This window comes from Parus major, chromosome 2 (genome assembly GCF_001522545.3).
Source record: "Parus major isolate Abel chromosome 2, Parus_major1.1, whole genome shotgun sequence".
Lineage (NCBI taxonomy): Eukaryota > Metazoa > Chordata > Aves > Passeriformes > Paridae > Parus > Parus major.
In genome coordinates, this window is record NC_031769.1 from 125,803,876 (window position 1) to 125,938,260 (window position 134,385).

Below are 134,385 nucleotides of genomic sequence, written 5' to 3' on the forward strand. Positions count from 1 at the left end.
AAACAAGAAGGAACAGAAATGCCAGTAAAGAGAAGCATTTATAATAATTACTTTCTCTTGTGAAATATTCTCATTTTTTGCATAATAATTCTAGACACTTTGACCCTTTATGTAACAGCTCTGCTTAAGGCACACTATCATAAGACTGTTTTAATAATAACTTTTACTTTTATTATAATAAAATATAAATAACTTATACTTTTAGATACAAGCTATCTAAACTTTAATTTAAATGCAGCTTTTTTGGACAAACTGAGTGTTTAAATTAACACAGACAACACCTTTTGAGAAATCAGTGAAACAATAATTTCACACTTATGACGCTTTCAATTACATTTCACACAACTATGAATCACAGTTTCTGGTTTGTGACTGCTTAAGAAATACATGACCTCAGAACTTCTTTATCACATTAGCAAAGACACATATATTAGCTTAAATAATACAATAATAAAATAATTGAATTTGGAAAGAACTTCCAGACATTATCTAAACCAACCTGCTATTCATGTCTTAACCCACCAGCTATTCCAACAGTCTGTATCATTTCTTTCAAGGAGACTGGTTTTAGACTTTATTGGAATTTTTATGAGAGACAAGGAACACACTGAAGCACAGGAGGTTCCCTCTGAACATCAGGAAACAGTTTTTAACTGTGAGGGTTGCCAAGAACTGACACAGGTTTTCCTGTGGCTGTGGAATCTTCATCCTTGGATATACACAAAAAACCCTTTGCATACAGTGTTGGCAACTGTTTTTAGGTGGCCCTGCTTTGAGTGGGGGGGTTGGACCAGATGAACTCCAGAGAGCCCTTCCATCCTCAGTTATCCTGTGATTCTGTGATTCTGCAATCCTGGGTGAAAAAGATTAGGAAACAAGTTTGCAGAGTGGAAGTCTGGGTATCTTTCTGCTTTAAGCAGATCAGCCCACATGCCCTCCACAGAGATGTTTCGAAGTCAATTTTTCTGTTTATTTCACAGAACCTTCAAAGAATATGCCAAAATACTTCCATTAGTTTTGCAGTCTTTCATTGAGGAATGATAGCATTTTACAGCTGGAGAATAATTATTGCGTAAGTACAAAAATTTGTGAAAATTTAAGACAAGAATTACAGAATTGTAACATATAAAACAGATAAGAGCCAGGCATCATTTGGTTTGAGGACAGACCTTGGCATGCCTTTGACCTATGCCAGCTAGCACACATTCCCAGATTATTCCTGGGCATATCAGAGAAACTATCATAAGCATAGGCAGTCCATGAGTAACCAACCTGCTTTGGAAGGTACAGGAGTTCAAGAATACAGATAAGGTGGAAGTTCAAGAATACAGATAAGGTTTATGATTCATTCACCTAGCAATGTGTTTTCCTTATGGACAAACCATGCAAAAGTACAAACAGGGGACCACATACCCACCATGTGGGTGGTGCTACATGGGTTTTACTCCGTCTAATCATCACCAGAATGTGTTCAGAAAATAACCAAGAGAAAACCCACCTGGAATACAGACATGCATCCATCCATGTTGTCAGGTAGTTGCCTGTACAGCTCAGTTTGAACAAAACGGAACTGATCTCTTCTCTGTTCCTGGTTCTTCCTGAAAAATATAAGCAACAAATTTTTATCCCAGTCAATCTTATTGCTGAGAATGCGCAGATTGCTTTGGATGCAAGATTTTACTCTTCTAAAGGGTGACATGATCTGGCAACACCTCAGTCCTGTGCTGGGGTGGGACATTTGCTAGGTCTTATATTTAACAACTCCATTCTCCCTTGCCTATGCAAATAGTAATCTCTCCCATCCCCTTCTCCCTTCTCCTCAGCTTTGCAGCCTTATCCCCTGTCTTTGACCTCCTCTGGCATCTGTCAGGTCCTTTGTAGATCACTTTAATTCATTAATAGGGAAAAAAATCATACAGCTTTCTAGTTCTGTTTCTGAAGCTTTAGCATGTGAAAGTGCTTCACAGAGGGATTTGGCACTTGTTAACGCTGGTACAAAATAAGCAGCAGAACTGCATATCTGGAAGGGAAGTGGGAAAGAAGAGAGAAGAAACAAAGATGCCCCTTTCAGCATGAACCTTATTGCTGGTGTCTGACTTTGTAACACTGTCTGAGAAAATTAATTGTGCTTTCCTGGTGGCTGTTCAAGCTGCTACTAGTGCACAGTCTACTTCTGGTTTTCAAGTGAAAATGACCTTTGTGCAGTGAAAATAAAAGAAGTATATTCATCTGCCACCATGCTCCACAAAGTTGGCAGATGTAATTTGCCCTCAAAAGAGAATAAAAAATTTAATATATCTCCTCTTGCTTCTGCTGGTTTGCTTTTTTTTATTTTTTCCCCTCTCCTTTATTTGCTTTTACTCTACCTGGTTTACTTTATTCATTCAGAGCATGCAATCTGAAAAGTTCCACAAAACAGACAAACAGATTAAATCTCTCTGTTGATTGAGAAGTCTCAGTGGTTATTCATATTCATTTCCCTTCCTCATTCACCCCTCTTTGCCTTCAGATATTCTCAGATATGGGGTTTAATTCAGGTGCTTTCTATTTTACACTTTGGAATGCATTATTCATAGTAGTGCCTAGGTGACAGTGTTATATGAGAATTAGTCATCTCTTATGCATTGGTTTGCCAGTAATTTTTCTGACTCTCAGACTGATTTAATAAAGTATCTAATTATCCAAGGAAAATTTCTTTGAAAACATATGAATGGATTTTTCAGTTCATTAAAACTCTACTGTGATTTCTTAATAGATATTTTTTCCAATAGGTAATTGCAACCTATATATAAATAATGTAAATCTTTATAGTTTGCTAAAACTTTATCCTTCTGCTGGAAATGGCTGAATAGACCCCAGGGATTTTCACAGAAGCTAATTTTGGTTTTCTAAGGCTCATCTTTTCTAGCTGTCTTCAAAGTCAATGGAGAGGTAGGCTTTCAAGGACAAAAGTAGGAGGTTTCCTTAGGTGGTCTGATCACCCACTACATTCAAAGTCTGTTATGTCTGCTCTTTCTTTGATAATAAGATCAGACACTTAAGGGGTCTGACTCAGACTTTTATCCTGCAGAGAAGTTTAACTAGAATCTTTTGCAATCTACTCAGTCTGGGCAAGTAGGTATCTTATTTCTGAGGTGTCCTACGTCGCGTGTGGATGCATGATCTCACACTTTGTACATGAAAAATCACTGGGCAAGTTACTACCATACAGAGAAATGTCTGAGTCAGTATTTTTCTGACTCTATTAGTCACTGTCCCTCAATTAATTTCATTGTCATTTTACTATCTGCTGTGGCTGACAGGATAATGAGACCTATAGCATTCTTTGAATCATAAGAAAATTGATGAGGAAATTCACAAAGTTAAGAGCCTTACTGTGGAAGGTGATCTAACCCCAGAGAGTTCTGATAGGAATATTCATGCTAGGAATAGATACCAGTAAAAAGGCAACAGGTATGACAGTCTGAAAAGGTGATCTCATTGGCAACATACTATAAAAGTAAACAAATTTGAGGTTATGATCTCAAAAGGTGCAGGTTCAGACAGCATGACGTATTCAGGTCTAAAATAATAATTGCTGGACAAGAACAGTCCAAACCAGCCTCTAAGAGAACATTCTTTCCCAAAAAGGAGAAATAAACTATTGATATGCAACACTGGACATCAGCTTTTGGACTGAAGAGAAACAGCAAAACAAGATTCTAGCCTCAATCCTCTGTGTCTTGGCATGTGTGCTGAGAGGAACAATAAAGTCAGAAAGCAGGGCGAGAAAACATGCAGAAGTATGGTATGGCAATCAATGAACACAGGGTGAGTATTTCAAAATAGGAAGGTGAGTCGATGGTGTCCAGAGGAGACACAGAGCCCCACCAACAGGGTAGGAGTGGGGCAAGTCTTAAAGCAGTTAATCAATAAAGGGATAAACCACAATCCCTTTCCAGGTGGAAAAAAATGTTTGCCAGGTTTATTCCTGAGGATGAAATGAGGAAAACAGAAATTTAAGGAAGCAAAAAACATTTCCTATCCAAATGTTGCAGAGGCACCACCAGCTGCAAGATGGGACTCTGTCACCCCTATTGGATGGACGTGAGTGGCTTTATGTATTTACACCTGTTTCATCTAGATGTGTTGAAGAGCAACCAGGTTCCAATTAGTGCCCTTGTCTGGAATGTTGTCTTCCTACTCTCTCTTCTTGTCAGGGGAAAAAAATCTATCTATATATCTACCTATCTCTGTTAGAAAGGCCTACAAGCCATGTGTATGTCAAACACTTGCTGTCAGTAGCTTTGCACAAAGACCAGAGATGACAAAATAGTAATATATATATATAAATAATATAGTAATATAATAGAAATCCCCTCTAAGGAGTTCATGGTAGCTGATCACTTAGTGACAGTGATTCTGTCCAGCAGCCAAATACAGGGGGGGGCTATCTGATCCTTGATCTCACAGAAAACTTTAAAAATAGCCATTCAGATCAATGCTTTCATGTTAACTTGCTCTTAAGAGTAAGCTAAATATATTACAAACCTGTCAGAATGAGACATTCAATATAATCATTCTTGGGGTTCATTGAAATTTCTTTTAAAACCCTGTAAAAATCTCAGTGTTTTTTGTTAGGAAGTACTATTTTTCATTCAGATCTATCTCTTTTTTCATATTTACTGCTCAGTTGGTTGGAAATGAATCATGTTATTACTGAGAACTGAGAACAAGGTTTATCTCACCAGGGTATAATAAATCTTGGTTAAAATACCAATTTATTTTTTAATGTAATGATTCTATGTTTGAAAAATGTTATGTTTGCGACAAAAATCAACAAAAGCCAGGAAATTCAAAGTTAATTTTGAATCATGTCCATGAAGCACCTCATTAAGCCCTCTCATTGTATGCTGTGTGGAATCATACAGTTTCCAGAGACATCTTTAATTGTTCATAATAAAAGGGCATATTAAGGGCAGAATTAGTGGACATCCCTGATCCAGCAATAAAATAATCCTAGTGTTCATATGCTCTGTAATCCATGAAAGGTGGTTCTATCTGGATTTAGGCAACAAAACACTCTTCTTAGTGTAATCTGGAAAAAAATAAAGCTCCAATGGAAGAAACAAAGCCTTGACTTAGGTGTCAAGCAAGGCATATGAGAAATGGAGAGAGCTCCATAGCCTTCATCCAATCAAAATTTTATAAAATCACTTGTTGCTTTAGCATCAGAATTATTTGCATGTTCTTTGCTGAATGAGCTACTTAATTAAAAATTACAGTTCATCAAAAATTGTCTCCTGTAGCAAAATCTCAGTTGTCAAGCATTTCACTGATGCTTAAGCAAGACCTGAAGCCCTCCAAGATTTCCTGAAGGGTCACCATAGGGGTGGCAAGAATCACAATGTTTCCAGAGGTCATAGGTTTGTAGCAAACCCACTCTATGCACTCCCAAGCCATTTCACAAGACTTTAAAAATCTCTTTGAAGAAAAAAGTTCAAAAATCACTGAGACAACTCTTGTAGTTGTTTGGATTTTTCTGAAAAATCAGATCTTAACTTTTTTGGGGCAAAGAAAATAGGAAAATTTGAAACATGAATGTTCTCCAATTTTATACCATACACCATGTCTACAATACATATAATTTGGGGTTAAAATATTTTCACTTTTGTCCTTGCAAGAGTTAAACTAGGGGAAAAAAGCACCCAGGTTTTCTTTGTTTATGAAACAAATGCATATGCTGTGTAGCTCTTCTGATGTCCCTGGAAGTGGAGTGTGACAGTGTGCCAGTTTAGCAGAGAGGGATTTAATTATATTATGAAAAGGGCCAGTATAGAATGGTTTTATCTTCTGAATCTCACTTACCTTGCCATGTGCAGCATGTGGGGAACCTAAATCTTGAAAATTGTGCAGGGATCTCAGTAACAAAGAGATGGGTGATGGTCCTGAGTCCTGCAGATGGGCAAAATGTTAAGTGTGGGCTGATGCCCACTGGGAGGAAGCAATCTGGGGTCATGAGGCAAAATCACAACCCCAGCATGGAAGCCAAGAGCAGCTGTTCCTTATCATGGAAATGCAGGGTCTTATTGGTCTGAGCCTGAGAAGGCAGGGTAGAAACAAGTCTCTCTATGCTGAGCTGGAGCCAAAGCCTTTCTGGAGATCCATCCATGCCAGCAGGGTAAGGCTGCTGGGACATCATCTCAGCTGCCAGGGAAGAAAAATCAGTGGAGGAATGCACTGGCCTGGTAGAAATCCCAGGAGAGAAGGCAGCATCAAGGGAAAACAAGGGATGCTATTGGCATGAAGGAACTAACTGTTCCTGGCTGCAGGAGCACATGGGCAGGACCTTTGTGGGAGGAGGAACCCTCTGTTCCACCCCTACACCATGGGATGGAGCTGGCAAGGTAATTTATATGTACATACCTGAATGTTTGAGAATATACCTATAGAAAACAAAAAGTAGCTAGGCAGAAACACCTCAGTGATGTCGCTGGAGGAGATAATGCTCACACTATGCTGGGAGAATTTAGGTAATCAAACCACACTAAATGCTCTTAGAGACTAAGGAACTTCAAGCATAGTGGATTAGAGAGCTTTGAAATGGATGTCTGATGGAAAAAAATAAAAACAACAACATAAACAAACCATACCAAACAACCATATCCACATTAGGAAAAATATTTTTATTGCAAGATCTCTGAAAACCTCAGCTCCTACCAATCTCTTTCTAAAATCTGGGGACATGCAATATTTCAACTTCTACCAAAATTGTCTCTGGTTAGATCCTGCCTGCTTAAACATGGATTTAGAGATGCTTATAAGACTCTCTGTGGGGATTCAAACAATATCCTGAGCAACTGCACTATGATTATCAAGATCCTTTAAGCTGTCTCAAATCAGGAGTCCCAAAATGGAAATATCAAAAATCATCAGTCACTTTGAAAATTTAGGTCATCTTTTTCTCTTTCTCAGCAAGAGTTCTCTTTGATCTGTCACTTTTTTACTATTTTTTCCCCCAGTTAAGTGAAATTAAGCTGCAAGAGAAAAGTCAAATCTGATTTTCCTGTCACTCAGAATCAGCAGCTTCAGGGCTACAAGGTGTGCAAATATCCATTGAATTGACTGTCACAAAGGCATTTTTAGGTGGATAGATGTATGTTTGTTACCTCAATCTTCTCTCAAAGAATACCAACAAGGCATGAGCTTTATTTTGGATCTAGGGTGTCTATAAACTAGCCTAACCAGCAGAGAAACACTCCAGGTATTTTAATCCTGTTAGCTCCTTAATTTTAATTTCAAGAAAATAATTTTACATTTTTCTTGAATTTATTCCACTAAAAACAGTCAAAAACACAGTTTCTGAGTACCTGCAAATAGTATGCTTTGGCCAGAACCAAAACCGTTCTGCTTGCACTCAGAGCTTGCTGACTCAACCTTTATAAATTGATTAGTAGTAGCAGGCAAATTAACATGTTTGGTGCTGAGATCCTGCTTCAATTCAGAGTTCATTTGCCATGACTCTCAACATTTTTTTAGACATGCTATGCTTCCATATTAAATCTCTTTTGACTTACAGGCATAAAGCAAGATTTAAGCTACGTTTAGGCACCTAATAAAGAAATTTTTTCACCTATTAAGTTGCTGCAGAGCTGTGAGAGTTACTAGGGCTTTCCTCCTTAGATTAAATACTTCCTTATTTTCCCTCTGAACTACCTTAGACACAATTATTTGGTTCTTTGGTCTTGCTAAGGCTTCACTGAGATCTGGAAGCTCAGCACACCAGGGCTCTATTGATAATATGGCTGCAGAACAAGCCAGGACCAAACTCCAGGCTTTGGATAAGGTAAAAAACCCAAATTCTCCCCTTCCCTCCCCACAACAGGATGTCAGTGTCTAAACCATTTCTTGGGCTCCATTTCTGGTGAGAGCCATTCCTCTGGGAAAAGAAAAACTGTTCATTGCTGTCTGTCTTGACAAGTTCTTGACAATTACACTATTACTTCATCCTGCATAAGTAGGAAAATGACAAGTAAGGTGGCTTTTTTCACATGCCAGTGCCAAAATATTGATTCTTTAGTAGGAAGTACTGAGCTAATTCTAGCTATGTCTAATTTGTATTAGCTTAATCTGAGACTTAAATTTTATTGTACTTTAAAGAATGTTCCATTGTGCTTTAGCAACATTAGATAACTAAAACTGTAATCTAATTCAATAGAAAGGCACTAGAAAAGGTTTTGCAAGCATGAATGATTTGGAATATTTCAAAGTGTATAAAAATGTCTTTGCCCTTTTATTGTGATCCCTAATCTTGTCATTGTTGTGCTATATCTATGACTACAAGAGCATGCCTAGAGAAAGGAGAATGTTACTTAAAATACTAGCAAAACCAAAATGTTCTAAATTCTGCAGGTATTATCATTAAACTCCCTTACCTAAACTTTTGTATAGAACTCTGTATTCTGAAGCTGTATTGCACCTCAAAAGCAGTTGCAATTTGGTGATGGATGAAACAAGCTATTCAAGTTCAGTGTATTAAAGTGCTATGACACCCTTTGGGAGAAGGTATTATATATGTGTACCAGAGGTACTATTGCAAGGCAGAAACTCTGCCAAATGTTAAACTGAGACTGAAGCCTTACAGCTGAGTTGTTAACCTCTGGAAACAGGAGTTTAAACTGCAAGTGCTGAGCTAACTTTACCTCTGGGGGAGAAAATGGTAATAATGAAAAATTATGCAGCTTTCACCTCCTCTCTAAAGACAAAACAAACATTTTAAGCTTGATTTTATACTTTTTCTACAGTTAATTTAGACAAGCTTGTTGGCAATATAATATTTCCTGTGCTTAGTAAGTAGTATTTCAATCTTCTGAATCCCATTCAGCAGGAAAATCACGAGGGTAGGTTGCTTTCATCTTTGGTTTGTTAGTAAAAGAGAATTCTGCTCTCTGCTTTTTCAGTGCCTCCATCAGAAAATAAAACAAACACATAACATAAATCTGCCAGATACTTAGTGGGTCCCAATGTATAAAACCACAGGAACAAGCAAGCTGAGGGGAAAATGGAGGTGAAAGATGACAGGAAAAGTATTGTCACAGATGAAGCATCTTTTGTTGTTATGTTTAAAAAAAAAAGAGAAAATGCTCTTCAGTTGTGTGGGACACGGTAGTAGGAAGCAAAAACATGTTCTTTGGGGAGGCAAGGTGGAAGGAAAAGCTTCTTCTGCTCCACTCAGAACAAAACTTTGCAACCTCTTGGAGATAAATGTCACAAAGCAGCCTTAAGTGACTGGATTGTATTTATTCATTGAAATTCATTCTCATTGCATGTGATTAATGCTTTATTTCTTACCTAAATATAGGTGCAGGAGGGGAAAACTGTATTTTCTCCTGTCCTCCAAGACTCTGGAATTGCAGGAATCCAGGTTATACTCTGATCCCAGAAAAAATGTGTTCCACCAATCTACCAAACACCAGAGCTATGAAATGTCAGTTATAACTCAGTATTGTTATGTTTCACACAGCTTTTGCCATTTTTGTGTTCCCACAATCGAAGGCACACTCAGCACCAAATGCTAAACTAAGGTTATCTTTCCACTAGTCAGGAAGTGTATTGGACCCCATTGCTGTTTTTAAACTGTTTCATAAGCCAGTTTGATCCACAGAATCAATGGACATTCTTATCCTTCCATGGCAAGGAGACAAAAGTACAAAAAAAAAATCTAATGACTTTTCAAAATCTCAGATTTTGAAAAAAGTTTGAATGAAGTTTGGATTTTTGAAAATATTTTATTCTTGTACCATATTGCATCAATAAAAACTGTTTTTCAAATTTTCCATAATTACATTTAAATGAAGGCATTAGTAAAACATTATGTTGACTTAAACAAATTGTTGATTTATAACCTCTAACCTCAGCACAGGCTGCCATGGTAAAATTTCATTGCCATGTGACAATTCTTCAAAACACTGATAACCTCAGATAAATGCACTCAATTTTGATGTAATGATTTAATTAATTTGTGTCCTTCCAGAATAAAATATTTCTGGGTCATTTCCAGATTACACAAAACAGTTGATTTACTCTCATACTTGATTGCTTCAAGTAACCAGCAAACAATCTCTAGTCTCCTTTCTGTTCTTTCCATCTTTCTCCCTGCCAAGTAAATCCCATTTTTAAAAAGGCATAGTGTTATTATTTTTTTGTTTTGTTGGTTTTGAGCACATCAAAGCTCCAAAGATTCAAGAGCGGTGTGAATTCTGAATATCTACTTTGTTTGGGGTATTTTTTTAGTGAAGAATTGTATGCAGCAGAACAATAAAGAATGTGCACTCCTCTGCTCATTACCTTGCCACCCCTTGGCCTGCCTTTTTCCAGAAATTATGTTTCTACCCACATGGCACAGATAAGCACAAAAGGGGCTGCTTCTGCAGCCAGTGCTCCCAGCTTCTGTGGAGCCTCCTCTCTGCACTAAATGCTAATGCTCATTTACCATACATAAGATACACATGCAGGAAACAGAGGGCATGCTAATTTACTATTGAGTTTTTTACACTTTTGATTCTGGTATTTCATCATACCTACATGTGGTATCTGTACAAGTTTTAGGTGATGTTACAGGATTTTCAATAAGTTCTGTATATTCCACTATGTTTACCATAAAAAATAAATAAATAAAAAACCTGACCCATTTTCAGTGGCCAAGCTGAAAAATAGAAAAGAAAAAATACAAAAAAGTTTAAAACAAATTTAATTTCTACTTTTTTTTTTTTTCAATTTTATTGATCCAGGTTACTATTGTCTGGAAACACAAATGATGGTAAAAATAGAACCATTATTTAAGTTGATATGTTTTTATATTTGCTGATCTAACCATTGCCCTGAACATCAAGAAAAGTCATCTATCCTGACAATATGTCTATATTAACATCTCTGCTATGTGTTTCAATTGATGCTGAAGGAAAACATTTAGTCAATTTTATTGTAACAGTTCATTGCAGCTGCTCACATGTTGGAATATCAGGGGTATATATGCCAGTAAAACAGCAAAGGTTATTAAGCAGATCTCATTTGGACAAAATCAATATGCCTTTCCCATTTTTTATGAAGGAAATCACCACCACATTAGGATGACAAACATATCAGATCCATGGTATTTGAAATGTTCCAGAAAGTATGAAATCCTTCTTAGGAGTCAACCCTTGCTTAAGTATGTGTGATCAGGAAGATTTCCCTTCTCTCTGCTACTCAACCCTTTTAACTGTTTCCCACAGTAGAATTCATTAAGTAAATTCAGAAATGCCAGGAACTACATTTTAAAAAGGCAGTTAACATCTTCATTAACTTTTTCCCATTACACAGCTTTTCTTTGCTTTGAAAGAGGACTGTGTGCATGTTGGATTCACGCAGAGAAAAGAAATTGGAAAAATTTCCAATTACACAAGATTTAATCAAACATTTCCTGCAATAGGCATATGTGTCTGGGGGGTATCTAGCTACTTTACTTGGACCCTTGGTAGCTGCTAAGTTCAAGAGCTCAGCAAGATGCTCAAAACAGAAAGTGTTTCAAGTACTGTAAAGAAGTTGAACGGAATGAGGATAAATTGCTTTTTCTCTCCCACTTCATATGAACTGTTTTGATCCTGATGTGTTCTGCAATCACTCTGTTAAAGCTGTTTGACTCTTCAGGCAGTTCAACCCTACTGCTGGAGACCTAGAGTATGGCATCAAAGTGATCACTGGTAAAATGGGCAATAAATTGTAAATATCAACCTTCCATGCTGGTTTTAGCCTTTGATAAGAGCTGAGATAGTGCACTGAAATAAAATGTCTCCTTCTACACTTCAGCATTTTCACTTTGGACAAGATTAATACATTTCAGGTCATATAGCTTGCTCCCTAAAGTGAGATATTTACTAATTTAGAAGGTGCTATCAAAAATAGCAAGGAATAGGAAATGAAAGAGAGCAAAATAGTGATATCTTTCCTGGCACAATAATCTCTGGGGCTTTGACCCAGCAAAAAATCCTCTTTTCTTAATCTGGAATGTGCTGGCAAAAGTTCCAAATAAGATATCAGGAGAGGCAAATAGATTTCTGTGGTGGAGAGGATTGTATTAACCTATCACCTTTCCTGAAATTATTACATTCTTTGAAATGATTCTTCCTTAAAAGCCACAGTGGTTTTGTGTACTAACTACAGAGAGAGACAGAACATCAAACATTAATATCTTGGCAACATTTTCATCTGACAGATATGACGTGGTTCAGGATTCTACTTTCATTTTCCTTTAGTGTAAGATTCACGTATTAATCATCTTGGATGCAAGTAAATGTATTTAATCATATTTGCAGAAAAAAATAATGCTGTACCATGTAAGCACTCTGTTGTGAAAGCAGTCAGCTTTCTGTCAAACATGGTTTATGTGAGGTATTTTGAGATCACCAAAAAAGAACCCAAATGGTATCACAAAAAACAACAACAATAGCAACAATATATTTCAAAAAAATATTAATAATCTCTTGGAGGGAAGAAATTTTTTTCACAAAAATGCTAACTCCTTTGTGCTCCCATTCACAGTATTCAAATAAAATATGGAGATTTTTACAACAAAATTTTGCAATTTTAAACAGTCCTCTTGATTTTAAACTTGACTTTGCAGATTACAATTGATACGAGTTTTCTTTTCCTGGTTTTCTGCTCAGTTGTTAGTTAGAGTGCTGTAATTAAAAAAAAAACAATAAAAGTTTGCTATATGACTAAGTACCATGTTAAATACAGGTGTATTCCTTATTTGTGGAATGTTATGTTGAATTAAATTTACCAATCCAGAAGGCAAAATTCATGCAGATTCCAAATGAGGACACGAAAAGATAACTGTCCACATTAACAGACGTACTGCTGATAAGAAGTTGTGCATGATGAACCATGTTTGGTTGTAATAATCTTGGATGCAAATATCTCTTGGCCATATAAAAGCAGCATCCTGGCTACAGAAACCAGAGGCATCTGAACATGACTAAGAATATTAGATCCAAACCACTTTTTTTCCTAAATAATTTTTTCTTTTATCAGATGTGTGTTAATATACATTCCAACTTACTATTTTAGCTAAACAAAAATAAATTTCTCAGAGCTATACTGAGTTTACCATGGAAGTACTGACGTACCTTTTCCCTTAAATATAACAAGAATTCTACATAATTAGAAATCTCGTCTAAATTCATGTCGTTTTACCCTCCACACTAAAGTCTGTTTTCTACCTTAACATTTTTTTTCTCAGATAATTATAATTGCTGAAATTTCTGAAGCTGAAGCACTAGCGTTTTTACTTAATTTAGAAACTGTAGAATCAGCTGTCTGGAAATGAACCAATTAAGTGGCAATGTCTTTGTTCCAAGTACTTAAGCTCCCACATGCATACAGGTTCATCAGAGGATGAAGGAAATCCTGGAACTGTTACTGGTCCATTGCGACAATATCCACTTTCTAAAACAAGAATGGAGATCTGAGGGATCCTTTATGTGAATTTAAAAGCATTATTCACCTTTGTTAGCAACATATGTGCTTATACATTGACAAACCTTTAGCTCTCCTGTCCCAAAGATAGTTGATTGCTGCACTTTCTGCTCATCATTCTCCAAACCTTGGGTCCACCTTTCATCTTGATGTGGTCCACAGATCACTGAAGGGCTTAGCTACACTGACTTGTAGGGGACAGCTGGTCTCTGCAGCTACCTGACCTACCATTTGTTATCTCCTTTCCCAACACTTTAGGCTTCTGATAGAAGATCAAAGAGCTCTTGGTACATATATGGTTTTCTTTGAAATTGTTCTCTATTAAAAATTAAAAAAATTCTAATCATACTATGGAAAACATCCATTCCTTAGAGTATGACACACCAGAAACAAGGAAAATCTCCAGGAACCAGTGAATCTCAGGGTCCCACCTTGGGTCATTTGGACCTTGTCAAATGGAGATTTCATCTTACAGGAGATGTTTCTGGTCTGCAGCCCTGGCCCTGTACCAAACATCCTCTGCCACTGCTACTTGCCATTTTATTGAAAAAATGGGCAATTGCTCACAGATTGTCCTCCATCAGCAATGTTTGGGTAATGCATCTCTATTTTATATAAGGTATACCTAGAGAGAATATATAATAAACTATTGTGCTGAGGCATTTATCTTTGCAGCACCGAGGGATGACTTGGGAGCAACGTATAGTAGCCATGAAGATAAATAACACTGCAGGGCATAATATCATTTATAAAATATTCCTGGCACTCTAGGTTCCATTTCATTATTAGATTTTTAAAAAGAACCATTTTCTTGGTTAGTTTCCAGAGCTAGCAGTCACAGAGGCTAATTTCAAATTGCTTGAGGCCCTGGAAACAAAGATGTATTTGTGCAAACACTGCCTTAAATGCCAATAAAAAATGTGAGCAGAACCCACTCAGCCTTGTAAGTGAATTATACACAAGACAGTTTTTCTCATCACAAAACCCCATCTCCCCCAGATTTTTCTGTCATGCATTAGCATTTACAGGACAGCTTTCAAAGTGACAAAACTATTGGACAGGGAAAAGGATAGCTAACTTGGATGGTTAACTTAGATAGCTTTCCAACACAGAGATCACTTTCTGTGGTGAGCACTTAATTTTGGTCAGTGTGTGGAGTCCTTCCTCTTCACCTATCTCCATTGAGATCTATCCTAGATTATATTTAAGAAGGATGGGGGACAAAAGCAGGAAGTCAAAGGCAGATCAATAGGAATGGTTAGGTGTCAAGCATTGAAAGAATTAGGTGGTTCAGCCTAAAGAAAAGGAATCTGGAAGGACAGCATGGCAGCTACTGCTATGCAAATTGCTAAAAATATTTGAAATAAAAGACAGTATTAAATTTTCTCTGACTGCAGTAAATAGAAGAATTTTAGAAGACAGTGAGGGAAGTTGAGGTTAGATACCAGGAAAATTTTTGCAATGTAAAAGTAGAAAAACAACAGGATAGGTTACTGGAAATGTGAAATTTTCACCACAAGAAGTCTGATGTGTTTATCTAGAGATAAAACAAGTGCAATTAACACTGCTTTGGATCCAGGAGGTAGGCTCTCTAACCTTCTAAAATCTATTAAGACAAAGATTCTGTGATGTGTTAAAAAATGCTACATAATAAATATATGCCTAAATGCTAGCAATAAAGTAGTACAAATATAAAATTAATCATAATTATTCAGCATGGCATCTTATGCCAGAACTGTTAGCTTTTTCTAAATGTAATGGCACTATTTATCAAGAGAATGATAAATTATTTATCCCAACAAATGAGTTTAGTTAGCTTAGACAAATGGGTTATTTTGCAGTTAATTCAGTATGTAGACTTTAGACCCGGTGGAGAAGAGTTTAAGCCCATTTTGAAACAGACAGTATTACTTGAGATGATCAGTTGCTTTCCCAGCACCCTAATTTTTCACCTGTAAAAGTAGAATAATATCTTTTCCAGACTTTAATTAGTTACAGTAGGAAGATGTAGAATAAAAATGGAAGTAAACTATTTCCAAGGGTGACCATAAGTGTAAGTAATTTCTTTAGATAAACAAATTCCCTGGGAAAAGGTAGGAAAAACCCAATAAATGTTTTAAGACTGAAGTCCTCATTGTCTACCAAATTACAGGATTTTTATTTTTTTAGGGTGCAATTGGTGGCAGTGGATTTTCCTTTTGAATGTATCTTTTCTATTAATAATATCATGTAATTATAGGATTGTAGCAATGAAACCAGGGCTTATTCCAAACAACAAAATTTTAACAGATTGTATCTTCCAACAGGTGAAATAAATTATATCCATTAGTGTAGTAGTAGACCACTTCTTTTAATCAAGCAGCATAAGATGAAGCTGAAATTATTTGTACACAGCATCAAGCATCAGGAATAAAAGGCCAGCATTATCATTGGTATCATTTTATTACTGTTTAATAATTTCCCTAAACAACCCACAAGTTAAGGTGACATTTTATGGGTAGCATTCTAAAGAATATTAATTCTTTCATATTTTGGGAAAGCAAGCATGACAGATATAAAGTTATTGAACCTTAAAAGTGTTTCTTTGACCAAATTACTCTAATGGCCATCAATTTGTTGTGAATAATTTTCAGTCAGTTATATTTGAGTTTATGCAACACAGTTTATACGTACTTTTCCAGAGGGTGGATGGGAATTTAAGGCCAGCATGGAACGAAAACAAAGATTCCATACCTCTAAGGAAAACTCCTCCTGAAATGGTCAGAACCACATCCTATAAGTTTCAAACTGCCTCTTCCCTCAGGACCACTCAGCACACAAGGTTGACAAAACAAATAAAAGCCTTTCACCAGTGCTAGACTCCTACTACCTAAAGACTGTAACAACCCACTAATTCCTCCAGTTCATTCACCTGAAAGTGCAGATGTAAGGGCTGGATCTCTCATCCTGGGGGAGGAGGCTGTACCAGGGACTCAGCTCAGACTGTATTTGATCTTACCTGCAAGGTGATTGAGGTGCATCATTCTGCAGAGGTGAGTGCTGCCTCTGTACAGCCTCCCTTTGGCTCTCCTGTGCACAGCAGGCTCTGACAGAATTTCTCAACTTAGTTTGTGGTCCTATGAGCTGAAATTGGCCCTCCTTATTCTCTTGGTGGTGTTAAATGTCAGCTATTTGGGGATTTGTAGTCATAATGCACTTTTTAGACTGCTTCTTTTTCTCACTTATGGTTAGAGGGAGTGGCATATGTATTTTTAACTAGGAGCTATAAAACATAAAGACACAAATCTTAATGCTTTAGCTGAAATGCAGTGAAAAAAAGAATGTCATAAGACCCTAATTTCGGGTCTATAAGTTTACTAATCAAGTACACCTGTTTTGAAGCATGATTCAAAAGAAAAGCATACTACTTCTAATAACTCCATTTGTCTCATTGAATCCCTCCCTCAAACTAGCAGACTCTTTTCCCAGTTTTCACAAGAAATGAAAAATGAAACACTTCTATTTGACTGAAAGATATATAACTCATTTTGGTTTTGATGGACTTGCCATTTATGGCTCTCACATTAAGTTTAACACATTGCAGCATGTCACTATGAGCCTGACATGCAGAACAGATATAATAACATTTCTTCCCTGATGTTCAGTCTTGGAGCATATTCAGTGACTGCTGTCATAGCTGGACCCGTGGTGTGAGGTAGATCATTTTGCATGTGTCACAAACACACACTCATGCCTACATATGTGCAGAATCCAAGATTGTAGAGAAGCCTGGATGAATCACCTCCAGTGCTTCTCTTTTTTTGTCAGCTAGGTTGGATACAGGGGCGTCTTTTAGCGCAAAGACTTCCAGGATCATCCTCCACCTCCTCTCTTTCTCACAAGCTATTTACCTTTTTCTTTTTTTTTTTTTTCATTGTATGTAGTTCATAAGTCCTTGTTTTGTTTCAGTCTTGTTGTTTTTCATGCCATCCTCAAAGTATATGAAAACAATGTCCATTCATAAATTGATTAAAATGTCTTTTGATAAAGTAAGACAAAGAAATTTGATTCACTGATGCTCTCTGTGTGACAATACCAGAAGATCCAGGTCTTCTTCAGAGACAGAATAACCTGTCAAGGAAGATACAAAAACAAACAACAAAATAACAGCCAAAACTGAATTTAAAAGCCACATATGAAACTTTACATAATGTAGTCTATTCCAAATATATCTGCAAAAATTTATCACTAGAAAATATTGTATTCTCTCTTGACAAAAATAAGGAAGAAAATTGTTCCTATTTTACAGGTTGAGTCTAAGAGAAACTCCAACCCAAAATCTGATGTGATGGTTACTCCTTTTTTCCTTTGAGTCACTGCACTGAAAACCATTGAACAGGAAAACAAATGGTAGGATAACATGCATTCCAGAATCAGGAACATAACATATGCACATAATCTTCACTTTCAAACCATAATTTTGTTCAAAGAGATCACATGCATCCATATAGCTTTTGTGTTTCTCAAAACTAATTTCATATTCTTACAGAGAAGTATGTAATAAAATATTTTTTTCGCAGTTGAACATCCAGAAGACCTAATTTTATAACATTTTGAATGATCTTGTAGGTTTAATTGTTTTTCTTTTTGCTTATTCATTACCAAGAAATATTTTGGTAGGTGTCCCATGACATATTTCAAATACTTTGCTACAACACTAAATAACTTTTGTGTTACTTGAATATTAGTGGTGAAATTTTTTCTTTGTGTGTGTACACACTTCTGTTTCTCACAGTGCTTCAACACAACTTTATTGGCTCAGCTTTTTCTGCAGGATGTCACCAACATGGGTATTTAAGGAATTTTTTGACAAGTAATATTAAAAGGGTATTGTTTTTTGTGGTTTTATTTGCACTGTGGATAGTACTATTACTAAAGAAAATCATAAAACAAATGAAAGTGGTCATCTGATGGCCTAGAGAAGAATCAGCCAAAAGGTGTATGAAGACAGGGTAAATTGTGCATCACAATTTAGAGAGTGACACCAAGTCATTGGCAGTAGAACTATGTTTTTTTCCAGGTGGAAAATATGTTGACTCGTCAAAAAGTTCAGGTGAGTCAAGGATGAAAAGAACATTTAGAATTCAGTGCAGCTACTAAAGGAAAGCTAAAAAAAGGATATTGTGTCTTCCTAGAAAATAATCTTCGGAAAAGATTTAATCAACCTAGCGAAAAATGCACTTACTGTCTTAAGGAATGAAAATGTTTCTGCCTGAAATACAGGTTTTTGAATATGGCTTTCAGACCTTAAATTGCCAAATAAAATCTGTGCATGATATTAGAGTAATGATGACACGTGAACTCTATCATGTTACTATGAAATCAATTTAACAAAGGACTTCTTTTTTAGGGCTAGGTTCTCTATCACATCTTAGGGAAGATGAGCTACTTGGGGGCAAACTTCAGAGTCTCTAAGACAGACTTCTGTAGATGACTGTGTGCTAAATTACAATGAGCAGTGAGCTCTGTGACCTGATGCTTCTTCAGGAACAAGAGAGCCTCTTGCACTCCTCTACACTGATGTTGTGGCTTATGTGAGGCTGTGGAGACCACGTTTTAGAAAACTTTTCTGATAAACAACTCTCCTGCCGTCTTCAGGTAAGTATCTATTTCCTCATTCACTCTTCTTGAGTTCTGGTATTACAGCTTTAAAAACTGAGATTAATGAAATGAGGAATTTGAAAAGCAAAATTACTGAGGGGCTTCCCTATGATACGGGGTTGCAACTAATAACAGCAAGCAAAGGTGTGGTCCAAGACTTCCTTCAACTGAGCTTTGAAATGGAAAAATTCTTTACAGAAACATCTGGAACTATGCATCTCAGTGGTGGATCATCCATCCTGCCTCACCACGGACTTCAGGGGAATATCCACTCCAGCACTTGGATCACCTCCTCCCCCTCCTTCTTCACTGGTCTTGGTGTCTGCAGAGTTGTTGCTGTCACATATTCTCACTGTTTCCTTTTGGCTGCAATTGAGCAGGTTATTTTCCCCTTGTTGCATTTGTTATCCCAGGAGCACTACCTTCATCCCTGATGGACTCAGCCTTGGTCAGCAGCAGGTGCAGCCTGGAGCTGTCTGACACTGACTCTGTTGAACATGGGGGAAGCCTCTAGTTACACCTGAAGGCCCCCACTTCTAAAATGGCTATGAAAACTCAACTCAGGACTCCCAAATACAAGTTCAGTAAGCTCTTCTTTGAAGGCTGTGGAACCAAGTTAAAATCTAAGCACTTCAATTCAAATTTCTAGCACAGTGCCTTGCCAAAGATGGATTTTTGATGTTTCTCCAAGCATTTTTCTTCTACTAAGCTTGATGTCTCAGGTGAAAAATGACATTAAGCCAGATGGCATAGCTGTAAAAATATGTGAGCAAAAAGAGAGTCCTAGAAAAAAAAAAGTAAATTTAAATGCTAAAGAATAAAAATGGAAAAAAAAAAATTCAGAAGTCCCCTAAGCTATGCTATAGAAACGTTTGAGCAGTGCCCTAAGTAACAAGTAAAAGTCAAGCTAGTGATGGAGAGGAACTAAGACTAAGCAGGAATGTGCAGGGGTGGGCAGAAGTCGGTAAGGGATGCCACCATACTGTGATTGGGGTAGAATGTAAAACACTGAACAGCCACCACTGAATATATTCCCACACTCTGGGAATCTATCTACAGCCAATAACTTAGGAGAGAAATTTTAACTATACAGGGTATTATACTCTGGCAGGTGTATCACTTGATTGAAGCACTGCCAGTCTCTACAGTGACAGCAAATCATGAAAGCAAGACAAGTATGTGAGTTAGTTGTACTTTAGGAAGGTAATTCTAATTCCTCTCCTTGAAACATAGCTATAGGTGTTTGATTTTTTAACACAAAAGGCAATCACATCCCAGAACGAAGATGAATGTGTCTCCATATTTCTAACATGCAGGTGTTGAAATATTTTTCTTTCTCAGTGTAAACACACACGGTGCCTGAAGTACAGCTAGGTGCAGCAAGTTGATGGGCATCAAGCAACACAAAGCAGTAATCCGTCAGCATGGCAGAGCTGCAGACTCGAGGCAGAGCAGCAGCTGCTAGCAGGTGCCTTATTTTATGCACCATTATTTGTGTTCAACCCCTTCCCATTCATTGCTGAGGAATGGAAAATTTGACGTTACCACTCCTAAAAACTGTTCACACTTCAAATTTCTATAACAGTTCCATTACACTCAGTGTACGTTGGACTAGAAAGTACAACACAGAAGCACAGGTGTGGTACTTGCTGAAGTCAGGCAAAAAAGGACAGAAAGTTATACAAGCTATGAGGTAGGTGTGGTTCATCTGTCACAACGTGAACAGGTCAGTGTTTAACAAAAAGAAAGGAAGTTGTGGTTTCACAGGGCCAGGGATGACTCACTGTCTGACAACACGGACTCTAATGGGGCTTTCTGTGAAAAGGAGCAGACACAAACCTCCCTTTGCTCTGCACTAAAAGCACAAGATGAAATGTAGACATTACCATACACTGCTTCAGGTTTCAGCAGACCCATTCCTCTACAAATGAAATAGAAACAACACTTTTTAATCAGCTAAACCATATTTTTACAAATATTTGTCTCTGCAATGGTTTTTATTTTCAAATAAAAATAATACAAGAGAGTAAGAATATCAAAGAACCAAGCAGGACTATAACATGAACATTTTATTGTAGGTTTGTTTGTAGTTTGGTTTTGGGTTTTCTTTTTGTGGTTTCAGATATGTTATTAAGCTTTCAGTTTTTTGAAAGTCAAATACATTTTGTGAAAGGAAAAAAAGCAGTCACTAAGAAACACTAGCCTCTAATATACAAGAAAGCAAATCCCATGGCAAGCATAAAACCCTGTCAATTCATAGCTATACAGCAATACCAGCTATAAATTTGATCTAGCTTATTCCAACCAAACACCTTGTTATCTCAGAATCCTTATCTCCATGTTGGGCACCAAGAGGATTGTCAGGGTTCATCCTCAGCTAGCACCACACAGCCACTGGCTCACTCCTCTGCAGTGACATGGGGGAGTGAATTTGAACAGCAAAAATGAGAAAGTTTGTGGATTGCAAAAAAGACAGTTTAATAGGTAAAGCAAAGCAAAACAAGTAATTCATTTGCCCATGGGCAGATAGGTATTCAGCCACCTCTAGGAAAGCAGGGCTATATCATGCCTAATGGTTACTTGGGAAGACAAAAGTCATCATTTCAAATGTTCCCCCCTTTTTTGTCTCAGCTTTACAAACTGAGAGTGACACCATCACTGGTCCCTCTTGTCAGCTGGGGTCAGCTATGTCCCCACCCAAATCCATGTGCACCCCCAGCCTCCTGACTGGTGAGCTGCTGAAAAAGCAGAAAAGGCCTTGGTGCTGTGTAAGCTGTGTGCATCTTCCAAAAACCATTAGTGAAAAAAATATATAATTAAGGTAAGCAGGAATAAGGTGTATGAAGAAGCAGTATAAAGTGACCTTCATAAATACAAGAAAGATTAAGCATAAGGTTTCTAGAACTATTTGATTCTAGAAAAAAGTAATAAATTCATTTATATGCCACTGGAAGAAAATGTATCTTCACAAGCACAGACATAATGCTAATCAAATAAATGGATGTCTCACTGTTTTAAATCAACAAGTTTTCCATTCAAGTCAACAAGAGCTATTTTCCCAAACAAAACTATTCATAGCTGTAAGCAATATTAGAACACTGGACAAAAACCCTACACCACTATGGCCATCACAAAACAATCATAATTTTACCAAAGCTTTTGATTTTGTCTTTACTGTCAGAAACTTTGAAGATCCACAACAGAGTGTCTGACCACAAAATAAAACACCCTAAAATATTCACAATAACATAAACTGCCTTATGTCCTCCAAAAGGACATATATTTGGAATGAAGTTACTTTCTATGCTTTCTTGCTATTCTGTTTAAGGATGTTATTGTCTCTTGGGACTCAACATTTTATGTATAATGCAATTAAGATGCAAAATCTGCATAGGTAATTTAATTAATTAATGTTAGTTGTATAAGCTTTACTGTGAACACCTAACTAGACATCTTATCATATAAGTCCCTTCCTATCCAAGAATCAAACTTCCCATTCCTGGAAAGAAAGATATTTCCTGTGGACAAAATAGTTCATTTAAGTCTGAGTCCAATTCTCAGATTCTTGGGTGCACAGATCTAAAGATTTATCAGTTATTCAGTTTTCCATTTTCAGTATAGGCAGTATATGACAGCTACCTTTGCACAATATTAAGCTGAAGTACTCTAGGAATTGCTTTCCAAAAAAATTACTAGAGTCTTTCTTTGTGCTTCCTACAATCCCCTGTTTGAACTATTGTATTCTTACAGAAGCCTACAGCCATAAAAGTGTCATTTCAGTGCTTGTGTTCAGTGCTTCATTTGTGATTAGCCTGTACTACTAAAGAGTCAACTATTTTGAATTAGAAACACCAAGTTACTTGAGTGAATAAATGTGCTTGTGGGCTTAGGATCCTGGACTGGATATGAACTTTTCTCATTTTAACAAACTTAACAGTGTAGCTTCAGGCAATTACTTAACCTCTTAAACTCCACCAACTCCATCTGAGGACTAGAAATTGGTATTTCTCTCCCCCGTATTTTTTATGCTTGACCTGTTTGAAATTCTTGTAAGACAAAAAAATCAGCTTGTGTAAATGGAAGAAATTTCCTAATTCACTACACTATTTTTTACATCAGGTTTTGAGACACAGACTCTTGTGTGTGAGACATTTAGATCTGAATATCACTGTGTAGGAGCTTATGCATTGAAGAGAGTAAATTATCTTTATGGAGAGATACAAAAAACATTTTCTAAGTATTCTTTATCTCCCTTATACCAATGTGGTTGTTTCCCTGTGTCCAGGTAACAGGAACCACCATGTCAGTTTTATCAATGCTCTGTTCAAACTATGAAAATGAAAGGGACTTGATTCAGCATGGAAACCTGCTGCTATACAAGGTGTGCTACAAGGAGGCAAACTTGGTAGTGTCAGCTCAGTAATTATGCAACTGAAAAACAGCAGGTGGGAATTAGCAAGCGCTACCTAAGTGAAACAGATATAAGTATTTCAGTCCAATTTGACTCTGGATATTGGAAAAGTCAATACCCTCACCCTCTGAAAATGTTGAAAACTCAGTAAATAAGAATACTTTTTCTAGAGTTGTATCTCTATCTGTCATGCAACAAAAATATTGACATATAAGGCCAAAAAGAGAGATCCAAATTCAGATTGTACATATTCTGTACATTGTTAGTGGTTGGTTATTTATTCATTTATTGCTAAAATAGCTGTAGTCTGTAGGATGCTGCCAAAGCTACAATACATATGTAGTCAATACCCCTCAGTCCTACTGTTTCTCTTCTTTTCACACTATTACATTTCAGCCATTTATACGTAGAGCTGATGATGGTTTTCATGTGGACGTTACTCAGGTCTTCACCTGTAATACATGCTCATAATTAGAGTTACTGGAAATCTAAAAACATCTCATTGGAGCCCATGCAAGATTTGGTGTTGACAAAAACACCAGATTTTTGATTTTTGTACCAATGACTAGCCTATAGAAGAAATTGCTCTTATTAGACTCCAAGGGCTTTATGTTCATTTACTTTTGGGGACATAGTAAGATTATCTTTAATCTGTGTTCTGTCATTATTGTGTAGTGGACTCATGCCTTCCTGTGTTCTTTCTATTTATACAGCTGAACAACCTTTTGCTATTTGTTTAATTTCCTTCACAAAGTCTGGCCCAAGAAAGATTTTGGCATGTCTCACATTATCCCCAAACTACTTGATCTTCTGAACATAATTGCATTGCTGAGTAGAACACTTTCCTGTTCCTGGTAGGGTGTCTGATTACTACTGCAGTTTTCTTTGTGGTTTTTATTCATCCAGTGAGATACAGAGTCCTACCATAAAATTTCCCCTAAAGTTCAGAACATAAATTGTCCTTTTCACTCAGTAACATTTCACACCTTCAGTTGCTAGTCCTCAATCTTTTCAAAGCACAAACCTTAACACGCTCATTCACATCCCAGATGCCAGACACCATGATACTTCCTTAGCATCTGGAAAAATTCTGGCCACACAAGCAATCAAGAGACACAGTAACCTCTAAAAAAATCCATTCATCAGACCATCACCCAGATGGCTCATCTTCCACCATCACCTTCTTTGCATTGTCCTCTTGCCTGAGGTTGATTTGCCTCACAGTTTTTGCCCCATCCAGCCTGGCCTCTTTTCTGGTTCTGGACAGATCTCATGACTGTCACTGTTCAAAGAAGGATCTACAGACCCATAACTGAAAACTGTTGTATATTCATTTATGCAACTTATCTAAGAAATTCACAATTGTCTCCTCTAGTGTTAACAAAGATAGGAATTCTCCTCTTCTATATATTTGACCTTTCAAGTATCAAACTAGTGTACTTTAGGGTTTTAATGTCCTGTCAAAAAATTAATAAATTTTAATGATTAATTCATGTCATCAGTTAAAGCTTTTTATATCATGTATATCCTATCTATGCCCCAAGGGGACAAGTCAACATGGCCACAAACAGCTGACCCATTTTCCTGACTATCTCTAGGAAATAAGCTATTATTTACATTTTAATTGGTCATTTTAACTTAGGTCATGTCAGTGAAAGAGGTCATATTAACCACCCTTGGATGCCCATAGTACTATGACTACTTTGCATGAACCCCCTGCCATGAATCAGAGTTATGACAGAGGTGGCTGGTTCCTTTTCAGCCAGCAGCTTCTCCCTGACCTCTCTAAGACAAATCTTAAGCGTAGTAGCTGATGCTCCCTTTTGTTGATGCCATTTTTCCTGAGCACTCTCACCTGTTCTTGGTTTGATAAAAGTCTCCTTCACCTCTTTGCATTCCCCTTTCAGGCTTGTACACACAGAAGTCTTTATTTTTTATATGTGGAGGGTCCAGTACATGCCAGCTTGCCCACCTGGTTCATTTCCACATTCCCTGACCTAACCTGAACACCAGTTAACATTCTTTTGGCAGCTCCCACTGACATCCAGTGAGAGTGAATCCCTCTCACTCCCAGGAAACAGTGAGGCCAGAAATTATCTCAGCCACAGCCAAAACAATATGCAGAGCAGCCAGGAGTGAATTGACCCTTGATTGTTTTAGACCCCACGCAGCATGCATGAGTTGATGCTCAGAAAATGGGTTGCGCACTGGGCCATATGGTGAGGGGCACTGGAATGACAGGAGCTGCTCATTTAGGAGGGATGAGCACCAGAGGCTTCACAGTGTGAGGGGCCACGGTGGAGGTAGGTGTTCACATGCTCTATAATTGATGTGGAGAGATATAACTGCTATGATGAAGAATTAGGCTGCTACGAGGAGTAGCAGTGTAGGCATGCAAACCTCATTTCTACAACCATTCTACACCTGCAAGAATATCTTGATTTCTCCAAATAAACGATACAAGCCTGTAAACAGATAGCAAGGCTTCACTCTGCAAGACAGCAGTAGAAATAACAGCTGGAGAGATGTCCATGGCACCAAAAGGAAAATTTTGCAAAGTATTTTTAAGAACTTTTTTAGCAATATATGCTGCTGCTTGGCAAAAGTACTGAACAAATCTTACAGCCAAACTTTGTTAAAATGTCATCATCTTTAATGCAAATAGGTTTGTTTAGTACACAACCTCACAAGAAGTACAAAGGTGGATTATTGGCTCAGAAATTAAAACCATTAAGCTTTGAAATACAAAAAGAAAATTAAAAATAAAAAAAAACTCTGAAAATTCCCCTAAAAGAAGGACTTTCTCAAAATGTAAATATTTTAGACAGTAAGTACTGCAAAGCTTTCATTATCAATGCCATTATTATTGCTTCTGCTGCATAAAGACATCTGAGAAAGTACATGAAAACTACTCAGTGAACCCATTAAAACAGAAGCATTATCTGAAAAACAAATTTTAATAACACATAAATTTAAAGCTCATAATAATCCCATAATAGGAGAAAAAGAACTATTATTTCAGCATAGACAGTGCTGGTATGGGGTGTGATTTAACTTGAATCTCACAGCTCTGTCAGACTAACCAATGCCCTGGGTGCCTTGATAAACTACAAGAAGCAGATGCATAATAAGATAACTCAGACAGCTTGCTGAAGTTTCATCTGCCAGTGGGACCCACTTGGTACAGCCAGAGCCCTTTGCCAAGTCTACTTTCTCACTCTGTAGATGGCATTGCTCCAGCAGCAGCTCTGATCTATCCAGCTGCTCCACACACAATCTCAGAAAGAGATCTTTCATTATGCTTACTTACAAAGGCCTACAAAGGACAATAAGACCTACCCACTACCCCTTAGCAAGTGGTTCAGCATTTTCAAAAGACCATTTTTAAAAGCCCTAGAGGTGACAAAACTCAGCTTCCAGAAATGGTTCAGGGCAAAGTGGACCTTGAGCCCAAAAGAATGTGAGGGCTCAACATCAGAAACCACACTGGGGATTTATTAAGCTCTAAAGTTTTAATAGAAAATTCTGACACTGTAAAAGTACTGAATTTCTTATGTGTAGGTCCTGAAATCATTTGGCTTCCCAGATATATTGCAGCTCCCTTTAAAAGGTTTCTTTCTACGTGTACATGCTCATAGCAGAGGTTTAACTCCTTGCTTGAATTGCTCCACTTAAGCTTGCCTAACCTTGAGGGAATCATGCTCTGAGGGATCATCTGAGCTTCAAATGAGCCAAAACTGCTGTCCCTGGTCATGTAAGTGTGTGAAATTCCTACAAAGTTCATCTCATGGCTCTGTAATTGCGGCAAGCCATGTTACTCTGTCATGCCTTTGCTGAAATACAGTAGCAGAACTTCTTTGACATTTCTAGAGGATATTCTATTTTCCAGGTTTAGCTTGGAAGAAAGAAGTCTTTGGGGAGACCTCAATGCAGACTTTCAATATTTAAGAGGGTCTTATAAAAAAGATGGATAAAGACTTTTTATCAGGTCTTGAAGTGACAGTATAGAAGGCAGCAATTTTAAACTGAAAGAGGGTATATAAATAAATACATTCTTTACAGTGAGTGTGTTGAGGCACTCAACAAGTTGCTCAGACAAGCTGTGAGTGTCCAGTGCCTGGAAGTGTTCAAGGTCAGGCTGGATGAGTCTTTGAGCAACCTGATCTAGTGAAAGGTGTTCCTGTCTGAGTCAGGTTCCAACAAAACCCGTTCTATGAGTCTGTGTTTCTATGACTCTATTTCTTTGTCTTATTTGAAGCATTGAAGTGAATAATACAATATACAAAATAAGAAAAATACCAGATTCACCTAAAGAGCTGAATAACTATGCTAGTAGTATTTATATTAAGAATGTAAACCCTCCTTTCCTTCATGTAAGCTGTTGCACAAACACTCAAGTGTTTCTTAGGAAACAAATTCATAGGATCTTCCTATAGTGTAGCAATCACACTGGGAATCAAACCTCTCAAAAAGGACAGGACAGTCATTCAACTAAATGGAGCCACAAATCTTTCTTGCAAGGGTCCTTACAATGGCCCATTCACTAAACTATATGTGTTGATAAATTCTTATGATCCAGTGGTTTTTTCTGTGTGGTGCAGTAAACATTCTCCTGGAGTTTGTGCTGTGATGACCTGATTCTGAAAATTTCTTACCAGATCCCACACCTATTTATTATGATTCCTCAGTTTTGATATATTCCAAAATTGTCCTTTACTGACAGTTGCATATCTCAAAAATTTTCAGATTCTTTCGTTATATTTTACATAATTGATTCATATCTTGCATGTTTTAATATTTCCTCATTAATCCTCAGATTATTTATGGAGAAAACATCTGCATTCCATTGATTTGGAGGTTTCTTTTTATTGAAAACAAAGCAAATAATTTTTTTTATTGAAAATAAAAGAAATAATGATCTAAACATTTAAAGATCGTGATTATTCAGAGACAATCTTAGGAAGTAACATAAACTCTTTGTCTCTCTTACTTTGGCTACCAATCACTTTTAAGTAGTATAATTGTGAAATGGACTGTTTAGATGCAAAACATTAACCTCCACTAACAAACTTTTGCTCAAGTAATGAAACTGTAACCACATACTCCACGTTTCTTACTACAGCAAATCAGCACTGCCCACACACTCAAACTGAAGATTATACAAGCACATGTACTTCTGGTTAGGTATTCTAAAAAAAAAATTACTTGAATTTCAGTTTAAGGATACTTTACTGCCTTAGCTGGCTGCTCCCATGTTTTGGGGGCTCCATTTTATGAAGCTGAAATGTGATAAACTGAATATCCCTCTTATAGATCATTAATAGGACAGGAATTTATATATTTTTTTTGCAATGTGATTTCTACCCTAAGGTGAAAGACAATGCTCTGGTGAATTTAGTGAAAATTTGGGTTCTGTAATGAGCATGGAGTCCAGACTTTTGGATTATGATCTTTGACATTATTAAATTATGCATAACTTTTTATGGTTTCTTTTCCCCATTACTAGATTGGATTATCATAAAAATTAATGATTTTCCTACCAGATCCTTCAAATCAGATACTGTTCAGCAAGTCAAAACTGAGATAACTTTCAAGCCATCTAGTCTCTTTAAAAACCTGTCAACAGACTCCAGAAAAACAAGTTCTAGAACTTGAATATCCATGAAGAAAAAGTTCTGAAACAGATTGGGAAAAATTATTCAGCATAAGATTTTTTCAGCACAAAACCAGACATGTCAATGACATTTTTATGTCCTTTTCATAGTAAGTTGCAGAATGAAGCCAACCAATCTGCAGAAATTGTACATGTACCGTAAGTCAGCAAATATTCCTCCTGTTGCCTGGGCTGTTTGATCTCACAGTCTAGAAGAGAAGCAGAACTATATTTAACGACTCTCACAGCCAGAATTTCAATTTAAAAAACCATCCCTGAGCTCTATAGTCCTTTGAAATACAAAACCCTCCTCTCATTTTCCTGTTCAGAGAGCTTGAAACAGATGACGGCAGGATCCCTCCAGTAAATTGCTGACAGGTAGCTGTCTGCCAGGATTCCAGCCGGAAGCCAAATTCACAGAGGTCAAGGGTTGTGGTGTATGTTATGCATCCACAGACAAACCTTATAACAGCCTAGTATAGAAGAGAGGCTTTTGAGAACCTCCACAAGGATGTCAGAAGCAGTGTTTAAGGAATGGGCAAGATACGCTTCAGTCCCTTGCACTTGTGACAGAAATACTGGAGATATTTTATCAGTATCTGGATTATCAGGTCCTCAAAAATATATTATTTGTAGTTTGCTCATGTGCTATGTCACCATCCCAAAACAGTTTGTTAGTACTGGCTTTACTATTTCATTTCTTAGAATGACTAGCAAATTCTTCTCTGCCACAGCAGTATTTGCACTTTCTGTTTAAAGGAGAAGCTGGGGTTCATCACTGTAATGCAAGCAGCACAAATATTACTTCTGGAGTTTTGTCTTTACCTTTGAAGAAAAAAGGAGTCTTCATGTAATTCCTATCTTATGTTAGTGAGGAGTAAGATAACCTAGAAGTCAAAGCCCCTTCAGTTGCTCTTACCAAAGAAAAGTTTTACACAGGTTAATGTGTGACAGATGGCAATGACAGACTCTGCAGACTCATTCAAGAAAGTAAGACAACTGAGGCTAGAACAAGAGTACTGTCAACAAAGAGAAGGTAAATTTAATAAAGTTTGTAGGCACTAATTAAACATTAGGAATGTGGAGATTTACACAACAAAGTAGGAGAAAAGAGTAAAAACTTCCAATATTCTCTGCACAACAGTGATATTCAGGTTGGGGTGGAGCACAGAAACACTGGTAATAGGGAGTTTACCTACATTTCCTATTTAACTGTCCTCCCTATTTTCCTCTGCTTCATGTTTGTGTGCTTAGAATGATAGGTGACACCAATTTATTCTAGCTTGAACTTATTCCTGCTTTATCCACTCTGCAAGTAGCTTAACTTGAAATGCAAAACCATTTCACATTCCAGGACCTAAATGCAGACAGTGTAAGGAGCAAGTCCTTTGCAGTTAGAATGATGGGTTGTGATTCTATAAGCATTTAGTGACAGGAAAGAGCTTCTATATATTCCACTCCCAGTCAGGCATCTTAACTAAGCTTAAAATTTCTGTTATAACATCCTGTAAGTATGGCCATCTCTGTTTATAAAGATAAACTTTATTTCCTGATAGTCCAAGGTGAAGCATGGTGGTTTTTTGAGTGAGGTGGGTATCTTGGTTACATTTTCCAAACAGGGATTTCTCTCTCTGTCACATTGTAATATAAATAACACACTATGTATGAATGCATCATTTGAAGTCACACAAGTTTAAGGCATACTGCAACAGCTCTTTCTCTCAAGAGTCTGCTGGTAGTTTGATAATGGTATCAGACCTTGACATCAGTGCCTTCTGGCAATTGACCTACACAAGACATGTACCAGCTAATGATGCTGACTGTAGATAAGGGATAAAAAATACATGATGAAGATAAATCTTCCTTCCTTACTAACAGGAAAAAAAAAAAAAAAAGTGGTAAAAGAGTGTCCTCGATTACTGATATACAGAGAATCCGAAGAGCCAAAGGCTGTTTACGGTGAAATGACAAAGTGCTGATGGAAAATCTCTTTGGCAGCATGTGAGGAAATGGGGAAGTGAGCAAAAGACAAAGGAAACAGTCCATTTAAAATTTCCTGCCTGCTCAAAAATCCTATATCAACCTTCCTAGCTCTACAGAAATTGCAAGTTAAATGTTTTATTCCTCATATTTGTTTATTACTTTTAAGTGCCCAAAATTTATACAATGCTTCCAGATTTGAGTGGTGGTTTATGCTAAAAGGTGCACAGCATGTTGCTAATGTGAGATAGGGAATTGCTAGAGGTGTTTATTTGGAATATTGTGTGCTGGGCTAGTCAGCTGGTCATCTGGTCATCTATGCTCAAAAAGATAAAATTGAACTGGAAGAGAAGCAGAAACAATCTACAGAAATGATTAAGAGAAATTATTAAAGAGAAAGACTTAAAAAGTGACCTTGCAGAGGTTGTTTAGCCAAGGTTGCTTAACCAAGCAGTAAAATAAATGGAAGAGGATAAATGAGGACTCTAGAAATATGTCTTTGGAGGAATAGAATGGCATAAGCTAAATACATGCACTAACATAAAATCAAATTATTATAAATCAATCATGAATAAATCTATTCTGAAAATTCCTAGTATCTGAGGAGTAAAAGTTTAAGACTATCCACATAGGCTCTGGGAGAAGTGAAGCTAAATTTGTTTTAAGATGAGGTTCAGTTGAGGTATAGGGAGATCTATATAACAGAGTAAGGAAATGTCTGGGACTGGGACATTGGTGGCTCACTTCAGACCCCTACAGAGCAGCAACTAGTGCCATATCCTCAGGCACTGCTCCTGGTCTCCAGCTGCCAGTCCAGGAAAGGTCTTCTACAAGATCTGAGTAGTATTGGCCAGACATATGTAGATTTTTCAGGTAAGTTATAGTGCTTCAAATGGGATGGGGTGGCTGTCTTTAAGCTTCTGAGTTAGGCTGTGGGAATGGACAACCAAACTTCAGTAATGTCATAGGCAGAGACATACCCTAAGAACTGGAACTTTATGAGCTTGTATTGAATTTATAATGTGTTCTCAAGATATTTTACATGTCACATATGGAGGCATGGGAGTATTTCCCTGGGTGGATGCTCTAGTTTGTAGGGGAGGCATATTTTGCTTTCAGTTTTGAAATTGAAAAGCATTCACCATAACTGCAGGGAGGGTCCTAATGCATTATATACATTCAGGCTGATGCTAAGGGCTAAAGAAGGTGTAGAACAAGAGAGGGGGTTTCTTGCAAGTTTTAGTTTAAAGAACTCTTTTCTCTTGCCTTTCTGTATAGAGAAGAAAGTAGTCAGTCCTTGAGTGAGTTTTGTTTGGCATATACTGTGCTAGAGAGATGTTCTCGGTTTCTCACTCATGCTTCCCATGGCACATCTGTGGCACTTTGCCTGTGTAAAACTACAAATTCAGTACAGGGTGATGGAGATGCTTTGCAGTCTAAGGGATTAGTTACTTGGGGAATCTCTACAGCCTTTGGAACTAGAGATTTTTTTCTCAGTTGTCCACAGCTCTGGGTGTTTTAACCTACATGATCCAGACTGTCTACTAGATTATGACCTGGACAGTATCTTCCAGCTATATGCTCCTATTTTTATGGCCATATTAGAATAATAATCAATGCTGAATTCTAGGAGAACTTGTATTATGCTGTCCTGAATTTTCTGTGAAGGCTAGCAGTATGTATTTTACATTGATTTGCTAGCTCCCAGACATGTTTTTCCACATGTCAGAATAAATGCTATTTTATTTTAGATGTTCAGTGTCTTTTCTGTGCTCTGGCTCTTTCCCAGAATCATCTCAATGGATTTTTAGAGTTGTTTGCTTTTTTTTTTTTTTTTTTTTTTTTTTTTTTTTTTAATAAAGGTCTTATACATATAGGATATGCTTGAAAAATTCTCAGGAAGGTGCATAGCTACAGTTACATATTTAAAAGTACCCACACAACCGTAAGTATAAAGTAACATTATGCACAGAAAACATAAACTACACTATATTAAGCTGTGAGCATTGTTTTACCTGAGTCTGCTATGTGGTTATGAGTAGAGGAGTATAAATGGTAGAAATTAAAAGCAAGAAATAAAATATTTAGCAATACAATGTGTCTATAAAAGAAACCTTCAGCATAATAGATGGGCGTGTCTCAAGCTCTCAGGCCTTATATTCAAAAGCTGTCTTGGGAGAGGCTTTGGGAGAAAAATAACTAATAAATATAACAAAAAATAAAAAATAAAATAAAAAGTAACAAAATTACCTCCTGAGACAGCAGCTGCTTCAGGAGGGGGCTGGGTGGGAATCTGAGTTTTCACAGGAATGCAATGCTGAGTCAGAGTATTCTTGTGGGAAATGCCCCAGTTTAGGATGCCTGTGAGTTTACCAGGGAAAGTGAGCCAGCATGTAAGCTGTGACATTGATCTGCCACCCCCCTGGCCTGGGCATGAGGAAGCAAATCAGGATCCTGGTGCTGTAGTTACTCTTTCCAGTATCTCAGTCATTAGTCACAGCTGTCACCTGAGACTTGGTAGCTGATTCCAGGCCAAAATCAACAGACTGGCTACAATCACAGAATGTAAGAATATATTGAAGGAAGCAGGAATTACGCTAGGTACTATGGCTCATATTTTAGTTCCTTGCCCTGTCACTAGAAATAGAGGAGCTGGAGCTGAAACCAGTGTACAAATCAATGAATCACTGAATCACAGAATAAATTAAGTTGAAAAACACATCTGAGATCATTGAGATCCAACCACTGTATCAACTACACCCTGGCATCTTGTCTGGTCTTTCCTTAAATACCCCTCTAGACAGTGATTCCACACCTCACTCGGGAGTCCATTCCAATATCTAATCAACCTTTCTGTGAAGAAGAAATTCCTCCTAATGTCCCTCTCCCCCTGATGCACATTAATACCATGTCCTCTTGTCCTGTCCTGTTGCCTGGGAGAAGGGACTGACCCCCACCTCACTACAGCCTCCTTTCAGATACTTGTAGAGAATAATAAGGGCCCCCTGAGCCTCCTCCTCTCCAGGCTAAGCACCCTGGGCTCCCTCAGCTGCTCCTCATAGGACTTGTGCTCCAGATCCTTCAGCAGCTCTATTGGCCTTGTCTGGACACGTTCTAGCACCTCAATATCCAATTCCCAAATTGATAGGGCAGAATTTTATTTTTGCTCTGCCGTGTTTTAAGCTACTTTAGTGTACTAAAAAGCTTTCTTGACCCGGACCTGAAATGAGCTAAAAGCATGCATTAAGGTCCAGAAGACCTCAGGTTCTTGCTTTCTGAGCTGAGTTAAAGTGGAGATCCTGACTGAATTCATAAGTCTGGGCTTTGCAGTCACTGATATTCCAAATATAGTTGCAAATTTAGCATGCGTACGCTGATGACTGAACTCAGGGCTGAGGTACAGTCACAAACTATTGCAACTTGCTCTGATACAGAGGCAAGGCAGAGGAAGTCTGAAGGAGGCAACTGTGTTTGGCCAACAGCTGGGCAGTGCTGAACTGTGTGCAGGAAGATGGCAGTGGGTAGACTGTGGATCATTTTATTGCTTTATTGTTTTCCTATGTAATGCAGTGTTACTGTGAATGGGATCTTGAAAATGCTCAGCATGCTTACAGCTCCCAAGAGCAGAACAGCAGGTGAAGAACATTTTTCAGACTTGCTGAAGCAATCCCAGCTTAGCACACAGGCATCTGATATCCGAAGTCTCTTTTATATGTGTAAGAGCCACTGGATTCAGTTCCAGGCAAGCAACCTTTTCTAAAGTCTTATTGAGATCAGAGAGTGGTATTGGTGGAAGGATTTTATACTTTATTTCAGAAGTCCTTTTAACTTCATCTTAGCAAAGGACTGATAAAATTTCTGCTAACAAAGCTAACAACTCATTTTTTTATGGATTCATTCTTTATGTATAAGCTTTGATACCCCCTCAAGGAAACCGGTGACACGTCCTTCTATTTTCTTCATGACAACGACATCAATTTTAAAGGAATTTGTTTTTAGCGTTGTCATTTAGCACTAGCACTCTAATTAGGGCTCTTTTTTTATTATAAATCTTCTCCATAAAAAAACAACTTTGTATGTTCTGGAAATGTAAAAGGTTAAGAAAACCATATCTAATTCCAGAATCAATCTAATTGGAATTTTTAAGCATTCAGCTCACCAAAGCAATGCTATCAGGTGCTTCTTTGTGTCACATTCTGGTGAAAAGAGGTCCAATAGAAGAATTCTCATCCCTTTTAGGAATACAGAAACAAACAACAGAATTCAGCAAACACAGGCTGGAGATAGAAATAGAATTGAATTTCTGAAGGTATTCTATTCTCACAACTGGGAAAGTAGGAATCAGACCACATGTACAATCTGTTCCTGGCCTGCTCCATCAATTAGTTCATTCTGTTTTCCCCACAGCTTGAATTTTTTTTCTTCTCTTTCATCCTCTGACAAGATTCAGCCTGTCAAACCCAAAGTCATGCTTATATGACTATAACTATCCTGCAGCCATGGGACCATTCAGAAGGATAACCACTAAAATCTGGTATAACACTGTGGCACAGTATGGTTCATATTTGTTTTCTGATATCAGCTAAAGCAGTAGAATGACTTGAATGTTCTTCTTTCTGAATTGGTGAAGTTGGAGTTTTACAACTTGAATTTGGAAACAGGAAAAGAAAAGTTGCAACTCAGGACCTGACAACACTGTGTAAAACAAAAGGGGGATCAAATGCGGAGCAAAACATCTTTGAAACTTATAAGAATTTGTATTCTTGAATTAACTCCTTGCAATTAAATATCTTTATAGTCATATTAGCCATCATATGTCACAAATGCATTTTGTCCCTTAATAAAAAAATACAAGCAATTGTGATTTAAGAAGAAAATATATTAGGAGTTTCTTGTTCCATTTGGCAGAACAATAGTAGCAGGTTACTTATAAAAACATCATCTCACAAGCCTTATTTTCTCAAATGCTGCAGTTGTCTTCTACTTTAATTTTTATTTCATGGTACCACTTTCCTCACACCTACATCCCTGGCCTTACTGTTTTGCCAGCTGATGGTTGCATGAATCAGCCTTAGATATAAAAGGCTGACTTCTGGAAAGCAGAGTTATTGAGGACAATTGATGACAAACCACTGAAGTTAGTAGATGTTAGCCATTAAATTGTTCTCAATGAATGAATCCCCCAACAGCAAAAGCAGGGCTCACCAGACAATGAGGAAAGTGGCTGGATGTACTTGTGCAATGCATGGAAATAACATGACAAAAACCACAGTGTTCTAGACTGCAGCAGCATCCACTTCTCATTCTACAAAACCATATAGTGAAGACATTACAACAAAAGTAAGCACAGAATAAAAAAAAAGACGTGATACACATGTTTGGTTCTACATATCACAAATAAAGACCAGATATAAAATAGAGCAGGGAAAGTTAGGTTATAATGAAGGCTGACATATCACAGACCTTAATTCATGCACAGGTGTTCAGGTCTGATCTCTTGGATCAGAGCCAAGTTACTGAACTTAAGTCATATAAGTTAACCTGAACTCTAGTGCATTTAAAAAGAAGAGAATATAGGAGATAGAGGAGTTGGTGACAAGGATGTGATGTCTTCATTCAGTTTTTAATGTTTTCCTGAAAGCCTGGCCAAGTCTGATCCTGCTCATTCAACACTCATTATCTGTTGGAGGGCAGGTATTTTCCTGCAGCATTTCTACCAGTTTAGTTTCAGAAAACCAGAAATCCAGTCTGTGTTATCCAAATGTGAACTCTGAGGTCAGCAGGGGAAAGAATTCACACTCTTGCTCCTTATCCAAACTAGAACACCTAGACATAAGGTCTACAGATATGTCTGCCTTATACCTATAGTGTCTACCCAGCTGTGTCTTCAGGGCACTCACATTTGCGAGACTACATTCCCTGCCTCCTTCAATTACACATATCTTATTATTAAAGTATTATGACCCAATATCTCTTACATTCTTTGGCTCTGATTTTATGGGAGCCCATAAAACAGAGTCATATCTTCCTTTCTGCTAAGGAACTGATTGAACACCTGCTGGACTTGTGTGGAAGTCTTTCTGATGGCTTCAAGCAATTGTGGAACAGCTTCCAGGTAAAATGCTCACTCAGTTGCTTTGAGTTGAGTTTTTAAGTTAATTTGTTATTCAGTAGTGCTGTTTTGTCTCAGAATCAGTGCAGGACTTATTTTGTATTGTCAGGAGCAAAGATTCCTTCTGCTGAGAGGAAAGAGATTTTACAGACCCAGTTACAGTTTCTGTAGTTCCAGTGCTTTCCCAGCACCTTCCAACACCAACACTTTGGCAGCTGTTGCAGCAAAATCTGACCTCAAGCACTGTATCAGTTTTTCACATCTACTGCTCTCTGCAGTAACATCTTTTATTTTTCACTTTTACCATGACTGGGTGTATTTTGTATTGCTTTTTCTCCTCTATTAGCCCAAGGTCTGACAATAGTGTAATTCCATGGCTACAAAAAATACTATTTACATTTAAAAAATAGTCAAGTATTCACCTGGATGAAACCCAAAACTGCTCCATGCTTCACGTTGGTCTGTCTACTGTTCTTCTTCCCTTTGTGACTATATTCTTACACCATTGCATCATGAGGCATGTAACACAGCGAAGTACTGCCAGCAACAGCCACATCTCTGTCCAGGGAACATATCCCTTTTCACTCAGCAACTTCTCTGCTGCAATGGGTATGGTTCATTTCCTCTAACTGAAAAGCAGGTCCCTAGAGGAAAGTGCCTGCTGCACATGAAAATACACTGTCAGGCAAAAATGATGTATTCTTTGGTTTAAATGTTTAATGTGATTCCATGATGACCCTCAGCCCACACAGCAGGAACTTTTAACCTAGATGGTACTGGGCAACAGAGGGAATCAGTTAAACAAATGTACTTTCTGTTCAGCAAGTCACTCCCTATATGTTCTAGCACTGAGCATTTTTATTGCAAAATTAGGTTTGTTTGAAGTAAAGCTGGCAGATAATTTTGTGATTAAATAATTGTTTGTCAGAAACCGTTGATGTGTCCAAATAGAAAGGTATTACTTAGAAGTCCTCACTCTACTTCTAAAGCACAAGTTCAGACTGCTCAAATTCAGGAAAAAGACAGATTCATTGAGTTAAAAACAGTTTCAGGCAGGCACATGGAGGTAAAAATCCAGCCATGATGTTCTTGCTTAGTGTATGTCAGATCATGGATCTGAAACTCACACACCCACATACCCAGCAGGTCTTCTGTTTTCTGGACTATTAAGTCATCTTCCCTTATGCTCTCTCCAAACAGATAATGCAGTTACCCATGATAACTGTATGTGAAGTGTAGTATCTCCAACAGGAATGGCTGAGGCACAGAGATTTGGTCAAAATAAAAAGGAAGTGTGGAAGGAAGTGGGGAAGTGAGGGAGGGAGGGAATTCAATCCTAAACAGAACAGAGCCTTTAACAGAGCTCTAGATTTGTACAGTGCTAGATGTTGAGATATTATTACATTATATGGACTGTCTTTTTCGCTGGGAACTTTGAAAAGTCCTAATGCCATCTTAATGTATAATATCCACACATGGCTCAAAACATCAAATCTGCACAAAAAATCATCATGGAAGATAGAAAATATTTTTTACTGAGTTTAACTCAACTGTCTGTACCACAGGAGTGGGAAAATCAGTACTGCTTTGCAGTTATGTGACCCTTTGAGAGCTCATATTCATTTTTAAGGAGTTTATTAACTCATGTTCATGGATTCCTTGAGGTAGGTATTATCCTCATTTTGAGAAAAATGTAGTATCAAGGTAACTAGTTCTCCATACTAAAAAAAAAATTGATTGACAAAACTGCAAAAAGAACATAAACATATTGATCTCAGCCTTACCTATGACATTATCCTTCACTAAAAAGCGCTCTTCCTTCTGAAGGTACCACAGTTAGAGTTGAAGGGAAAGATGCTCTTTCACCTTATCTATCCTGAGTTTTCTCCTTTTCTTCTGTTCCACCAGAGGGGTTCAAGTGCTGTCTGAGATGGAAAAGAGAATTACATAGATCATCCAGTAGTCTGTATTATAAAGCATATCCATAAACAAAGCAGTTTGAAGTATTTGGCCTTGGATCTCCTTTCCCAATGTTGAACAATCTCTGCTGTACACTAGAGAAATGATGAGGGATTTTTTTACAACTTTTTCATTAGAGCATCACTACTTCAATGAACAAACTATTTCAATGAATCACTTTCTTTTTTTCCAATGAAAACACATTTTGCTGAGAAATTTCTAATCACTTGACTTTCAGAAAAAGTTAATAAACTGGACTTAAATCCTGATTCCTTCTTGAGGCATACCTCATCCTTTCAAGGGTTTGATCTGCTAAATAAAAATAGTTGGGAGTAGTACTAGAAATAACAGTGTTTTATCATTTGTAATTTCTTAAGAAAGCAATTTTACTCATAGTGAAAAGCCCTGGGCATCAAAAAGTTTCTTTTGACTGCAGTGACATCTAGTGGTACCCAGAAAATTTTCCAGACACGGAGAAAAAAATCAAAATGACACCAAGTATGGGGTCCAGCAGCTTGACATTTTACTTGTAAGAAAAGACAGAAAAAAGCAGATGTTCCAGAGTTCAAGCATGTATCCTCCCAAGGACTGCAGGCTTGCTCGTGTGTCTTGATGTCAGAATACACAGCTCAAACGGAGAGAGAACAAATGCAAGTGTTTTAAGAGGCAAGGGAACTAGATCACCTGATGCAGGAGGAGGGGATCGCTGCTCACTTTCTGTTCTGAAGTGAACAAAAGAAAGGAAAAGACTGCAACAGGGAAAAGAATTCAAGAGTGCTGAGCAGTCTATGTAAGCACCAGTACTGGCAGATGTAGCAGTGGGCTAATGGCTTGATCTGTCAGACATCTCCTCCCTGACACTGAAATCAAACACCAATAAAGTGAACCCAGCACAGTGGTTAGCTGAGGAGCTGCAATCCTGCAGAAACCACCCTCGAGCATCCAAACCCCATCTCCTGCTTTGTTTGAGTGGTGTGCTGTTGATTGCTTCGTGTAGCCTCCAGGAGACTGCATTCTCAACATCACCTGGGGTGGCGGCTGTATCTTCCTTCTCCTCACTAACATAGTCCTTGTTCTGTCTCTACCTCTCAAATAGATAGTGGGTGCTTAAGAAAATACTATATAAGAGCTAAGGATTTCCTTAAGATACTCATATAGCAATTTTTCATTGTAAATTCTCTCCTGCCATGTTTTTTTATCTGGGGTTTAACTGCAAATTCATAAGAACATATACATATACTATGAGTCATTGTCAAACACAACTTTGAAGAAACACCATGTAGAGTAACACCCTCAAAAGTTATTTATACATAAGGATCTCCCCATTTTCTTTCTCAAACAAACAGCAAATCTTGTATTCTTAAGCTGAACTCTATGTGAGAATATGCACAATGGAGAAAGTATCTACAAATGTGTCCTTTCTTTAGTAATGGCATAAGAGCATTTTGAAAATTAATACTGAGCATATTCCGATATCAAGCTCTTACTAGATATTTCTGACATGACTGAGAAATGTATCAAGAAATATTGCCCAATGCCAATAATTTAATCCTAGTCAGAGTAAGAAAGCTGTATTTTCTAATGTATTAAATGACTCTGTTCTCTTCTGCCCTTCAGTGAAAATCAAGAAGACGTACATTAATGAGAGCCACCTCTCAGGACTTCACAAGCTTCCACACTCTCTATGCCTCTACTCTGTAGTCATTTGGAGAAGCACTGGAAGCAAATGAGTTATGAGTCATGGGAAGAAAATAAAAGGCATGTCACAAATATTGAGATTAAATGCAAAGGGAAATGACAAGTACTGGAAGTATGAGCTGCCTAACAAACGACAGATAGTAAAATAAGGCAAGTGCTAGAAATAGCAAATAATACAAGAAGACAAATGCTGGAAAGAAAACACAATAAAATAAGAGAATGAAAATAAATATAGAACTAATGGCATCATTGATCCTAAGGATTCTTGAAAGGGTAAGACAAAAACACTGAAACAAGCAAAGCTTTAGGGAAGATGTTAAATTAAAGCACAGTACAAAAAAAAGAGATCAAAAGATTCACTTAGAAACTTGATCAGAAGCATCAGATTTGTCACTGATGAGCTCTTTGTCCTTTTTTTTTCTTTGTTGTTGTTGTGATGGTGGTGGTGGTGTAACTTCAGTATACTCTATTTCCTGGCATATTAAAGTACACTTAGATACTATCTTCAGGACTGTGGAAATTTTTTTAGATCTTTGGCCATTGTTTTAATGCAGACATTCAGATTTTGATTTACACCTTGATTAGCCTTAATGACTTACAGAAAGTACACTTGCTAAGCAAAGCAGAAATTTCTCCAAGCTCATTTATTGATCCTAAAGAGAAAAGAAAGAAGAGACCATGAGAATAAAGATTAAAGGCCACAGTTTCAGCTGAGATGTATGAGTGTAGTTAGATGAGCTTCTGATTTATATTACTTAGGAGCTCACCTTGAGGTTCTGTCACAGGGAGAGAACTCCTGTAATCTGCTATCAGAGCAAGGTCTAGGGAGGAAATAGATTTGTAGTTAAGAACATTTTTACATTTTTAAATTTTACATTTACATTAAGAACTATTTACTTTGCCTAACCTAAGGCAGCTTCACCAGGCATCTCTTCTCAGTGACATTTGACTGGACACTCTATACACTGATTTTGGGTGAAACCAAGGGAAGATACAGCAAAACTGAAAAGGCTTGGAAGTAGCTACACCAACACATTTATGAAAAACCATACTAGTGTGAAACAAATAAGTGAACATGAAAGTACTGGAGAACTTAAGGAGGAGGTAGAAGGTTGACTTATATCACTAGGAAGATAAAAGTGGATAAAACAGTAAAACTCTCATCAAGACAAATGCTAAAATTATCATGGTAAAATAAGTAATAAAACTGCAAGTAAGAAGACTACAATGATAATTCAACTTCCTAATATCTATTGATTTTTGCTTAATTTTCACTAATATAATTTCTTTCTGAGTCAATACATCACCAAGAGAAGTTTGCAGGTAGTATTCCATGATCATGGACTCTAATATAATGATGGCATCGGGTATAATAGATCAAGAGATTACTGAAAATTCAACTTTATTTTATTCAATGTTATAAAATTTATCAAACCAGTACATTCAAGGAGATTATCTTTGCACTGATTTAACTTTTACTTGGAAAATAATTACCTATATTTGTTTAAGAGATGCACGTAAATATCAAATTGCATTTATGTCAGCCCTATCTAGGTTGCCTTAATCACAAGGATTTTTTTCCCCCAAAATCAATAATGAAACGTGAGCTTCACTGAAGAGGGTGATTTCCAAAATTAAGAATTTACAAGTTTGCATAAGGAATGAGTCATATAAAATTAATGCTTAGCCACAGGATTCTTGAACACATAAAACTTTTTGTCATCTGCTGAGATTGCACAGCCAAATTAATGTACATGGGAATACTTGCTTACACTCTGAGTTGTATGATTTGTTAATGAATATATGAACAAACATGGCTTCAGTCATGGCCATGTGGAATTCTTACAACTTTTCTGAAGCACAAGCCTTAGAAAATATACCCAGAAAAAAATAATGTCAATATTTAAAATGGCTAAAGAATGACATCCAAGAGCTTGCTTTAGTCTAATATGAATTTTGTTTGTATAATGATACTGATTATTTGTTTCAAGGACAAACTTTGAAGGGGGTAAGAAAACTATTAATATTAATATTTTAAACTCAAAGAGAAGGTTACTGTGATATTTCAGACCACTCCAAATACTCTTACATAAATGGTAATAAAGCCAAAAATTACAAGCCCCTTTGTATTTCCTTGTGGTTAAATCCATATGCAGAATTAATGCTAACCAAACTGAAGGTGGCATGTCAAGATCAAAGCATTTGTATTTTAGTCTTCCACTCTTTAGTGCTGGAAAGAACAAATTACCAAGTTCATAGTACCATGCCTTTTATCCAAAGATCTTGATGTGCTTCATAAACTTTAATTAAGCTTCACAGCATGACTACCAGTCAGGCAGAAATCTTATCATTTTCAGAAAAAGTATGACATGGCCTTCATTCCTTGCACAGTTGCTCTGACTACATACTGCATTTTCTCTGCTGTGATGTATTGTGGAAAAATATATAATGGCAAAGCAAAAGGCCCCAGCATGCCCAACATCTATTAGCTTAACTTCTTTTGCTTTTATTTCTCACTTTTTTGATAATAGCTTAAATGGACTGTTGTATTTTTTACTTTACCACCCTATTTGTGCATGTACATCTAAACTGATTTTTTAAGTTAGAAAACGTCATAATTTAGGTTGCATTTTCCTCTAAAATCGACTATAGAAAATACATCTGAGAAAAGTACACAGAGCCTACACAGATTTTTAAATGAGTTGTCAGAGCAGTTGTACTTCTCAAGAGCACAAATCCTTTTTTGCCCACATTTGCAAGCATGTAGAGCAATTCAACCAAATTTTCTTTTGGGATACTTGAGCACCTCAAAAAAAAGAGAAGACCACCATATAATTAAGTGATCCTTTTCCTTCTTCAGAGTGTGCCTAAATGTTTATGCTTCTTTTAAATACACTGCTAAAAAGTAAACCACTAAAGTGAGAGGGATATTAGCTTGTTCATTAGCTTTTTGCTAATTGCAGTTGCAATGTTAGTGGTCTTGGGATACTTCTGACCAAAACCATGTTCATCAGGATACAAGCCATTTGAACTGAAGTTTGATATAAATAAGAAAAACACATTTATGAAATGCTGGATTTAAACCAAAGTGCAAATACCTTGAAAGAGACAGTAAATTATGAAAGTATATGTGATCAGCTTTCCTAGGTATCTATGGTTCAGAGCAACAATTAAAAAATATGTCTGAAATATAGCATATGCAGCTCAGTCAACAAAATATAAATCAGAAGAAATACTGTGCAGTGTGAAAACTTTGCAATAAATTGTAATACTTGATGAGTTAAGGAAAAATTCTACAGGACTGTTCTTAAAGCATGGAGATATGAGTAAAAATACAAAGCCCACAGACAAAAACCCATTTGTGATAAGGAGGTCAAAGTATTTCCCAAAAATATTGAGAAATTCTGTATTGACCCAATTTATTTGAGGTATAGATGATGTTAGCATTTAAAATTGAACTAGAAGGCAATGTTTTCTTCAAAGCCAAAACAAAATAGGAGCTGGTAGCATGAAGATGTTTCTGATTTAATACACCAGGTTTTCTCAGAAGGACAGTATAAGCAGTGCTATAGCTCCAGTTAGAACGGGATCACCTCATGGGCTCTCCTGGTGGCAAATGCTCAGGTTCATGTGCAGGCTAGGAGATGCCTGTATCTGTGACCCTCCATGGTGTTATTCAGTGATGAGGCAAAGGCAGAAAAAGTTCCCTTTCTAATCTTTTTAGAGAAATACATGTATTTCAACATTGATTAAAATGTTATCTGTAAGAATTTTTAGCTTACATGTACTTATAGCAGTATCTTCTGAGAAGGAATATGTATGCAGGTTTGTGTCTGTATGTTTGCTTACATTTTTTCTGTTATGAGCACTAATAACTTGAAGCTGTAATTGCTAAATTTTATTTTAATGAAAGATGTTATCTATAAAGCTTGGTATACCAGCTTTAATCAATCACACACAATTTTCCTGGCAGGATATATTTAACCTTATTCTCATTACAATGTAGCAGTATCCATGAAGTATAAAGTGTTAGCAAAAGAGTGAATCTGTATATTTTATCCCATTACCTACAAAGTTTACTTTATAATGGAGCTCATGGCTATCACAAATACCTCTTTGCCCTGCAAGTGCTCCAGCACAGGGCTGTGCCCAGCATCCCAACATACCAGCCTTGCCCTTCACTGCTGCAGTGACACTAAAACTGACAATTAGAGAAGTGTCATTATGTCCTTTCCTGTAAGACTGGCCTTCATATTACTGAAAACAACAACAACAACAACCAACCAAACAAACAAACAAACTCTTCCCCAGTCTTTTATTTCTTTAGTTATATGACATGAATGTTTTCTGCTTTCAGGTATTTTAGGTTACATGATACACTTTGCCAAAACATTATTTTATGTATAGGCCATTCACTTTAGAGTTGGATTTGATGGTCATTGTGGGTCCCTTCTATTTCATGTTCTGTGATATATGAGTATCTATCTTATTTTAAAATTCTTTTGCATGCAAACAGAAGAATTTCTCTATTGCTTTCAGTCCACAACAGCTTCTGAACTGAAAAATCTACATCTACAGATTCTACACATATGCTATATACCATCTTAGCCTCTGTACAGATTTATTTGACCCTCTTGAAATCATTTGGCTGCTGAAGAGATAGTAAGAAATCAATAATTTAAAAATCTGCAAATTTTAAAAATATTTAAGAACATGCTGTCATGGCAATAACTGGTTGTGATAGCAGCTCCTAAAAATACTCCTGAATTTATTATACAATTAGCATAGACATGATTCCCAAAAGAACCATTTCATAGAGTACTTTTGAGGGCCTAGTGCCAGTGCATTAATGTTTTTGGTGCTATAAAATCACTTGAAGACAGTCTGTTATGAATAGAGATATTTCCTTTGCAGAGAAGGAAAGTCTGATTTTCATGATCAAACCTTTCATGGCTTCTTGGAAAATCTGGTACCTAATAAAATTATATAGCAGGGGAAGTTCCCCCACGTTGTAATTTTTATCAACAATAGTAAACTTTCATCTATTTCTATTAACAATGTGTTTAAAATCAGGTCAGATATGGTTTCCAAAACAGTTGATTCAGCATTTAACTCATAATAGCACTTACCTGTAATAGTCAGGGAATTCTGCTGCTTTATTGACATACAGAATAAAGAAAAAAATTGAGATCTCATTTAAAAATTGGCCTCCAAAGGGGTATTCTGATGTTAGCCTGGAGGAGTATGGCATAATTTAAATGTGATTTTTATGTGCAGAGATAGAGTTTCAAAGCAAGGAATATAACTCCTCACTAAATCATCGTGAGTGCTTCACTCATAAAAAAGCTGCTTGCCTGAGCATTCTGTCAGTAGCTTAGTTATGTCCTTCTGCCTGACAGATGTGGAATAGTGTGTAACAATACGATGATGCAGCATTAGCTTACTCAGCACTCTTCTGAATGTAAAGTGCATTAATGGTAGAGCTGCCACAAAGTGTCCTGAGACAGAATGGAAACTACGGCTCGGATTAGTGCAAGACAAATCCATCCTACATTCTTATATCGTTAAACAGAAGCGGCACTTCAGGCAACTCTTTAAATGTCTCACAAGATTTAACTGGAGAAATTAGTTATTTTTTCATACTTCAGAGAAAAGAAAAGCTTAAATTTCAAACAATATTTTCTTATCAATCAAGGACACCAGCAATCATAATTGCTAATGAACTACTTCCAGAACAGCAGGGAACAACACAATTCCCTTATTCATAGAGTAGCTGCCACAGCAAAGACACTGCTGCAATTAATCAGAAATACAACACAGGGCCCTGGAAAATATGTCTTTGGAAATGAGGCTTCAGATCTTCCAGATACTGCTAAGACATTAAGAATCAACAGGGTGCAGGTGGCAGGTTGTCAGTGGGCTATTTTAAAATTTAGCAAGCCCTTCTACATTAATAATGGGGAAGAGAACCCAGTCTCCAAAAATTTAGTTTACCAAAAGCAAGAGCAGAAGTTTACACTGACTGTGGAAACAACAGTTATAGTCCATTGCAGGTTGAATTATTTCACAAACTAAATATCCCTCTCATAAATTGTTTGAATTGGCATTGGTTAACAACCAATTGAATTTACAGCTGTACAGGTAGAAAGAAAATGCAGAAATTGAACTTTTGAAGCATGTGTCCTTGGCATCTACTTTAGAATGAGATAACTGAATTCAGGGGTGATGATTTTTCTACTCAAACCATAAACGGCGTCTAATGACTTGTTTAGATTAAGACATCTATACTTGTTTAGGTTATTCACATATCAGACTCTTCAAGAAAATAAAAACAAAGTCATTGTATAGTTAAGAGAATGGGACTTTGCTAAAAAGCATAAATCTTAAAACTGCAGGTGACTTTCATGTACCCCTTAGACTCATTCAGTAAATTGAATGAGAAGCATATAGGAGGCAAAAGCCAACCAAACAAAAAAAATTCAAAACAAACCCAAAAAACCCACCACACACACAGCCCTTATGGTTGATCTTATACTGAGGGAAGCCCTAGATAAAACTGAGAATAGAACCTTGTTTATTTGACAAGCTGCTGCTTCTACTCCTGTTCTCACAGAAACTATTGACAGCCAATTAAAGAGCTTGAGGCTTTATTAAAACAGCATATAGGTACAAGATATAATTAGAAAGAAAGAGATCTCCCTGCTTTTCAGTGCTGTAACATGCCTTTTCATGGGCAAACTGTGCTGGCATTTGTTGTCACTGGCACTTGGACTAGATGATCCTTTTAAGTCACTTCCAAATGAAATATTCTAAAGTTTTGAAGACTTTTTAGAAGGAACACAGGGCTTTCAATGAATAGTCAACACTTGAGACCCTCAAGGAGTCAACAGAAAGAAAAGCAAAACTTACTTCCTGCTTTTTGGAAAATCAAAACAATACAGTCCTAAAAACAAAGATAAACTTTCTGTGAAGAGCATGCAAACACCAAGAAACAGAGACATTATGAATACACACAGCTAGAATGGCATTGCAGAGCAACATTAATTGACCTCCTCTGGGCCAAAGGGCTTCATAAATGCTCTGAAACATCTGCCAATGACAAGTCTACAAGTCATGTCTCTTAAGTAATGCCCAAGTTCATGCAACATATCCTCCTCCTGCTCCTGCAGCTGCTTTATTGCTTCTGTCAGCTGTTGAGGCTCAGGTGGTGCTGCTGCAGGCAGCACTTCCAATGGATGCCAAGCATAAATAAATCAGAACATTTTAGCCAACTGATGCAATTGCAAGCACATGAAAAGTCTAATGCAAGCACATGAAAAATGATTGACAGAAAATTACCACCAAACCAAATATTGTATTAGCTGTCAGCTTATGGTAGTGAAGTTTTATTTGTAAAATACTCTTACCTGCACCATTTTTTGATGCAGGAGATTCAGCAGCTTGTTTCATTAATTAGGTCTCCCCCAAAAAATCTTCTTTCAGCACAGGTAGACCACAGGATTTTGAAAACTTCTTTGTGATCATTAATAAGCAATATTTTTATATAAATCATAAAGAAAAAAGATATTTCAAATATAAGACCACACAATTATTTTTCGATTTTATTCCAAAAGAATGAATACCTTAATTAAACTGAATACTCATCTGGATAAGAAAAGCTATGAAAAGTTATTTTTGTGGCCATAAAGGTTAGATTTTCATAGTATGGAAAAATAAAATACCTTTTTTAAGAAACAGTTCCTAGAGATTAAACTCTGTGAAAAAATAGGATAAACCAATGACACTGGGGTGAGATTCACCACTTCCAAGGCTGCCTATTTTGTACTTACCTGTTTTGCCATCCTTAACTTGAATCTTTATGGCTGCTACAGAAGGAACAGGCACTCAGCAGGGAAGTATTGGCTTTTCGGAAAGGTGTTTTGGGTTTTTTTAAATTTTGTTTTCAGTAATTTAAATGAGATTTCTCAAGTCATGTATTTCAAAATTGTACTCTGTTTTTCCATCTCTACTAACAAAAGGCATGGAAGGAATTTCAAACCTTATTTTTGAAAGTGTTTATTAACAGTATTAAAACTTCTGCTACTGAGAAAAAATAGTCAGAGCAGCACATTCATATTTTGAACACCTTCCTTAAATGCACACTCTTAGATGTCTAGAAAGTTCAGTACACTCTCTTAATATTTTTTTTTTTAAGGAATACAACTAAAAATGTTTTTCCAAGATATCCTTCAAGAGATGTGCTTCATCAAACTGCCACAGTACTTAGCACCTTTCCCTCAGTTGTCCTTTTTTTGCAAGACTGTGGCTTCCAAGCTGTTCTGCCGGTGATCAAGATGAAAAACATACATAAAAATATCCCCCTCTTCAGGATAGAGCTTCTTTGGCAAAGGCAGCACAAACTCTCTCATACAAGCTTTGGCACTACCTTGGAAGGGAAGGGAAGGACACAGACTTTTTTTTTCACAGCTAAATTAAGTTCCCAAGGGCTCAAGCTATGCTAAGAGTGAATAATGTGTGTCAACAAGTGTCTAGGCTTCAAGACTTCATGCATTTTCTGTAGAGGCCATAAAAGAAATACCTGACTCAGAGAAATGAATGTAGGTCTGAAATTTCTTCACTCTTTGTAAAGTTCTTCAGGGATTTAGACAGTTACACCTAAATGGCTCTGCCTTTCTGGCACTTCCTCTGCAGGCTGAAATTCATGAGTACACTGAAAGAGACTTTAATCTCTTTCTTGCCCTCTTAAATCCTCTGTGCTGACCTGAACTTAAGAAACAGAAAATATGACCAACTAATGCAAAAGCTGATCAGCATTTACTTTGATTTTCTTTTCAAATGCAAATTATGTAATATACCAGGAGAGAAATAATATCTGAGCAATTATTTTAAAATACTTTCCATATCTTTTAACTCTAATACAATCATTAACAGCAGTTTATGGCAAATAGTTACCAAAGATGATAACAATTTTGTACAGCTGTTCTTCCAAAAAGTCATGTGTTCTTCTCTAGCACTACAAAATGTATATGAATACTTTAAACTGCATCAAATAATCACCTCTGTAACAAATTAAAATACTGAAAGATCTCATGAAATGTGCTTGTGCATGAAGGATAGTCACTAAAAATATACTGACATGCAAAAGCTTCTACCCATAGATTTGTAATACAGATGGCACCTTAAATTACCCTGAGTATATTTTAAAGGGATTCTATGAAAAAATAAGAAATTCAGATCACAACATTTTTTTATCCTTATATTCTACAAGGACTTGAGGAACACACAGAAGAAAAATCTATCCTCCCTCGAGAGTGTTTAACAAAGCTGATTATTAAACAGCTGTTTGAAAAGATGTGTCAAGCTGCTCATCTGAAATGTCACATTCACATCCTCACGAACATAAAAACACAGCTGAAGTCTTTTCAAGTACGGATTTGAATGACAGCAGTGACATCGAGCGGTCATTGCTGTTAAACGCTGCTGTGTATTGGCATGAAACCCCTGCTGTGATGGTAATGCCAACGTGTGGACAATGCCAGTGGCACACAGTGCCAGGTCAGCTCTTGTGCAGCAGCTAGAGGGGAATTCATTACAGACTGGCAGCCCGCAGGTTAAGTTCACTTTGCTCTCCTGAGCAGCAGGTGAGCACAGATCACTCACTAGTCAAGGATTCAATGAACCACTTGTAGTTTTGGTGCTCACTAAATCATGTTCCTAATATGTTGATTCTTTCTTCACTCCCTTTCCAGTGCCTATTGCCACAGCAAGACAGGATTTATACTAAAAATTCCCCATCCTTTTAACTCCTCTATGTTTTCATTGGTTTGTTTCATTTTTACATTTAAAAATGCTGCTCACACATTAAGGCTGTATGTAGACTGTGAGGGCCGACACCTTCCATCAGTGACAAACTTCAGAAATCACTGGAACCCTTCACAGGTTTGAGTGTAAACATGGCTCTCATTCAAAGCACGCCTCAATAACACATTCTCTGCTCAAACACACTTCCATATCATGCCCTGCACCTGCAGGCTGTGCCTTCAACAGAAAGCTCTCATCAGTATCTAGAGCTATACTGAGGGAACATGCTAAGAGTCCAATGCAAAAACTTTGATCTTCAGAGTTCAAGGAAGAAGTGGTCTTTTGTCTGTATGACATCAGCTTCTGCACACAGTGTGATTTTGGAGGAACTGATGAATAATGCAGAAAAGGAAAACCTTTATATCGTTGTAATAACAGCTCACATGGATAAGCAACCCCCTTCTCAAATTCATATGGTATGCACAAAATGTCCTATTTCATTTGGTAGTTGCTTTCTTATTCTGATGCCTTCAGTCATTATTCCCTGATATGCTACATTGGAAATAATATTTTTCTACAGCATTTCTATAAGAAAATTAATTGAGAGTACTTAAGTATTGGATATTTAAAATGGGGCCTAAGCAGATGAAAAACATAGCGGACTTTGGTACAAAGGAAGTACACAGGAGGCTGAGGTATCAAAAGACTTTCTGCAACTGAGATGATTCCAGCACAGACCTGCAGCAGTGCCCTTCCTGGAGCACCTCAGAGCACTGGTAAAGATAACCAGCACAGGAGACAAGGGAGATGTTTCTCAAGCTCCCAAAGAATGTACAAAGATGTAAAAGGATGGCAGTAAAGGCCAGTAGGCTGGGGGTGGCTAAGTTCTTGGGAGAGTACAAAGCCAGGACAGCTGACTCAAGCTGAACAAGGAGATATTCCATACCAAATAACATTGTACCTGAGCACTGCTCCCACAGCACCAAGGCTGTCTCTCCATCATCCTCTGGGTCATTTTACCCCATATGAAGGTGAGCTGTGGTAACCCCAGCCCCCAGGCCACACCCCTAAAGGCCAGTAGGCTGGGGGTGGCCAAGTGCTTGGGAGAGTACAAAGCCAGGACAGCTGGCTCAAGCTGAACAAGGAGATATTCCATACCAAATAACATTGTACTCAGCAATAAAACTAAGGTAAAGAAGGAAGAGGGGCATTTTTCATTCAGGTGTTTATTTTCTAGAGAATCCACTATGCATACCAAAGTCCTGTTTCCCAGACATTGGCGAGAGATCACCTGTGATGGGAAGTAGACAATAGATCTGGTTTCCTTGTGCTTCCATGTGCAGTCTTTCCTTTTTCCTGATTAAACTGCCTTCATCTCAGTCTATGAGTTTTTCTTCATCCTATATTCCTCCCCTGGACCCTGCTGAGGAGGGCAGTGATAAAGCAGCTGGATGGCACCTGGAGACAGTCAAGGTGATCCCATCACTACTTTATACAGCACAAAATCAGCTCTTCCCAGCAAGCTCTTCCCTGCGAGAACATGACACAATAGAACTTCTGAAAGGTCACAGCCTAATTACAGCCCAATTTATTCTCCTATATGTGTCTTTCTAGTTGTCCTGGCCATTTCCATCAATAAAGCAATTAATCATCTGTATTATTTGTCTGACACCTAAATAGACTGCTGTATCCAAAAGCTTAGAAGCAGGCATCTTCTCAATAACAGCATAAAAACAAAATCTTGATTTGTACAATGACTGTGTTTTTCGAAGAAGTATGGGACACTTAGACATCAGAAAAGGCTGATAATTCTTTTTTAATTGTCAGGCAGACTTAGCACATAAAAAGCAGACACTTTTAGAGCAACATTCATAAGCTAGGAAGTTTTTGGTAAGTTTAACACCTTACGTAAGCCAACCTAAAGCTATTATCTCCTTCCTGACAGTCCAAATTGATGGTCTCATTATAAAGAATTGGGCAACTAACATATGCATAATAAATGAATAATCAGAACACTGGAAGATTTCTTTTTAAATATCAGATGCATAAAATTCATCCTACCTGTCCTCTTCCTTGTTATTTTTTCCCTCTTTCCCATCTCTCCCTTGTACTCTTCAATTATTTTTGATCAATTTAGACACTATTTAAGAAAATGAAATATATTTTGAGTTGTCTGTGTTAAAAATTTAAGTACAGATATTTATAACCCAAGATTAAGCCTTTGAATTAATAAATAATAAAATTTAAAAATAAAATAAAATAAATAAAATTAAATTTTAAAAAAAAATTTAAAAATTGAGCATTTTCCTAAAAGAACTTTAAAGACTTCCAGTCTTACAGAAACAGGTTAGACTCAAATTTCCAATCTCAATTTGTCTCAGAGGTTCTCATTTAACTGAAACTTAAATGAAATTAACTTCCCATTTTGACGTCCAAAGTGCAACAGGAAAACAAACTTAATTGTTGTAAAACAGCAATGTTTTTCAGTTCAAAATTCTAACTCCTTTTTAGGTACTGAAAATTTTGTATAATCATATACAAAACTTGGTAGATTTTCCAGAATCAATTTCTCATGACAACAGTTCCTGTAAAGTCAGTACTTCTGACTAAATCACAGTTGTTTCCTTGCCCATGCTCCTATGCAAGAGATGAAAAGGATTTACATCCTGCATATTTCCTCTTTTATTTTGCCTATAAGTACAGCACAAGTACCACAATATAAATACCTTCAGCTTGAAGGTCACGTTCTAAACCAATTTGTATTTGATGCTCTTAAAAGGTACTTTTTATAAAATGTTTGAAAATTTGGCTTCAATAAATTTGCTGAGATGTGGATCTACACTAGAGTTTTTCACTTACTGAAAATATTTACACAGAAATGTATTTCCAGTTTACCAAATCATACAAACTTTCTCTTTTTCCTTGAAGACCACAAGGTGGCATGTGAAACATATGATAATACTAACAACATACTTGAAATAATACAGTAGAAAAGTGGTATGCAGTTCTACCAGATGACCATAACATGAATATGCAAACAGTTTTAAGAACCAGTCTAAATCATTTGTAGGAGCTTGCCTTTTTCAGTCCAAGCTCTTTGCACTGGAAAAGGAACAAGATGTGCAAGTCTTGCACTAACAAGGAGAGATTATTCTTTTTTTATATAAAAGTATATTAAGGCATTCTAACAGATCTTGGGCCTTGCTACCCACAGAGTTATCAGACTGAACTCTAGCAAATTTCTTCCAGGATTTCTATTTAGCCATAAGAACCAGATGACCATCATGTATGCATGCTAAATCTTCATTTTAGTGAAAAATAATTAGAATATTTTAGTAAGCATGAAATTTATTTTATCGTTATTTTAAAATGGAAAACTATGGACTCTGGCACTGTTTTGCTACACCATGGAAGTTCTGAGCCTGTTGACACTGACGTCTGAGTACAATGAAAAGGTTTTCATTTATCTCACATACTTCTAAATTCAGCAGATCCAGGAGATGCCATTGGGATGTCTAAAGGACACCAAAGATCTAACGGTGTTAACTGTTAGGAGTGATTGTTGGGGTATCTTCTTCTCACATGCTTTACCCAAGATGATAATATTACATTTTTGCCATTACCAACAAAACTTGAGTCATGTTGATGTGTCCAGTTTTCTGAATTGCACTCCAGAGAAACACCTTCATTCCTCAGATCACTTCAAAAACATTCCAAACCCGATCCTTCTGTTCCATCCCAACTACAATTTCAGCCCTTCTAGGTTATTTTACCCTGTATGAAGGTGAGCTGTGGTAACCCCAGGCCAGTTAACTCCTTACAGGCATTTCCTGTATTGACCAAGTGTCTGCATTCAGCAAAGACAGCCACAAAAAAGTGGCTGCTCCACTCCACAAACACTTGTGAAAGTGTCATGTTAATGACTTGCTAATACCTATGGGCATTCAGACAAATTGAACCTGTAAGAGGGTTGCACCCTGTGTAAACGGAGCCCTCACTTCATACAGGTTTTGCATATATATTGTTCAAGAAAACATTCCACCTTCATTTCTGTTTTGGTTTTTTGGTCTGGTTTGGTTTGGGTTTTTTGGCCTTTTTTTGTTTTTTTTCTATTTTAGAGAATTTACCCCAGTGCAAACTGTTACATTTGTGACAAAAATATGCCTTACGTTATTCCCAGATGACACATGCTAATTGTTTATACAAACAGGAAGAAAGGCCCATGTGTTTATGCCTGAAAAGATGATTAACAGGTTGATTCATTATGGCTTACTATAAATTCTGAGAAGCGTAAGCACTGTTGCTGAAAGTCATAGACTTTCAACATAATACTTAGCAGGAAATATTTGCTCCTAAATGAACAAGAAGTAATTGCACTTACTAAAAAAAAAAAACAAAAAACCTGAGGTTTTGACTATCGGAATCACAGAATCTAGGCAAAAATGGACCTTGGAAGGTTTTCAAACCTGGAGCAGTTAATTTGGGCTATTTTTCCTATTATGAATGTAGTCCTGTATGCTACAAAGTATGCTAAGTTCTTACAAGTCTTAACTCTTCATTTCATTTACAGATAGGCTGCATCTTAATTTGATTTCAAAGCACAGAGATGTTGTCAAGTAAACACGCCGAATTTTCTCTTATTTAAGTGCCAACACAAACCACAAAAAAAGAAAATGTAAATGTATAACATTTCCAACTCCCACATTCCCACCTGGTTCTGTGCTTCCACTTGATTATCTAGACCTTGCCTTGCAGTCTTGTAATTAAGTAATGAATGTTTTTCTCCTTTATGACTCTGTCATGACTGACAGCTTGACAGCTATTTGGAAAGAATTGTAGCTATTCGAGCTAGAGGACAGAGCTCCAACACATTATGTATTTCAGGGAACTGAAATTACAGACCTAGCAGATTTGTTACATTCCAGGAGGTACCTTGAATCATAAAATCATAAAATGGGTTAGGTTGGAAGGGACCTTAAAGATCATCTAGTTCCAATCTCCCTGCCATAGGCAGGGACACCTCCACTACATCAGCCTGCTCAGAGCTCCATCCAACCTGCCTTGAACACTTTCAGGGATTCACAGCTTCTCTGGGAAACCTGTTCCAGTTCCTCACCATCCTCACAGTAAAGAACTTTTCCTGGTATCTAATTTAAATCTACTCTCCTTCCATTTGATTCCATATCCCCTGTAACTACATGCTCTTGTAAAATGTCTCTCTTCATTTTTCTTGTACAGTCCTTTCAGGTACTGGAAGGCTGAAAATACCCCAAAGCCTTCACTTTTCCAGGCTAAACAAACCAAATTCCCTTGCATTTCCTTGTGGGTGAGGTGTTCCATCCCTCTGATCATCTTGCTGGCCTCCCCTTGACTCACTCCAACAGGTTCATGTCTTTCCTGCGCTAGGGATCTCAGAGCTGGATGCACCATTCCAGGTGGCCCTCAGCACAGCAGAGCTGAGGGGCAGAATCACCTCTCCTGACCTGCTGGCTTTGCATCAAATCTGCTGCACTTGTAGAATAGTTTAAATTTTAAAAGAGGAAATAAAAGGGAAAAAAAATCTTGCTCCAATTCACTGCTGAAAGAAAATTTTTCAGCTTTCTCTCAGGTGAACTAATTTTATGGGAAACACCAAGAAGAGCAACACTTTAGACTGAAAACCAAAATAAAGGTTATAACCTAGGAGTAGGCGAAAGGGGGAAGCCGAAGTACTTGGGGAAATACTCAGCATAAAAAATGCACATAGACTAATCCTGAATGCAGGAGAGCACTGGATACCTAATACTACCTGTGCTTGTAAAGTTGGAGATGTCAGGGAATGCTCCAAGGCCTGGCACTTGTCTTCCAACAGGAGATAATTTTATTAGAATAATAAATTTTATTAGAATAATCCTTTTTGGCTTATGAGAAATACTGCTCTCCTAATAATCTCCATGGTTCAGAAATCAGAGCTAGGAAGGGCTTTTAACAGGCATTTCTAATGCAGATTCTGTTTTGGATGGATGACAATCATCTCATGCAAGTTGTCCTTGTTGCTAAGAAATGGTCAAACACATTTTTATTGGATTCAGCACCTAGGATGGACCTGGGCTTCACCTGGCCCCAAAGGATACACATGTTAAGGTACAGAAGAGTACCACAGTGTTACTGTGTCTAAGGAGAAGCTTTCAAAATCACTCCCTCTTTTCCTTCCTCCTCTGCCAAATTTTCGCCTCTTCATTACTTCCACATGGAAAGTTTCACTGGGTTCAGGTAAAGACAGGGGCTAGGAAGAGAACCACCTTCAAAAAGGTGCTCAGGTCCCACAGTCAAGTGGAGAAAAGAAGAAGCTGAGTGGAAATAGCAAATAAACATTGAAATGTTTCAAGTATGGGATGGCTTTGCTAAACTTCTAGGGCTGAAAGAAAATGTCTGTTACCTTCAAAAGAGCACTAGAGTTTATCCTTATATTACCCTCATGATGTGTCATCACCACATGGGCATCAACAGTAGCACAACAGGGAAATAAAAATCCAGGTGACTCAGAAGCATCAAACCTCAAGGACTCCCTCCCTCCTTCCCTCCAAACTTCTAGAAAAGCTCTCAGCAGCTCTGTTCTTCAATTCAGTCAGCTGGGTTGTGTCAACATGTTGTAATAGCTGGGTACAAGTACTTTCATGCAGCTCTCTTAATATAAAATTGTGTCAACAGACATCTAAAACCATAGGAAACAACTTCCAAAATAGTTCACATGCTCAGGAATGGTTCACCTAGAGTGTGGCAAACACTAACAAGGCATGGTTGATTGAGGCTGGCAGGAGAATACACAGAGGATTTCAAGGGCTGTTGGTTTCCATGGCTGTAGCACTCATTACCAATAGATCTGAGCAAGCGTATCATTACATTGCCAGTGTGACAGCAGGCAAACCAGGATCTCAGCCAGAATCTAAACACCTGATCCATTATTTCAGAAAAAAAATGCTTGTTTCAGTAAGAACAAACACAATTGAAGAGGTTACTACCACAGTCCTTCATTCCTGCAATGTGGATAGTACAAAATATTCAGGCAAAATATTCCAGGTGATTATAACCAAATATCCCTTATCTTTTTATGTAAAACCTTGAAAAATCCACAAAATAAAAAGTGGGGACAAAGGCATTGTGACTACTGAATAAAAACTCATTTTCTAAAACAGAGCCTTTTATTCAGCTCCAAAGACACACTAAAATTTAGAGACTATCAAGTGCTAAGAGAAAAAAAAGCCATTTCCCAAAATTTTTCAGAATATTTTATAGGCAACGGAGTCTGTCATGTTTAATTCCAACAGCAAACATATACTAAAGTAGTTTGAGATATAAAATCATCATCATGTAACCATGCTTTCAATCTGTACATCTTGTCTTGACAAAAAAGAGATTCTTGCTGTTGTGGAAACACAGTCAATCTGGTGAACTGAAAAAAACCCACAACTAGATTTGGTGCTTAATATCCTTAAAAATAAAGGCACTAAATTTTTTTGGTGGAGGATAAGACTGAAAGAAATTGGGGAAAAAAAGAGTCTTTATATTAGTAAAGACATGCAGGAAGTGTGAATTTTTTGAAACATACACATGAATATAAAAAGGTGCATGTATATCTATGTATAAGTGGCCTGGTTTTCAGGTGGAGATGCACAAGAAAAGATATGTATTTTGTAGCCTCTTCTCAGCATCAGTGTGAATACATGTTTACAGTAGAAAGCTAAAAGCTCTTTCGAGACTATGCTGCCCACAGGGAAGAATGTCAAAAAAAAATACCACCTCAGTCTGGAAAGCATGTTTAATTTCAGTTGTTATTTTTCTTCATCTTTTACAGAGATACAAGGAACAGAAAGTGTTTTACAAGTCAGCATCATGATGTACTAATCACACAGTAGCTAGCTGCCCTCCTAGATTTCGCAAGCTTAAGGAAGACTAAGCCATTCCCATAGCTTTTACACTTTCAGAACTATTTTTCCCATTTTAAATTCAAAAAAATTACAGTCATTACAACACTAATCAAACCACTGTGAATACTACACACAAAAAAAAAATCTCTTTGCTGTGGACTTTTCTTACCTCATTATCAGCGGGGATTTTTAGGAAATTTCCATGTGAAAGGAGGAGTCAGATCCAACACTTAAAAATGAAAAGGACCATGTGGAAACTCTCACAAGTTAAAATTTCAAAGAAGTAAATCACAGGCAGCTATTTATCTGCCACATCCTATAAATACTGTTTCTGTCATTTAGAAGCAGTATTTAACAAAAATATTCATTTTATCAAAAGTTTAGTCTACCTTACTTAGGACCTCAGCCTGGTCCCCAAGCTGCCATTAGGGTTAGGGTTAGGGTTTGAGGTGTCACGAGGACTACAGCTCCAGGAACACTGAAATAGGCAGGACAAGAGAAACATTGCACTGCTCCAACAGTGATGCCTCCACATCTTAATGGCAAAGACTCATGGTAATTGTTCTTTGCATATCATTTGCTTTTGGAAACAAAATCTTCCTTATACATCAAATTTAAAATTGTATGGCCAATGGTACTACCAACACGGTTAACACAGAGAGGGATATGCATAAACAGATACCCAAAACTTGCATATTGCAAACATCCTCAAGATTACAGTTTTGGAAAACCCCCTAGCATGTCTAAAGGACACGAACTAACTGAAAACTGAAAGTAGATTAAGTCATCAGTTGCTTTATGTGGTTGCTTATATGTTCATAATGCTGAAGTACTTGGAGAACATAAATCATCCAAGATACAAGAAAATTTGAAAAACCAAAAATCTACTAAAGTTCTAGGACCTAGATAGAACTGAAAAGTTGTTGCCATGTCTTAAAATGAATGCTGTGAAATACTGAACATATTGTATTTTGAAAACTTATGTCTTTTCCCTCATTCTCTGGTCCACATCCATGAGTAGGAGAAAAGAGAGGTGAAAAGCCACAGGGGTTTAGCCCCTGATCCACATGCATGGAAAGGCAAGTTGGCAAGTGACTTTCATTTCACGTGTAGAACTGCCACTACTTGTGGAAAGCTACAAATCTCTACCTTTAAATTTAATTACTTTGTTAGTCTGTGAGAACTTGGCTCGGTGAACAGGCTTTACAAAATCTTCCTGCTCAACCTTCATGTAAAGCTCTCATAAATACATGAGGTGTCAGGCAGCTCGTCATGAGCAGGGGCAAGGGTGAACTTGCACTTACTGGAAATTTCGAAATTAGCTTTTTGAAATGCCGCTATCCTGAAAATCTTCCTAGGACAAACACGGAGGAGTTAAGCGACTGTATGAGACAAAGATTTTCTCACTTTGCTTGAGCAATAAGTATACACCGGCTGGGGCTCTGAGCAACCTGGTCTAGTGGAAGGTGTGTCCTGTCCTGGCAGAGGAGCTGTGACTAGACGATCTTTAAGGTTCCAACCCACATCATTCTGTGATTCTATTTAGTGAACAATTCACTGCGGCGATCTGCGCTCGGCTCTGGCATCCTGCATCATCTATCGAGAGCAGAACTCGCACACCCCTCCCGGCCCCGGACGCAGGGGCTGCTCCCTCGGACAGCGTGGGGGGGTGTTCCCTGCACGGCCCGGGGGATGCGCCCCGGCACGGGGCTCCCTCACGGCGAGGCCGGGCCCGGCCCGGCTCTGCGGGCACCGCCGGCACCGCGCTCCCTCGGCTCGCTCCTCCCAGCCCGGCTGCTCCGCCTTCCCCGACCCGCGAACCGTGGGACGCTTTTTCCGTGAGGAAGTGGCTCGTCGGTGGGGTGGAAGGAGGAGAGAACTGCTGGCCAACTGGAGAGCAGGCGTGGCAGGGAGGTGCGGGGGGAAGCGAGGAAGTGGGGCCAGAGGAGCGGCGCTCCGGGCCGCGCTGCGCCCGGCGGAGTGCGAGCATGAGCGGCGGGGATGCCGGTGGGGGCCGGACGGGCACCCTCAGCTACGGCCTCCCCTCCATCCCCTCCAGCAAACTCCCGGACTTGCGTTTTATCAGCCGGGGCGCTTACGGGACCGTGTCCGCCGCCCGCCACGCCGACTGGAGGGTCCCGGTGGCCCTCAAGTGCCTGCAGGGGCCGCTGCTAGACAGGTAACGGGGTGGGCCGGGGGCCGCGGCTGGGCCATGGCCGGGGAGCGCCGAGCCGAACCCGCCTTTCCCTAAAGCAGCCCCCAGAAACGGTCCAGGTGCCGGCCAAGGTTCCGGCGTGGGCTCCTGAGGTCTGTGGATCAGATCCTGGTGTTTCGGTAGGCAGCCTTGCTTTAATTCCACGAGGAGAGGGGGTCCCACGAGGATGATTCAGCTTGGGCCGAGAGAAAGCACGGGCCGGCCCCGGAGCTTCCTCTCTTCGGATTATTGTACAAAGGGTTGGTTTCGGTCTCGGTCTGTGAGACGCTAAGTTGTTTCTTTTGGAGTTTTTCCGCACCATGCAGCTGGAGCCCTCCTCAAGGTGGGATTGACAGGGTTTGGCTTCTTGCTGGGTCTGTTGGTTGCTAACCATATTGCTGAGGTATCAGCAGGATACTAAAGTGCGGTGATTACTGTAGATTTAGTGTTTACACAGAGAGAGCAATGCTCTATGCACTAGAGATTGCTTTTAGAAGAAGCTTCTCTGGTACAACGCAAAATTATTATTTTCCCCAGATCTCGCAGTACTGAGAGAATCTTATTTAAAATAATAGACTTGTAGGCCCCCTTGTAAAACTGGTATTTTCCGTGTAACAATCGGGTTTCCCGTTTTCCAGGTACCCAAGTGGCAGCATATTTATTACAGGAGCTGTCGCTCCATGTAGGGGGGCAGCAAGTTGCATTTTTTCATTCATCTCTGTCTTATTCAATCCCCATAGTTCCAATTTGTTAATGTATCAATTTAAATTTGCCTCTTCTTAGGCTGTCTGAAGCCTACCTGACTGTAAACCTGCCTCTTTGTCTTATCTTGGTGTCTACAGGCTTTTGCCACAGGTTTCTTTGATCTATTATTAGGTCTTTAGGTAGGATAGCTTCACTCTGAATATCTTCTAGTCTTGTGATTCAGTGTACTTGAATATAAGACATGTTTTAAGCTTTTTCACCTCTTATTGCCCAGGTTTGTGTATATACAGGCTTTATCTCTGAAATCTTGCCAGAAATGGAATCTCAGTTATGCTGTGTTTTCTGATAAGTTGAGGGAGCAGGGAGGACAGACCAGTGCTGTAGGGTTTTTTGTTTATTTGGGGATTTTTTTAATGTCTGCTTAAATACCATCTAATTGGAAATACAGTCTTCATCCTCACAACACAGTTGGGAGAAACCACCAAGGTTATTTTTAGCCTTGCAAGAATTTGGATTAGTGGGACATCTAACCTGTGAGATTATGATTAAAAGGGCAAGTGAGGTAATGAAAATATTCAGTCACCTACCATATATCATGCAAAGCCCAGAAATGCTATCAGAAGACTCAAAGTGGTAAAAAAATCCATTATACTCAAATCTCAGCAGCAAGTGCTTTGTTGTTTGTACAGTAGGCAATATAAAATGCCAGCCTCTAAATGCTGTCATGAAAAGGGATTCACGGTGCCATTAATTCCCAAGTGGGAAGTGTGTGCTGTGTATCCCAGGATGTGGTATGTGACCAGCCAAAGAGCAAAGCCAGTTGGCAGTCTGTTGTGGGAATGTGCTCTTTAGGCATTACTCAATGCTATTCTGGCATGGAGCAGACAAAGGTGAAGTGACTGACAGACACAGGAATAGACTTCAGTATGTTGCAATTTGTTTCCCGGCCATAGCTGAATCCCATGCTAATGTGCCTTAGTCTCTGGGAAAACCCCAAAATTCCTCAAACCTAGTCATTTCTGGAGAGAGGGAGGAAGGAACATCCTATGCTTGTCTCAAAGGCTGCCTTTTTACTTCTGTTGTTTCCTATGTTTCCTATAAGTCTTTTTCCATCACAAAAATAAAAAGACCTTAATTTCATATTCATCTAAATTCAAAATTTCCTGCTTCTAGGAGCTGCAGGCTTTAGTTCACAAGGCTTCTACTTTTTCCCATATATTGTGACAGACTTTTCTTTGTGAGTGCTAAGCCAACCTTGATGGATCCAGACTGCCCTGAGTGCTTTGGGCTGTGCCCTGAGCTCGATGGGCACAAGCCAGCTCTCACTCTGGAGGGCTGTGCACATAACACAGTGCTGTGCTGAACAAATCGTGGTGGGCATAGCCCTGGCCCCCAGCACAGCCCTGAGTCAGACTGGCTCACATCCAAAAGATCTGTTGTAAATGTCCTGTGTTTGAATATCCTAGTCATGTACCTGTCCCAGTCTCCACTGGTATAAGATCTAAATGCTTTTTTCACTGAATTATGCTTCATGGTCCAACTGTCCTCATTGACAACAAACCTGTTTCTTTCAAGACTGTTAGAGATACAAGGCATACCAAATAGTTTCTATTTTTAGGGATGAAATCATACTCAATCTTAAATAAAACTTAATCCACGAGCTGCAAGGTCTCAATTTGTAAAGATGCATCAAAACTACATTTTTGAGGAGTTTCAAGGTAACAGAGTAGATCCACACAATCAAATTCAGGCATCCAAACATCATGAGGCTGGTCTGTTCCTGCTTCCTTTGTGTCTAGGGGATATTTTTTCCAGAGAGTGATTCAAAGCAGGGGTTGTTTAAGGGAACAATTTATGTGAAAACAAAACATGATTTATTGTTCGGTTTCCTTCAGAAAGGAACTTCCTTTCCCTTCAGAAGTCAAAAGTGCATTCCTTTAACCCCTATCATTTTAATGTAGATCAGAGTCCACTAAATTTAAATTATTGGAGAATCATGTGTATTAAAATCCCCACTTTCTAGGAGATAAATATTGGGTGAAAACTCAGAGTTTGAAGGTGTTCTGTAAAGTGGGAGAAATGCAGCTGGTTGTTACCATTCTGGTTACAAGGAATGGTAGAAGCTGGAAATTCTGACTGTATCCTTATTTACTGGAAACATGGATGAAAGGTGTGAAGGAAATACATTTGTGTGGTACAACAAAACTAGAGAAGCTGTCTTGTCTTTGCATTTACATATTCTGATGTCTTACACTGTCTTGTTCTCAAAACAGCATGGTAGAAATTAAATGGTGAAAAGGTGGTGGTATTGCATACAGGGATATAATTGACAGAGAATATAGTGAACCCAGTATTTGCTTTGAGCTTCCTAGTACTGGTATGGTAATGTATTTTATTTGTTTTCTTGTTTTCTTTAAGCGATAGAAACCACCTACTAAAAGAAGCAGAGATATTGCACAAAGCCAGGTTTAGTTACATACTGCCAATTTTGGGAATTTGCAACGAGCCTGAATTTCTGGGGATAGTAACAGAATATATGGCCAATGGGTCATTAAACCAGCTATTACATGGGGTAAGTGTACTTTTGGTCTTTACATATGATACCTGGCTGCTTCAAGTAGATTGCAATTTCCATAATTAATTAATAAAGTATTTTATTAATAATATTTCATGCTAGAAGACAGTCATTATCCCTAGTAGTTTTTTGTGCTCAGTAAGACCTTTTATATCTCAAAATGACAACTAAACTTAGCTGACATAAGTTTTGTTAAACTTTTTTCTTTAATAAAGTGAGTCTTTAATAAGGAGTTTTATGTTGAATTATTACATACAGTCACTTTAAAAATCTCAGTTGTTCTCTAATTAGATTCTGAAATACTTGTGCTTTCTTCAGTCTGGGTTTCTGAATTACTGCCAATACAAATATTGATTTTTTTAATGAGTTTTGAATAATTAAAAAAAATACTTCAGTTTATAGAAGCCAAATATTAATAATATAAACAAGTATGAATATTTCTATCAGATCTTATTCTCTGAGTAACTTCTCTTGTGCTGAACTCTCAGTTGCTCCCCTTAGCTTGGCCTGAACAGTGTTGTAATGCAAAGCTACTGCAGTTGTGTCTCAATGGCACTAAAGTCCACGTTTAACCAATATACATCTCGTGCCTTAGAGAGCTCAACTGTGTGTTTTTCATAAAGGCATTAGCATCAATGTAACTTTTAATATTGAAGTTGAGTTTTACTGTATTTGTTATTACTGTATTATTATTTATACAGGTAGAGTTTTGTGCATAGTTTCAATAGTTTTTTTGCTCCCCAATGTCAGTTGAAGATATGATTACTGCCATTCTTCATGTGGGACTCAAAAATTGTGGGTTGCAAGTTTCATGCAGAAGTTCATCTGTAATTCATATTTCCATATGAATGAGTAATGTAATAAATTTTCAACATCATGTATAGCAATCATGAACTACTATCTGAATGCTAGGGAATGGAAATATAGCACTGCATAACTATTATTTTTTTGATAATGTTTCTTTTAACAGCTAATGAGTCTTAAAGAGTTTGTGTAATGTATATTTGTAAAGATTACTGCTTGCCCAAGTCTCTTCTTCTTATAAAATAGGTCTTTGTGTATGCTGTTAGATCAGAATAGAGGATTATATTCTGGTTTTGTGGTTTTGTCTTGGCAGAAAGATGTATATCCTGACATTCCCTGGTGCCTGAGATTCCGCATTCTTTATGAAATTGCTTTGGGAGTAAACTATTTGCACAACATGAATCCTCCATTGCTGCACCATGACTTAAAAACCCAAAACATTTTGCTGGATGATGAGTTTCATATCAAGGTAGGGTTATTTAATTCTTCTGTTCCTCAGCATCCAAAATGAGTGAAAGTGTTTTCATTATTGTAGAGGAGGAAGGGTGAGGTTGTGGCCATGCAGAGAGGATGTAATTGTATTATGGATTTTTTTCTTCTATCCTTGCAGACAGAACTTGGGAGATTTTCTTTTGGAAGCTCTGTATTATTCAGTTGTAGATCTTATCTGTCTGAAAAGACCAGAAAGATAGAATTTGGGCTGCTTCTGCTATAGCAGTAGTTGATATCACTCAATAGTGGTGACACTCTTGTTTGTCAGCCTTCCAAGGATATCTACATTTGGCCCTTTCTGAAAAGAAAATGGAAAGTGTTCGTGCCCAGGATGCTCTGACAAGTTATTTCTGATAGGCAGTAGGTCAAATTCAAATGTTAATGCTCTACTTGATACTTACCATGCAATATGGGCATACCTGTTCCATTGATGTAGTATAAGAACATGTAAAACAAGACTGTGAAATCTTACTATGTCGGAAGTTGGCTTTTGTGAAGCTCCTTAGAACAAGCAAATATACATGCAGAAGTGTCAGTAGTTCGAAACTTCAATTCAGCCTTTTAAAATATCACTGCCATGATGCAAAAAAGACACTGAAAGTACTTCTGGCAAAATGTTTAGGTGCTTCCATAATTGCAAGAGTTGGATTCATTTTTTCTTGTTTTTTTAAAAAGATCTGTTTTTATAATTGACAAAATATGTTACTCAAGTAAATGGAAATAAGAGATATTGTGCACTGAATTTATACTTGAAAAGTGAATGTTTCAGTTGTTACTGTAGGTTGAGTCTCTTTGTGAGTCCTTTGAGCAAAGATCCACCGCTGGTTTCTTCCTTCTCTGTTGCACAGAAATTTTTCTTGGCAGTAAAGTGCCTCACATGGCTTTGTCTCTGCTCACATGCACAGCAGGTCATACTTCCTCCCACTCAATTGTGCTGGTGTTGCCAGCTCTCGAGCTTCCTGATAAACCTGATCAGGGAACTAGTCCAAGCCATTTTTTATCCACTCTCTTTTTAATCTCTAACAGCTTTGGTGTGGCCTGGTGCTCTGCCTGATTATATCTGAACAGTTTCTTTGCTGAGGCAATTGAAGGGAAGAGGTTAATTATTGCATACCTGCCCAGCCTCCTGTAAGGAGTGTCCTTAGGGTTTTAAGTGAAGCAAGATTCTCTAAATTAGTACAGTTGACAGGAAATGCAAACAAGGTTTTCATGCATGCCAAACAGAAGAGATACTTCGTATGTATAGAGGTAACACTATGTCAATGGACAGAGTGCTTCTGACTGTCCCTGATCTACTGAATGAGCAAGAGTCAAGACCAATTACAACGAGGAAGGCTTGATGAGAATGAGCTGTAGAGAAGAAAGCTTACTTTTCATTGTGGATTTTGATGTATGCTCTTCAGAAAGCTTGTTTCTGTTATCTTAATTGCCACAGCACTTGCACAGGCATCTTTTGAAAATGTTTTTGCTATTATGCAAATGCTGGGCAAGTGCAGAGCTGGTAGCTGGTTGCTTATCTGCCATGTATGCCAGACACTACAGCTCAGCCAGCAGGTGCATTCTGCTAAATGTTTCTTTCCTTATCCATAACCTAATCTGACGTCAGGTGCCCTGGCTCATGGATGCCTGAGGATGTAAACTGAAGTCAGTTACTTCTTCATGTAGATGCACTGTATCCTGTGGAAAGGAGCAAAGGCCCAGAGTGCACAGTAAAGTAAATATTCAGCAACTTTTTGCAGCACAGAATTTCAGAATATCAAATTTATTAATTCAAGATTAATACATCATAGTTTTGGGAGTGAGGTGAAATGCCCTAAGATATTTCTGTGAGAGGAGCTGCCTCTGGATATTAGCAAGCTGAGTTATGTACAACTACTATGATTCATACTGAACCTGTGCTTTCTTCATATCCAGGGAGCTACTAGTAATTAATGATTTTTTGTTTGTTTCTTTTTAATGCAAGGAAGTGATTTTCTTCATATGGTACAGCTATCTACAGCAGATTCCTCAGCTGTAGTGTACATGAGTCCTTCCTTAAAAGAACAGATAGAGCAGTGCTATAGGGACAGCATGAGTCATGAGCTGGGAATGCTTTATGGACTGATGTTTCCTGTTGCTAGGAGAACCACATAGCTTTTGTGTGTCAGGTTAGGAGCTTTTGGGTGACCCCTGCTTCTGGGCACATTTCAGGAATTTCTAACAACTGTCAGCAGATAAATCCAGTTTTTCTTCTCAGAACAACTGATTTGACCTTTCCAGATTGCAGATTTTGGCATGTCCAAATGGCGTGTCATATCCATGTCGCAATCACGAAGTGAATCCTCTTTGCCAGAAGGAGGGACAATTATCTACATGCCACCTGAGGATTACAACCCCAGTCAGAAAACCCGGGCAAGTGTGAAACATGATATCTACAGGTAACTCCTGTTGTTCTCTAGTAGGGTTTGAAATCTGAACTCAGATACTATTTACTGAACCTAGATTTTAACATATTCTTAGCAATTTTATTCTTTTCAATGATATCATAGCTATATTGGCTAAATTAATTGGGAAATAAAGAATTGAGTGATAGCTGGATTTAATGACTCATTTGTTTTATGCTGTGACAAGTGTAATGCTCCAAAATTAAACTGAGACTACAGAAATAGGTAGGGGACTGGTTTCTGTAGATGAGCATACACATACAGACAATGCAGGGAAAGAAGAAAGCCATTCATGTAATCAAATAACATAATTTGTAGAATGTACTTGAGGAAAGAAGAAAATGTATTTTTGGAAAGGAGGCAGATAAAAACAGGATAGTGGGTTTAGAGAAAGTAGTTACAGTAATCTGCTTAAGGAATTATTTGCCTTATGAAAGTTGTGGTAGTTTTGTGTTGAGCAGTCCTGAGTACAAGTAGTAGAATAGTTAATAGAGTGATGGTGACCCATATAGCAAAAGGAAATCTGAGATTGTAACTGAATTACAATTAGCTGGTCTGAAATGGTTTGGAGAGCTCAGAGATTACTTGAAGGATTTTGGGAGGAATTGTCATGTGTAAAGGAAGATTGAGGAGGCATGAACTGGCTAGTCACTGTGACAAACTCCATCATTCTGGTGCAGTCTGCCACCTTTACCTTCACTAATCTCTGACATGGTGGTTGTATCTTGGTGATGGATGACTCAGTCTCAGAGGGTCCTACTGACTTCAAGGGAAATCACTATTTCCCTTACCCTTAAGAAGCACAGAAAGTTCCTTGGAATTCCTGTCCAAAGAATACAGATGACAACATACCTGCTTTCCTTACACTTTGATGAGAAATTATGGATAAGGAAAACACTGAAAAGACAAAAATGTGTATTAAGGGGAAAGAAAGGCTGACTGGCAGCTATATGAATGGGTGGGGATGAAGAAGACAAATGTTTCTGAGAAAGAAAATAATATTTTCAGAGGAATAACAACCAAATAGGAGAAAATATGAGAACACATCAGTAGATGAATGTAGAAAACAGATAAATTAGGAAGGAAAGAGGGTATGTGAGAAGAAAGAAGAGAACCTGAGACAACATTGGAAAGAGATATGTTCAAGGCAGGAAGACATGAAGGTGCAGAGACAGTGAAGGATCACCAGAAATGCCTCACAGTAGGTTCTGTGCTCACAGTCAGATGGAGATGCTAGAAAGCAGAAATAAGAAAGGAAAACAAGAATAGTGTAAAGGGGAATGCTGCAGTGTTGTAGAACTTAGAAAATATTTTTTAACTGTAGAGAGATTCCAAACTGAATGAAAGATATTACTAAATATTTGGATATTTTTCTGGATGTCTAATTAATTGATCACAGCTGAATGTTGTTGAGATATTGAAGCTAATTTGTGAGGAAGTATCTTTCTTAAAGAAACAAATTGTTTAAACAACAGTCAAGCAGCTTAATTTCTACAAAAGGGATTATTTGCTTTACAAAATAAATCAGCCTGCATGGATCTGTCAGGAATACATGAAAAGCAGACTTTCTGACAGGGAGGACCGCTTTTATTAAAAGCTGCATGAGTAAATTTTATCATTGAAGAATGTTAAAATATAAACAGAATAAATAGGTAAACTCAATTTATATAATTTGATTTTAAGCATCAGTTATTTGGTTTTTACTTTGTTTTTCCTAATTCTTACCTGGTAGCTGTCAGATGGTACAGTGCTCTAAGGCAGTTAAATGTAACCTATATGCAAAGTTTGGTACTTCTTAATGATGCAGGAAGGAAGCTCAGTACATTCATACCAAAGGTGGGGAGAAAGCCTTAACAATAATTTATCAGAGCTGGAATGACACTGTCACAATGCTTAATAAAGACTTGGACTGAAAACATGGAAATAGGAATTACACGCTTGTTAGCACCTTGCATGTATTCTGAAGCTATGGTAGTGCTGAAGCTTTAGCCTCTTTTTACTCAGAAAAGTCTGAGTAGTGGAACCAGATACTTGAATACAGTGGTGGGATTAATATTAGGACCTTTTAGGATAAATCACGTAATAGAACTTCATTCAGATATTGTAGAGTATGTGAGGAAAAATTGGAGAGGACTGAGAAGTCAATGCTGCTTTTAAATTAAATCAACTAACCTTATTTAAATTACAAAGTTGTTTAAAGTTATCTCTTTCTAGTATATCCTGATGGCTAAGGAGAGTGACTAGTTTACTAGACATGGGGCAAGTTTGTACTCGCTGAACTGCTTGTCATTCATGTTGTTGTGAATGGAAAAGAAGGTCACTGGTTTGAGTAAGCACATCTGTGTTCAGTCTCCTGGCATTAGGTCAGATTAGTCTTCCCAAGAGTCTGTTTTGGAAAGTGAATGCTGTGTGTAAGTGACATCTCTCCCTATGGAAAAGACTGCAAATGTTGAAAGCATAATATGGGGAGGGAGGAAGCTGGAGTGGGCATCCCAAGTGCAAGTTTGTATCTTACCTCTCTGTGTCACAGAGTGTGTTGGGATAGAGCTCTGTATCAGAGCCATCCTCCCTGCTAATACTCAGCTTCCCTTTGAAATGTCAGGGAGTGTCAGTCCCTACTGGGAATATGCCAGACTATTGCAGTTAGGACAGAGCAGTTGGCTCCCTGGGGCTCACTTTAATTTGTGTGCTGAGATTTAAGCTCCCTGTATGTAATTCACAATGTGTTAGCACAGACAAGTGGATACAGATTTGGAATAGGAGTTTATATGCCATGGATTTTGTCTGTACTTAATAGTATTAATTAGTTCTAGATGAAGTTACCTGCTTTCATATAATAGATTTCTTATGTTCATGTCATCATTTTAGTTAGCTATAGTCAGTCCCATGTGTGCTTGCAGGACCATTTTACCAAAATGTTTTAAATAAAATGTAAAGCTGAACATATTGTGTTGTTAAGTGTTGGTAGTCTAAAGTAACATCTTCTCTACTTTTTATACTGTAAACAGTTATGCAGTTATCATGTGGGAAGTAATGTCAAGGAAACAGCCATTTGAAGGTAAGGCCATGTTTTCCTTTAATTTATTTTTCTTGCTTTACCTAGAGGTTAAACGTGAAACCTGGAGACTTAATTTTAGGGGTTACTTTCTAATAACTTTTAAACTCGTTGAAGAACACTCTGAAATACTTTTTGAATTAGATTATTTTTTTAGTATCTTTTTCTTTTTTAATCAGTTTTGTTTCATAAATTAAAAATACTTTTTCATTAATTAGAAAAGAAATATAACATTATTTTGATGAGCTATAAATTCTATGTCTGCAAGCAGAATTACTCCTCCTATATAGTAAGCTCTTTATATTGCATATATTTCTAATGACTTCACAATGTCTGTTTTGACAGAAGTTATAAACCCCTTGCAGATAATGTACAGCGTGTCACAGGGACAGCGACTAGACTTGAGTGAAGGAAGTCTACCAATGGACATTCCTCATCGAGGGCTTATCATAAGACTGATGGAAAGTGGCTGGGCACAAAACCCAGATGAAAGACCATCGTTCTTAAGTGAGTTTACCTTGCCAGAGTTCTGTTGAACATGGTACTTACAGAGCAAGGTTATAGTTGTGAAAGGGAAGTGTTAAAGATGTCAGGAGATCTATGTGCTCAGTCTTGTTGCTTATAATAAGGTGCTTGGCTGCTTTCTTCATGTCTGTAAACAAACTTTTATGAAAGGATTTATGTGTGTGCTACAAAACCAGGTTGGTTGTTGGAGTCTTGTGCATCTACCATATCTTAATTTACCTGTAAAAAAGCAGCATGTTTTGTTTAACTACTTGTGTTTGGAGGTTTTTTTTATTGTTGAAAATAATTTGGGGTTTTTAAGGGGGGTGGGAGAAGTGAAGTATAAAATGAGTACTGTGGGATTTACAAGCATCCAATCAACACCAAAGGACCATTGCTCACAAGCTGTAGTGACTTCAGTTTGTATTTGCATCTCAGTGTAACTCTTTCACTGACACTTTGTTTTATTGTTCCATCTCCTTTATCAAGCAAGAACTGGAATTTTTTTCCAATCAAGGGAATGTGTCTAAATACAGTGTTTTCCAAAATCAAAAAGGAATAGACACATGATATTTCCATATGCATTTTTGTTTTCCTATGCCAATTAACAAAAAAAAGTAGCAATTTAAGTGTGTGGTCACACTGAAGGGAAAATTATCTGGGATATGTACTACAGTGTGAGCTAACTTAGATTCTCTTTTTAGTGCCATGTGTGTAGTAAGATGGTCTTTGAAAAAAACCATGTATTGCTTTTGCCACTACTTAACTACCATAAAAAGAAAGAAGAAGTTGCAAAACTGTTGCAAAATTAGGGGAAGTACAGCTCGCTGCTGGGAAGCTTAAGCAATTAATATAGCATAGGGACACAGACCCACTGAGGCCAGTGTCATTTGGTTTCACTGGATGTGATAGGTCAGTGCTCTGACTATTCCATCTAATCTGGCCCTGCCTCATGCCTTAAGCATGTATTCTGGATATTGCTGTGTTGGGAGCGTGTTTGTTTATTTTTCTGGTATAAATCTTTAACACCTCTTCTGGACTGGGAAGACAGCAACACACTCTGAGATGGTATTTGGTTCCATTCAGCTGATCAGGTAGCTGATGGGGCTACCTTAAAACAGCAAACTCACGAGTCTCCATTCCATGAACATGAGACATGTGGTCCAGCACTGTCCTGGATCTCTTTTGGTACACAGTGATGAAGTGGCCAGGTCAGGACAGGATTTCTGTTGGTGGTGTGAACTGTTCTAACAGAAGCAAGCAGCTTCTGTTTTAGCAGTGTAAGTGGTTTGATAGTGTCAAGCAAATTATTTTTGTAAATATGAGGAAGACACTTTAGTACAGTGACAACTTGATTTCCACTTCAAACCATTCACCAGGTACTCTTCCCTTGTTTAGAGTGTTTAATAGACCTGGAGCCAGTTCTGCGAACATTTGATGAAATAGCTATGCTGGAAGCAGTAATTCTGTTGAAGAGATCGAAGGTAAGTAGCTTTTGTTACGGTCATGAGTTGGTCAAATAAGTTGCTAGTTTTCACTTGCTAAAAGAAGTGTAATCTCCTTTGTCATTTCTCCTCAGTTTCCTTTGTCTAATCTTGTATCTGTTTGAAACCAGTGTTTGTGCGAGGCTGTAATCTTATAGCAGAAATTTAATACAGGTAAATACTTCTCTTCCAGTCACTATATGAATCACAAAGTATTTACAAGAGTGGAAAGAAAGCAAATGTGGAGCAGATATCTCTAAATATACCTCTGAATCCTGAAAAGGTAAATACTTTATGTGTTGCGTTTGGTATGTCAGCATCCTGAGAGATTAAAGGAAGTTTAACTTGGTATGAGGAGTTGTTCTGTACTTTACTTTCTTGTGCAGTCAGGAAAGGCATAAAATGCATTACTTGAGCCCAGGGTATAACAAATGCAAAGTCATATATGTGAAGATAGTAAAGGGTGAATATGCAGAAATCAGAAGGGCATCTAAATACGGGAAAGCTCTAAATATGTCATGAAGCTGTCCAGGGGAGGTTTAAGTTGGATATCAGGAAAAGGTTCTTCACCCAGAGGGCAATCAGGCACTGGAGCAGTCTCCCCAGGGAATTGGTCACAGCACCAAGCCCAGTTACTGAAGTGTTTACACGATGCTCTCAGGCAAATGATTCTTGGGGTGGTCCTGTGCAGGGCCAGTAGTTGGACTTAGGATCCTTGTGGGCCTCTTCCCTCTCCACATATTCTGTAAGTCTGTGAGCCCCTCAAGAAGGAATGCAGCACAAAATGCCTGCCAGTAGTAAGAGATTGTCTACTGCTCCCTTATACCTCTGCAGAGCTAGCTTGTATAGGGTCATATAGATTTGCATTTATATTTTGATTCTTATTGCTGCTGCTGCTTTTGGTTCTTACTAGTAGTTAAACTTGTACACAAAATTGCTGTCATCTTTGAAAGTACTTAAGTATTGGGGTTACATAATTTCTTCTGATTTACCATATTTTCATTGTGCTGTCTACTGAGCATTTAGATAGCAGGGAAAACATGGTGATGGGAAGGTTTTCTGTAAAAAAATTGCAACTTCATATTTGTTTAATGTTCCTGTTCCAATCCACCTGGATTTCTTTCAGCCAACGTACTATAGCTCCATACGGTGTGATGCACTTCCTCTTCGGAGCATCTCTCCAGACACATCAAAATTCAAGTCTATTCCTCAGTGTAATATCCTCTCATCAGGTGAGATAATTTGTGTAAATTTAATTTGCCATTGCAGCTTTACATTCACATTGTGACATTGTATTTGTGTAGTAAAAAGTTGGGTCGTCTATGTCAGAAAAAAATGTCTTTTGTAAACTTTGTGGTCTGGGTAAATAAACCAGATTTTTTTAAGCTCTGATTTTCTGTTCCTATCACCTGAGAAATCTCTACAGCTCACAGGTTCAGTTTTCCTATTCAAAGTTTCCAGTGCAAGTTTCTATATAATTTTTAATTCAATAGGTAAAAATGTCTTTAATAGATTGCTTTGCAAAAGTATATAGTGTTATCTGTTCTATTTAGAAATGTAAGCTGTGTTCTTACTATGTTTTCATTATGTCTAGAACTAGATTAAGTCTGTAAAAAGTAACACTACTGAACTTTAAACTAGACTTTAAGGTTTTTCATTAGCTAACACAGTTTCTTAAAGCACTTCAGATATATTTCTACTTACTTATACTCTTTATGTGATTTAATATATTTTAGTTTTTTTCTCTCTCTGAGGGACTCAGAGAGGCTTTTATTTCAAATTCCAACATATCTGGACAGACCTTTTGTAGCTGTCCCCTTTTATGAATAAAAGTTGGCAAAATTCTCTGAGAAAACTTGATTTTGAGGTTTTGCTGACATCAGAAGCCAGAAAAATACAATGGAACCCAGGTGGAGTAGCAATACATTGTGAAACTAAAACTGCATTTAAGTTTCTTTTCTTGACACAATGTAAACATATCTCAAAAGATTAGAGTGTCCTCTGGCATTTTAGGGACCAGTAGTATGGAAGCAGACAAGGCTATTGACTTCACTGCTATAAAATAAAGGCATCAAAAACTATTCTGAGGTGCTGCAAAACCAGAGATATTCTAAAAGAGGTAGGAGAGCACAGGCAGTTCCTTTTTCAGCTCCTGTTTGAACACATAACAATTTTGAACTTCTGCTCAGTGTACTAGAAAGGCATATACAGAAAGGAAAGCTTTATATTTGGGTAAATAAATTATGGGAGGCATAAGGACTTTGAGTTACTGGAGAAAATGGCAGAAAACAAGTGCAGGGTACTTTGGCTGTACCTCAACTGAAGCATTTATCTATACAGCAAAAAAACCTCAGTGATGAAGATAACTCATATTTACCTAGCTTAATAAGTATGTTGTGATGAATTTTAGAACATGGAGTATTAGTTTGAACATGAGCACAGACTGTAAGTGTAATCATATAAGATAATGATAAATATCAGCCTTTCTTGCTGCTGGTTTTATTATAAATTGTTGTATCTGCCTATGGAGGGCATCAATGAAAATTTGTTGGTACAATTAATCTGATTGGTCAGCTAGTGGTTATTTTATAGAGTCATTGCTTAGATTTTATTGTGTTTATGTATAGATACTGTAAAACTTGTGAAAATAGTGTCTATAAAACCCTACTGCAGAAGTGTTTGTTATTACTTTGCCAATAGCTGCATCAGGTAGTGTTGTAGTGGAAAGCAAAACTGACATTCCTCTTGCTTTTCAAGCTCAGATGCAATTGTTTCAGGTGAAAATTCTATTCCAGGATGCTGTTAGCAAGAGAGGAGTTTGGCATGGCCAAAGGCAGAAATGAATGACTACAGAGTCTAGCTGATTTAATGACTATAGATTATTGTTTTTTCCATCAGTACAATCAGAATACTTTTTCAGAAAATTGCTTCTTCAGAGTTAAGGCTTGTCTTCTAGCCTTTAGCCTTTCTTTTCATCTTATTTTTTTCCCTACCCTAGCGAGCTTTTTGTGGGTATTTCTTTAAACAGCTCTTTTCCCTCTTCCCATTTAATTTCTGATACAGAGAGTAATACTTTAATATACTTTGTTTTGCTAGATGAGCAGGATTCACTCTTTTGAAATCCCTTTGTAAAATAAACTTCTTTATTCTTAGTATCCGAACAAGTCCTCCTGGTGCATGTTCTAACTTAAGTCATTGAACTACATAGTATTATGTGTCTATATATATATATATGTAGTACAAGTCATTGAGCTACATAGTATTATGAGAGACATGAGAAACTTTTTTTGTCTATGAAATCCCCCTTACTTAGTGTACCTTAGTATTTTATTTTTCCTTTCTCACAAGGTCCTTCCTTACAGTATTACCTACTGAGGGATTGTTTTTATTCCTCATCTCACTTCTAATCGTTAGCCCCAGTTTGAAAACAGAAAGTCTAGATCTCATATTTTTCCATCTTTTTTCTATTTCTGTTACTCCTGTCTTCTAGGTCACCTAAGTTCTTTTTGAGTAACTTGAGTCAATCTGGTTTTTTCTGAATAACATCTGAAAAACTCTCATTAGCTTTTTTGTGGTTTTTTTTTGAGGGAACTGGAGTTGTTTAGCCTGGAGAAAAGGAGGCTCAGAGAGGAAATTTTGCTCCTTTGCTCTCTGCAGCTACCTGAGAGGAGATTGTGGCCTGGTGGGGGCCTCTTAACTGCCAAGCAATAGCAACAAGCAGTAGGATGAGAGGAAATGGCCCTGAGTTGTGCCAGGGGAGGATATTAGAAAAAAATTCTCCATGGAAAGAGTTGTCAAGCATTGGAACAGGCTGCTCAGGGAAGTGGTTGAGTCACCAGCCCTGGAGGTATTTAAAAGATATGTAGACATGACACTTCAGGATATGGGGCAGTGGTGGGCCTGGCAGTGCTGGACCCAATGATCTGAAGGAAGGGTCTTTCCAATGGAAACGATTGTGTGATTTTATGATTGTATTTTTTTATGCTGTGGTCATAGGTCAAGGTCATTCTCTCATACCAGTACAATCCCAGTAGTTTTGTCTTTATGTTATGAAACTAAATATATGTGCCCAAAAATGTATAACAATCTATCCCAGCACAGCTGTTTGAAATACTTTCCTGAAATGATCTTTCACTCACAGTGGTTGTCTCCTAATCCCCTTTTCATGCAGTAGATAATATCTGCTGCTTCACAGTACATAGCTCTGCCCAGCTTTCTCTCTTATTCATGAAATAAAATACTAGTTACTATGAGTTCTAGTCCACCATTTTAAAATACTCAGAATGGAGTTTCTTCCACATTTTCCTATTCCTGCTCTGTGTACTTACAGACATATTCTTCTACAGGTCAAGAAAGAGCTGGGAATACACCTTCAGATTTCCCCATTGGACAGGTAATCTCAAATTGTCCATGGGGCTACCTCATTGTGTCTTTAGATGCTCATCTGAATTCTTGCATCTCTGGTTCTTAGTTAACATCTTAGCTACTGTGTCTTTATCAAGTGACACTGTGAAAGTCTAATCAAAGTTATTTGCAGAGTTAGGCACATCTCCTGTAGTTCATTTCTCATCAGCTGTTTGTCATCTCTTTCTTGTGTCATTCCTACTGCTGTTTTCATATCTGTCATCATTTTCTACTATAAAAAAAACCCTAAAACTAGAAACTGTTAAACTTCCCACCTGATAGAAAACCTTTATACTTTTGTTTGCAAAAGTTTATAGGAAGCTTTCATGAAGTTATATCCTGTTTTGATGGACTACAAAAAGCTTCCATATGCCTCCCACTGAATGTTAACTTCTCCCACTGTTCTTCATGTCCTTTTCCCCCACCCGAATCTTCATTTTAATATTTTCACCTTTATTACAGTGCCAAACTTCATCAAAATAAATTGGTCTGCTTTTCTCCTGACTTTCAGTTATCTCTCCAAATAATTCAAAGGATTTATTTTGTTCTTTTAGTCCCTACAAAAATTTTCTCTCAAACAGAGCTTTTTCATTACTTTTCTTATACTCCCAGTATTTCTTTAAAATAAAGCAGGACCCCAAACCATAGTCAAGCCTTGGTAAAATATAAAAGGGACATAAATGTACTCAGAATTTGAGTATAAGGACTAATTTGTTGTATATCATGTAAAAGTAGTTGGTTTATGGCTTCTTTTGTGAAATTGCTCTAAATAATCTCTGATTTGTATTTTATTTGAACACAGAAGTAATATAGCTTGTTCTTTTCCTTCTCTTTTTCCTTATCGTCTAAGATGGAGATTCTGGGTGTCTACATTCTCTCAGCAGCCAGAGCATGGATGGAAATCTGTCTGTAACTCAGAGTGCCAGACCCCTTGTGCATCCAAACAGTACTGTTCTCTCGTCTGACAAGAATATTTCAGATGCCTCAAGTTCTGCTTCCTCTGTGCTGAGGTCATCACCAATTCCTTCAGGTACAGCAAACACCATTTGGTACCACAATAAGTGTTCTAACATTGAGCATATGTCTAATATGAAATGGAAACTGGAACTGCTATTCACCTGCAAAATGAAAACAAAACATCTGCAAATTAAGAATGCAAAACTAAGTAATTCTGTCCTTGTAAACTTACAAGGTAAGCAAAAAGAGTGTAAAATGTGACCAAGTACAGGTACCTGTAGCTACTAGGTTTTTTTCTCTCCTCTTAATCAGATTCCTGGTGCCATAAGTCTTCTTTATCCCATTCCCTTTGCTCATATTATTTTTCCTATCTCATACTGCTGTAGAAGTGCTACAGGCCAGCAAAACAGGAGAAAAACTTAGCTCAAACTTAGTCACCTTGTTGCATGTCACTTCTTATTTTTTAGGCTTTCCTGTCTTCCATTTAGTAATGGTGGGGCTGAGAGAAGCAGCAACTGTGTCAGCATCTCACCTGTAATGATCCTCTGTGTTAGTTGAGAGCCCACTACATTATATTCTTATGCATCAAATAGCTGTTAAAAGTGAACACAAAAGTTAACAAAAAGAAACTTTAATGATGAATTATTCAGAATTATTTTTTTAGGGGCCACACAATAACATGCAACTTTATAAAGATCTGTTGCATCTCCCCTCTTCTGGAAATATGAGAATGAACATCTTCTCACTGTGTGAAACTTCATCTTGAGAAAAATACCAGGAAACTACAGGGATGTTTTCAGTAGTTTTCAATAAAAATCCCCCTGGAAAGTGAATTTACCACCTGTCTCTTTTTAGTACCAGGTCGGGTTGAGCACTGGAACAGGTTGCCCATGGAGGCTGCAGAAGTACCATCACTTGGAGATGCTCAAAATTCAGCTGGACAAGGCCCTGAGCAACCTGAATTAACCTCGAAGTTTTGAGCAGGCCATTACATCAGATGACCTCCTTGAGGGTCCCTTCCAAACTAAATTATTCTGTGATTCAGATAGAATAAATACTCTAACCACCAAATTTGTCAAATTGGAACATTTTAACAGCTTTTTTTCAGCTTGTTCTTTGTTCTGTGGCAATATTTGTTGACAGACAGTTACAATCCCTTTTTTCTAATCCTTTCCAATCTCAGATTTTGTATTGGAAACCATACAACAGAATGTAGCACATCAGTGGATCCAAAGTAAAAGAGAAGAAATCATTGATCAGATGACTGAAGCATGTTTGAATCAATCACTGGATGCTCTTCTATCAAGATTTTTGCTCATGAAAGAAGATTATGAACTTATAAGCACTAAACCTACAAGGACATCAAAAGTACGACAACTTCTTGATACTTCAGACAGCCAAGGAGAGGAATTTGCCAGAGTTATAGTACAGAAGTTGAAAGATAACAAACAGCTAGGACTTCAACCTTATCCAGATCTTGTATCTAATTCTCAAAGACTGCATCTTTAAATTTATTCTTTCTTTTTGAAACCATGTGAATATTTCTTACAACATAATTCTTGATTCTATATAGTATTTTATATATGTGCACATTTGTCTTTACTGTGCCTTTCTAGAGTCTCAGAAATGGCCCTGAGTTCTAGCCTGCATTTGGTCAGTGACCAAATAATAAGTTAGAGTGCAATCATAAAGCCAAACACTTGACAGTTGTTGTCTCATTTTGTAAAAGTATTTTGTTTATACTTGGCAAAGAAAAATATTAAAGTTTCACCATTTTACGTATTTGCTGTTTATATACATCCTTTCCTTTCATCTCACAGGATCGAGACATCCCATCTTAACTTGGCATGTTGGTTTTTCTCCTGCCCTCTGCACCTAGAAATATCTAGGTGTTCTTTCCCAGGGCTGTTCTGCTGTGTGTATAATAAACTTTCTTCCTTAAGCCACTGTTGAGGGTTAGGTGTCCCCTTTTTTTTTTTTGGTTTTGTGTTCTGGCCTGCCCGTGGAATTTTTACCCATTAGCTGCGGAGACAACCTAACTGTGGGTATTTAGTGGGTGAGTGATAAAGGACAAAGAGTGGCCGTGCCCAGGGCGGGGGAAGAGGGCAGGAAAGGAGGGTGGGGACAGTTTTTGGCTGGCTTTTTTCAGTTTCAGGGAAAGACATTCGTTTTGCTGAGTCGTGGACCTGCTGCGGTGGAGAGAAGGGAATTTTCGCCATCACCCAGACGGAGCGGCTGCTTCTTCTCCTTCTCCCCTCTTTGCTGGTGGCCTCGCACCCCCTGTCCTGCCGGGACGTGTGGCAGTGCCAGCCACCACCGCGGAGCTGCTGATCCACCTTAGCCACCGGCCCAGGATCTCAGCTCATCCCTGCTGTTTCCAGCCGACTGTTCCTCGGAGCCCTGCAGGAGCACCAGGACTGACTGCCCGAGGGGTTTGTGAAAACAAAACCTCTCCTCCATCCCATCTCAGCCGAGAAAGCTGTCCCGGGGTCCCTGGTTCTGTTTTCTTGTTATTGCTGTAGTTACTGTTGTTTGTTTGCCTGGTTATATTAGTAAAGAACTGTTATTCCTATCCCCAGATCTCTGCCTGAAAGCCCCTTGATTTCAAATTTATAATAATTCGGAGGGAGGGGGTCTACATTCTTTCATCCCAAGGGAAGCTCCTGCTCTCCCTAGCAGACACCTGTCTTCTAGAACCGAGACAGCCACGCTGGTGTGCATACAGGAGATGAGTGTAGGTGGGAGGAAGTTTACATTGTGTTTTTACAGGATTTTTTTATTGTTTTGGTTTTGTTTTTTTTTCCCATTTTGTTGCCAGAGCAAGTGGCTCAGACCACTGTATAAGAAAAATATTAGTCCAAAGAGGAGCCCAAGAGCAAGGAGGACACTGTGCTTGTCATCTTTGTTCTGCTCAGAGGAGATATAGTAGAAAGGCTGCAACTATAACATTGTGTGGTTATAACCACTTCAGCTAATCTTGAAATCATAGTAGGGTGAGATCCAGAAAGAACTTAAGTAAGGGCATCCTCAGTTAATACCTCTTGAACATTTCCTTGGTCATCTGCCTTGCCTTTGTCACTTGCCATCTTACCACCCCTTACCTTTGTCATCTGCCATAAATACTTCTCATGTCATGTTGCTAGATCAAACTTTTAACTCTATTTTATTTTTGGTATTTACATAACGAACAGTAGCTGGGTCTGTGCACAGATCAATCATGCCCTGCCTGGCCACACTGGAAGTAATGTGCAGGGGTCTTTTCTGCTATGACCTGCCTTGACCTTCTCCAGATCACATCTCTGCTGTCCTTTTTTTGTCTGAAGGATGGTAACATGTTGAGGCACAAATGGGGCCACCGGAGAGGAAAAGTGGAATTTTTTTTCAGTGGAAATGAATGAATGAAATGAAAATGAAAATGAAATGGAAATGAAAAATGGTACGTGGAATTTTTTTTCAGTTCGTTTCACAAGACCTTAGTGACTTTATCTAGATAAACTCAAAACTAGTTAAAAAATTACTTGCTTTAATTTGTCAGAACACAGCACAGGCAGATTATTTTTGAAAGCACTAATAAATAATTACTATTTCTGCTCAGGCTGTCTAAAATTTGAGGAAATTCAACCTCTGCATACAAGAACGGTGAAATATACCTAAATTACCATATAAAAAAGAGCAGATAAATGAAAAATCCTAAGTGATGGCTGTTTCAAAACCTATGGAGATGTGCTTCAATGTATAGTTTATTGGATAGGAGAGGTTTAAAATTGTTTCTAATAAAGTATGTTTTGGACATAAACTGGATATTTGCCTTTTATCCTGCTCGCTGGTTTAGATAGCTGAAAGCAGGGCTATGGTGTAATGAATGCCTGTGCTTTTCCTAGAGCAGACCTAATGATGTCTAGCAGAGAGAGGACTGAGGAAAGGTGGTGCCAGAACTGTGTGTTTCACTGCACATCACATTTTAAGTGACAGTTGTTCATTATTATTGGTGTTTACAATAAGTTTTGTGTCTTACAAGGTAGCAAAGTAACATTTCTTCGATGTGTGTCCAAAATTCATCAGGTATTAGGAACTTTCTTGAGGGCCCACTGTCAGACAGCTGAGGGAAAAGGGATCCTGCAGCTTTCAAAGGCTCCCTGCTGACTCCTGCCTGTCTGTAGAGAACTAGGTTGGTTTCATTTAATTGCAGTGATAAATGTGGCCCTATGGAGTCACATTCAGGAGTGGTGCTGTCACACTGCTGCAATCACTGTGGGCTCCTCCTCTACATGTGCTATCACCCTGAGGTGGCACAGTTGCAGAAAAAGTAATTTTCTTTCCCCAGCTCTGAAAATGCCCCTGTCTGTAAGGCCATGAGCATTCCACCCAAAGTCCAGCCCTCCAAGGAAACCCTGAGACCATTCAGTATAAAAACTTGGGCCAGTCTCCGTCTTTCCTTGGACCCTGAGCCTCCCTCCATGATGGACTACAATCACAGAATAGTTCAGGTTAGAAGGGACCACTAAGGGTCAGCTAGTCCAGCCCTTCTGCCACAGTCAGGGACATCTCCAACTAGATCAGCTTGCTCAGAGCCCTGTCCAGAATGACCTTGAATGTTTCCAGGGCATCAGACAGCACCACTCTGGGCAGCATCACCCTGCCCTCTCCAATGTGTTAAGCACACACAGATATCCTTAAGTGAAAGAGGGAAAGAGGCAGCCACAGCTGGGGCCACAGAGATACAGGCAAGGGCATTAGGAGAGTGATTTGGGGTCAGCATGAGGGAAAAGAGGTGAAGGTTGTGTGCTTGGCCACGCAGAGTGAAGGGTGTGTGGAGGTGACAGACATGAGAGTCAATATGAGCAGTTTGACACTTCTGTTGTTTTACAGTTGTTTTAACAGTAAAAATACTGTTAAAGTACAGTCCTCACTTCTTCATTGCAATTCCTAACAGATTTTCCTGCTTTTTCATTCCAAAGGGAAATGCTACTGATGTTTCAAACTGACAGAAAAAGCTTTTCTCTGAGTCATAACAGCTCACTGAAAGCCTTTCAAAATGTGCACATAGAAATGTCTTTTTAAATGTACATGGGGAAATAGAAACATAGGACTACACATATTATTTTGTGTTTATTTGCATTAGATTTTGTATGGTATTTTAGCACCTTGTCACTTAGTAATTGCTGCTCCTTGTGTTCTGCTCCCATCCCTGAAATTAACATGGTTGGAAGAAGTTTGTTGGTCCGTGAGCCATGTTCTCTCCTTCACCAACTTCATGGTGAGGTAAATAAAGATCTGATTTTACCAAGATGATACAAATGGTAACCTTTGTCATTCAGAGTCTTGCAGCTAATGGTAGAGGGTGTTTGGCAGTGTGTTTTCAACCAGGGTTCAGTGTAAGTGCATGTGTTGTGGATGAGGACGGTAGGGGCCTGTGCTGGCTGAGGCACAGAGGGCAGAGTTAAGGAAAAGGAGGAAGCAGAGAACTTGGCAGGGGTAACACTGAGCTGTTTGCTGCAGCTGAGCAACGGTATGAATGAAGAGGGCTCTGGAAATAATTGAACTAGTCTTGTTTCCAGTGTGCAGTATGAAAAGCCTTTCTGAGTAGTACTGGAAGTGTGGGCAAGAAACCAGAAAATGCCACAGGTTTATTCCTTTATTAGGCAAGCATGCCTTATTTTGCTGTTCAAAAAGGAATTGCATGTTTATATGTAACAAGAGACACAAAAACACAACTGCTGTGAACAGTAAATTAGTACAGGAAAAGCCTCACTGCAAACATTCTTATCAAATCCTGAAATACTGTAAAAATGAGTAAGAAAAACTTGTTACAAAGGCACATTAGCTTCTTCACATTATCCATCCTTCTTACTTAAAATGCAAGATTAGATGTAATCTTCCTTGGCAAAGGGACTAGATTTTGTGTTTACAGTATAAATGTTCAAGAAAAATCCTTTTCATGCCCAGTGCATGCTTTATGATTGCTCAATGTTGATTTATGTGCTGTTCCTGTAAATCTATGGCAAATATCCAGTCGTGTGTAACCATGAGGGTCAGACCAATACAAGTACAGGAGGCATTAATGAAGAAAAGACTCTTTTTCATGTTCCAACATGTAGCTTTTACAGACTTGAAACAAAGAACTGAGGCTGGCTCAGGAATGGGATAAATGGACAATATAAAGGTGCTCTGATAGCAGAGTCCCTCAGTATGACACACAATCAGAAAACCAGTTTGGTGCCCCAAATCAGAAACAGGACAAACTCAAGTTCAAATTCCAGAGTGGAAGTAATTATGCATTCTTGAAAATATGCATTCTGGATTTTAGGCTATGGTTTGTTAACATTGCCCTGGCAGAAGAAAAAAGACTTTGAGATGGCAGAGGCCCTGATTAAGGAACATGGTTCTCAGCCTCTCTGTTTTTCCAACAAGGAACAACATCTCTGAAAAACAATCCTGCTGCCAAAATGCTTTTTGCCACGTAAATTGTACGTAACCACAAACTTGCAGGCAGCTGGAATTGTGCTGGAATCTTTTCAGGCAGACTTAGAGAGCTCTCATCCTTCATCGATAAAACAGCTTGAAAGCTGTTTACTCAAAGAATTTGTCCTATACCTGCTTTGAATAGGGTTTTAAGAAAGCACAGCCATTCTGTGTAAACATTAACATTATACCTGTCTCAATCTATCACAAAAGACATGTTTATACATTATGTTACTTTAAAATGAAGAAATAGGAGGAGCTCTGGCTTATAAAAGAAAGATTTGTGGGTTTTTTATTATTCTTTTTGGTCACCGTGGGTTACAGAATGGAACATGCAACGTGATTCTATGCTCCTGCTTGTTTCTTAGTTGGACTCCTCAGGCGTATTGGAAGGATATCTGTGCTTGGATTCAAATATTTTATTTTTCTGTGTGGATTAGTGGTCCAACCTGATGAAGTGCTGTTATCTGGTGCCTCAGCTCTAGTGACAAGACTCTTGAGCTGCTGGATCAGCTCCTTCCAGATGCCCTTTGGCACGTGAGTACATCTTTCTTCACGGAAAACAAAAATCCCAAGTTAGTACTCTTGCATTCATTAACTTTTCACTCTGCCCAGGAGATTTTATTTTCTGGATGTTTTCTTGTTTCATTAGACATTATGCTGTATACCATACTGGCTTTGCTAAAGGACATCATAGGACAAATATTATTTCAGAAGACTAAGTGAATACACTGGGTAAATAATTTCTTTGCTTATTTTTATCTTAGATTTTTTTTTTAAAACTTATTGAATTAAAATAAGATCAACCAGATCAACACCAGATCAACCTGTTTTGGGTCTCATGCATCATCTATAAAAGACACAGGTCTATAATTCTGAAGTTAAGAAAAATAATTGAGTTGATTAATATTTAACAATGCATAGGGTAAACTTAGAAGAAAATTTGGGGAAAAAAACCCCAAAAATATTTGTTTGTTTGAAATTAAATAATGCCTATGATTTTCAGTTAACTGCAGCTCTTTGCTAGTCTGCCCCCTCTGAAAGACTTTCTGATTTAGCAAGTTGTGCCACTAGAAAAAACATCTTTGTGTAGTGTTAGTAAAAATTCCATTGTGGCTTTCTACATCATAAAGAAAGAATTAGACTGCATTATTATTCATGGTTTCAGTGACACATGGATGAAGGATTTTTTTTTTCCCCAAACTTTCCCTTTATTTCTATCACAAATTTCCTAGGAATAGAGAGCAGCTGTTGTCTGCTTCTGCCTGACTAATGACCTCAGTTGAGGCTGTTTGGAAAAACCACATTCCAGAAGAGTCTGAGATCTTTCTTGAAAGCTCTCATTGATTCTAATGTTCATGCTACTGTAATAAAAATAGCAGGTAAGGCAAGGCTAAATGGAGAGTGAGAGAAGAGGCTATTCATATTACCCATCCTGGTAAATAGAGGTGTTTATTTAGAGCAGCAGCCTGGGAGACACTGTTCTATTACAGCAGCCTTTCTGCTAAAGGAAGCAAGCATATCACCTACCCTCTGGTAAGCTGCTAACTTCTTTTTAATAGCTCCTTAAATTTGGGCTACAGTAGCTTTTTTTCTCAAATCTCTTTGATTTGCTTTGGATTGGGAATGGAGTGCTGGGGGCGGAGCAAGTCCCTCCTGTGGGAAAGCCAGTCTATGACCGTAGTAATGCCTTTGGAGCGTGTGAAGCAATAATTCATTGAATATTTTTATAAACAGAAATTGAAAACCAAAAGGAAGTATGCTTGTTTCCTATTGAGTGAGAAATGTTTGTTTCAGATGAGATCAAAGTGGATTTTTGTTGCTGTTGTTTGAGTTTTTAGTATTATAATTTCTGAGAGTATTTTATTGTATGCTGTTTCCTCATACTGCATAATCTTGTTTTGTTTGCTTTCCTCATTGGGAAATGTCCAACAGTACAATTTGCCATGAATACTCCCTTTGAGACCTGTTGATGCTCATACTCAGTAGTAGTCTTTTGAAGTTTGAACTACACATTTTTGGTCATGTTGAAAACTGCTTGCTCATCTGATTTCATGTTCCAATAGCTATTAATATAACTGTATATGGGGTTTTTAACTTTTGGTTAATCTTCTACAGGCAGGAGGAAACTGCCCAGAATATACTTGAAGAAAGTAAGAGATTGCTCATGACTTTTGCAATGGCTATGCAAAATGTATATTGATACATTTTCTACGTGCATATTGATTTCTAATACCCATATAATTAAAATGTGCTAGGTTTTCATTTTAAATGTTATTCTTCATCTCACTAGTTTTCTGACTGAAACTAGAAAATATTGTGAGTTTATCAGTTTTCTTAGCTGGTTTGACTTGGCCTGGTTCATTGGTGGCATAGCACACTTTCATTATTGAGAAATTTTGTGGAGGTAGACATAATTCACCGAAAGAAAAGACCACAAAATGAGATATAAATCTGATGTCCATGTTCCAACATCTTTCATAGGAGGTGACTTTTTAAATGCCCTCATCTTCCAAGGGAATCTGCTGAAGGCAACAATAATTCATCTCTGATACCTTATCAATTTACTAATATTTCTTGAATTAAAGATGAGAATTGCTAGATGTTCTAACAGATGGGGCACCTCAGTCCCCCTGGAGGATTATGGAGCAGTTTGTAAGACTTCACAAGTCTGTGAGTTCCTGTGGAAGTACATAAGCACTTCCCTGACCAAGCCTTGCTGAATCATTTGGCAGAGGTGAATTACCCCCTTAAGATGGAAGTTATCACTCATGAAGTGTAGACCCCTGAAGAATGGGAAGTGTCTGAGAAAATCCTCCCCTGCCAAACCAGCTCAATAGTAATTTATGGAAGAACTGTCTTTGATTTCAGCTCCAGTTTTCAACTATGATCAACTTGTCCCTTCCATCCTTCACTTTTCTGTATGACTTTTGGCAGAGGATTAAGTAAGAAAGAGCTACTGAGAATTACCTGAATATGGTGTTACTGTTTTCTTTAATTTCTCAGGTTTCAGTCTCCAAGGTCCTTTCTGTTGCTCTTTGCACATACATCTGGGAGGTAAAAAAGAAGGTGCAAAACATTTAGGGCCATTTTGGCTGTCTGAGCTCTCAAGGCATTGTGCTTTCCCTGAGAGGAAAATTTCCCTCCATTTATTGAGAGAGTCCCTAAGGGAAAGGAAGATCTGCCTGAAACCAGGGTTCTGAAGTTGTGTAACAGAGCTCACTTCCTGAAACAAGGCAGAGGCAAGTGTTGGCAGCTGTGTCATTCAGCCTGCTGTGTCCTCGGAGGCACATTGATTCCAGAAACCAATAGCTCTTTCTGCTCATCCCATTCTGTGGGACCAAGACAGCAAGGACCTTCTTTAGCATCAGAAAGCTTTTAAGCTTTGCTCCTCAGACTTCATGCTCAAGAGTTACTAAAATACCTGTACTGGTGATTTTGCTGCCATAAAGTTTTATCATCACAATACCCAACCATTTTAAAGCAGGATGCAAAGAACCTCAGTTTTTTAATTACTGCATAAATTTAAACGTCCTGGTCTCAGGTCTCTGACTGCTAGAAGCTTCACCATAAATGTTTGTCATCTATTATAATACAGGATTTTACAACTGAAAATGGCCACCCCTGTAAGAAATCACCTTATTACAGCTCTGATGGTTGTCCCCACCCAATAAGCTCTCTCAGTAGCTTTTGCTGTCTCTCACTTGGATTACATGCATCCTCAAAATCTCACCTAGATGTCCAAATGATGGAGAAGAGCTATTGAAGCATTCTTGAACATGTAATCTTCTCAGCTAAAGCTTCTTGGCACACCAGTTTGAGGCAGAGGCAACAGTGATGGTCCCAGAAAGAGGACATGGTGGCATGAGGGTGAAGTGATGACAGTAGGACAGGACTGTTGACCAGATTCAGTAGGGGAAAATGTAACAGCAATAAATTCTTTATACACTTGACAAAAATAATATTCTTTTGCTATTGTACAGGGAGATCTGTACAGGATTTCCAATATTCCACTAATTTTCTTAATAGCAGGAATACTTTGCTGAGAACAAGCATGAGTCATGACTCGGAGAATCTTGTTTATTTAAGAAAGACATAGTCTTGAATAAAGAAATCAGTAACTGCTCCAACATTTTTATGTCACTGAATGAAATCAGTGCATTGTCAAACTGCTGGAAATAATACCATTGTCTTGGTGGAGAAGGACAGGCAGAGGCTGTTTCAGGTGATATAAATTAATAGTGAAGTTACATATCTTTGTTATGGAAACTGAATCTCTTACCCTTTGACTCTCAGGCCATACCTATTTGTGGATTTATTTGAGTGTCTGGGTAAAAATTTTGCTCATGTGACATGTCTCAAAGTACTGAATTTTGAACTGTTTCTTCTACTTGTTTTTCTTTCATAATGGTTTCATCCACAGTCACTGATTTATGAAAGAAATACTTCCCTACACAGCTCTGGTTACACATTTTTAAAATCGGAAATAATCTTTTGGTAGCACAAGAGATAAGAGAAAAATATGCAAAACATGGTGTTACTTAAGAAAACAATTTAAACTTTACCTTTGTGCTTTCATGAATGCTGCAGACTGTAAAAGTGCTACTAGGCTTTGGTAGCATTGCCAGATTAAATTATCAAATTCCCTTTAGCTAGCCGACCATCTGTACTAGACATCAAAGTTCAGGTTTGATACCACGTACCCAAGTTACCTGTACCTACCAATGACTTGATGTATTCTTTTTTACAGGAAAATAACTGTATCTTACTTACCAGTGAGGCTTCATTTCAGGAAAAGTGATAGCTGCTGGGTTTCATCACTGCATAGCTCCACATTCCCATCACCTGGGTAACAGCTGCATTTTAAATTCCCACACCCTTGAGCTGTGCTGACTGAGATATCTTTGCATTTCAGCTCACAGCCAGAACATACATTTAAAAATCTGGAAAAAAAAAAAATTAAAAATTTGCACGTCAAGCATAAGAAGCACAAGATAGTTTTAAACCAGCTATGATAAAAAAGGAGTATTAATACAGAATTATGCCCAGATTTTTAGCATGTTACTCTCATGATGAACTCTCCAAACAGCTGCCATCATGGGAGGGGTTTCTGCCAGTATTTCACATAGCCATTGAGAAAAGAAATGGAGACAGGGAGTTCTGGAAGTATTGGCCTGTATTTTGGGGTTGGGAGGGTGACTTTTTCCTCCTTTCTGTCACACAGAAGGAAACAGGTGAGGGTTATAAGGAATTTAAAAGAAGATGTATGAATGCATGAAAGGTGTATTGGATGCATGAAATTTCTCTCTGCAAACCAGGATGGTGCTTTTTATTCATAGAGGGATGATGTGAGAAGTAAGAGGAGTCACTTGAGTGTGTGAGGAGGAGGTCAGGAAAAAAAAAAAAAAAAAAAAGCCAGCAAACAAAAAAGGAATAGCGCTGGTGTTTGCCCAACAGCTTTTAAAACCCTTTGTCCTGCCTTTAGGAACAGAGGAAAGGGGAAAGTACAGGGAGGTCAGGAAAAAAAAAAAAAAAAAAAAAAAAGGGAGACTGCAGTCATGCTTGACAAGAGTTAATATTTAACTTTATTCCAGTGTTCCCACAGTGTTCCTGTGGTTAAAGAAAGTGCCATTGGGATGAGAAAAACATTTAATCTTTAAAGAGAATTTGGCATCTTTTAATTTTTAATACTCATGAGGTCTCGCTTGCTATTTGATCAATTAGGAAAGTGAGTTGCATCAAAAAATCTGGGAAAGATCACATAGAATTATAATATATTCAGGGTTGATGGAACAGTCATACTTTATAAAGGAAAGCAAACCTTTCAGGATGTTTGGGGAGGGCAGATTGTTTTAAACTGGCCATTGACCCACGTTTTAACAACATAAATTGTGAATCACATGTAATATGTAAATGTAGTGTGTAAACATTTGTAATCAAATGGGTTTTGTTTTGCCAGTGTTGCATGGATGAGCTTTGTTCTACTAAGAAGACTTGGATCTAAGTCATAGAATTTTGAGGAAGTTATCTTCAGAAGTGCTTTAGAGTGTGTGGAGGGGGGAAGGGAAAGAGTAACAAACATCTTTTGAGACAGACACCAAAAATTAACTGTTGATCTAAGGACCCTTATCCATCAGCAGGACCCAAGAAGTGGGACAGTCACAGCGGTCCTGGGTTCCTCATCCCCAGGGACCTCAGCCCCGGAGCTGTGCATGTGTGCATCACATGCACATCGGTGCACTCACCCATGGAGCTATGCAGTTAGGTCATTCTTGCCAGCTCCCAGCATATTTGGATCTTGTCCTGCAAGCACCAGAGGGAGATGCTTTACAGGCATGTTTTGTTGGACTTTCTGATACAGAAGTGTTCCAGGGACAGAGTGTTCCAGACTCAATCCTTGTGAATGTTTGTGGCTTCTCCTGAGAAGTCAAGTGAGGTTAATAGCTAACCAAGCTGCAAGATTCACTGCAGCAGCAATCTCATCTCTAGGAGCAGTAAAACTCTTTTTTTACCCTTACATTAACATTTACCTTGTGAAATTAGAGGTTTTGAGGCTCCTTTTCTGTCTTTTCTCTGGTGTTCCCCAGCAGAACAGTTTTCAAGTAAATGTCATTTGATGAAACAAATAATAATGAAATTAAAATTCTTCCTGGGATAAGAACAAATTTTAGGAAGAGGTATTCTTAGAGAGGACACTCCAGCTGTATGAGAATGTGTTACCAGGGATACAGTGTCTCCTTCCTTAAAATATTTTCAATAACGTAACATAGAATTACAATTCAAGACAAATAATAATAGTGAACTGAGAGTTAACAGGCTTCAGAATCTATCACCAAAGACAGTGGCTTCATATTTATCCATTGAAAAGATATGCAACCATAAAAGTTAAGAAAATTCACTAGTGTGCTGTTCCTGTATTGCAAGGTAAAATCAGGCAAAATAGTTTTCTTTACATCATTTATGCCTTGTATGTTAATTATCTTATCCATGTTTCTGATGCATTAAAAAATATGTTCTCTCCTCTTGTTTTCAGGTAATGTGATTTGAAGATGCCAGCCCCTTGGCAAATATGCTGTGATAAAAAGTCCAGAACTAGAAATGCAAAAGCTGAAATGGACAATATGGCAGAGACAAGTGAAAAAATGCAGATGAAAAAAGAAATCACGTTACTAAATGGAGTTTCCTTAATTGTAGGGAACATGATTGGCTCTGGCATATTTGTATCACCCAGAGGTGTTTTAATGTACAGTGCTTCCTATGGACTCTCACTCATCATCTGGGCACTTGGTGGGATTTTTTCCCTGTTTGGAGCTTTGTGTTACGTTGAACTGGGAACATCCATCGTGAAATCTGGAGGCAGTTATGCCTATATTCTTGAGGCATTTGGGGCCTTTGTGGCCTTCATCAGACTCTGGTCTTCCTTGCTAATTATTGAACCAACAACTCAGGCAGTGATAGCAATCACATTTGCTAACTATATTGTTCAGCCAATTTTCCCCCATTGTGAACCGCCGTATGATGCAGTCAGGTTGATTGCAGCTGCATGTATATGTAAGTAGTAATTGCTAGAAGTTAAAAACTGTAACTGTATGTAGCCAGAAGGGGTTTTTCTAAAGTTCTATTTCTTTGCATTCTGTGAAAATAATTATTAAGCTATCTAAAACATGTTCTTAGAAACTAATAATTTTTTATTCAGATGTATTGTGTTTGGGGCTGGTATTACTAGAGAGGGAGAAGAGGATTACGATAATTTGGCAGGGAGAAATTGTGACTGTTGATTAAAGATACATGGATGTCTATGGTTCGCTGGCCTAACTGGCTGATAGGACACTGTCACATGCACAGATTCATTTAGGAAAATGAAGGCAAGAAGTTCTTTGAGCATGTGTGGTTGCATGCTAGTTCCCTTACTATATAGAATGATTTCTAAATTATTTTCAATGTGAGCATTACAAAACATTTTTTCTTCCTTTTAAAACCAAAGTATAGATTATAGGCAGGTCAAAGAAGCAGAAGCAAAGACCAAAACTTCTAGATAAGAAATAGCTCACTTTGATCCATGCTTGGGAGCACTCTAGGTCACCATGCCACATTTGTTCTGCTCTCTTCTCCATCAGCTGGGCTTTACCTGGTACCAATGCACACCATTACCTTTCCTCATTTATCTCTGTTTTGAATCATGGGGTTGCAAGAGGGAGAACTTTTCTGTGATATCGTGTGTGTGCTAGAGTGAGAGCAGATGGGCACTGACCTGCTGCCAGCCAAGGGACAAACCTGACTGCAGAGAATATGGCAAAAGGAGGAAAGGAAAATTGGTCGATCCCACCCGCTTTCTGCAACCAACTGCTTTGGTATTTTTGTTAGATTCTGGAAAAACTGTAGATTCTGTAAAAAACATCGAAAGAATGCTGTAAGTATGTGCTATGCAGTCTTCAGACTCAGGGCCAAAATGTGAATGACACAACTTCAAACCCATGAGCACAGAGTAATAGCATGCTGGCCCAGCTCAATTCAGTATCTTGTCACAGCATGCAAACTGTTTCTGTGCAGAAATTGTCCTTATTCTATACCTAAACTAGAGCTTAACTCAGCATGAAGAAATTTATGATATACAGGATATAAAGAAATGCATGTGAACAACTTTGTTGAATTTAATAAAGTGTAAATGTTATTTAAAAGGAAAAGGAGTAAGTCCTAAAATTCAAAAACTGATGTGTTTTGTCTTACCTACATCATGGAAACAGTTTTCTTCAGAAAACCATTGTGCAAATTTTAAACCAGGTATTTCATTTTAATAAATCCGGGTGGTCCTGAAGTGGAGAAATTTGATTCTGTTTTACTTCTTAAAAGAGGAGTGGTATCTGAAAAGATGGGTTTGAAATATGGCTTAAGTGATATTAAACGTCCAGTGCTTTTTTCATGCATATTCATTTTCTTTGCAGGTTCCTTAACGTTAATTAATTGTGTTAATGTAAAGTGGGGTACCCGTGTACAAGATGTTTTCACATATGCAAAAGTTATGGCTCTTATCTTGGTGATATCTGTTGGTCTTTACAAAATTGGTAAAGGTAAGAATAATTTTCATTTACGTAAATTCTATGAAATGAACCACATATGAGTTTCAAAATCCACATAGGGAGATCCTTAAGACTTACATATGAAGTGTTATTTATTCTGGAAAAATAAAAGTCTGCCTTAGGAAGATCAGATGTATTTTTTGGCTTGTTAAGCAACAGGGGATTAATTATTGAGGCCAAGTTCTGCGCTGCTTGGTCGGAATACCAAATAGCAGCTGAACTGACATCACTTTACTGCTGACTAGTTTAAAGTCAGCCTCTGTGTTTGACTCATGCATTACCTGTCCTATAACAGGACAGGAACAGAAGTTGTGTTGCTTGTAACAGTTCCCCCCACCACCATTCTCGCCCCCACTGGCACCACCCCCAGCCAGGGGGTGATGACCAGAGAGGGTGAATCGTAGGTGGGATTTGTGGGAGGGCATGTTTGTTCTAGAAACAGAGGAGAAGAGTGTAACAGTGCAGTTCTGTGAATCACTGTGGTATGGTGTTACTGTAAGGCATCACAGGTCAGCTGAGCCACCTCCTATCAGCAGTAACTGGACTGAACTGAACACACTAAAAAGCTGGAGAGCAGTTTATTCTGGTGCCACCTCAGAGCTTTGCATACGGCAATAGATTTGATTTTATTCATTTGGGCCTCTGGCACAGTGAAGTCTCTTCCAGTTTTAGCTCTGCTAATTAGTTTACTAAGGTTTTTACATTTTCATTTCCTTTGAAATTCTTAAATTGTATAGCCGTTTTATCTTTGTTCACTTGAAATAAAAGTGGTTTACCCTCTTCAGTTTAGGAATTATCGTTTTCTCCTGCTAAATTAGCTTATAAATCCTAACAAGCATGCTTACTATTCCATGTTTGCTGGCCTCCTCCTTTCCTTGGTGGCAGTTGCATCAGCTGTTACACTGTAAAGCTACATTAGACTTTAGGAAAGCATTTTTGTTCAGCCATTACCCCTGCATGTCAGTTGGCACCAGCTGGCTGAAGTCCAAAGAAACCTGGACAACCAAACCCAGTCCTAAGGGCAGAGATGTGAAGATTCAGAGAAGCAGCATTGCTTAAGGGTCACAGTTGCATGAAGGAGTAGTTCCCCTCACAAAACTGCTCCAGTTTTGCAAAAGTGTGATTCTGTGATGTCACCTCTGTAGCAGCATCGCTGCTGCTTTCAAATTGCCTCCTTCAAAATTGCCTCCTGTCCTTCTCACTGGTGTGCTGTTGGACCCAGGGGCTGCTCCCTCTGGTCCCACATACGGCCCCTTTGCTTCCTCTGCATTGCTCTGGGGGCTCAGGGAGGGTTAAAGCACAGAGAAAACATTATGGTGAGGCACACAAAATGCTGAGAGCTTTTACTGGCAGTAAAGGTCTCACCTCTGCTTTGTTGAAGCAGAACCAAGCACTTAAATACAGGAAAGACTGGGAGGAGGAATGATGTAGACTTCTGGAGGAAGCTGTGATCAGGTCAATGACCCTTTTAAATTCAGCAGCTGTTTAAATTAAAAGAAAAGTTATGATGTTTTAGCCCCTTCATTGTCTTTCTGATGTGCTTGGATATACTTCTTGTGCTAAAGGACTGTAAATATATCTGATTTTGAATATGAGCTGTCTTTAGCCAAAGGAAAAAAAAATAAAAAAATCTTGTCTTGAACATTTTGGATTTTTCTTTCTTTTATCTTCCAACCATTTTCTTCTGCAAAGTATATGTACATCTTATAGCTTCCCTTCTTTGGATCAGTCTCCTGATCTTCAATACTGAATCTTTTGATACTACTTTTGTAGTATCTATAAACTCTTTTGGTTGAATCAGTGCTTTCATTTTACAAAAAAAAGACATTACTTTCTTTCCTAATTGAGGTTTCAGCATGTTTCTGTCTGTTCTTAATACTTATCTCACTTCCATTTTCACTAGATAGCAGACTTTCCTTCTGCAAACTAAGGCCTTTCTTCCCCTTTCCAGGATGGCAGTGAAGGCTTATGCGGTTTCACCAACATTTCGCCTATTTTGCAGCATTCTGCAGGCTGTCATCTCAACCGATGGGGCTAAACTACAGCAGAATTTTGAAAGGAAAGATTTTTAATCTCTTCTCTGAGTTCTGGGGAACAGCCTTGTGGGTCAGAGCATCCTACTGAAAACCACGCCTAAAGGAGGCCCCCCTCTAGTGGCCACTAATTCATCTGGTGGAAATAAAAACGCAGCTATTAGGAAGAAATAGGAGAGAGAGTTTCAGGAACTGAAACTGGGTTTGCCAAGTACCTCATCCTGGCTGACAGGGTACTGCATGCCCTTGGTATGGCTCCCTCCTTCGGTAGGGTCAGCAGTAATGTCAGAAGAGGACTCTGTGAATTCTGGTAGGATTACAAAAGTCACATTCAAATAACAATCATGTGAAAATGTTCTGTTTCCTCCCTGCACAAGTGTAGCTGTCTAAACATCTGCCTGAAACTCTCCTGTTTGTTAAGTAAAAATGTAAGTTGTGTACTTTTAGATACAGTGATCAAACCTGGATGCAGTGGGGAGTTACTTTTGGTTAGCTGACACTTCAGGTGTAGTGCCCTTCTAAGTTGCAATCCTTGAAAAATGTAACAGGCAATTGGCACCTGCCATTTGTACAGGGGAAACGGAAAACCTGAGAGCTCCATTCGAGGGCTCAGCAACAAACCCAGGGATGATCGCCCTGGCTCTCTACTCTGCCCTCTTCTCCTACTCAGGATGGGACACACTCAACTATGTCACCGAGGAAATGCAGAATCCTGAGAGGTAAACACATGCTTTTCCTTTGAATCACTGGCAGCTGATGGCAGGACAAACCACTCTGTATCTGTTTCTGACTGGAAATTAGTTATTTTCTCTTCAAAAACCTTATTTTTTTCAAATGAAGGAGTAAGTAGGAGAGCTCTTTCTGATTATTCTGTTCATTTATCAGTTGTATCACACTAATAAATCATTTACCTGTATATATGTATTTTACATCTTACACTTTGGACTACAATTTTTAAAGGAGAACAAATCCCTGCTGAAAGCAAAGAAAAAAAAAGGTGCATCCAGCCCTCTAAAATTCCCTGCTTCTTTTCAGTTCAGCAGAATTATTTTTCCAAGACATTTTTTGCCACCAGTAGAGTAAGACTGTGTCAGATTTATGACTTTTATGATGTGATCTTCAGCATTACTGTTTATGGGCAAATATCATCTCCTCCCTTCTGTAGGGATGTTAGCCCTGTTGAGTTGTGTGCATCAGCCATTCAAGCTGAAGGAAAAAAATGCCACAATCAAGAAAATACCAAAGTCTGCACTTAAATCTCATTGTTTGAGAGCTCTCTTAAATTGCTGTATATAACAGACTGTGTATTAAATTTACATGTATGAATGTTTTAAGGTTTGGATTTTTTAAACTTGTGACAGACGCACATGCAACAAACTAAGCTCTTTATGGAATTATTTCACACATGGCTGCATGTTATTTTGTAATCCCATGATTCAAAATGATGGATTACAAGACATGATAGAGATAAAAAACGCTTGAATCTGAGAACAATCTTCTATTTAAGTATTTCTCATTTAAGTAACATGAAATAATTTTTCCATTTTGCTTTTGCAGGAACCTACCTCTTTCTATTGCAATTTCAATGCCTATTGTAGCTATTATTTACTTATTGACTAATGTAGCATACTATGTAGTGTTGGACATGTCAGCTCTCCTCACAAGTGATGCCGTGGCTGTGGTAAGTTGTGGAACATAACCCAAACAAAAGACACTACAGGAAAATTTCAGGTAGCATGCTTGGCAAACAGCTGAAATACTGCCATGCTCAAGGCTGCTTAAAATATCTTTTTCATGTAACAGTACCAGTATTTTAGAAGCTGCATATCAAGAAAGTATCTACATAAACATGCTCTTGAAAAACCATCTTGTATACTCTGTAAATCTTGCTCTTAACACTACATCATAGGAAAGATGTTTTTGCCAGGATCAAAGAGCTATAGAAATTCTGGGTGGTTGAAGAACCAGGTTTTTTTGTTATCATTCTAACGTACGGTATGTAATGTTTAACACACAGCCACAGCAGTATTTTCAACACAGAAGTGTGCGCTGAAATGTTTTTTTAAAACCTTATCAATACTTGATGCAGAAATAAAATGATAATTCATGGATTACTACAGCTGGGATTTGTCAGAATACTTTAAAGCCAATACATCATCTTCTTTTCCATCATTGAATTAATCTAGGCTTAGAATTTATTTTTTTAAATCTTTTTTGGTATATCTGCCAATTTTATTTCAATGCTGGGCAGCTTTTCCAAATTCTAATTTCCTAAGTAATTTTTGGGTGCCATAAAAAAGCATTGGCTATGACACTACATTTGGGAAGGTTTCTCAGGATTATCCATATGCCTAACACAGTGGTCCTCACCATTATTTTTTTTTCTGTTACAGACATTTGGAGGTGAAACCCTTAGTCATGCCAAGTGGATAATTCCTATAGCAGTGGCCATGTCTTGCTATAGTGGCTTAAACTCATCAATTATTGCAGCATCTCGGTATGAAATCTAAGGTTTATTTTAAATAATTGAAAAGGAGTTATTAATAAGCATTCTTTACTAATGTTTGATAATTTTTGCCATGACAAGTCATTCATTTATGGAGGTATTGTTACAATCAGATGTCTTCTCATGACCAGCACCATTTGATAAACTAAAGCCACTTGAGAAGAGAGAAGCACTTACAACAGAGTAATAAAAAGATTCTTTCTTTGCTTTGTCAGGAAGCAAAAAGCTACTGCTATGGTTGAGTTTCCTTAGTCTTTTTTTAGGCTTTTCTATGTTGGAGCCAGGGAAGGACACCTCCCTGTCAGTCTGAGCTTGATTCACGTTAAGTGCTTCACACCCGTCCCTGCTCTCCTGTTCAATGTAAGTCACACCCCAGCCTCGTGCCTGGCTGGGGTAGTTGGGGTTTGGACCTGGGGTAAAACATCTCGGCTCTGCCCTGGACTTCTCACAGGCTTCTCCTGCCCTGGAGACATCTTCTGCAAATGCCCACAACTTCTAAAACTCATTGAAGGGGTGGGAGTGGTGTTATTTTGTATGATAGAGGGTTTTTTTCAGTGGAAAGGGAATGGCTTGATTCATGTTCATAAGCTCTCCAAACAATATTAGAGAGAAGTACAATAGCATTACTGAGAAAACAAAGAATGGCTAAATATGTAATGGTAACAGACAGGAGCTGTTTAAGTCTTTAATGTGAGCTTTTAGAGTGTCACTGGAGGAGAATATGTCAAGAACATCTCTTTGTTCATCCACCCTGCCGTAGGCTGATGTTCTACAACTGCAGCTATAACAGGAGTGACAAAGCCCTTAAAATTAAATTTCTGCCATCAAATGCCTATAGCCCTGATAATTTTTTACTGCTGTCACAATGCAAATGAAATCTTGTGACACAAAATTGTGGATCTATGAGTTATAGCATTAGTGGAAATTATTTTCATAAACAATCCACGTATTTGATCATGCATTTTATTTGGTGTCTGCCATTGTTCCATATTTATGAATATTCATATAATTTATGAATAAATTATCATACTGATCCTGTTTGACATCAAATGATTTACTAAAATTTATAATCTCACTATGAAGGCTCTTCTCACAGGGATTCTGTTTACACTAGTAAGATGATTTTTACTCTGTTAATATACCACCATTCACAGCTTTCATGTGGAAAGTGGAAGTTTTTTCTGCTAATCTGTTAAAATAGACATTGAATTCCTGATGGTTTAGGTCTTTCTGTGCAGGCAGTATAGCACACCTGCAGGGAACCAAAGTCACTCTAGTGATCTCAATTTTTGAGTGGACTGGGTACTTTCAAGGATCTGCTATCCCAAGCTCATACAAATAGGTTGGAAACAGGCCAGTTAATAATTTTACTCTGTTTTTATTTTCGCATTAAAAGGTCTTTGTTTTTGTTATCTCTAGGGCTTAATGACTTTGCTTTATCTACTTGTGGAAGATGTTTTCCTCCTTATTAATTACTACTGCTTCAACTACTGGCTCTTTGTGGGTTTATCTATTGCAGGACTAATATATTTGAGATATACTCAACCACATAGACCACGGCCTGTTAAAGTAAGTAAAAAAGACAGGAAAAAATCTCTAAAAGCCAGCTAATGCATGTGTTTATATGATCTTTAATATCACAACCATAACAGTACCAGTTGTTACAGATTTATTAGCCATATAAATTCTTTCTAAATACAAGATGAAGAAGCAAAACCCATCAGAGTCCACAAGAACGTCTGTTCTGGTAGTTTTCCTGTGATATTGAAATGATATATACCATTTTTATTTTTTTTTCATTCAGACTTATAATTTATTTTGTTTCAAAACAAATAAGGAATAAGAAAATTTCTGGGGCTCTTAGCCCATCCTGGATGAATAGAAGACCTCAGCAGAGCTGGTGATGGATGCTTAATGGATGATTAATAGTCTGAACAAACCTACATGATTTAACAAACACAGTAAAATCCCTCCAAAGCCCATAAATGTCCACAATTCTGCTCACACAGAAGTTAGCTTAAATAATCAAATATATTTTGAATATTCCCTCCCACTGCATAATGGTCATAGACAGTAAAATGCAAGTTTAATGCTTGACCTAGAAGAGCATTTGACTATCAGTTAGACAAGGGAGACTGCACAGAAACAAAGTGTGCCTAAAACCTGTTTCTAGTGTTAATCCAGTGATTTTCCAGGAAGTAAGGATGGAAACACAGCAGGCACACAAAACCATGCACTGGCTCCGTTTGCTGGCTCCACAGCCTGCATTTTGGCTCTGCAGTGATGCATTAAAAATCAAGAGAATTACAAATTAACACTCCCCAAACATTTCTTCTTTGTCAATCTCTCTTCCTAGACTCCTGCATCATTTTCACAAACACATTTTCTTTCCATTGAAGTGTAACATCCTGATTAAGTTTAAAAAAGATTCAAACAAACATAAAACATCCTAAGCACTTGCTGCTAGAAACCTTCTCAATTTTCGACAGCAGACTCAATTTTCCTGAAGCATGTTCACACCCAATTTCCAAACTTTCCCACAGAGTATGTGGAAGGTAAAGATTAAATCTTGCCTTATTAGCAGTTTTACTTCTGACTCTACTAAGGATTAGGGTCAGATTATACACAATGACTGTTTAATTCCTGTCAGTATTTGCCAACTTAGTCAACTTCACATACACCATTTCCTTTTTTGAAATGTAGCAGTTGGTTTTCATCAACTTACATTTTTAACCTTTTTAAGTATTTATACCAGTAAACTCTCACCGATTTCAGCTGGTATTCAAATGTTAACTCCTGTGTCCTTGACAAGGCTCACTCCTAGAGACCAAAAAATCCATAAAGAGGTTATTGAAACTTTCATAGAATCATGAAATGTTAAGGTTTTGAAGGGACCATAAAGAGCACCAAGTCCTAACCATCCCTGCCACAGGCAGGGAGAATTTCCACCAGACAAAATTGCTCAAGGATTTATCCAACTCAGCCTTGAACTACTTGGGGCATACACAACCTCCCTGGGCAACCTGTTCCAGTGTCTCACCACTTTCACAGTAGAGAATTTCTTCCTAACCTAACCTAAATTTCCCCCCTTTCAGTTTGTACCCATTACTCCATGTCCTATCACTACAGTTCCCAACAAAGAATCCCTCTCCAGCTTTCCTGTAGGCCCCCTTAAGACACTGGAAGGTTGCTATGAGGTGTCCATGCAACCTTTTATCATCTTGGTTGAACAGCCCCAACTTTCTCAACCTGCTCTTGTAGGGAAGGTGCTCCAGTCTTCTTATCAGCTTTGTGGCCCAACTTTCCTTGTTTGTGGTATGATACTTGTTAAGTGCCCACACAAAATGGTTGTAAATCAGTCTATTAGTTCTACAGCTTCAAGATGGTTATTGAAGGTCTAAGTGAGCTAGTTCCCAACCAAAACTACATGTAAAAATTCAGAACTGAAGCTGGAGAGAAAGCTACCCATTACTTAAAGTACTTCTTTCAAAGGTTGATCCTTCAATAATTGTAAAGCAACTGAGTTTATGCAGGCCTGAAAAAAATAAAATAGTCAGATGCTCAGTGTGTACCAAATAACAGGCTAAAAAAGTGTACACAGAAGCTAAAAAAATATGCTGACTGTAAGCAGTCAAAAGATTCAGTACATAATTTTATTATTGACATGTCTAACTTTAATCTGCAAAGCCTGAATTTTTACAATAGAGTATTTGTTGCATCTTTTAACAAATGCTGTATTTTTTTTTTTTTTTGTCTTCACAGCTTAGCCTCTTCTTCCCTATAGTATATTGTCTATGTTCCCTATTCCTGGTTATAGTGCCTCTCTACAGTGATACAATCAATTCCCTAATTGGTGTTGGTATTGCCCTCTCAGGCATACCTGCATATTATTTGGGAGTCTATCTGCCAGTTGAAAAACGACCTAAATGTCTACTGTGGCTCTCTGGTAAGTAACATCATGTCCCAGTCACCATGACAAAACTTTAGGCTGAAGAAGGAGAAAATATTTTTTCCTAAAATTCTTTTCTTTATAAGTTTTGTTATGATTTGGTATATGGCATATTTGAGATCATCTACTTTATCACATGGTCCTGAAAACAAAACCATGCTTACCTGTACAAAACAGTTCAATATGTAGATGACATATGGTCATCCGATATTTGTGGTGCTGAGACTTTTCAGTATGAGCCTCAATAAAAAGGATTGTGAATACTAAACCTAAGCATTTTAATGGAAGGCAGAAATACCAGAACATCTTTGCTTCACTTTACATCCAAGGAAACAATCCAAATCAGAGGAGTCCACAGATTTTCAGAAACAATGAAATAATTGATTATGGGCTTGAAGGGTGGTTGTCAGTCCTCAAATTGAGGCAGTCTTGAAAAGAAAATCTTTAATATTTTTATTTATTATATTTTTAATTCAGCTATCAATTCAATGAAAATGTTGATGAAAATCTGATTAAACAAGAATTTCAGTTTCATTATTGACTTATTTTGCCTTTATCTATTTATAACATATGCTTAATTCTATTCATTAAGGTGTTTCAAGATTTTCCTAATATCTGTGTAGTGTTTTCAAATCCTCAAAATCCAGATGTATGTCTAAGATTTATCATAAATTTCTCTCACACATTTTTGCCAGTACAGCTACAACAACGAAGTATGTTCAGATGCTCTTCTACTGTGCTCTGTCAGACCTGGACATAGACGTGGAGCCCACAGCAGCCAAGAGTAAATAGAGTTTCCTCAGTGTTGAGAATTGTGCCTTGATATCTCCTATCTGGAACAATTTTTATCATCTGAAGTTCTCCCCAAATGTTCAGTCATACTGGAGCACTAAGCACTGTCCTGTGCATCAGTCTGATGCCAGTTAAGTTGTGATGGTTTTACAAAACACTATGTTTTCCAGGATTTCTTTGTAAAATTCTGTTTGTTAATAGTGAGTTATCATGTGACATTTTGAAGCTATAAAGCAATTACTGAACATTTATTAGTAGTTAAGTGCTAAATATTAAAGGCAAAAGAAAAGTAAAAAATATTAGATCAGATCTTTGAAAGACTCAAAAACTGAGTTTGAAAGCAGAAACCATAGTGTTCATCTAAAAATATAGCTAAATTCTTAGCCAAAGTGAAAAAAATATATAATTCTTGCTGGTAGACATGCTTTAAGTCACTGTAATATTCATGTTAAAGTATCCTAATGCATAGTTCCTGGCATACATAGTTTACCAAAAGCAGACAACCAAAGGGTTTGGTCATTTAAGCTAAGTGTGAGAAATTCTAATTTGATGACAGTCCACATTCATTACTCATTTGTAGGAAAGGTATTTCCAACAAACAAATGATACCATTGTACAGAAGTACTTTTGCTTTCCAGCAGAACATTCTGCCATGGCACAGAAGGCACTGAGTCACATTCCAGCTAGTGTATATTCAGGGAAAACACTTCACCTTCTCAGACTGTCCTTTGCTTGCTTAGAAGTATAAGAAGTGTGATCCCATTAATCATACTGATTTTTCCACAGCAGAACTTACTCAAGAAATTCACAAGAACAAATTAAAAACTGACATTTTTCAAAATTCCTTGAGCCCCTTCCTAACCCTTGAGACCTCAGCAGTTTCTGCTGGACAATGTAACCTGCAGCTCTCCTACTGAGCACACAGGGAGCCTCTGGATGGGTCTTCACACCACACAGGTGCCTGGTGCACAGACACTTGCAATGGACAAGTGGTCCATTGGACCACATCAGTGGGTGCCATGAAAGAAAAGGGCAGTTAAGAACTAGGGATGTTCTCTTGAATGCTGCATTTTTCAGGGTGACACACAAGAATGAGCAACTAGTCCTAATTCTTGGCCTCCTGAAATGGAAAATCTAATAAATGTTGTTAGGAAACCAGTCTTGCAACCTAGACCTTCAAATTCTTCAGCTCTAATGGTTTGCTGATATGCAGTACCATGCACAATCCTTGTTGGCAAGTCATACCTCCTTTCTGGTTTTATATTTAAATGTAACATATATTGTTCCTAATTTGAATTTCACCATTCCTCTTCAATTAACCTTAACTAAGGTAATTTAATCTTATATAAGCCCATGTAGCTTCTAAAACTGTTGTGTATTATTGATGTCTGCTCAGAGAAAGAGCAGTGGAACAGGCAATTTTTACTATTTAAGCCTCTCTTCACTCCCTCCCCACACTGCAAAGTCATTTGGAAGATTGTAATTTCATGCATCTGGGGTGTAGTTTAGTTTGCTCAGCTCAGAACCACGTACTCTTCACACTCAACACACGTCTCTGGTACAGTATAGCACCACTGTGATCCTGCCCTATGATTGCAGAAATTCTGCATTTTCACCTCATCTCTTACAAAGCACTGGTTGGTGACAGAGCTGTGGTCCAGAGACAAAGAGAGAGTACAAACCCTCCAGCACAAAGCTGACCCTCTGCCTCCACAGAGTTCAAAGTCATGCTGGGTACTGAGCCATGTCACACCAAGACAGCACTGTACCATCCTCTGAAGTTTTCCAATGCAGGACCAAAGTTTCTAAATTATTTGGGTCACCTGAGGTGACATCTTAGGTGGTAACAAGCAGGCATTACAGGAATGCAATAAGAGCTATGAAATATGAACATTTCCAAACAGAACTCTGAGCTGAGAAACTCCTTTCATTGTCAGTTCTTTGCCAAAACCTTTTTTTGGCACGACTCTGTGCATTTGTTCTGGCTGGGGTAGAGTTAATTTTCCCCACAGCAGCCCTCAAGGATGTGCTTTTCATTGCTGGCTGGAAAGGTGTTGATAACACACCAGTGCTTTGGCTATTGCTGAGCAGTGCTGGCACAGCATCAGCGCTGTCTCCACAACATTCCACTCCCCATCAGTAGGCTGGGAAGATCCTGGGAGGGGACACAGCTGACCCAAATTAACCAAAGGGGTTTTCCATACCGTATGACATCAGCTTAGAAAAGCAGGAGGAAGGTGGGGCATTTGTTGGTTTCAAAGTTTGCCTTCTGGAGAAATCACTACCCATGCTGAAGCCCCACTTCCCAGGATGTGGTTGGACAATGCTCTCTGATAAAAAATAAAGATTAAAATTAATTTTATCCCTCTTTGTTTGTGCACACACAAACTTTTTCTTTTGCTTTAGTAAACTACTTTATCTCAACCTACAAGTTGTTTTCTATCTTATTTTCTCTTCCCTGTCCCATTGAGAAGGGGGAGTGATGGAGCAGATCCATGGGCACTGGGAATCCAACAAAGGTCAACTCAGCACAGCCTTTTGACTTTCTGGGCATGATGCACAAGCCTTTGTTTTGTTTCTGGACAGAAGAAAAGTAATAGATACAAGTTTATAAATGTAAATAAAAGTACTGAAATCTCTGGATGTTGGAATCTCAGAAATGTTAATGTGATTGTTGATTTTTCACTCCTTACAAATATAAGTTATTGTCAAATATCTAAAGCAAGTCATAGATGCTGAAAGTGTTTAGACAAATAAACATTTGATTCTTGGCAAATGCTATAGCTGTGTGGCTTTAAAGCATAAATATAGTACTGTGAGATAAATTTACCCTGCTTTACATCTCACCAGCTGGATTGCCAGGAGAGAAGTTAGACTAACTCTTCTTTGTATTCTCTATAAATCAATTAAAAAAGCATTTATGGAAGAAAGAATTTCTAGTTGCTCTCAGATGAGACATATAAGCAATTCAAGCACTTTCTTGCTCTAGGAGTTAATATTTATTATTCTACATTATTACATTATTCACAGATGCTCAATTACACAGTGAGACGATAAACCATTTCACTTTTTCAGAGACAGTCTTGGCACCTAGGCTAAGTATCTCTTCACTAAATATCAAAATATTAGGAGTGGGCTGTTTGAAATCTAGTTTGGCAGCTGGCTTCTCTCTGGTGGAAGAGACTGGGATGTGGACAACACTGGGAACCTCTGGAGGATGCAGCCCCTGGAGGTGAAGGCTCAGCACTAGCCTGCCAGGCTGCAGGGACAAGAGACCCTGGTAAAGAGCCCACATGCAGAGCTTGGGAAGGACCTGTCAGGACCAAAAGCTGGGGTGAAATTTCATACAGTATGAAAGGATAATACTAGCTCTTACTTAGGAATTAAGAAAATGCAGGATTCTTGCTTCTTACAAAAAGTCGCAGCTCTTTAAATAAAAAGATGAGGATTGGTATCAGATGTCATTTCTGTATCAGCAAAGGAAAACAAGCTGCTGTTGGTAGAGGAAGCACCGTCAGCCATAGCAAGCCTGAAGATACCTGGGCTTTGCATGAGCCTGAAGAGGCATAAGGGCTGTCGTGTGTTCCCTGGCTACAGAGGTGAGGTATTGCCTTCGTACGTCACGCAGGGTGAGGATACAGAGGGGTGAAACTACCTGAGATTGCACAACTGGACACTGGGACAGGTCACAGCTCTGTTGCACTCTGTAAGATGAAAGGCCTTCACCACATGTGAAACTTGAAACTGAAGATACTTCCTAATATATTTCTTGAAATTTACCTTCATTTCGTAACAGAAATTTAAGAAGTATTACACAATATTTCAATCTGTAGTACGAACTTTGTCAAGTCCCTATTCTGGTAAGCTAGCAGGTTTTGTTCCCATTTTTTTCTACATGATTGATTTTTTGACTTAGGAGGAGTGGCAGCCAGGCAACTATATGAAGTTCCACAATTTTATTAGCGACTCAAAAAAAATAAAATAAAAGAAAGTGAATAAGAAAAATAAAATGCAAACCTAAATATGCCACACAGTAAGGGGAAAATTAGCTACTTTGTCTTGTACATCAAGAGCCTTGATTATTAACACAAGAAAAATTTATAAATACTTTTTTAGGAGCACACAATTAATGTATTGGAAGTTACTGAAAAACAAAAGATAAGTGGGCCACTGAAATGTCTGGTTATTAGCTACCTTGAAAGGTCAATATTAGCATCAACAGAATGAAGTGGAATTTCAGTTGCATGACCATGGGTTTGAAACATGAGTGGTCAACATTAAAGAAAATGATCAAGAGTTGATCTTCTTAGAAAGAATAAATGAAAATGAATCTGTTCATGCTACAATTCAATTAAAAAAAACAGTAGAAATGAGTAGGTGTTTAAACAGCTGTTCATCCAAAATGTTCTGTCTGTGAAGTGATAGAAATGAATACAGTTCAGCATACACAGAGAACAAAGATCAATTCAGCAATATATTTACATAATGCTCAGAAATGTTCATTTCCCAGAGCCAAAAACAACTGTGAGCAACACCTGCTGGAGGGAGGGAGGGCAAAAAGAGTTTACACTGGAAGAAAACCTGCTTGGTGATGTTTGAGAACATTCTACCTACATAGAGAGACCAGAGGGGGAAAAAAAAGAAAAAGGAAAAGATCATGCAGTGATTTAAAACTGTAATAAATCCTTCCTGTATGTAGAAGTGCAAAGAGTCATTTAGAAACAGAAGAAAGGCAAATTTGATAGTAATGGTCATAAATTAAAGGACAAGCTGCTGAACCAGATGATTTGCAAAAGAATTTCGGAACTGTTGCAATGCATAGTGTTTGTTCAGGTCAAAATACAGTCTTCATAGTGATATTGCCTATTCCTGATTAGACCTTCCTCTTGCCCATATTGTGCCACCATATGAGGAATCCTGCAAATTACATTCATCTTTCTCCTACTATCTTAGGACCTGTCTGTCTCTGAGACTGGGTGATCATGGAAGCAGAATTTAAATTGCCAGTAGAGTTACATTTGACTCCACAAGAGGGAGAACTCCTCTGCCTGATGATATCAGGAGAAAGAGCCTGTTGTTTTTAGACCTTCTGCTTGGAGCAGTAGAACCAGAGCGCTGTGTATATGCCTGGCCACAGCAAAAGTCCTGAGATGTACAGGCTTAACTCGAGTGTAAAGTGTCAGCTACATATTCTGAATAATATGTATGTACAACAACCTGCTGCAGGTCCAGTGAAGATGAGGTTAAAGTTGAAACATTTCTCTTTCTTTATAGGATTGTCTTGGTGTCTGTAGCAGCAGGCAGACTTTTTTTCATTCTGGCTGTTTCCAATATGTAACAGCATGAATGAAAAGGATTGAGGACATCCTTCTCAGAATTCCCACATCAAGCATAAATAATAAATGAGCTAATCATAGCTAACAGATAATAAATTAGCTATTTTATGGAAATGAAAAAAATTGTTCTGCTTGAATGTCTGAGTAGTTTTCCATCCTTGTACTCCCCTTTTTTCTTCTCTATCTTTTTGTCAGATAAAACTTGTGAAACATCCAAGTCTCTCTGCTATTTGGTAGTGAAGAAGTATTTATAAATACACTCTTTGGAAACTACAATATTGATATCAGTTGCCTGTTGACCTGCTGCCATTATGATATCAGTACATGGGCAGCTATGGACTTTGTTCTGTAGTTGTTATTTTTCCCTATCACTGTTGAATTAATTTCTACTTTAACTACCTTCTAGAGTGATCCCCAAACTCTGCTCACTTAGTGGAATACCAAGCCAGCCTTACCTACTATCTCAGCTTATGATATTTCATCTGCTGCCAGTAATTCTCTCAATACATCAAGGTACTCTTAATCAGCCCCTCCCAGTAATATCTGTGAGTAAACAATGGGCAAAAAGTAGGCAAGATATCTGTAAGAACTAGGCAGCAAAATGTAGCAAGTGGAGAAGGGTATGCAGATTTCATATTCTTTTCTTTGTTTTCCTTTCTTTACTCTCAGACAGAGTACCTGCATTAGTTGTAGTGCTTGCTACAAATCCAGATGGTAAACAGAGGGGAAGAGTATAGGGATGCTTCCCAGTTTTGTATGTTTGAGGTCAGGAAGGCCAAGATGCAGCTGGAGCTGAACTTAGCAGGGGATGCAAAGAGAAATAAAAGCTGCAGGTGTGTCTTCCAGAAAAGGAATCTCAAAGAAATCCCGACCCTGGAAAGGTTCTAGATCAGCTTGCATGGTGGTCTGAGCAACCTGATCCAGTTGAAGATATCCCTGACCATGGCAGGGTGGCAGGACTCTTCAAAGGTCCTTTCCAACCCAAATTATTCTATGATTCTATGAGTCTGAGTCTATGATTCTTCATTGTGGCTAAATTTCAGAGTGGTGCACAGGGTGTGCTGAGCTCCTGCACTGTAAATTTTTTTTGTCCTGTTGATATCTATGGCAAAATATTATTTCGTTCCAGGTTAAAGGATGGGGACTGACAGCTCAGCCTCCTGTGTGACTGGGAAGATGTATTAGCACAGGCCAGGGTGGCACAGTGCAGTCCCCTGAATACAGCACAGACAATCCATTTCTGCTAATGGTTCAGAGCAGCGTGCTTTTGCAAAATCAGTTCCCTGAAAACAGGACATAGGACAGTAGATTTTCACAGTGAATCATCTTCATGTCTTCAATACCCATGGCTCAAGCCATGCTGGTTTTCAGCTACTCTGTGGCTCTACCACATTGCTTTGGTAGAACAAAATAGGCTGTAACACAAACATGGGCACTAGGAAATAATCATTTGGGAATGATTTCTGTGTCCAGTAATGGCATAATATATATTTCTCACCCCTAAGTGATCTGTAGGGCACTGTCAGAGAAATGCTGTGCTCTGGCTGAGCACAGACATCAGAGCAGTCCTGTGGTGGTGCCAGGGAGAGGATAAATGACAGTGGCTGGAGCACAGCTGAAGATGACAGCCAGGTAGAGAGGGAAATAGCATTGCTGAGGACATGAGGAGGGGCACAAGCAGCTTTCTGCACAAATGGGATCCTTCTGATCCTTCGGCCAGAACAGGAATATTCACACTGACATCTACCAGGATATAAATAATCCTTATAAAGTGGCTGCTGCATTGATAGACTGGAGGCTGTCAGTCTTTAAGTGATGTGAGCTATGCACTTCTGCTGCTCTCTCTGCAGGAGCCAGCATGGCTAGGCAGTGCCTGTGGGGAACAAGGCAGGACAGCAGCTGGTATTCAAGCTCTCAAATTAATAAACCTAAAAAAAACCCCCTGAGATATAATACAGCAGTGTTGATTATTTTCTGTCAGGCCTTTTAATTTCTCTGTTTATTCTTTAGTTGCATTTCAAACCTTCCACTGCAATAATGAGGCATGGAAAGGGCATTTGTTCAGGTAGGTTTGTTCTTTTATTAGATACTTTTTGGTTTTAAAAGGAGAAAACACTATAGAATCAAAAGATTAAAGTTAGGGTTTCACCACAAATATGGAGCAGTTTAAAGCAGAAATGCACTTAACAGCTGCAGAGGTGATATGGAACAAGGGAAGAAATCAGCAGCTGGTGTGGAAGGACAACATCAACCTTTCTGCAACAGCTGTGCCAGCAGACAGCCCACAAAAATTTTAGAATGCCATATACCTGTTTTTTAGCTTTTTCCTTTCATATACCAACAGTTTACTTCTTTTTATTTTGTTTTGCTTCTCCCCTACTCTTCCTTTCCTTATGATTTCACTGCCATAAGTAGAATTCACATGAGACTGATTTTACTTTGTACAGAAGTATTAAGGACAGTGATTTCTTCTCATTGCCTCCTTTTTCCCCTCCGCCCCCTCAAGATTTGCTTTAATGACTTGTCCTAATTAAATTTGAAACAATTCTTTATTATGTTCCCAGATTTTCTGTGGTGTGATCATTTAACCTGTAAATTATAATTGCAGATTTGGTACCCATGCAGACTGATTATTTTAATTGGTACATGCTACCTCCCTTTTTGCTTTTATTATATTTTTGCACTCAAAGAAGCCAAGACAGTTACATTTTAGAAATAAACAGGATACAAAAAAATAATATGTTTGTCTTTCAAGTGCTTATTGCTTTCATATAATATCATTAACTATTAAAAAGAGAATGTGCTGAGTACTATCTGAGTGTGGTAAGAGTTAGACCACAGTTTGAAATAAAAACAATATTTCTGAGCACATTAAAAATGGACCAAAATTCAAACCAATGTTCGTGAGGTCAAAATGTTACCTGAAAACTTGACCAAATATATTTTCAAAAGCAGCTCTGCCTTGCTGTTGCATTGATCAATCTATTGATTTTCACTGAAAAGATGAGCTATGGATGGTACAGGCCTTCTTTCAGTAACTTACCTTCCTTACAGTCTTCCATGTAATGAAGAGAACTGTTCAAGATCTGAGCTAACGATTTTGTAGGAATGTCCTGCAAAGCAGAGAAAAAGTCAAAACAAATTGATCTGAGTTTGGTCTAGCAAGGAAAGAATGTGAAGGAAAGTGAAAGAAGGCTCTGAAACAGTCAAAATAGGCTGGTTGAAAAACACCATTAAAATTGCCACTTCTTTTTCATAAAAATTATGCTTCTGTAAAAAGCGTCAGACATGAAAAATTAATCAAGTAATCTTCACAGAAATAGGATAAAATTTTAATTAGTGAGCATTTAGGATTTTTTTTTCCTTTCATTCAGTATGAACTTGGGTAAATGGGTAGAAGAAAAGTTACTGAATTAAAAGATTATTTTAAGATCTGATATTTTTTAATTACCAGCACATCACTGATGCTGGGTAAAAATAAGAGCCCATTTTCATCTGCTATAAATGGCAGAAATTAATACAAACTGACATTACTCTCTTGCCACCAAATAGTCTGTAAAACCAAGCCACAAGGATTTAATTTATAACATTTTTTTGCTTTGTCTTTGGTTGCTTGTTGTACCTCTTGTGCTTTACCATTTCACTCACAATAGCACTTAGATACCAGCTTAAAGGTTTTTAAATGTTATTGACTTTGTGTCTGTATCTTTATTGACCCATCTGATTTAATTCCAAACTTTTTTCTTTATCAGACCTAGCCTGACAATTTTGCTCTGCATTGTCATTCCTGAGGGTGCTTTACGTTTGTCTGTTCTCAGTTTTAGGAGATGCAGATTTGTCAATGGAATGGAAAGGACTTCTATGACCCTTGCCAACACATTCTTTCCAGCATCAAGTTTTTCTTATTTAGTTCTGTGTAGATTTGATTCAGATGTGGCTTTTCTTCCTTAGAATGAGAGAATCAGAATAATTTATATCACAGTTAGAAAACACCTTTATATCATCAAGTCCAACTGTTAATCCAGCATTACAAAGTACACCATTGAGCCCTGTCCCTAACAATGTCTACCATCTTTGAAATGACTCCAGGGATGGTGACTCCCCCACCTCCCTGGGCAGTCTGTTCCATCTTCATCAAATTAAAATGCAATGCATAAAATACATAAAATGATAAAAGAAGATAAATGAGAACTACACTACTATAATATGTATATTAGATGTGTAGTACAAATATGTACTGTTTCTGTAAAAGAGAATGCATTTTATAAATAAAATGCAGAAATGCATTTCAGCTACTGCTGTTGAGCAAGACATTTAATCCTATGGGTGAAATAGTTCTTGGTACCAGCATTAGCCCTGCCCTATGGCTGTCTAATGTAGTGTATTCACAGGCTAGTACAGCTTTCTCAGTGCAATCATAACAGAGACATTCTGTAACTCATCCAGCAGAGCCCAACAAAGCAGCACTATGTTCTCCCTTCCACAACTCCCTTTCTGTGCAGCTATTCTCCCTTCTTAGGAAGCTTGTAAGGAAGCTTTACCTGTTTCTCCTACCATTCCCATCTTGGTTTCCCAATTCCTCCTTGCCCTGATTCCTGTCAGCTATCACATCATTCTGTGTATTTCAGCTGTATTTCAGCCTTCCTCTTCCCTTTCACCCAGTCTTGCTAGTAAGTTCTGTGGGATGTGGGCGTTCAGGGTTTGCACATAGTGTTGCACTTGTGATTGTTGCAAGTCTATTGTTTACATTGTAGGCAGCCTTCTTAAGCTATTTGCAAATTCAAAATTCACTATATTGTTGCATATTCACAAACTTTCAGCTAAAAAGCATTCCTGGCTTGTTGTAAGAATCAATTTACAACACAGAAATAAGAAATCACCTCAATAAAGCGAATTGTTTCCACTGGTGATCCAGCTACTTTAAAAGGATAGAGACCCTGTTCTATCATAGAATATAGACACATTGTCTAGATTAATTTCAAGCTGTGATAGTATAAACTGTGTCAAGCTTTTCACAATGGGTAATGTGCTAAAAAAAAAAGAATCAGAGAGAGGAGTGAAACTTGCTGAAAAATTTATTTTAGCTGTTTTTACCTAAGGAGCGGCCATGTCCTAAATAAAGCAATGCTGTGGAGGGGGTTTCCTACAACCACTGGCACACAACAGAAAGTTCCTTTTGCAACCAAAGAGAGCCATTGCTGGGACCAGATGAAAGGGAAGCAATGGCAGCCTGGAGAGGTGGAAGGGGAAAAGCACAGCTTCCAGGGAAGAAGGGGACACAGAGCTAGCAGGTCCTCAAAAGTGAGTCACAGCCATACCAGCCCTTTGCTGGAAATGGGTGGGTATCCCAGTCCAGATGAGAGCATTCAGAATGGATTTACACTCTAAGGAGAGTTATGTTATTTAAAATGAAGTAAAATACTAAGCAATGAAGCCGAACTTGTGCTAATGAATGGTAAAAAATGTCTGAGGAGGGCCTGATACCCATTTGTCCACAGTACAGTTTCCTTCAGAAAGAAGTAGGCTGCTAGGTCATGGAGCTTGGTTTACTGGTTGTATTGATGCTGGCTTACTCAACTAATTAAAATCCTCATTAGTGATCTTAACTGAAAATCTGCTATTTTCAGGTCAGGCTTCTGCCTGCATTCATTTGTCTGATCCTGGGGTTAAAGCACATGGACTCAATAGCAGAAAATAACTCTTCCCAGCTACCTCACTCTCTTCTGGTGCGTCCTTGACAAGACACTTGATCTGTTTGACTTTCTTTGCCAGGCTGTAAATGTGAAGGCAAGAAATTCCCACTTGTCAGACACACAGAAGCTAATTTCTTAGCCTTTGAAAAACAAGGTGTCTGATGAAAAGGTAGCAGTTGTATTTATTCTGTCACCGACATTAGTCTGAGCAGTGTGTGAGCAGTGTGTGAACACAAACAGGCTGACTGGCTAAGTACTCTGAAGACTTTGTGCTGCAGCAGACCTTAAGCTGTTTACACACAAGTGGCAAAGCTGTCTGAAAACCCGTGACTGAGATACCCAGTGATATTATTGTTGTGTGCAGGCAATACAGACTTGCTTGGTTAAACAGGGAATGAAGGATTTGCACACAGAAGTGTGCAAGACTGTATATAAACACTGTTGAAAGTCAAGTACTTAGTCATCAGCTTCCCCTAAAGCACACTGACGAAATAAGTTTTCCATGGCTGATTATGTCCTTTAAGGTCTGAACAGCCTTTTGTTCTTAGGTAATCAATTCACAGTACAGTGTGACTGCAGTGCACTTTTAAAAGGAATATTCTGAGCCACATATACTAAATACAACTGCCAATTCATGCTGATTGAAATAATAAACGCCTGTAAAAGCTGAATGTAGCTACAGAAAACAAAAATGTACACTAGAGTTTATGCCCTCAACCTCCTCCTCATTCTCTCATGAACAAAGATTAAACTGGGTCTAAGGACATTTGAAAGTTTTGTTTCTGTGGTGAAAATCTTACCGTGTTATCTTGTCACCCAGGATGTTTTGCAGTTTGTTTCACCCATGTTTGAATGTGTAGTCCACAGATGCAAACACGTAAAACAAAATAGTGAAGAAATCTTTCCTTATTTTTCAAGTACTGTATGTCTGTAATGTACAACATCTCTTTAAACATTGCTGATTAATACTTCATTTTCTACTTTAGAGTTATTGATAATTATTGTTAATTAATAATGGCAAAATGCTAGTGCAAATTGCACTTCTCTGAAAAATTAATTTTTAACATTAATTGCTTTACTGGAGAATTTAATCATACTCTCAGCTAATAACAAAACTATATGCTTTCTGTTGTTTTTCTAAACATAGGAAAAAAGCTCTTTTCCAGATGACAAATCTTAATACTTTATAAGCTTATAAGGGGTAGTCTGGAATGAAATAATTTTTTTACATCCCATGTAGGATATAATGACCCAGACATATTCTGAAAAATTATTTCATATTCTGAATGATGATTTCATAGGCCAAAGAGAAATATCACTCAGGGAGGTGGTGGCTTTTGAACACGGTGGAGATTGGGGGCTAGTGTGGGAGGGAGAGCCTCTGCAGGTGTGTTCTTGGGGACTGCCTGTTTTCAGAGATTTCATCTTCAAAAAGCACTAAGAATTTATCTCACATTATATTTTGTATTGAATATATGCCATCAGCTTTACAAATGGCTTTCCACAATATATGTCTCTACTGGGAAGGAATGAAACAATTCTGGTACAACCAGCTGGAAGGTATAGAAAACACTGTGGGAAGTTTTGTCATGAAAGAAGACATGACTTTAAAACAAAACATTTCTGCTCAATATTTTAAAATCAGGCTATAAAGCACAGGTCACAAGAGCCTTTAACCTTAAATTAGTATTCTCTAAATGCTGAGAACACCAGCACACTATGTCACTATTAAAACCACAGGCTTTTTCATGTTTCCTCTGATTTTGTAGGATGAAAAAAAACTCCAAACCCTAAAGAATTACAAGTACTCATAGCACAACTTCAGTACATTTTCCAATGTTTAATACTAAATAGTATTGATGATATTATTTGCTGTAATACTCATGTTACAAATGTCACAAAGGCCAATTACCTACCTATACTATGTATTTGATGAAACTCTAGAGACTTCCCTCTTGTGGAATCCTTGGTCATGTAGGGACAGAATATACAACTGGAACTTCAGGGAACAAGGATTTGGGGAAAATATTCGGCTGAAAGAGAAGATAACATGAGACAGCTTTATGGGAAACCATGGAGAAGTGGATTGTAAATCATTACCCAGATAGAGGAGGCACAGTTGTCTGGTTATTTAGATCTGGATTCCCTACAGAGAACAGGACAGTGTAGCTGCTCACTTGGACAATATAGACACAATATTTCAGCACTGTCACCAAGAAGAACCATTGGTAGCAGAAGTGAAAAAGGCTGATGAAGATGAGGTTAACAAATGTTAACAGGGTTCATACATACACACTGATCATCATGCTGGACTCTTTCCTAAACAAAAAGATTTAGGGAAAAGGTTAAATGGAACACTAATAGAAAATCCTCCCTCATGGAGTGATTCATAAATAATGTTCTAACTATGGTGCAATGAACGTTCTTGACACATGGTGATGCAGACTGTACAAAAGCTAATCTTAACATAATTTATCTTTTTTTTTTTTTTTTTATGTTAGGACCTGTTCTTTAACAAGCAAGGGCATATTCTTTAGGTTTCTATTATTAACAATATATTTCATTAGACTGACTGCTACAAGTACAGGTCCAAGTCTTGGACATGCACAATGTTGAAATAGCATAGTGGTAGCAGATCTTCAAGCCCTTACACATCCTTCCCACTTGCAATTTCATGTGCTGGAACACACATACAAGCATTGAAAGATGTGTTTAAAAACAATCCTCTTTTGAAATAGGGTTCACCAGATCCTCCCTTGGGGCACAGACCCCACTAAACCCACAAGGAGAGGCATGTTGCCTGTGGCTAAAACAAACTAAATGTATTTAGGCCCTTCATAAGTACAAAACTTAACCAACATCTCTCCACTACCAGTACAACAAATATGTCTTAACACAGAGCAATCAAATCCGATACCTGGGGACCTTTTATCAGGTGCATTGAGTGCTCTCAGGGTAACTATGCAGGTGAAACTAAGAAACTACTGGACACCAGAAAGAATGAACATACACAAGTAAAGGACAGAAGCTCCCCAGTTATCAGGGAGAGAGTATTTCTCAGAAGATAAACACTGCATTTTAAATATCTTAGGCCAGACCCTCAAGGATGCCTACATTTTCCAAAGAAAATCTTGGGTGCTTTCACAAATCTGCTGGATACCAAAACCCATGAATTCAGAGTCAGTGTTTCTGTGAGAGAAAAACCTCCACACCTTCCCCTTGATGTATCTCTTCTTCAGACTCTCTCTTACTCTTCCTTCCTTTAACTTCCCCTTTGAGATGGTCTGAGCACAATTAATGTGATAAGACAATGCACTCAACTTGTACTTAGCTTTGAAGACTTCTGCTTCTATTTCAGACCTGAAAAAGGACTCACATGCCCAAAAACTCATCTAATTTTGCCGGTGATACAAGCTGATCTAATAAAAGATACAGCTTTCAGCAAGAAAATCTGTCTTGATTATGTCTTTAGGCTGTCATAACAACAGCACCATCACCATTATTTTTCATGTGACACAGTCAATCAGTAGATATTTTTTGTCTTTCCATAAGTGATCCATAAAGCTAAAATAAATGAGGCACTGGGTTTTTTTTTAGACTGATGGCTCAGAGAAAGAAGGAGAGAACACTACAAATAATACTCCAACCACCGGAGCCATAATTCAGACAGAAAGTGTGTGTGGGAAAGGAAGGGGCAGAGTTGGGGGAATGTGAATTAAATTCAAAACCACAGTATGGTGATAACAGACAGATATGTTCAGCCAATGACAGCTAAAGGTCAAATAAACTCATGAATTAAATCAATATTTTTTGTGGGAAAATTATAATGTTGAATTAAACTGATTGTTACTCTTAATCAAACACTGAGGTTGAATATTTCTGCTTCCAGTTTTCCTTTTTTTCCTTTTAAAGACTCACATCTATCAGGAGTGTCATTTTGAGAAGAAACAGAAGAGAAAAAAAAAACAGATGTAACAAGAGAAGGAGATAATTTGCCAAACAAATATAGAGCTTAACACTAACATAGAGTGAGATAACATAAGCAAAATAGGGAGTCAGGAGTGTTTGAATAAGCACACTGAGGAAAAGGAAAATGGAGGAAATAAAAGAGATGCAAATATTTTTAATAAAGGTCCAAAAAGGCAAAAAAATTGGTGACTCTTAGAAACATGATGTAGATCAAAAGTACCTGTGAAGAGACAGAGGGGAATGATACACAGCTTAATCAACAAGAGAGGAAGATGATTCCTGTGGCAGCATTGTAACTTCCATAAAAAACCATACAGCAAAAAGAAACATAACCAATAGCTTTACTAATTATGCATCAGAAACAAATTCAAGAAAGCTGATTTTTGTCCACTGTTTTCTCATAATTTCTGTTATAGAATGTTAAAGTTTAATCTCAAACTACAGCATTTATTATAAAACAGCTTCTAAACATGATAACTGTTTCATATATTCAGATTAGTTTACTTTATTAAATGCCTGATCTGCTAAAAGTAATGCAAACACTGTCATATCAAACTTTTTTTCATTGACTACTGTATTGCTTTCAGGGAGTAACAGCAACTTGTTTCCAAGTACATATTTCCTTGAAAAAGATGTCTATTTAAAGAAATGAGTGGGGTGATTTTCACATATATTTTCAGACTTCCAGCTTGGATCCATCAGAGTTTTAGTCATACAATCATTCTTCAGCCTTCTCTAAGGACAGTCATAACAACCAGACATCTGAATTGCAGCATAGGAATTTATCTCTACTGAGTTTCATCTTCTACCCAGGAGTAATTACACTCAATTGTCAGTGTTATAAAATGTGGATAAGTCAAGAATGCTTGCTGTAATGCTCCATAAAGACGTGGAACTCTCAACAAAAGCTTTGAGATGTGCTTTACCTATTGTATCCAGTCTTTGCTCCTCCTCAGGGTGTTTAAGACATAAGTCCTGAGCTGCTCCACACCATCTGAGCAGCAGCAAGGGTGTTTTGAAAAAAGCACTGAACTGAGCAGTGAGAACATAGTATGGGGACAAAATACTCCACATTAGCTTTCCTCTGCAAGATAATTCTCCTCAGCTACCCTGTTGGGGTTTCCTTTCACTGTTTCAAGTACAGTGACCTCTTTCTTTGATCATGTTCCTTCTCATGCTATTACTTTGGACTATGAGGAGCTTACTTTCTTTTCTCATTTATATTTCAAAATACAAATCATGCTTACTAACTCTCTTGCATCCCATTTACTTTTTAAAAGTTTACATTTTTTCTGTTTTAAAAAAAGAGAAAGACCACATAAAAAACATTCAAAATACCTCAACCTTAATGTCATGTGTCCGATTCTCCTGGGAGAATTGGAGAGGTCCTTCTGAAATGTACAGAACTGAGCTAGCCACACCAGTGGGTTAATATAAACCACTCAGTTGGTTTTTTTTGTCTCAAGAGACTAAACAGTTGCTAAAGATAGAGGTAAGTTGCAGAAAAATAACTAATTTCCTAAAATAATGTTGTTATTTCTTGCATTCTGGTCTTTCTCTACTAATAGTCTATTTATGTATTTTCCATAAGAATTCCTGTTGGATTTTCTGGTCATGCTTTTTATTTTCTGCTCATATAATCATATTAATGAATTTCTTGGGCAGCAGCTTTCCTTCTCAAGAATGAGGTGTCAACTGAGTTCATTTGTAATCTGAAATATTTGCACCTAGCAACCAAGCTTAAAAAATACTGTATTCAAATTCCAAACTGTGTATTCATTACTTCCAGAATACAGCAATCTATCAGCTTTTTCAGAAGTGGAAAAGCTGATTGCATGATGTCAATTTAAAACAAAACTATTTTGATACATTTTGTATTTAAATTCAGACAATTTTTTACAAACTTTTCATGTCAAGTAGTCTCAGAAAAAAAAAAAAAAAAGAAGAAAAAGAAAACTAAATAAAAAAAGAAAATATCCATTTTTTTGCTTTTTAGTACCTCTGTTAACACTGAACATCTACATGCTGGACAGTTTTGTAATTTAATATTTATAGAAATGAAAGTAAAATTTAACTGTTCTGCCAATACAGTAAACTTAGTGTGCATTTATTTTTATAATCATTTATATCTTTAAACTGTGACATATGACCAAAATAATTCAGGTCAGGCATCATGGTAAAATCCTTTATTAGCTAAATTAGCTTTATTAGCTAAAAACTCATTTATGTATGAGCTCTTTCCTGATTGACACACATTAAAGCAATTAATGTGCAACACCATTTCTCCTTGCTCATTGAATTTCTCGTTTGTAGTAAGATAACTGTGCTTAGGTAACCAAGCCACAATAGTGAATTCCCTGTTTTTAACAAAAAAAACAACAAAACAGATGTAGGTTTTGAGGTTTTTTGCAAGTAGTATCTGTTCAAACAGTAATAACGTGGCCTCTGATGAAAAGACCATTACACTAAGTCTGTGATTTGCAGTGGAAACCTACTGCAAGTACAAGAGGAAAAAAAAAAAATACTCTGCATCTATGTACTCTCAAAATTCATCACTTTCTATTCTAAACTGAACTATTAGCAATACTTGGAGAAGAGACTTCTAAGTTACAGCTTTCCTACCTTCATTTTGATGAATTTGTTGGCAGGAACAGGAGTCTTACATAAAAATAAGGCTTGTGGACTAAAACAGGAAAACATTTGCACCACCAGCATATTTAGGTATTAGCATTTGCACATTTGCCATTCCATTCCTGTCTCTAACCATGAGCAAACCTTGCAACAATGCTTTCACCAATTAGATTATATTTCTTATTTGAAATAAAACTTATGATTAGGCTTTGTTGATGGGTGCAGACAGTTCACCATTATCGGGTTCTTACCTGTGTGTGACTTTTTCACTAGAAGAGTGTTGTGCTTCTGCTAATAAAGTCTTCTGGAGAGCAGTGCTTAGACACAGTCATTTATCCAACTGTTCTGCTTTCAGACCTGAGCAGAATTAAAATCTCACCACAGAGACTATGAGCAGAGCAAACACAGAGCAGTTACCACCTGCCTCTCTGGAGATAGCATCTTACTTTTCTACGGTGACAGGAGATGTTTTATGCAATATTCATGTTTGGGGCTTCCCCCCTCATTTGGCAATAAAATAATATAAATATAAATATAATATAAAAATAATAAAAAATATAATATTTTATGTGTAATAGGAAAATAGGAGGAAAATAAGAATGTAGTCAAATTAAATTGTAACTTCAATAAGGACATCAATATGCTTGTAACTTCAATATGCTTGTACAAGCATAATTAAAAAGTAAGGCTCTTGATGCCAATAAAGCTGATAAGATGGAGAATCCTTGCAAAAATGTAGTTGCTTAGACTAGTAAATGTGATATAGACTTAGTTCTTATAACACTGCTCAATTTTACACAAATGAATGAAGTCCTAGCAATATTTTTCACCTTCAGTCCACGCTTTGTATCATATGCACTTACCATCTGATTGAATAAACAGTTTAATTTATATATTAGTGGTAGTAAGTTTTGGTATGAAGGTAAAATTTGCCACTAAAATGAGCTTGAATGTAACTTTTTCCCCATTGATCTCTGCTCCAATTTGATATCTCTTTTCAACAGATGGCATTTTTAGAAAACAACCAGATTTCAGCTGTTTCTACCAAAAGAAGATCTGGATTCAATGGGGAAAAAAGGGTTTTGCTAAATGCCCGTCACTACCAACTCCAGATCTCGTAATTTAAGCGGAACGGTTGACTTGGATGAAACAGCAAATTGATTTACAGGCAAGAAAGAATTCTCACAAATCCCTGCTCCCCAGCTGCCTGCTAGCTACTAAAATAGGGTCAGTGGTTTGGTGAATGGTTTTCCAGAGGAGGGAAAGGGAAGTAAACTCAGAAAGAATTATATAAAAATTCTAGCAAAAGTTTTCAAAAAAAACCCCCTGAAATTTAACATACAGAGGAATCAGCACACAGGTGTGCTGACTGACACCAGGAAACTGAAGGACTTAACAGTAATAAAAAGTACACAAAATATGGATGAGGATGTATGTTCTTCAGCAACAACTCCACTGCAAATAAAATGCTTCAAAATGTCCCAGAAACCTTGGAAATTAACAAAATGTCCTCTACATAAAAATTACCTATTCATTTTGTAATAAGTGTTTGCTAAAGAAATTTTGCTCAAGAAATGAATTGAAAATTTCATCAAGTGTGTGAAGTGTTAAAATGCTATATTATATTGTGCTTTTTATTGTCAATTTGAACAGCATGCATTACTGGTTTTCTTTTCCTGGGCTAAACACTACTTTACTTACAAGGTGAATGAGTGGTACTTGTGGAGCTGTCAGTTGAATAGCCCTGTGATCATAAGATCAGAGATTTTGCAGTTATTTGAGTCACATTAGTAACAGCTCAGCTAATTAGCAATTTTAAAAGGATCAACTCACTAACAAATTAAAAGAAGTATCTGTATACAAAGAGAGATTGTTCGATTTGGCTCCAGTCTTGATAGTAATAAATAAAAGCATCTATTGTGTGGAAGCGGGGAAATGTCTCATCTGTAGTGATAGGGATTCATTTTGGATGACACAGCCGCAGTTTCTATTTTCTCAGTGTTTTGTGGGATATGTTTTGGTTTCTGCTTATTGAGAGTGAAATTTAAGGTCAGAGGCTAAATGATGTCAAAATGCCTTCCAATCATCTGATGTGACAAGGCAGCTGAGCTGTTCAGGATGTGTCCCGAACGCCACAAATATGTGGCAATGTTTAAGAGAACACTGCTGGTGGACTTACTGTTTCTTCTTGCAGATAATTTTTCAAAAGTAAAGTTAACAAGGACGTCTTTGAAAATATTGCCATACTCTAAAAGTGGAAATGCTTTTGTTCTAAAACAGAGACTGCAGTAGAAAAAGTGTTTCTAGAGGCATTGGCTGAATGCCCCGTTGCCCCAAGCACTGTAATGTCTTTTATGGATGCTATGAAACATTTCAGTTTGCCTTGGATTAGGACACTGGCAGTACAGAGCATGTGATCCCAGCCTCTGCAAAGCATTCTTTCTCTTTGGGATACAGCTATGGAGTGATTTTTCCTAGGAGATTAGATGAATCTAGCCTGGGCATCTGCAATACTTGTTTCTTTCACATAATGGAAAGCTTTTAATCAGAAATGTGACACGAGCCAGTAACAGGAGCCCTTTTGGTTTTCTCAAAGCAAAGACATCAGACAAAATTAAAAACTCCAGTGACCTTAAACTAGTACCCTAAATATGCAGCAGAGACTCTTATTACTCAGAGAAAACAAGGACCCACATGTTCCGAAAAGAGGTTGTTACTGCAAGTTTAAAAAGTATTTTAAAGCAAGCTACTTGCTGGCATAACATTATCCTTGTATCATAACTAAAAAAATTTAAAAAAAAAAATTACTTCAGAATTGCTAGTCTGAACATATCAGGAGTTCTATAAACACAGTGCTCTGACTTTCAGGGGGCTGGTATCAGGCACTATGGAAAGAACAGATGGCCAAAGCCAAGGATTTAGTCTGTGACTATGAAGTCAATAGATTTTGTAACTGCATGCCAGGACAGGATGTATAGACTACAGCTCAGCAATTTCTGAGAGGAATATTATGAAAATACATTGCTTTTAATGTATTAAAAGCTCTGTCATTATCTGTTATCACCTGAGATGAAGCCTTTCTGCCATTGTTTCATACTGAGCACAGTAGCCCACTTCTGCCGTAACACCACACCCAAAAAGGCAAAATTTCAGCTGGTGGATCTCCAAAGATTGATTTTAAACGTCCCAGAAAGAGTCTAATAACAAATTAAAAGAGTCCTGTAGGTTTTGATTGCAGTTGAAATTAAATACAGTTATATATATATTCTGCTAAGATAATTTTTTATAGTGATGGAGTTTTGTTGTTTTTAGTTGAAGCATTTCTGAACAATATGTTAGATAAATCACAACAAATAAAAGTAAATAAAGGAAAGGTATCAGCACAAAGTCCTGTAGGAAAAGTAAGAGTTTAAAACAAGCAACCTGAACACTGATGTTCATATGCTGGTGGTCTGAGGCATGAAGTGTTAGAGAAAGGGTTTGGAGAAATTGAAATGGTTTTAAAGAGAAGAACGAAAGTATATCTGACATTTAAAATAAAAACAGTGTCATAAGTATCTTCAGGTATTTAACCCAAAGTCATGAACAGCTGAAGCTGAGTGGACTTTTTTTTTTTAATAAAGAACGTAACTGAAGAGGAAAAAAAAAAATAGTGCATATCTGAAAAAGCAAAATCAAATAATTATCATATAATAACCATGCAATCAAGAGACTAAAGGCAACCAGAAAAAATCTGGTTTTTGTACTAAAATTTATCAAGAGGAATAATTTTAATTGTAACAAGTGACCCATACTCAGGGAAAAAAAAGAAATCTCAAAAATTAAATTCAAAACATATAAAGCATTGCTTTTCTCCTTCCCTTGTCTCTAATCTATTTTACACCAGTTTTACAATGTAGAATTTACAAGCGTGAGCACATCAAGGACCCAAAAGGACAAGTGCAAATAAACAGACTCTACACTATTTACATCACAATTTGCTAGAAATCCTTTGCTCATTTTTCAATGCCTTTGAGCCTAGAAGAGCTGCATAGGTCAACCCTAAATAGAAAGATGATGCTTTTCCCTAAACCATCTGGTACAACTGTGGCAAGCAGACCTGACTGGCTCCAGATGATGCAACGTTGCACCTAACTGGGCTTTGCAGGCAGCAACTACAAATCATTCCTGATTCCAGCTCCAGGTTGGTCACTAGAGTCTCATAGCTTCCTTACCCTGCCAGATCACTGTAAAATGAGCAAGCCTAAATTCTGTCCCAGAGTCCCTGGAGTGTCAGAAAATTTCAAACAATATCTTCACTTTCATCTGAATATGTGACAGCAAAATTGAAATGTATATAACACCTAGTTTTCCAGAGATGAGGTCCCCGATGCGGATCACTCGGCAGTACGAGTGCATCAGGGCTAAGTGCTCAGATCCCACATTCCCAAGTAGTTTGGCTGAATGTGTCCTGAAACGCTAAATGCTTGCAATTGTTTTCTGTAATACACGAGGGCCAGTTGGCTGGCATGCAGAACAGTTAAGCCTTTATTGTTGCTAGACTTAACATTTCCAGCAAGGTTGAATAAAGCTATTATCAGTGAGACTTCCATCTGTTGTTTCAGGAATATAGCATGGGGCTTTTTAGGCAAATGAAGAGACCTGTGTGCATTACTGAGGCTGAGCCCAAACCAAAGGTAACAGAAACACTAAGCCACTTAAGAACAGGGAAAATTAAGGGTCTTGTCTGCTTCTGTACCAGTTGTTCACAGCAACTTGTCTCCATAGATTTTCATGAAATCCCAGCAGGAGGTAGATGACTTTATTTCTGTCAGGCATTCATCAAAAAATACTCCTTGAAGATGCAAATTACTACATCTGGTCACCAGGACAGTATATTTGACTACTGAGATAAATACTTCATGCAGGGGATAATAGCATCTGCTTTTACCTGGTACTGTACACTGCTTATTTATCTAAAATATAATTATAAATATGCCTTTATTATGCAGTATTCCCAATGATGACAATCCAGACTACATTAAAACAGCACTGCATGCTGTAGAAATAAAGCAAAAAACCATTACTTTTCCATCAGATTCTGTAGAATTCAGTACAGGAGTAACCAAAAAAAAAACAACAAAAAAGGACAGAGTGGTGAAGATCATCCTATAACAATTAGAAAAATATAAATATTTGTTATAAACATTTTAGAGCATTTATTTTATATATTTAGAGCATATTTATTTTTATTATTAAATAGCCCTTAGATTTTATTTCCCTGCTTTTCTCCTCAACATAATTGCTATTGTTTTCCTTCAGACACAACAAAGGTGAAGCAAGTCTTAAAGCTGATTTCAGGTAATGTGTCATGGTTCATTTGGATGCTTTGGATTTTCTTATCTAATTTCACCTTCACTGTGTTACTCATGCAGATTTAATGAAGGAAATCAACCTGTTCAGGGTGGGGTTGCTTATACCTCTTTCACTTCTTCCAAAGTGATTTGCTCTTCCACGGTTGAAGATTCCCTAACTCTATGAAAAGTACATGTGTTTCAGCTGTGAAATGTGTAGGAGGTGGTCAGATGTTTAACTTTGTTTTACCACTTGCTGGAAAAAATAAAAAAGATTTGCAGCAGTAAAGCTGCTATTTTTTTCAGACAGAAATGCTCTTTGAGGAATTAATGTCCTTATATAATATTGACCTTAAAGTATCTAAAAATCAGTTTCTTTTAAGCTTTCCTTTTGGAATTCATCACAGCTATTACAGGTGGTCTGGGACATATTAGCAAATACTTTCTACTATTCTATTATATTGAGAAGTTTGGCTCAATGATCCTGATGGTTTCCTTCTAACTAAGTATATTCTTTTTGTCTTCATCTTATGGGTTCTCCAGTTTAAAAGCAATTTGCACTCCTGACCTTTGATATTAAATACCCTTTGGTACAAAAAAAACATAACAATATTGGGTAAGGTAATTTGCTTGTTTTTTAACAGCTGTTTTAAAATATGAAGACTTTTAAATACAATTTCAAGAAAAAATTTTAAGATAAAATTAAATTAAAATGTTTCAAAAACATCTATATCACAACACATGAGACATATTCATTACTTAAATACTCACACACACACACACACATACATGTGTGTATATATATACATATATATATATGAGTTCTCTTTTAGAAACACTGATGGAAAATTTTACTATGCAAATCTAAGAAGGGAAACTGACAATATTTGGATCCAAAATTTGATATTTCCTAAGGAGCAAAACCACATGAAAAAAAAATATGGCTCTTAGAATTTCACACCAAGAGGTCTGTGTTTACTCTCAAAATGTGTCTTTGAAGTTGTAATTTGTTCTGCATTTTCTCTAACATAAAGAGGAACAACCGCATTGGAATCCATCACATCTTATGCAAACTGCTGCTGAATTTGCAGCAATGAGAGAGGAATAATCACACAAATTCAGGCAAATTATCCTTTAGCCCATGTACAAGGAAGTCAGAGAGAGAGATAAAAAAAAAAAAAAAAGAAAGATTGTGGAATAATCCACTTACTCTCAGACAGGAAAACATATAGTAAGCTCTTATTTATTTATGTGCCTCAAATCGGTCCTTAAAAGTGCCCATCTAGTACAATACATACTTTCTTTAGAAAAACAAACAATCTGGGTACAGTTATTACTGGCAAATGCTTCCAAAAGTTTTGCCAAGTCACCACCCAAGACAAAATGCCATTCTGTCCTCAAGTAAAACCAAATGCAAGCTGCACACCATTCCTGCAGTTTGCAAAAACAAGACAGAATGAAAAACAAAAGACTGGGTTACAAAAGAATGAGAAAAATTTTAGTTAGGCAGGCTTACAAGAGGCTTGGTAATATATTTGGTACAGAGCAGAAAATCCTGATGTTGTTTCTAGAGCTTTCTGCAATACTTGGTAATGGTCTGGTTTACTTTTTGGGGTGGATTTTGTTATTCTTTTAGGATACCTATGTGTAGTAAAAGCACACAGAGAGGTACAACCATGATAAGAACACCCTTTTGGTTCCCTCTCCTGTAACCTGCGCTCTCTGCTTTCCACCTACTTTACCCCATTAAAGACTGGTCACACCTTAGTTCACTCTTTAAGTTCCAAGGTCTGTGCAGTCATGCCTTTTACAGACAGGAAGCAGTTAACAGATGTGACAATTAAAACAGTATGACTTAAAATAATGAGGCACATTCATATGTGCTGCAAAGTGTGGTTGAAGTGCTGTTGCTACGGAGGTGCAGCTATAACCAAGCTGTCAGTGGGTACTGGGCTCCTAAAATACAGAAATCTAGCATTTATAGAGAGAAAAAAAATTTCTATGGCTGTTCTTTTGCTTCCTTTGGTGCCTAATGGAAGGAAAGGCAGAAAGTTTCAAATAGGCCTATGGTGGGTATTGGATATTGTGAGAAGAGACTTCCCTTAATTTTTGGCAACTACCTCTCACATTCTGTGACAAAGTTGTAAATCATTAGCAATAAAGGAAAAAAAAATCCAACATTTGTCACTTTTAATTATTATAGATCAACTTTAGGAAATGAGAGTATTAGAAAAAAAACAGAGACTAGCATTTTGATCATCTTGCAACAGAATCATAAAAGTACTGATGGTCTTAAGTACATTAAATTGAGACTGACTGCTACATAAAGTTTAGTGAAATTCCATATCAGCAGTAACTGTCATTTTCACCAAAATATTTTCATCATCTCCTGTTCTGTGGGTTTTTTTCATTCTCACTGAATTTGGTTTACTGCACAAGTTGAAAGGCCTAATCAAAACCAAGGCTCCAAGACAGCAGTGCCTACCCAAACACACATTGCTCTCCTAAGAATACAGAATATTACAGATAGATGTGGCAGATAATAGTAAAAGCAGGAATGAAAAAAACAGCTATTATTCTAAGACCCAGTAAGTAATTGCATTGTCCAGTTCTGTAAATGAAAGCCTTTATTTTCCTTTTTAATTAATTATCTTTAAGAGCTATTTTTGATAGCTCCATCTCTCACTACTTGATATCCTCTCTCCTATAATCTCCTTCACTCCCCACTTGGGCAATACAACCCAAGTGTAATTTAAAGAAGTGTGTGAAGTAGAAAAGGCAATAGGATATTTATTGCTGGATTTTGAATAGATTAAAGGAGGGAGGAATGCAGAAGCCACAACAAAAGCCCTTCAGTAGGCTGGAGTACAATAAACTTCAACCTACGGTAATAGAATAATTTCAGCTCTTTCAACCTCTGGGGTTCTGTCCTTGTTTTGAAAACTATTGTTATCATTCTTTATAATATTGTTCAAAGCCCTTGGGTCTTTGTATATGCCAGCCTTGACCGGTTTGCTTGGCACACAATCTGCTCCTCACGCTTTTCAAACATTGAGTACGTGTACAGACGAGTACACAGAGCTTCCCTATGGATTTGGCACTATCCCTAAGAGATGCTACCTGACTGCCATAACAGGCAGCTTGGGCAGTGGCTGGGAACAATCTGCGTTTCAAAACAGAAGAACTGAGAAACGTGGAATTAACATTAATCCGGTTGCAATTTTGACACTTTTAGAACTATGTTACCCTTTTTTCCAACATCACCTATGACATCTCAGTCCTCAACAAAGTGTGCCCCACTTGCTGAGAAGGCAGCACAACACATCCACTGGATACTGCCAGGAACAAGCTGTGCATTATCACATTTATAAAAAAATGCTGTTAGTAACACAGCGCTACATTTAAAAGCAAGCAAAGCAACACAATAGAGACAGGCCTAGTTCTGTAAGAAATTATAAATCAGACTTACAAAAATATGGGTTTGAAATTAATTTATAGTTAAGGAGTTACTTTTTGCAAGGCTTTTGCACAATCAGAAATATGATTGTGACACATTTTGCAGATTTTTGGGGGATAGAGGATTAGAGAGATGTAGCCTAATTTATCTCTAGGAGCTGTACTTTGGCAAAATAACAAGCACAAATATCTGGAAGAAACTGGGAGGGGAAAATTCTATTCTTCTAAAAAACTCTTTATAAATATAATAACTCTGAGGTAATAGGAAGTCTTTCCTAATTAAAAATTGTAAATTGCTTCCCTAGAAGTGAATGTGCTTCTTGATAGTTACATGTAATATAAAGTAGAATCCTTAGCTGCTAGCATCAATATCATCACTGAGTTTAGATGGGATTAGTTACAGACTAAAACATTAGGCCACTGCTCTGGAACTGGCTTGGCATTGGAGAGCAGATGGTGAATTTTGTACATTCTTTTATAGTTATTATTATTTTTCTTTCCTTTTCTGTCCTACGAAAGTGCAGTTATCTCAACTTCTGAGTTCTACCTTTTTGTTGATTCTCTGCCCCATTCCACTGGGAGCAGTGAACACATGGTTATGTGGAGTTTTATCTTCTAGACTGAGTTAAACCAATGGCAGAATTCTTTGTCTCTTCTTTAATCACAGAATACTACATAGACACTTTTTGGGACGTTCACCCTGAGATGCAAAAGGCCCATAAAACCATCCTGTCAGAACTTCTATACTAGTAAGATAGTTATTTGACACAGAAATTGTTTAATCTTTATTCTTAAGCAAGTATTATTTCATTAGCACTTAGTAACATCTGAAGAGGACACTGAAAATAATTTTATTCACAGATGATGAAAGTATCCCAGGAACCTTGCAGACCTGCTAAGACCTGTAACCCTAAGATTGTTTTATAAACATCTTTTATAAACATCTTTTACTGGTCCCTCTTGACAAGTATCTTGACTTCCTGGCAGGATCTGTTAGAACTACAACTACTTCACTGAGATTCCCCCATTTTAATTTTTTTTTTTTAACTTGGTGAGGCAGAAAGTTGTTTTGCAACCAGGCTGTCTAGCTGCCATCTTGCTTAACAGTATGAGATCAAATCAACTCAAACCTTCCTAATCTCTCCTGGCCTTTTTTCAGCACCTCGTGCTTTGGGCTGGGTGCCACAGGCTTGTGGCAAACTTTCTATTTGCTCATCTCAGAGAATGTTTCACTACACTGTCACTTGCTGGGCCTTGCAGCTCACACATCTTTTGGAGTCATTTGATGTCACAAGGAGCAAGTTTGCTCTTGATGAGACATCTGTCCTGGGTAAGCTCCAGAACTGAGATACTGCATTATTCATGCAGACAGAGTTGATAATAATCCTGTAGTGATATTTGAAGCCTTGCAGGTCTATTTCCTACTAAGTTTGTATTTGAATCTCATATTGCAGTGGGTGGGGGCCTGGGAATCTTACCAGAATGTTGCAGTGACTTTCCTTGTTTCCCGTGCTGTATTACAACATGCAGGTTGTGTTCAGCACACAGGTGGAGGAGTCATTCTGCAGCTACTCACTGACTGTGCCACATCTACACAAGAGGATGAAATCCTTTTTTTCCATGCTGTGTATTGGGATTTGAGACAACAGTCTCCTCTTCTGATGCTCCCACCTCAGGCAGGATTTTTAAGAATTTTGCAGCGTCAAGTACTAAACATATTTAGTTACCAAGCAGTAGATCAGAAGAAGCTACAAATTTTGTTAAAAATACCCTTGTGCTTAACAAAAAGCTGTTTAATGCATTTCCTGACATCACTGGTTGAGATAACGACTCCTGAATTAACGATTCCTGAATACTTGAGGAAAAAATATTTTCAAATTAAATTGATTTTGAAAAAAGATTATTCTTGAACAAATGTACAATTTTATTACCTAAATTAGTATAGTGAGTGTTAGCAAAAGAAGGGAGATTTAAATTAGGTAATTGGCTAGCATGATTTAAAATGTAAAGATTTGGAATAAAGCTAACAGACAATAACTGCTTGAATCTCTTTACAAAAATGAACTCAACAGGAAAAATAGATCCCTTTAAAATATGAGGAATGTTTCCTGTGGCTTGATGTGTCTTAGTCTCTTCCCATTTGTTCCAACCTTAGTGAAAAAAAAAAACCACAAAGGTACATCTAAAGAAAATACATATTTTATTCTGATATGGAATTGAAATAAATCCCAACCACAAAACTAAGACATTTGAAAAATACAGGTTAACATGTAGAATTTAAAGGAAACAGAAAATTTTACTTCTGGGAGAAACATATAATTAATGGAAAATCAGGACATCTATGCAGAACATAATTTCCAGGGAAGGCCCATTAGTACCTTTTCCAGACTACCTCTTTATATTACAAACATAAGGTCCAATGTAATGTTTTAAATTTAAATGTGAAAGCATGCTGGGACAAGACATGTGATCTAGATCCTAGACATGGACACAGGTGTTCTTGCTTTTCTTCTCAAGTGTATATACATAAAGGTAAGAACACAAACTAATAATAGTACCAGTACAGCTGAAGTTCTGTGTTATATTTTAGATAGCTAGATTTGTTTATGGGAGGAAATAAGGGCAGTACTTAAAGCCAAATACATCCTCAATACTTTGATTTTGAAGTCAATGCCATCTGATGCTGCCACCAAGTAACTGGCAAAACCCCAAAAACTTTTTCTTGGTTATAGCTAGTTTCCTTGAAATGTGAGGTCCTGAAGACATGGAGTTTTGTATCTCAGAGGAGGTTGTCCTGACTATGAGCAAACTCATATGTGAAAAAAAAATACTTTTTTTTCAATTTCTGCTGTAGTTTTCTGCAACTCATTGAAAAGCAGAAGACAACTTTAATCAAACAGCATGAATATTCAAACAGTATGAGTTATCTGGTCACCAAAAAAATCATTCACATAGTTTGCTGGACTAAAGGCAGTAGTTTTGAGGACAAAGCATGCTAAATGCAGCTTTATATTGTTAATTCTAAAGACATATTAGATCTAGTGCTGCACTTGAAGAACAATGTGTTTAACTGAAAATGTTTCATCCTTTCAAAATATAGATTTTATATCAATATTCTGTATTTCCTCAGTGGTACATCTCAGCTCCTGTGTTCTCTTACCTTAAGCTTTTACAGAACACTTATCTAATAAAGTTATCCTTTCTACTGGAATCAGGCCAGATCTATTAAATAATTATTAATTTTAATTAGTATTAGAGAATAATATTTGTAATTATTCTCTGACTACAGACATGATAGTCTGTTGGATGAACAACCTTGAGGTGAACGGGACTGTCGGCTACCAACAGCTGCTTCAGACAGCAACTCCACAGCTATAAGATCTTGGTATTGTGGATTTATAGAACAGATTCACAATGAAGACATTTCTAATTGTCAAGTTTAACTCTGTGCAGAAGGCTGTAACTGTTTAATAAATAGTCACAGATTTATTTGCATTCTCTCTTATTGTTTGGTAGACTTTGAGAGAGAAAAGCAGTGTAAGACATGGGCGTCTCAGCAGACGGACTACTATGAGCAGAGCCTTAGAAAGCTGAGACTGTTCAGCCTGTGGAAGAGAAGGGGTGGAGGGAAGCTTAATCCATAAATACCCAATGGGAGGGAATGAAGAAGTCTTCAGCTGAAGATGGGAGGGAACTCGGTGACTCCCTGGGAAAGGATGAGTCAAGGGGCACAAACTAAAAGAAGAAAATCCAGGTGAACATAACATTTTCATTATCAAGAGTGGTCAAACACCTGAGCAGGTTGCTCAGGGAGGTCATGAATTCTCCATTCTTGGAGATAGTCAAAATTCACCTGGCCTTGGTTTTTGGCAGCTGGCTCAGATGGCCCAGCCTGGGCAGGGGGTTGGACGGGATGATCTCCCGAGGTCTTGCCAACCACAGTCACTGACACGGGTGTGACAAGGGAAGGAGTGCTTTGTCCCCAAATAAGCACTCCTGCCACATATTTATGATAACACATAATTCAAAGCAACTAACTAATTGTATATTAAGTATTGTTCCCCAATAGGTGGCTGCTAGTCAAAAGGTGCGTCGAAAACTTTTTAAGTGCTTGATTTCTGTCAATTTCTTCATGTGCATCTCACGAGAAACCCGATGGGCACAGCAGGACGCTGCGGGCCGGGAGCCTCCCACGACGGCCCCCGCAGCCCGGTGTGAGCCCCCGGAGCCCGGTGTGAGCCCCCCAGCCCGGTGTGAGCCCCCGAGCCCGGTGTGAGCCCCCCAGCCCGGTGTGAGCCCCCGCAGACCGGTGTGAGCCCCCGCAGACCGGTGTGAGCCCCCGGGGACCGGTGTGAGCCCCCGGGGACCGGTGTGAGCCCCAGGAGCCCGGTGTGAGGCCCCCAGCTCGGTGCGAGCCCCCGCAGCCCGGTGTGAGCCCCCGCAGCCCGGTGTGAGCCCTCAGGAACGGCCCCCTCACGGGGCCGCCTCGCGCCTCGCTTCCCACCCCCCCGCGCCCGTGCCAGGCCGGGGTTCCCCGCCCTCCCCGGGGGAGGCGGTGCGGACCGCAGCCCGCAGCCTCCTGCGGGAGCGGGGCCGCGGGCCCGCGGCAAAAGCAAACGGCACTCTCCTCCCCGCTCCGCTCCCCTCCGCTTCTCTCCTCCTGTCTGCTCATCCCGCTCGTCCCTCCTCCCCGCCGGTGCTGGCGGCGGCTCCTCCTCCCGCGTGTGACCCGGTGCCGCATGTGAGCGGGGAGGAGGGACCGCGCGGCGCGGGCCCCACTGTGGCGGCGGCAGGAGGAGGAGCGGGAGCCGGCGTGCCGTGTCCCCCCGCAGCCTCATCGCTGGGCCCCGCCGGCGCTCCCCATGCCCGTGTGGTGCTGCCGCTGCTCCCTGG

General features: G+C 38.0%; 2 protein-coding genes and 1 long non-coding RNA gene across 8 annotated transcripts; 2 read left to right on the forward strand and 1 right to left on the reverse strand.

The window, feature by feature from the left end:
- The first annotated feature begins 60,382 nt into the window (after positions 1 to 60,382).
- On the forward strand, positions 60,383 to 80,202 carry RIPK2 (receptor interacting serine/threonine kinase 2). 3 transcript variants are annotated; one of them, XM_015619779.2, is made up of 11 exons: positions 60,383 to 60,837; positions 63,976 to 64,129; positions 65,250 to 65,405; positions 67,688 to 67,845; positions 70,860 to 70,909; positions 71,252 to 71,413; positions 72,809 to 72,894; positions 73,088 to 73,177; positions 74,021 to 74,126; positions 78,149 to 78,328; positions 79,439 to 80,202. In XM_015619779.2, the coding sequence occupies exons 1-11, from the start codon at positions 60,647 to 60,649 to the stop codon at positions 79,762 to 79,764; spliced, it is 1,659 nt and encodes a 552-aa protein (XP_015475265.1). In that variant the 5' UTR covers positions 60,383 to 60,646; the 3' UTR covers positions 79,765 to 80,202. The 3 variants fall into 3 exon arrangements, with proteins under 3 accessions (XP_015475265.1, XP_015475266.1, XP_033368217.1); XM_015619780.2 differs by having other exon boundaries at positions 60,481 to 60,837; positions 79,111 to 79,676; XM_033512326.1 differs by lacking the exon at positions 60,383 to 60,837 and adding an exon at positions 60,897 to 60,992.
- A 4,980-nt stretch (positions 80,203 to 85,182) lies between these two features.
- On the reverse strand, positions 85,183 to 121,043 carry LOC107200704. The gene is made up of 7 exons (XR_001519718.1): positions 120,955 to 121,043; positions 116,020 to 116,136; positions 111,454 to 111,523; positions 89,491 to 89,660; positions 88,451 to 88,612; positions 87,688 to 87,767; positions 85,183 to 85,268 (listed from the first exon to the last, which is right to left on the reverse strand). It is a non-coding gene; the product is annotated as an uncharacterized LOC107200704 (long non-coding RNA).
- Positions 85,358 to 105,855, forward strand: LOC107200703 (Y+L amino acid transporter 2-like). Of its 4 annotated transcripts, XM_015619535.2 has the most exons (11): positions 85,377 to 85,452; positions 85,953 to 86,099; positions 91,751 to 92,268; positions 93,660 to 93,785; positions 96,402 to 96,546; positions 97,385 to 97,508; positions 98,221 to 98,324; positions 98,597 to 98,693; positions 99,753 to 99,902; positions 102,096 to 102,279; positions 102,983 to 105,436. In XM_015619535.2, exons 3-11 carry the CDS (start codon positions 91,767 to 91,769, stop codon positions 103,072 to 103,074), a joined length of 1,524 nt encoding a protein of 507 aa, XP_015475021.1. In that variant the 5' UTR covers positions 85,377 to 85,452; positions 85,953 to 86,099; positions 91,751 to 91,766; the 3' UTR covers positions 103,075 to 105,436. The 4 variants fall into 4 exon arrangements, with proteins under 4 accessions (XP_015475023.1, XP_015475020.1, XP_015475021.1 ...); XM_015619537.1 differs by lacking the exon at positions 85,953 to 86,099 and having other exon boundaries at positions 85,358 to 85,452; positions 102,978 to 105,436; XM_015619534.1 differs by lacking the exon at positions 85,953 to 86,099 and having other exon boundaries at positions 85,358 to 85,452.
- Positions 121,044 to 134,385: the final 13,342 nt, after the last annotated feature.

Coding starts and splice junctions, on each gene's coding strand:
- RIPK2 (XM_015619779.2), top strand. CDS start 60,647: ATGAGCGGCGGGGATGCCGGTGGGGGCCGGACGGGCACCCTCAGCTAC. Junction 72,895..73,087: donor TTCTGTTGAAGAGATCGAAG/GTAAGTAGCTTT, acceptor CTTCTCTTCCAG/TCACTATATGAATCACAAAG. Junction 73,178..74,020: donor TACCTCTGAATCCTGAAAAG/GTAAATACTTTA, acceptor GATTTCTTTCAG/CCAACGTACTATAGCTCCAT.
- LOC107200703 (XM_015619534.1), top strand. CDS start 91,767: ATGCCAGCCCCTTGGCAAATATGCTGTGATAAAAAGTCCAGAACTAGA. Junction 97,509..98,220: donor CAAGTGATGCCGTGGCTGTG/GTAAGTTGTGGA, acceptor TTTCTGTTACAG/ACATTTGGAGGTGAAACCCT. Junction 99,903..102,095: donor ATAGACCACGGCCTGTTAAA/GTAAGTAAAAAA, acceptor TTGTCTTCACAG/CTTAGCCTCTTCTTCCCTAT.